The sequence below is a fragment of the Oncorhynchus tshawytscha genome, linkage group LG03 (genome assembly GCF_018296145.1).
Source record: "Oncorhynchus tshawytscha isolate Ot180627B linkage group LG03, Otsh_v2.0, whole genome shotgun sequence".
Classification (NCBI taxonomy): domain Eukaryota; kingdom Metazoa; phylum Chordata; class Actinopteri; order Salmoniformes; family Salmonidae; genus Oncorhynchus; species Oncorhynchus tshawytscha.
This window is the reverse complement of record NC_056431.1, coordinates 66191680-66335858: the sequence shown is the minus strand read 5'-3', so window position 1 is coordinate 66335858 and position 144179 is coordinate 66191680. Positions and strand designations below refer to the sequence as shown.

The following is a 144179-nucleotide window of genomic DNA, read 5'->3' as shown; positions in this document are numbered from 1 at the left end:
GGGCGTCGCCTCTCCAGATGAGTAGTAGTTTTCATTATGTACAGTTGAAGTCGGAAGTTTACATAAACCTAGGTTGGAATCATTAAAACTCATTTTTCAACCACTCCACAAAAGTCTTGTTAACAAACTATAGTTTGTCAAGTCGGTTCGGACATGTACTTGGTGCATGACACAAGTCATTTTCCCAACAATTGTTTACAGACAGATTATTTCACTTATAATTAATTGTATCACAATTACAGTGGATCAGAAGTTTACATACACTAAGTTGACTGTGCCTTTAAATAGCTTGGAAAATTCCAGAAAATGATGTCATGGCTTTAGAAGCTTCTGATAGGCTAATTGACATCATTTGAGTCAATTGGAGGTTTACCTGTGGATGTATTTCATGGCCTACCTTCAAACTCAGTGCCTCTTTGCTTGACATCATGGGAAAATCAGAAGATATCAGCCAAGACTTAAAGGGGCTGAGTCACTGGCTTACTGGTGCTCTTCCATGCCGTCCCTAGGAGGGGTGCGTCACCTGAGTGGGTTGAGTCGCTGATGTGGTCCCTCCCCCCCACGGGTTGTGCCGTGGCGGAGATCTTTGTGGGCTATACTCGTCCTTGACTCAAGATAGTAAATTGGTGGTTGAAGATGTCCCTCTAGTAGTGGTGTGGGGGCTGTGCTTTGGCAAAGTGGGTAGGGTTATGTCCTGCCTGTTTGGCCCTGTCCGGGGGTATCATCGGATGGGGCCACAGTGTCTCCTGACCACTCCTGTCTCAGCCTCCAGTATTTATGCTGCAGTAGTTTATGTGTCGGGGGGCTAGGGTCAGTCTGTTATATCTGGAGTATTTCTCCTGTCTTATCCGGTGTCCTGTGTGATTTCAAGTATGCTCTCTCGAATTCTCTCCTTTCTTTCTTTCTTTCTTTCTTTCTTTCTCTCGGAGGACCTGAGCCCTAGGACCATGCCTCAGGACTACCTGGCATGATGACTCCATGCTGTCCCCAGTCCACCAGGCCGTGCTGCTGCTCCAGTTTCAAACGGTTCTGCCTGCGGCTATGGAACCCTGACCTGTTCACCGGACATGCTTCCCGTCCCAGACCTGCTGTTTTCAACTCTCTAGAGGCAGCAGGAGCGGTAGAGATACACTCAATGATCAGCTATGAAAAGCTGACTTGTTGCATCCTCGACAACTACTGTGATTATTATTATTTGACCATGCTGGTCATTTATGAACATTTGAACATCTTGGCCATGTTCTGTTATAATCTCCATCCGGCACAGCCAGAAGAGGACTGGCCACCCCTCATAGCCTGGTTCCTCTCTAGGTTTCTTCCTAGGTTTTTGCCTTTCTAGGGAGTTTTTCCTAGTCACTGTGCTTCTACACCTGCATTGCTTGCTGTTTGGGGTTTTAGGCTGGGTTTCTGTACAGCACTTGATATGTCAGCTGATGTAAGAAGGGTTATATAAATAAACTTGATTTGATTTAGAAACCTGACTCAGTTACACCAGCTCTGTCAGGAGAAATGGGCCAAAATTGACCCAACTTATTGTGGGAAGCTTGTGGAAGGCTACCCGAAGTGTTTGACCCAAGTTAAAGAATTTAAAGGGAATGCTACCAAATACTAATTGAGTGTATGTAATCTTCTGACCCACTGGGAATGTGATGAAAGAAATAAAAGCTTAAATAAATCATTCTCTCAACTATTATTCTGACATTTCACATTCTTAAAAAAAGTGGTGATCCTAACTGACATTGATGATCCTAACTGGTATTTTTACTTGGATTAAATGTCAGGAATTGTGAAAAACTGAGTTTAAATGTATTTGGCTAAGGTGTATGTAAACTTCCGACTTCAACTGTAGGTAAACCTGTGGGCATTGTCAGACAACGTCTGCTGCCAGGAGATTCCACAGGTTTTTGTAGGATACTTTGTTGTTCATTGTAAGAGATACTTTATCAGTGTTACCATGCAATATTACAGCATCATTTATTACAATAGGTTATCAGAAGTGGTTGTCAGGTGATTCCAGAAGAACCATGCCATTGCATGGCAGATCACCCTGGTCTTGTGACAGTCGCATACAGTATGCATACCAACATGCCAGAAACATATACAGGGCAGATGATTGAGAACTGCATCTGGGAGGACTGAATACATAAGTATAATGAATGTATTGAATGGAATAAAAGATTGATATGGTAAAAGTTATGTTTTTGTGTTTATGTTGCATCCATGATCTTTGATGTAACTAAATGAACAGATTGTTCACATAACTGTATCTTAGAGGACCGAGTAAAGCAAGAATAGTCCATGTAATAAATCTAGAATAAAAGATTGATCTTATGGTGAAATCATTTGTTGTTTGCAGTGGTGTAAAGTACTAAAGTAAAAATGTAAACTTTTTAAATTGGCTGATTTTGGGGGGGCTGATTTTAGATGGAAAATTCAACCCTGTTTCTTTATTTGGCACTGTTAGGTTCTACTCAAGGTACAGACCCAGTCGGACAAGCTCAAATGAGATTTATTCACCCAGCTGGATGCTTCAGCTCAATAACATAGTGATACAGACTCACACAGTCTTTTATCTACAGTACATGGGGTAAAAGTCTCAGCAGGATGACCCTGGCTGTGCCAGATGGCTGTCTAGCTCTGATCTCCCTTGTTGAAATACGATTCCGCTATCTGCATCCTGTTATTCTCATTCCACTCCCAAACTCTGACGTTCAAAGCCATCTCCTCGCTTTCCACAGAAACTAGGACAGTAACTCAACCTCAACCTTATCATAACCCAGACAGGTGGTTACTATTCATTTCTGCAAAACATGTTCTAACCCCAGACAGATGGCTCCTACCCAACCCTTATGGAATCATTTTTGAACTCAGAGACAGGGCACTACTATACTTTCCCTATGCCTAAATACAATGCACATAGACACAGCCTAACCCATAACATACACATACTATAGATCTACCTATATACCAGGCGGTGTCAGAGGAAGGCCCTAAAAATGCTCAAAGACTCCAGCTATCCAAGTTCTCTCTGCTATCGTGTGGCAAGCGGTACCAGAACAGCTGGTGCTCTCGTGAATGCTTCAGTGTTGCTTGCCTCGAAGCGAGCATAAAATGCATTTTGGTCGTCTGGTAGGCTCGCGTCACTGGCAGCTCCCGTCTTGGTTTCCCTTTGTAGTCCGTAATAGTTTTCAAGCCCTGCCACATCCGACGAGTGTCAGAGCCATTGTAGTAGGATTCAATATTAATCCTGTATTGACGCTTTGCTTGTTTGATGGTTCGTCTGAGGGCATAGCGGGATTTCTTATAGGTGTCCGAAATCGTGTACCGCTCCTTGAAAGCAGCTACTCTAGCCTTTAGCTTGATGCGGATGTTGCCTGTAATCCATGGCTTCTGGTTGGGGTATGTACGTACAGTCACTGTGGGGAAGATGTCATTGATGTACTTATTGATGAAGCTGATGACTGAGGTGGTATACTCCTCAATGCCATTGGATGAATCCCAGAACATACTCCTGTCTGTGCTAGCAAAACAGTCCTGTAGCGTAGCATCCGAGTCATCTGACCACTTCCGTATTGAGCTTGTCACTGGTACTTCCTGCTTCAGCTTTTGCTTGTAAGCAGGAATCAGGAAGATAGAATTATGGTCAGATTTGCCATATGGAGGGCGGGGGAGAGCTTTGTATGCAGCTTGCGTGTGGAGTAAAGATGGTGTAGGCTCTGGTTGCACATGTGACATGCTGGTAAAAATACAGGATAAACTCATCAACCTTACCCCACTCTATACAGGCAAAACTAACCACCTTTACCCCACTCTATACAGGAGAAACTCACCACCTTTACCTCACTCTATACAGGGAAAACTCACCACCTTTACCCCACTCTATACAGGGAAAACTCACCACCTTTACCCCACTCTATACAGGGGAAGGAAACTCACCACCTTTACCCCACTCTATACAGGGGAAACTCACCACCTTTACCCCACTCTATACAGGGGAACTCACTACCCTTACCCCACTCTATACAGGGGAACTCACTACCCTTACCACACTCTATACAGGGGAAACTCACCACCTTTAATATTTCCAACAATTGTTTACAGACTGATTATTTCACTTATCACTTTCACTGTATCACTATTCCAGTGGGTCAGAATTTTACATACACTAAGTTGACTGTGCCTTTAAACAGCTTGGAAAATTCCAGACAATTATGTCATGGCTTTAGAAGCTTCTGATAGGCCAACTGACATCCTTTCATTCAATTGGAGGTTTACCTGTGGATGTATTTCAAGGCCTTCCTTCAAACTCAGTGCCTCTTTGCTTGACATCATGGGAAAATAAAAAGAAATCAACCAAGACCTCAGGGAAAAGAATTGTAGACCTCCACAAGTCTGGTTCATCCTTGGGAGCAATTTCTAAATGCCTGAAGGTACCATGTTCATCTGTACAAACAATAGTACGTAAGTATAAACGCCATGGGACCACACAGCCGTCATACCGCTCAGGAAGGAGACCCGTTCTGTCTCCTAGAGATGAATGTACTTTGGTGCGAAAAGTGTGAATCAATCCCAGAACAACAGCAAAGGACCTTGTGAAGATGCTGGAGGAAACAGGTACAAAAGTATCTCTATCCACAGTAAAACGAGTCCTATATCGACATAAGCTGAAAGGCCGCTCAACAAGGAAGAAGCCAATGCTCAAAAACCGCCATTAAAAAAAGCCAGATTACGGTTTGTAATTGCACACGGGGACTAAGATTGTACTTTTTGGAGAAATGTCCTCTGGTCTGATGAAACAAAAATAGAACTGTTTGGCAATAATGACCTTGCAAGCTGACGAGCATCATCCCAACCGTGAAGAACGGGGATGGCAGCATCATGTTGTGGGGGTGCTTTGATGCAGGAGGGACTGGTGCACTTCACAAAATAGATGGCATCATGAGAAGGGAAAATCATGTGAATATATTGAAGCAACATCTCAAGACATTAGTCAGGAAGTGAAAGCTTGTTCACAAATGGGTCTTCCAAATGGACAATGACCCCAAGCATACTTCCAAAGTTGTGGCAAAATGGCTTAAGGACAACAAAGTCAAGGTATTGGAGTGGCCATCACAAAGCCCTGACCTCAATGCTATAGAACATTTGTGTGCAGAACTGAAAAAGCATGTGTGAGCAAGGAGGCCTAAACTTGACTCAGTTACACCAGCTCTATCAGGAGGAATGGGTCAACATTCACCCAACTTATTGTGGGAAGCTTGTGGAAGGCTACCCAAAACATTTGACCCAAGTTCAACAATTTAAAGGCAATGCTACCAAATACTATTTGAGTGTATGTCAACTTCTGGCCCACTGGGAATGTGATGAAAGAAATAAAAGCTTAAATAAGTAATCCTCTACTATTATTCTGACATTTCACATTCTTAAAATAAAGTGGTGATCCTAATTGACCTAAGACAGGGAATTTTTACAAGGATTAAATGTTAGGAATTGTGAAAAACTGAGTTTAAATTTATTTGGTTAAGTTGTATGTAAACTTCCGACTTCAACTGTACATGGTGCTTTTGTAAACAGTATTATCAGCAATACAGTTTGATATACACATGCAGAGAAAACAGGACAAATATAAACACTCCCCCCTCATGGGATCTTTGGGATTCCTGTTTAAAGTCCTGTCTTCTTCAATTTTATTAAGGAACATTTTATTGTTAGTACTTCAACCTATAAAAAAGTTGTAAAAGTGTATTTTATAAATTATTGTGATCTGTCTTTGAACTTATTGCCTTCTTGTTCATTTCAGCAGCATATTTCTCTTTGGCTTTTGTTTGTCTGTCATTCCCCTGGTGGACTTCATACATATTTGTGCCCACAACTTGAAACTGAACACCATTGACTGGGAGCCTTTTACTCTCCCAACTGAGTTGTTTTCCTGCCAAAGGCTGCGCATCTGTTGAAGGTCAACAATATGATATATTACTATTAAAGTGAAAGGCTTGTAGGGAAATTAACAATGTTGCTCTGTCAAATAGAATAACGCCCCTGTGCTTTGGGAATGGAATACCTTATGCTAGCTAGCTAACTCATTTTAGATGAGAGAAGCACAAGTTAGCTACTAGTTATCTAAAAAAGAAAAGACAATTTAACCTTTTGCACAATATTTTTGTCCTTTCTTAATGTTAGGAACTTTAGTGACATTACCAATTCTTGTTCCTAAATGTATTTAGTTATTTTGTCCTCAAACTTGAGATATGCCATTTCGAAAATGAGGGGTATCTCACGAACCGGAATAGGCCGGTTGGGCGGGCCTTCCGAGCCGGCGTATGCATCATCACATTCCCTCATCTGATTGGTCGAGTAGGTGGGCCTTCTGATTTTGTGACTGTGGTAATCAGAATGACCCCTTGATAACCCATATCGCTTGTAGTGGGCAGTGCGGCAGACTTTGGTGTAACCTTACATTTTTTATTAATAGATTTGTATAATGTATTCATCACAGGCTAAATGCTGGATTAATAGGCCTAATCTCTGAAAGATAGCCAATTCAACGTTTTACTGTTTCCCTCCAAAATTATATATGTCAGTTTCCCTCCAACATTACTTGTAAATTTTCCTTTTCCCTAAATTATCCCTCCAACGTTATAATGTTACCTGTTTCCCTCCAATATGTTTCCTTCCAAAACATGTCTTATTGTAATCTATTTTGGCTAGATATAATCTCATCCATGACTCTGATCTCTTACCTAATCAACCACTATAAACTAGAACAATTTTCACCAAAAATTACATACCCAAATCTAACTGCCTGCAGCTCAGGCCCTGAAGCAAGGATATGCATATTCTTGGTACCTTTTGAAAGGAAACACTTTGAAGTTTGTGGAAATGTGAATTGAATGCAGGATAATATAATACAATAGATCTGGTAAAAGGTAATACAAAGAAAAAAACAACCGTTCCTTTGTATTCTTTTTGCACCATCATCTTTGAAATGCAAGAGAAAGGCCATAATGTATTATTCCAGGCCAGCTGCAATTTAGAGTTTGGTCACTAGATGGCAGCAGTGTATGTGCAAAGTTTTAGAGTGATCCAATGAACCATTGTATTTCTGTTAAAAATGTTGTATCAAGACTGCTCAAATGTGCCTATTTTTTAAATTTTGTATAACTTTTCACGTTCAAAATTGTGCACTCTCCTCAAACAATAGCATGGTATTATTCACTCTAATAGCTATTGTAAATGGGACAGTGCAGTTAGATTAACAAGAATTTAAGCTTTCTGCCAATATCAGATATGTCTATGTCCTGGGAAATGTTATTGTTACTAACAACCTCATGCTAATCACATTAGCCTACGTTAGCTCAACCGTCCAGTGGAAGGGACACTGATCCTGAAGAGGTTTTAACAATAAGCTACACCATGCAGCATCCACCATACTTACAGTGCATTCAGAAAGTATATAGACACCTTCACTTCCACATTTTGTTACGTTACAGCCTTTTTCTAAAATGGTATTGGCCAGGTGATAATCAATGCCTGGTTTTCTCCAGACATGACGCTTGTTTTGTGCTGCTACCATGTTGTGTTGCTACCATGCTGTGTTGTCACATGTTGCTGCCTTAGGTCTCTCTATGTGTAGTGTTGTGTTGTCTCTCTTGTTGTGATGCGTATTTTGTCCAATATTTATATTGTATTTATTTATTTATTTTAAACCCAGGCCCCCGTCCCCGCAGGAGGCCTTTTGCCTTTTGATAGGCCGTCATTGTAAATAAGAATTTGTTCTTAACTGACTTGCCCAGTTAAATAAAGGTTCAATAAAAAATAAATCTTGTTTCTCATGGTCTGAGAGCCGTTAAGGTACCTTTTGGCAAAATCCAAGCGGGCTGTCATGTGCCTTTTCCTGAGGACTGACTTCTGTCTAGCCACTCTACCATAAAGGCCTGATTGGTGGAGTGCTGCAGAGATGGTTGTCTTTCTGGAAGTTTCTCCCATCTCCACAGAGGAACTCTGGAGCTTTGCCAGTATGACCTTCGGGTTCTTGGTCATCTCCCTGTCCAAGTCCCTTCTCCCCCGATTGCTCAGTTTGGCTGGACAGCCAGCTCCAGGAAGAGTGAGTCTTGGTAGTTCCAAACCTTTTCCATTTAAGAATGATGGAGGTCTCTGTGTTTTTGGTTTACCTTCAATGCTGCAGAAATGTTTTGGTACCATTCCCCAGATCTGCGCCTTGACACAATCCTGTCTTGGAGGTCTAAAATAAAATAAAATAAAATAGTTATTTTTCACAAGCGCCGAATACAACAGCTGTAGACCTTACAATGAAATGCTTACTTACAAGCCCTTAACCAACAATGCAGTTTTAAGAAAAAAAGTGTTAAGAAATGATTTACTAAAATAAACTGAATAAAAAGAAAGAAATAAAAGAAAAGGGAAAAAAATAAAAATAACATAATCAAAGAGCAACAATAAAATAACAGTAGCGAGGCTATATACATGGGGTACCGGTACAGAGTCAATGTGGAGGCTATATACATGGGGTACCGGTACAGAGTCAATGTGGAGGCTATATACATGGGGTACTGGTACAGAGTCAATGTGGAGGCTATATACATGGGGTACCGGTACAGAGTCAATGTGCGTGGACACTGGTTATTCGAGGTAATTGAGGTGATATGTACATGTAGGTAGAGGTAAAGTGACTATGCATGGATAATAAACGGTAGCAGCAGCGTAAAAATTGGGGGTGGGGACAATGCAAATAGGGTAGCCATTTGATTAGCTGTTCAGGAGTCTTATGGCTTGGGAGTAGAAGCTGTTAAGAAGCCTTATGGACCTAGACTTGGTGCCTCAGTACTGTTTGCCATGCGGTAGCAGAGAGAACAGTCTATGACTAGGGTGGCTGGAGTTTTTGGCAATTTTTTGGGCCTTATCACTGCCTGGTATAGAGGTCCTGGATTGCAGGAAGCTTGGCCCAAGTGATGTACTGGGCCATATGCACTACCCTCTGTAGTGCCTTGCGGTCAGAAGCCGAGCAATTGCCATACCAGGCGGTGATGCAACCAGTCAGGATGCTCTCGATGGTGCAGTTGTAAAACTTCTTGAGGAACTGAGGACCAATGCCAAATCTTTTCAGTCTGCTGAGGGGGAATATGCATTGTCGTGCCCTCTTCACGACTGTCTTGGTGTTTGGACCATGGAAGTTTCTTGGTGATGTGGACACCAAGGAAATTGAAGCTCTCAACCTGCTCCACTACAGCCCCGTCGATGAGAATGAGGGCATGCTCGGTCCTCTTTTTCTGTAGTCCACAATCATCTCCTTTGTCTTGATCACGTTGTGGGAGAGGTTGTAATCCTGGCACCACAACGCCAGGTCTCTGACCTCCTCCCTATAGGCTGTCTCATCGTTGTCACTGTTGTGGCAAACTTAATGATAGTGTTGGCGTCGTGCTTGGCCATGCAGTCATGGGTGAACAGGAAGTACAGAAGGGCACTGAGCACGCACCCCTGAGGGGCCCCATTGTTGAGGATCGTGGGGCAGATGTGTTGTGACCTACCCTTACCACCTGGGGGCTGCCTATCAGGAAGTCCAGGATCCAGTTGCAGAGGGAGGTGTTTAGTCCCAGGGTCCTTAGCATAGTGATGAGCTTTAAGGGCACTATGGTGTTGAACAACGAGCTGTAGTCAATGAATAGCATTCTCACATAGGTGTTCCTTTTGTCCAAGTGGGAAAGGGCAGTATGGAGTGCAATAGAGATCGCATCATCTGTGGATCTGTTGGGACGGTATACAAATTGGAATTGGTCTAGGGTTTCTTGTTGATGTGAGCTCTATGGACAATTCCTTCGACCTCAAGGCTTAGTTTTTGCTCTGACATGCACTGTCAACTGTGGGACCTTATATATAGACAGGTGTGTGCCTTTCTAAATCATGTTCAATCAATTGAATTTACGACAGCTGGACTCCAATCAAGTTATAGAAACATCTCAAGGATGATCAATGGAAACACGATGCACCTGAGCTCAATTTCGAGTCTGAAAGAAAACGGGTTGAATACTTATGTAAATAAGGTGTTTCTGTTTATATTTTGTATACATTTGCAAACATTTCTAAAAACCTGTTTTCGCTTTGTCATTATGGGGTACTGTGTGTAGATTGATGAGGGAAAATAATAATTTAATTAATTTCAGAATGAGGCTGTAACGTAACACAATGTGGATAAATTGAAGGGGTCTGAATACTTTCCGAATGCACTGTATAGCCTAACATTTACACACTATTTCCCTTCCAAATCATACAAATACCACATATGTCTATCATCATACAGCTAATGGCATTAGCTAGCCCTATAATTCAAAGAGAAAATGCTTTACAATCCGACCTCAATCTGTTAAGCAGCAAAACAGATGCGCAAAAATATGATTGTAAAACATTCTCTTTAGTCAGATATTTGGCTAACAGCTAGCTAGCTAACATTGACAAATAAATTAGTTGACAAATAAATGAGTTAAAGTTAGCTACCTAGATCATCTCTACTATTCTATGTTAGCTAGTTGCTTAACGGTTCGTGGTGATCCACGCCTGCTGCTGGGACTGTCAGTGGAACTGCATTGTGCTTCAGTATAAGAAACTTGGCATAGCCCATTTTTTTGTGCAGCAGATTCCCGACGCGCTCAAAATGTGCCCTGCAAGTGGCACACTTGTGATCAACTTTGGGTACCTCCTGAGCTTGGGAACACGAGACTCATGCCACGTGATTGGATTTTCAGATACAGCTCAACAAACAGAGCAATAATATAGATTTTTCAGACTTTGGTGATAGTAATGAGATCTGCTTGAGTTCAAATGTAAATTCAATTCAATATAAATGTAGTTTTCACTGTCCATTCCCTTTAAAGCAGGGCCCAGATTCACCTCTGAAAGGTTAGTGGCTCTGGCAGCCGCTTGGATCTGATGCCTGGAGTTCAGCGATGTTCGTATAAGCCCATCGTCATCCTCTAGTATCTTGTCTTAGTGGCAGTGTGTTTGTGTGATGTAACCGGGCTCATCTAGGCAGAAGCAGTTCAGAACTAAGATTAGATTAGACGTCAGATTGTTGGTGGAATGGAAAATGAACTATTGTTAATTCATGTTGCTGTTGAATAAGTGATTGGCTGCAGAGTTAGGGGGCCTGGCTCAGAGGCACAGGGCATATGGTGTGGGGGGGGCAGATGCTCCTCAGGGCCAGAGGGATCATGGGTATGGCGATGCTGACAGAGGGTAGGATGAGAGGATGAGAGAGGTAGAGACAGCAGGGGAGAGAAAAGGGTTGAATGACAGAGAAAGAGAGCAAAATAGAGTTTTAGAATGAGACAGATGGAGTTAAATGCAGACGATTTTTATTTTTTTTATTTAACCTTTATTAAACTAGGATGAGCAGAGAGAGAGAAGCAGGGAATTGTTCAACCTTCCTTCCTAAAACCAGTCTCCCCAACAGAGAAGAGGGTAGCTCCAAGTCCTCCTCTGAAGTGCTAGCTCACCACAGGCACTTGAGAGCAGCTCTCTCTTAAAGCCAGTCTCTGTGCAGTGCTCCTCCTCTGACCTCCAACACTGGAAACAGCTCTGCCTATCTCACATCGCAAGAGGAAAACTTCAAAATGTGCCCTCAAAGAGTTGAATCGCAAACACACACACAACCACACAGATATGAGTGAGCAAATGCATGAATCCTCACACACAAACACTTTAGAGACAGTATATCTGCAGACAGTGGACAGCACCATCTACTGGTGGTTGTGTAACCTGCAGAATTTAAGGCACAGACTAATCAAATCAAAATCTAATCTAATGTTATTTGTCACAAGCGCAGTATACAACAGTAGACCTTACAGTGAAATGCTTACTTACAAGCCCTTAACCAACAATGCAGTTAAGAAAAATATTTGTTAAAGTATTTACTAAAATAAATTGAGGTAAAAAAAAAAATGTTTTTAATTATAAAGATGAGTAGGGCTCAGCCTCCTCCTTCTGTCCATCCTTCCTTTAATCCAGTTCTATAATTGTTCCATCTTTTGTTTGAACAATCCCAAAATGGTCAGCTAGGTCACCCAAAGTCAGTGTTAGACATCCATGTCTGAGGACGTTGAGAGATGATGTGGAAACGGGCTACTTGGGACAACAGTGAGCGCTGTTACCTTCAAATAAGTTTTGGTTTTGCCATGGCATTGTGGACCGGGATGGCGGATGGGGGTAAGCATCTGCCTCTGGTGCCAAAGGTTGCATGTCAGAATCCAGAGATAGAAAGTTGTTTTAAGATTTTTGTTTTAAGCCTATCCCAAACCTTAACCCTTACCCTAACCATTCAGAGTTAATACCTAACCTTAACCCTTACCCTAACCATTCAGAGTTAATACCTAACCTTAACCCTTACCCTAACCATTCAGAGTTAATACCTAACCTTAACCCTTACCCTAACCATTCAGAGTTAATACCTAACCTTAACCCTTACCCTAACCATTCAGCATTAATACCTAACCTTAACCCTTACCCTAACCATTCAGAGTTAATACCTAACCTTAAGATTTCAGAGATCATTCCTGAACTTAACCCTAACCTTAAAAATACAGAGTTAATGCCTAAACCTAAACTTAAAAGCTTCATATTTGATTTTTGGAACAACTTCGAAATTTGACGTTTGCGAAACATGGATGAATTTCTAATTCTGACGTGAGACTAGTTGAAATAGTACCTAAAATACAACCACCGGACCGGAACGCCAATGTATGTTCAATCTGAGTATTCTACTGCAGTGATTCACAACCGGTGGTACTAGGACCTCTGTTCTACTGTGGAACCATCTGGAAGTATCATATGGTGGGCTATTGTACTGTACCATTTTCCAGAACTTCATGTTTTTGCCAAAGGCTTATCGCTGCTGAAGACATGGGTATTAGATCAAATATCAAATATTGTGTTGCTAATCTTACTGCACATTCAACCACAGTGTGCTATCTATTGTTCAGTTTGAAACCAGACAATACATCAGCTAGAAGGAATACATACAGTATATAGCCCTACATATTTGTCCACACATTCAGGTGGGTGTTTTAGATGACATTGACTGAATGGAGTTCTCACAGCATTATACTGATAAGGGGTGGAACCTTCTCTCAGCAGACCGGCATTCAAAGCTCTCTCTCTCTCTCTCTCTCTCTCTCTCTCTCTCTCTCTCTCTCTCTCTCTCTCTCTCTCTCTCTCTCTCTCTCTCTCTCTCTCTCTCTCTCTCTCTCTCTCTCTCTCTCTCTCTCTCTCTCTCTCTCTCTCTCTCTCTCTCTCTCTCTCTCTATATATATATATCTCTCTCTCTCTCTCTCTCTCTCTCTCTCTCTCTCTCTCTCTCTCTCTCTCTCTCTCTCTCTCTCTCTCTCTCTCTCTCTCTCTCTCTCTCTCTCTCTCTCTCTCTCTCTCTCTCTCTCTCTCTCTCTCTCTATATATATATATATATATATATGTGTGTGTGTGTGTGTGTTTAAGCAAGTGAAGTAGATAATAAACAAAAGTGAAATAAACAAAAATGAACAGTAAACATTACACTCACAAAAGTTCCAAAATAATAAAGACATTTCAAATGTCACATTATGTGCAAATAGTTAAAGTACAATGGTGTTTGTTCTTCACTGGTTGCACAAATCTTGCTGCTGTGATGGCACACTGTGGTATTTCACCCAGTAGATATGGGAGTTAATCAACATTTGGTTTGTTTTCAAATTCTTTGTGGATCTGTGTAATCTGAGGGAAATATGTGTCTCTAATATGGTCATACATTTGGCAGGAGGTTAGGAAGTGATGCTCAGTTTCCACCTCATTCTGTGGGCAGTGAGCACATAGCCTGTCTTCTCTTGAGAGCCAGGTCTCCCAACAGCAGCCTTTCTCAATAGCAAGGCTATGCTTACTGAGTCTGTACATAGTCAAAGCTTTCCTTAAGTTTGGGTCAGTCACAGTGATCAGGTATTCTGCCACTGTTTTTTTGTTAATTCTTTCCAATGTGTCAAGTAATTATCTTTTTGTTTTCTCATCATTTGGTTGGGTCTAATTGTGCTGCTGTCCTGGGGCTCTGTGGGGTGTGTTTGTGAACAGAGCCCCAGGACCAGCTTGCTTAGGGGATTCTTCTCTAGGTTCATCTCTCTGTAGGTGATGACTTTGTTATGGAAGGTTTGCGAATCGCTTCCTTTTAGGTGGTTGTAGAATTTAACAGCTCTTTTCTAGATTTGAATAATTAGCGGGTATCGGCCTAATTCGGCTCTGCATGCATTATTTGGGGTTTTACGTTGTCCACGGAGGATATTTTGCAGAATTTTGCATGCAGTCTCAATTTGTTGTTGGTCCCATTTAGTGATTTCTTGGTTGGTGAGACGGACCCCAGACCTCACAACCATAAAGGGCAATGGGTTCTATAACTGATTCAAATAGTTTTTGCCAGGTACTAATTGATATGTCAAATGTTATGTTCCTTTTATGGCATAGAAAGCACTTCTTGCCTTGTCTCTCAGCTCGTTCACGGAATTGTGGAATTTACCTGTGGTGCTGCTGTTTAGGCCGAGGTATGTATAGTTTTTTGTGTGCTCTAGGGCAACGGTGTCAAGATGGAATTTGTATTTGTGGTCCTGGCAACTGGACCTTTTTTGGAAGACCATTATTTTAGTCTTACTGAGATTTACTGACAGGGCCCAGGTCTGACAGAATCTGTGCAGAAGATCTAGGTGCTGCTGTAGGCCCTCCTTAGTTGGTGACAGAAGCACAAGATCATCAGCAGACAAACATTTTACTTCAGATTCCAGTAGGGTGAGGCCAGGTGCTGCAGACTGTTCTAGTACCCGAGCCAAATTGTTTATATGTTGAAGAGGGTGGGGCTTAAGCTGCATCATTGTCTCACCCCACGGCCCTGTGGAAAGAAATGTGTGTGTTTATTGCCAATTTTAACCGCACTCTTGTTGTTTGTGTACATGGATTTTATAATGTTGTATGTTTTTCCCCCAACACCACCTTCCATCAATTTGCATGGCAGACCCTCATGCCAAATTGAGACAAAAGCTTTTTTGAAATCAACAAGGCATGAGGATCAATTAAATGTATTTATATAGCCCTATTTACATCAGCCAATGTCACTTAGTGCTATACAGAAACCTATCTTAAAACCCCAAACAGCAAGCAATGCAAAAGCACGGTGGCTAGGAAAAACGCCCTAGAAACGCAGGAACTTAGGAGGAAACCTATAGAGGAACCGGGCTCTAAGGGGTGGCCAGTCCTCTTCTGGCTGTGCCTGGTGGAGATTATAACAGTACATGAACAAGATGTTCAAACGTTCATAGATGACCAGCATGGTCAAATAATAATCACAGTGGTTGTAGAGGGTGCAAAAGGTCAGCACCTCAGGAGTAAATGTCAGTTGGCTTTTCATAGCCGAGACAGCAGGTGCACCTATCCAACCACAGAGAAGGTTGAAAAACAACAGGTCCGGGACAAGGTAGCACGTACGGTGAACAGGTCAGGGTTCCATAGACGCAGGCAGAACAGTTGAAACTGGAGCAGCAGCACAACCACGTGGACTGGGGACAGCAAGGAGTCATCAGGCCAGGTGGTCCTGAGGCATGGTCCTAGGGCTCAGGTCCTCCAGAAGAGAGAAAGAAAGAAAGAAAGAAAGAAAGAAAGAAAGAAAGAAAGAAAGAAAGAAAGAAAGAAAGAAAGAAAGAAAGAAAGAAAGAAAGAAAGAAAGAAAGAAAGAAAGAGAGAATTAGAGAGTGCATACTTGAATTCACACAGGACACCAGATAAGACAGGAGAAATACTCCAGATATAACAGACTGACCCTAGCCCCCGACACAAACTATTGTAGCATAAATACGAGGCTGAGACAGGAGTGGTCATTAGACACTGTGGCCCCTTCCGACGATACCCCTGAACAGGGCCAACCAGGCAGGAAATAACCCCACCCACTTTACCAAAGCACAGAGCAATACAGAACAATACAGAAGACATTGCCTTTGTTTTGGTTTGTTTGTTTGTCAATTAGGGTGTGCAGGGTGAATATGTGGTCTGTCATACGGTAATTTGGAAAAAAGCCAATTTGACATTTTCTCAGCTAATTGTTTTCACTGAGGAAATGTACAAGTCTGCTGTTAATGACAATGCAGGATTTTCCAAAGGTTGCTGTTGATGCATATCCCATGGTAGATATTGGGGTCAAATTTATCTCCACTTTTGTGGATTGGGGTGATCAGTCCTTGGTTCCAAATATTGGGGAAGATGCCAGAGCTAAGGATGATGTTAAAGAGTTTAAGTATAGCCAATTGGAATTTGTGGTCTGTATATTTGATCATTTCACTGAGGATACCATCAACATCACAGGCCTTTTTGGGTTGGAGGGTTTGTATTTAGACCTGTAGTTCATTCAATGTAATTGGAGAATCCAGTGAGATCTGGTAGTCTTTAATAGTTGATTCTAAGATTTGTATTTGATCCTGTATATGTTTGTGCTGTTTGTTCCTTATTATAGAACCAAAAAGATTGGAGAAGTGGTTTACCAATACATCTCCGTTTTGGATAGATAACTCTTCCTGTTGTTGTTTGTTTAGTGTGTTCCAAATTTCCAGGAAGTGGTTAGAGTCTATGGATTCTTCAATTACATAGAGCTTTTTTGACGTGCAGTTCCTTCTTTTTCTGTAGTGTATTTCTTCATTGGTTTAGTGATTCACTATAGTGAAGGCGTAGACTCAGGTTTTCCGGGTCTCTGTTTTTGGTTGGACAGGTTTCTCAATTCCATTCTTAGGTTTATGCCTTCTTCATCAAACCATTTGTCAATGTTGGTCTTTTTCTTTGGTTTTCTGTTAGAATTTTTTAGATTTGATAGGGAAGCTGAGAGGTCAAATATACTGTTTAGGTTATCTACTGCCAAGTTTACACCTTAACTATTTCAGTAGAATGTTTTGTCCAGGAAGCTATCTAAAGGGGATTTAATTTGTTGTTGCCTAATTGTTTCTTGGAAGGTTTCCACACTTTTCTTTGCATCTGTAGCATTTCTTCTTGCGACTCTCAAACCCGGATCCGGGAGCGTAATCATCGCCTCAAACTAATTAGCATAACGCAGCGGACATAAATATCCCTAGAAAATCTTCCTATTCATGAAAATCACAAATTAAATATATTGAGACACAGCTTAGCCTGTTGTTAATCACACTGTCATCTCAGATTTTCTAAATATGCTTTACAGCCAACGCTAGACAAGCATTTGTGTAAGTTTATCATAGCCTAGCATAGCATTATGCCCTGCTAGCAGCAGGCAACATTTTCACGAAAATAAGAAAAGCAATCAAATTAAATAATTTACCTTTGAAGAACCTTGGATGTTTTCACTCAAGGAGACTCCCAGTTAGATAGCAAATGTTCCTTTTTTCCAAAAATATTATTTTTGTAGGCGAAATAGCTCCGTTTGTTCTTCAGGTTTGGCTGAGAAATCGACCGGAAAATGCAGTCACTACAACACCAAACTTTTTTCCAAATTAGCTCCATAATATCGACAGAAACATGGCAAACGTTGTTTAGAATCAATCCTCAAGGTGTTTTTCACATATCTATTCGATAATATATCCACCGGGACAATTGGTTTCTCATTAGAAGCGATTGGAATAATGGCTATTTCTGTACTTTACGCAAGATTTTCTGCGGGATCCATCATGTGACCACTTGCTCAATGTGGTCCCTCACGGCTATTCTTCAACATAAATGCGTAAAAAGACACCACAATACTGTAGACACCTTGGGGAATACGTAGAAAACGTAAGCTCATTCGTAGCTCATTCACAGCCATATAAGGAGTCCTTGGCATGCAGCGCTTTCAAAATATGGGGCACTTCCTGATTGGATTTTTATCTGGGTTTCGCCTGTAACATCAGTTCTGTTGCACTCACAGACAATATCTTTGCAGTTTTGGAAACGTCAGAGTGTTTTCTCTCCAAAGCTGTCAATTATATGCATAGTCGAGCATCTTGTCGTGACAAAATATCCTATTTAAAACGGGAACGTTTTTTATCCAAAAATGAAATACCGCCCCCAGAGTTCCAAGAGGTTTAATATTATTCAGTTCCTTTGGCTTTGATGCCTCATGATTGAATATTGCTCACAGTAGACTGATTTTGCTGTGGTCTGACAGGGGTGTCAGTGGGCTGGCGGTGAACGCTCTGAGAGACTCTGGGTTGAGGTCAGTGATAAAGTAGTCTACAGCCAAGAGATGAGCTATAAGTGTACCTACCATAGGAGTCCCCTCGAAGCCTACCATTGAATTTGTACATACCCAGCATGTGACAGAGCTGCAGGAGTTGTGACCTGTTTTTGTTGGATATTTTGTCATAGTTGTGTCTAGGGGGCATATGGGGGAGGGAATACTGTCACCTCCAGGCAGGTGTTTGTCCCCCTGTGTGCTGAGGGTGTCAGGTTCTTGTCCAGTTCTGGCATTTAGGTCACCACAGTCTAGGACATGTCCCTGGGCCTGGAAATGATTGATTTCCCCCTCCAGGATGGAAAAGCTGTCTTCATTAAAGTATGGGGATTCTAGTGGGGAGATATACCTGTAGGTAGCACACATGAGGACATTTTTCTCTGTTGAGATAATTTCCTTTTGAATTTCTAGCCAGATATAAAATGTTCCTGTTTTGACTGATTTTATAGAGTGGGTTAAGTCTGCTCAATACCAAATTAGCATACCCCCACTGGTTTCCTGTATCACACCTGGTAGTTTGGTGGATGGGACTATCAGCTCTCTGGAACCTAGAAGGAAACCAGTGGGTCCGTCTCCTTTATACCATGTTTCTTGTAGGATGACAATGTCTGTATTTTCAAATTATTTGATGAAGTCTGGGTTCCTGCGCTTTAGGACAAAGGCAGATGAACTCAAACCTTGTATAATCTAGGATGAGATAGTAAAAACTGTGTCCCATAGTGTCTAGTGTTGTTTTTGTGTGGTTTAGGCCCGGACCATCACAGTAGGTGTGAGAAGAGCATGATTACATACCTCTTAGGTCTCAGGATGGGGCTTGTGTGGGTGTAACAGTGGGGTTGGGCCTGTTGCTCTGCTCACGCCCTGGGCATATGTCCTTGCTGTCATGTTGAGGTCCTTGCCACAGGGGCATTGGTTGGGCAGAAGGGGCATAGTTCTGATATGGGTGGGCCTATATAGGATGTGGCCAGGGTTTGCTTGGGGTGGTCTTAGCAGGTTGTGGTGTGGCTGGTGATGCTGTGGTCTGGGTGTAGGTCCTCTTGGCATGTGTTCTCTCGGTGCAGGTCCTTCAGGAGGGGGTCTTACAGGTCTGGGAGGGTTTCTCGCTGGTCTGGGCGGGGTGCCTGTTGCTCTGTTGCTCCTGTGTGAGGTGCTGGGGCTACGGTTGAGGGTGATGTCCTTCAGGGTCCTGGCAAAAGTTGGGATTGCTGCCGTGTAGAGTTGGACCTGGTCTCTCTCTCAGATTATCTGTAGAGGACATAAAGGCAGCAGGCTGTGTGTGTTTGCATGTGTCACTGTGTGTGAGGCCTTCTATCTTTAGGCACACAATACCAGAGGGGCATCAGAAAAATACTTCCCACTGCCACGTATAGGCAGTATTTTTACTGTTCACTATCAATACACACAGCTGTTGGGAAGTGACATTGGTTAGCCTCTTCAAACAATAACAAGCAGTGAAACTGGTGAAGCAGCACAGCAAGATGGACTAAAGAGAACCACTAGACTGGCTCGACTCTCACAGCCTTTTCTTATAATACAGACCAGAATGGGATCCCTTACTTTAACTGAGGATTTGCTTTCCCCACCTCCTCAACTTAAAACTACAAACTACCCACTGTTCATGGACGTCAGATCAACATCTAGTTTTCATTTATATTTGGTTGAGTTGTCAACTAACCTGAATTCATCGTGAAAACGACAAAAAATATCACCATGTCATTGGATTTAGGTTAAAAAATGTTTTATTTAACTAGGCAAGTCAGTTAAAACCTCTTAGAGGTTAGGGTGCATTTTTTCAACTTTTTGATAAAAAGCGTGCAAAATTTCAACGTCCTGCTACTCATGCCAGGAATATAGTATATGCATATGATTAGTATTAGTGTAGATAGAAAACACTCTGAAGTTTATAAAACTGGTTAAATCATGTCTGTGACTATAACTGAACTTGTGTAGCAGGCAAAAGGAAAGGAAGGAAAAACTGGAAAAAAAAAGAAAAAAAATCCCTCCGCCAGTTCCCTGTATTGTCTATGTCAAGGGAAAGGGAAATTAGATAGCGCCCAGTTTACAGTTCCTACAACTTCCACACGATGTCGCCAGTCTTGGGAATTGGGTTGAAGTTAATCTTTGCTGAAATGAAGAATAGGCACTTCCTGTCAGAGGTTACACTGTGGATAGTTATGAAAGAGAGAAAATCGTCCATGATTTGTTGACTTGCTGCTATTGAATACAGATCGCCCCGTCATCAATTTGATCGATTATTAACGTTTACAAATACCTAAAGTTGGATTACAAAAGTAGTTTGAAGTATTTTGGCAAAGTTTAGAGGTAACTTTTAAAAAATGTTGTAATGACGTTGCGTTTTGGAAAGCTGTTTTTTTCTGGATCAGACGGGCTTTATAAATGGACATTTTGGATATACATGGACGGAATTAATCGAAAAAAAGAACCAATTGTGATGTTTATGGGACATATTGGAGTGCCAACAAAGAAGCTCGTCAAAGGTAATGCACGTTTTATATTTTATTTCAGCGTTTTGTGTAGCGCCAGCTACGCTAATTATTTTGTTTACGTCTCGTTCAGGTATTTCGGGGGGGTGCATGCTATCAGATAATAGCTTGTCATGCTTTCGCCGAAAAGCATTTTTAAAATCTGACATGTTGGCTGGATTCACAACGAGTGTAGCTTTAATTGAGTACCCTGCATGTGTGATTTAATGAAAATGCAAAGCGCCAAATTTTTAAAAAATACTATAAAATCAAACTTTCATTAAATCACACATGTAAGATAACAAATTAAAGCTACACTCGTTGTGAATCCAGCCAACATGTCAGATTTCAAAAAGGCTTTTCGGCAAAAGCATAAGATGCTATTATCTGATGATAGCACAACAGTAAACAAAGAGAGTAGCATATTTCAACCCTGCAGGCGCAACACAAAATGCAGAAATAATCATGCCTTACCTTTGACGAGCTTCTTCTTTTGGCACTCCAATATGTCCCATAAACATCACAAATGGTCCTTTTGTTCGATTAATTCCGTTGATATATATCCAAAATGTCCATTTATTTGGCGTGTTTGATCCAGAAAAACACAGCTTCCAATTTGCGCAACGTCACTACAAAATATCTCAAAAGTTACCTGTAAACTTTGCCAAAACATTTCAAACTACTTTTGTAATACCACTTTAGGTATTTTTAAACGTTAATAATCGATCAAATTGAAGACGGGACTTTCTGTGTTCAAAAAAGGAAGACAACAAGCTGACGCTACTTATCAAGTCATGTGCCTCTCTCAAAAAGTACACTTCAAATGACACTCATTCAAGATGGCCGTACTTCTTCATTACACAAAGGAATAACCTCAACCAATTTCTAAAGACTGGTGACATCCAGTGGAAGCGGTAGGAACTGCAAACAAGTCCCTTGGAAATCTAGTTTCCCAATGAAAAGTAATTGAATAGACAGTGACCTAAAAAAACAACAAATCTGAATGGTTTTTCCTCGGGGTTTTGCCTGCTTCATAAGTTCTGTTATACTCACAGACATGATTCAAACAGTTTTAGAAACTTCAGAGTGTTTTCTATCCAAAACTACTAATATTATGTATATATCTTATATTCCGGGGATGAGAAGCAGGAAGTTGAAATTGGGCATGCTATTTATCCAAAAGTGAAAATGCTGCCCCCTATCCCGAAGTAGATTTATTAAGAACAAATTTTTATTTACAATGACAGCCTACCGGGGAACAGTGGGTTAACTGCCTTGTTCAGACAGTTTTACCTTGTCAGCTCAGGGATTCAATCCAGCAACCTTTCGGTTACTGGCCCAATGCTCTAACCCTTAGGCTACCTGTCTCCCTAAAGTTAGGTGAAAAAAATACTAAATTCCCTTTTTTCAAATCCAATCAGTTTTCCATGTTGATTTAACGTCATCATATTGATGTTTTGTTGTTTAAATGACATGGAAACTATAATGACACAGGACGAGACCCAGATGCAGACACAGGAGGCAGATGGTTCAAGTCTTTGATATTTATTAGCACACAAGCGGCAGGCAATAGGCAGGTTGAGGACAGGCAGACGTTCATAAACCAGGACAGAGTCTGAAAGGTACAGGGGGGTAGGTAGGCTCGAAGTCAGGGCAGGCTGAATGGTCAGGCAGGCGGGCTCAGTGTCAGGGCTGGCAGCCTACCGGGGAACAGTGGGTTAACTGCCTTGTTCAGAGGTACACTGGCAGAACAGGTCGGAACCGGGAGGGCTAAAGGGATAAAGAATATGTACAGCCCGACAGGATGCTCTCGATTGTGCATCTGTAAAAGTTGGAGGGTTTTAGTTGACAGTTGCCGCCTGGTACTGTAACTGCTCCGCCCGCAACCGTAAGGCTCTCCAGAGGGTAGTGAGGTCTGCACAACGCATCACCGGGGGCAAACTACCTGCCCTCCAGGACACCTACACCACCCGATGACACAGGAAGGCCATAAAGATCATCAAGGACAACAACCACCCGAGCCACTGCCTGTTCACCCCACTATCATCCAGAAGGCGAGGTCAGTACAGGTGCATCAAAGTTGGGACCGAGAGACTGAAAAACAGCTTCTATCTCAAGGCCATCAGACTGTTAAACAGCCACCACTAACATTGAGTGGCTGATGCCAACACACTGACTCAACTCCAGCCACTTTAATAATGGGAATTTATGTAAAATATATCACTAGCCACTTTAAACAATGCTACTTAATATAATGTTTACATACCCTACATTATTTATCTCATATGTATACGTATATACTGTACTCTATATCATCTACTGCATCTTTATGTAATACATGTATCACTAGCCACTTTAAACTATGCCACTTTGTTTACATACTCATTTCATATGTATATACTGTACTCGATACCATCTACTGCATCTTGCCTATGCCGCTCTGTACCATCACTCATTCATATATCTTTATGTACATATTCTTTATCCCTTTACACTTGTGTGTATAAGGTAGTAGTTTTGGAATTGTTAGCTAGATTACTCATTGGTTATTACTGCACTGTCGGAACTAGAAGCACAAGCATTTCGCTACACTCGCATTAACATCTGCTAACCATGTGTATGTGACAAATACAATTTGATTTGATTTGATTTAGAAAAACACGCTGGTTGGCTTGACAAGACAAACTGGCAACAGACTAACAGAGAACACAGGTATAAATACACTGGGGACAATGGGGAAGATGGGCAACACTTTAGAAGGGGTGGGGACAAGCACAAAGACAGGTGAAACAGATCAGGGTGTGACAGGAAACTACTTTGATTCAACCAGTGTTTGCCCAGTGGGTACTGTTCTTACTGTAACTACTAGTTACAGTAATTTACATATTGTGAAATAGGTGAAAAATATTTACTTGTTTTCCTAGAATGAGAACATGATATACAGGCATAGAACAAAGTAGACAGAGAGAGGAATCTCCTCTCGCTCTCTGTCTCACACAAGCATGTACCCACCCACACACACACACACCCACACACACACACACACACGCCAGCCCTGTGTTGGGGGGAAGGGGCTTAGAGCTTCTTTAAAGATGAAATCCAACATAATTTACACCGTGCTGCTCCCCCTTGTGCTCCAGCTATAGAGCTGTGAGCCAGCCATGACGAGGAACCCATACTAATGACAGATAAGCTGTGTTTTCCACTGGTTTCTAGAACTCCATCCATTGAAAATTGATAAACATTTTCCACTACTTTTCCCTGACCACAAACATGCCTCTCTGACATGGAAAAGGGGTCCTTGGAACATCCCAACGTCCTTAAAACGATTAAGGTTAAGGTCAATGTTAGGGTTAGGGAAGGGGTTAAGGTTAGGGTTCATGTTAAGGTTAGAGTTTAGGGTAGGGACGTCCCAAGGATCCCAGGGTGCACTAACCTTTCTGACATAGGTGTTGGAATCACGTCAGATCTATTCATGACATTTGTTAGGAATGATCAGTCTGATTGACCTGGTGAGCTAAGGGTAGAGAGAATCTGTAGTAAAGGAGACGATGTAAGTGTGGTGAGTTGAAATGGCTTTTCTGAAGGAGTCTCTATCTCTCTCTCTCTCTCAGAAAAGTACAAACATTTGCTTTTATGAACTCTAACTCAGTAGACTATTTGAAATGTTTGCATGTTGCATCGGTATCTGTGTTCAGTATAATAAAAGGGGTAATGTTTCTGTTATTTTGACAGGTAGCTACTGTAGGTCTTTGGGGATTCATTCATGCTTAGAAATGTTCTCTTTCTCTGGTAGGTGGTGAATGGTGTGGGGAGTTCTCTTTCTCTGGTAGGTGGTGAACAGTGTGGGGAGTTCTCTTTCTCTGGTAGGTGGTGAACGGTGTGGGGAGTTCTCTTTCTCTGGTAGGTGGTGAACAGTGTGGGGAGTTCTCTTTCTCTGGTAGGTGGTGAAAGGTGTGGGGAGTTCTCTTTCTCTGGTAGGTGGTGAAAGGTGTGGGGAGTTCTCTTTCTCTGGTAGGTGGTGAAAGGTGTGGGAGTTCTCTTTCTCTGGTAGGTGGTGAACAGTGTGGGGAGTTCTCTTTCTCTGGTAGGTGGTGAAAGTGTGGGGAGTTCTCTTTCTCTGGTAGGTGGTGAAAGGTGTGGGGAGTCTAGGTGGTGAACAGTGTGGGGAGTTCTCTTTCTCTTTCTCTGGTAGGTGGTGAAAGTGTGGGGAGTTCTCTTTCTCTGGTAGGTGGTGAACAGTGTTGCTCTGGTAGGTGGTGAACAGTGTGGGGAGTTCTCTTTCTCTGGTAGGTGGTGAACTAGTGTGGGGAGTTCTCTTTCTCTGGTAGGTGTTTCTCTTTCTCTGGTAGGTGGTGAACAGTGTGGGGAGTTCTCTTTCTCTGGTAGGTGGTGAACAGTGTGGGGAGTTCTCTTTCTCTGGTAGGTGGTGAGTTCTCTTTCTCTGGTAGGTGGTGAAAGGTGGGGGAGTTCTCTTTCTCTGGTAGGTTCTCTTTCTCTGGTAGGTGGTGAACAGTGTGGGGAGTTCTCTTTCTCTGGTAGGTGGTGAACTGTGGGGAGTTCTCTTTCTCTGGTAGGTGGTGAACAGTGTGGGGAGTTCTCTTTCTCTGGTAGGTGTTCTCTTTCTCTGGTAGGTGGTGAACAGTGTGGGGAGTTCTCTTTCTCTGGTAGGTGGTGAATGGTGTGGGGAGTTCTCTTTCTCTGGTAGGTGGTGAAAGGTGTGGGGAGTTCTCTTTCTCTGGTAGGTGGTGAACAGTGTGGGGAGTTCTCTTTCTCTGGTAGGTGGTGAACAGTGTGGGGAGTTCTTTTCTCTGGTAGGTGGTGAAAGGTGTGGGGAGTTCTCTTTCTCTGGTAGGTGGTGAAAGGTGTGGGGAGTTCTCTTTCTCTGGTAGGTGGTGAACGGTGTGGGGAGTTCTCTTTCTCTGGTAGGTGGTGAACGGTGTGGGGAGTTCTCTTTCTCTGGTAGGTGGTGAATGGTGTGGGGAGTTCTCTTTCTCTGGTAGGTGGTGAACAGTGTGGGGAGTTCTCTTTCTCTGGTAGGTGGTGAAAGGTGTGGGGAGTTATCTTTCTCTGGTAGGTGGTGAAAGGTGTGGGGAGTTCTCTTTCTCTGGTAGGTGGTGAAAGGTGTGGGGAGTTATCTTTCTCTGGTAGGTGGTGAACAGTGTGGGGAGTTCTCTTTCTCTGGTAGGTGGTGAAAGGTGTGGGGAGTTCTCTTTCTCTGGTAGGTGGTGAAAGGTGTGGGGAGTTCTCTTTCTCTGGTAGGTGGTGAACAGTGTGGGGAGTTCTCTTTCTCTGGTAGGTGGTGAAAGGTGTGGGGAGTTCTCTTTCTCTGGTAGGTGGTGAATGGTATGGGGAGTTCTCTTTCTCTGGTAGGTGGTGAATGGTGTGGGGAGTTCTCTTTCTCTGGTAGGTGGTGAACGGTGTGGGGAGTTCTCTTTCTCTGGTAGGTGGTGAACAGTGTGGGGAGTTCTCTTTCTCTGGTAGGTGGTGAAAGGTGTGGGGAGTTCTCTTTCTCTGGTAGGTGGTGAACGGTGTGGGGAGTTCTCTTTCTCTGGTAGGTGGTGAACGGTGTGGGGAGTTCTCTTTCTCTGGTAGGTGGTGAACGGTGTGGGGAGTTCTCTTTCTCTGGTAGGTGGTGAAAGGTGTGGGGAGTTCTCTTTCTCTGGTAGGTGGTGAATGGTGTGGGGAGTTATCTTTCTCTGGTAGGTGGTGAAAGGTGTGGGGAGTTCTCTTTCTCTGGTAGGTGGTGAAAGGTGTGGGGAGTTCTCTTTCTCTGGTAGGTGGTGAATGGTGTGGGGAGTTATCTTTCTCTGGTAGGTGGTGAAAGGTGGGGGAGTTCTCTTTCTCTGGTAGGTGGTGAAAGGTGTGGGGAGTTCTCTTTCTCTGGTAGGTGGTGAAAGGTGTGGGGAGTTCTCTTTCTCTGGTAGGTGGTGAAAGGTGTGGGGAGTTCTCTTTCTCTGGTAGGTGGTGAATGGTGTGGGGAGTTATCTTTCTCTGGTAGGTGGTGAACAGTGTGGGGAGTTCTCTTTCTCTGGTAGGTGGTGAAAGGTGTGGGGAGTTCTCTTTCTCTGGTAGGTGGTGAATGGTGTGGGGAGTTATCTTTCTCTGGTAGGTGGTGAAAGGTGTGGGGAGTTCTCTTTCTCTGGTAGGTGGTGAACAGTGTGGGGAGTTCTCTTTCTCTGGTAGGTGGTGAAAGGTGTGGGGAGTTCTCTTTCTCTGGTAGGTGGTGAACAGTGTGGGGAGTTCTCTTTCTCTGGTAGGTGGTGAACAGTGTGGGGAGTTCTCTTTCTCTGGTAGGTGGTGAAAGGTGTGGGGAGTTCTCTTTCTCTGGTAGGTGGTGAACAGTGTGGGGAGTTCTCTTTCTCTGGTAGGTGGTGAATGGTGTGGGGAGTTCTCTTTCTCTGGTAGGTGGTGAAAGGTGTGGGGAGTGTGTTTCAAGTTTTCCTACTTGTACTGTATGTACGGGATACACATGGTATACACCGTCCAACGAAAATGCTAACTTGAAGGGTCCTTCTCGAAATGAAATAAGAAATAATAAAATATAAAAATTAAGTAAATATCTTAGTATATTATAATAAACATTTTAGCATGAATGTAATACACTATTTAAATGTTGTTGTTTTTTTTACCTTTATTTAACTAGGCAAGTCAGTTAAGAACAAATTCTTATTTACAATGACGGCCTAGGAACAGTGGGTTAACTGCCTGTTCAGGGGCAGAACGACAGATTTGTACCTTGTCAGCTCGGGGATTTGAACTTGCAACCTTCCGGTTACTAGTCCAACACTCTAATTGGGGCCAAGTGTTTGAATTGTGCATTATTTTGCAATCATTATACGAGTATGGTAGCAGCAGTTGGGATGTGTATGTAGTGTGTGTGTGGTGTGTGTTTGAAGGTGCAGAGAAGAGCAGGTGGTCAGACCAGTTCAAGTGCTCAGTCATCTGATGGCTTGTAGACAGAAATTGTCTCTGAGCCTGAGAACAGCTCATGGCTGGGGTGTGTGGTGTTCTTGATGATGCTTTGGGCCTTCCTCAGACAACGTTTCAAGTATATGTTCTGGATGGGTGGGAGGTGCAATTCATGTACCAAGCCGTGATGCAACTCTCTCTATGGTGCAGCGGTAGTATTTGGAGAGGACCTGGGGTGGCATGCCAAATTTCTTCAGATGCCATAGGAAGTAGAGATGCTGATGCGCCCTCTTGACAAGAGTGGTGTTGTTGTTGGTCCATGTCAAGTCCTTATGATGTAGATGCCCAGGAACTTAAAACTGCTGACTCTCCCTATCGCAGTCCAGTTGATGTGTTTTGGGTCATGATCCCTCCTTGGCTTCCTGAAGTAAACAATCAACTCTTTTCTTTTGCTGACATTGAGGGAGAGGTTGTTGTCCTGGCATCAAAATGTCAGTTCACTTATCTCTTTCCCTATAGGTTGACTCGTTGTTGTTGTTGTTGGTTATCAGGCCTACAACCCCTGTGTCATCAGCAAACTTAATGATGGCGTTGGTGTTGTGCAAAGCCACGCAGTCGTGGGTGAACAGGGAGTACAGCAGACGGTGGAGGACACACTCCTGGGGGGCCCCTTTGTTAAGAGTCAGTGTGAAGGAGACGTTGTTGCCAATCATCAAAGCTTGTGGTCTGCCGTCAGGAAGTCCAGGATCCAGTTGCAGAGGGTGGTGTCCAGACCCAGGGCTCTGAGCTTGGTGTCGAGCTTGGAAGGAACAATAGTGTTGAATGCTGAACTGTAGTCAATGAACAGCATTCTCACATTCAGTTGAAGTCAGAAGTTTACATACACCGTAGACAAATATATTTAAAAACTCAGTTTTTCACAATCCCTGACATTTAATCCAAGTAAAAATCCCCAGTCTTAGGTCAGTTAGGATCACCACTTTATTTTAAGAATGTGAAATGCCAGAATAATAGTTGAGAGAATTATTCATTTCAGCTTTAATTTCTTTCATCACATCATCACATTTTCAGTTCTGCACACAAATGTTCTATAGCATTGAGGTCAGGGCTTTGTGATGGCCTCTCCAATATCTTGACTTTCTTGTCCTGAAGCCATTTTGCCACAATGCTTGGGGTCATTGTCCATTTGAAAGACCCATTTGCGACCAACTTTTAATTTCCTGACTTATGTCTTGAAAAGTTGCTTCAATATATCCACATAAATTTCCTCACTCATGATGCCATCTATTTGGCATCTATCATCATGAAGTGCTTTGAGAGACTAGTCAAGGACCATATCACCTCCACCCTACCTGACACCCTTGACCCACTCCAATTTGCTTACCGCCCAAATAGGTCCACAGACGATGCAATCTCAACCACACTGCACACTGCCCTAACCCATCTGGACAAGAGGAATACCTATGTGAGAATGCTGTTCATCGACTACAGCTCGGCATTCAACACAATAGTACCCTCCAAGCTCGTCATCAAGCTCGAGACCCTGGGTCTCGACCCCGCCCTGTGCAACTGGGTACTGGACTTCCTGACGGGCCGCCCCCAGGTGGTGAGGGTAGGCAACAACATCTCCTCCCCGCTGATCCTCAACACTGGGGCCCCACAAGGGTGCGTTCTGAGCCCCCTCCTGTACTCCCTGTTCACCCACGACTGCGTGGCCATGCACGCCTCCAACTCAATCATCAAGTTTGCGGACGACACAACAGTGGTAGGCTTGATTACCAACAACGACGAGACGGCCTACAGGGAGGAGGTGAGGGCCCTTTGGTGTGGTGTCAGGAAAATAACCTCACACTCAACGTCAACAAAACTAAGGAGATGATTGTGGACTTCAGGAAACAGCAGAGGGAACACCCCCATCCACATCGATGGAACAGTAGTGGAGAGGGTAGCAAGTTTTAAGTTCCTCGGCATACACATCACAGACAAACTGAATTGGTCCACTCACACAGACAGCATCGTGAGGAAGGCGCAGCAGCGCCTCTTCAACCTCAGGAGGCTGAAGAAATTCGGCTTGTCACCAAAAGCACTCACAAACTTCTACAGATGCACAATCGAGAGCATCCTGGCGGGCTGTATCACCGCCTGGTATGGCAACTGCACCGCCCTCAACCGTAAGGCTCTCCAGAGGGTAGTGAGGTCTGCACAACGCATCACCGGGGCAAACTACCTGCCCTCCAGGACACCTACACCACCCGATGCTACAGGAAGGCCATAAAGATCATCAAGGACATCAACCACCCGAGCCACTGCCTGTTCACCCCGCTGTCATCCAGAAGGCGAGGTCAGTACAGGTGCATCAAAGCTGGGACCGAGAGACTGAAAAACAGCTTCTATCTCAAGGCCATCAGACTGTTAAACAGCCACCACTAACATTGAGTGGCTACTGCCAACACACTGTCAATGACACTGACTCTACTCCAGCCACTTTAATCATGGGAATTGATGGGAAATGATGTAAATATATCACTAGCCACTTTAAACAATGCTACCTTATATAATGTTACTTACCCTACATTGTTCATCTCATATGCATACGTTGATACTGTACTCTATATCATCGACTGCATCCTTATGTAATACATGTATCACTAGCCACTTTAACTATGCCACTTGGTTTACATACTTATCTCATATGTATATACTGTACTCGATATCATCTACTGTATCTTGCCTATGCTGCTCTGTACCATCACTCATTCATATATCCTTATGTACATATTCTTTATCCCCTTACACTGTGTATAAGACAGTAGTTTTTTTTGGAATTGTTAGTTAGATTACTTGCTCATTATTACTGCATTGTCGGAACTAGAAGCACAAGCATTTCGCTACACTCGCATTAACATCTGCTAACCATGTGTATGTGACAAATAAAATTTGATTTGATTTGATTTGATTTGTGAAGTGCACCAGTCTGTCCTTCACAGTTGGGATGGTGTTCTTCGGCTTGCAAGCCTCCCCCTTTTTATTCCAAACATAACGATGGTCATTATGGCCAAACAGTTCTATTTTTGTTTCATCAGACCAGAGGACATTTCTCCAAAAAGTATGATTTTCTCCCCATGTGCAGTTGCAAACTGTAGTCTGGCTTTCTGATGGCGGTTTTGGAGCAGTGGCTTCTTCCTTGTTGAGCGGCCTTTCAGGTTATGTTGAAATAGGACTCGTTTTACTGTGGGTATAGATACTTTCGTACCCGTTTCCTCCAGCATCTTCACAAGGTCATTTGCTGTTGTTCTGGGATTCATTTGCACTTTTCGCACCAAAGTCCGTTAATATTTAGGAGACAGAACGCGTCTCCTTCCTGAGCTGTATGACGGCTGCGTGGTCCCATGGTGTTTATAATTGCATACTATTGTTTACACAGATGAACGTGGTACCTTCAGGTGTTTGGAAATTGCTCCCAAGGATGAACCAGACTTGTGGAGGTCTACAATTGTTTTTCCTGAGGTCTTGGCTGATTTCTTTTGATTTTCCCATGATGTCAAGCAAAGAGGAACTGAGTTTGAAGGAAGGCCTTGAAATACATCCACAGGTAAACCTCCAATTGACTCAAAGGATGTCAATTAGCCTATCAGAAGCTTCTGAAGCCATAACATAATTTTCTTGAATTTTCCAAGCTGTTTAAAGGCACAGTGAACTTAGTGTATGTACAATTCTGACCCACTGGAATTGTGATACAGTGAATTGTAAGTGAAATAATCTGTCTGTAAAAAATTGTTGGAAAAATGACTTGTGTCATGCACAAAGTAGATGTCCTAACCGACATACCAAACTATAGTTCGTTGACAAGAAATGTGTGGAGTGGTTGAAAAACGAGTTTTACTGACTCCAACCTAGGTGTATGCAGTGGCGTACCGTGGGCCTGAGGCCTGGGCCTTCAGTGAAGTCCTACACAGTCCCACCCGAATTAATCCACCTCTTATTACCATCATTATGATGCCATGGCTCTAGACACTATACATTTAGACAGAAACGCAGTATGACACAAAAACATGACACAATCAATGAGTCTTTTAAATATTTCCCTATTTTTCTTCACCTTTTCATTGTGCAGCTCCGTTGCCCTGCGCGCTTGTTCGTTGAGCTGTAGATCCACTCGGGTGTCCCCAAAAGTTTTCAAAAGCACCATTGCTTGTAAGTGCCAAGCCGTACTTTGGTGTCTCGTTACTGCCTTGGTTAGACAACTCAAGTTTGCAAAGCCAGTGTGGCTCCAAACACCAAATCCATCACTTGCAAATAATAGGCATTCCCAGCAGTACAATTTGCAGTGCTTCTCGGAGCCTGTGAGCCATTGATAGCGCTCGTAGTTGGAACTTTGAAAGTGGCGAACGAACCCCTTTCCCGCCTGTGACAGGCTTTGTAGCGTCTGCGTCGGGCGACCTCTCCTTACAATGTCTAACTTTTCTTGAAAAGTTCGTCTTGAGAATGGCGTTAAATTATATCCTCAACCAAATCGATATCTCCTCCTCCTTCCGCCATTGTGGGTTGAAAAAACAGCTTAGTAGTACGTGAATTAATTAGTTTATCAAATTCAGTTTCCTAGTTCTGAGGTTCTGCATAGACTTGCCCATAGAACCTGCCTCTCAATATTGGTAATCCAATCAAAAGACGTGCATGCACTACGCCTGCTAGCTGGCTCCTGTGTAACACTGGAGCCAGCCAGCAGGCATACAATAGCCAACTCTAAAGCTGATTGGTTGACACTAAATTTTCATTTCCATTCACTTCAAGCTACAAGCGCCCGCATTGTTGATTCTGAAGGCCCGAGGGCAGATTTTAGACCCCTGGCAACTCATGATGGCTGAATATGATTGGATAAAAGATCTTACATAAAGACCAGCCCTCCAAATCTCAACCTGGGGCTGGAAGCAGTGCAACCAAGAGGAAATCTATGAAATGAAGAGTATAACTCTTACTCTGGGGAATAATTTAATACATATTTGTGGGTAAATGTATATATTTTAAAATTATATTCTGATGATGTTTAGGCCAGCAGAGAAGGCCTTGCTGACCCTGACGGCCCACCACTGGGTGTATGTAAACTTCCGACTTCAACTGTAGGTATTCCTCTTGTCCAGGTGTTTTGCTGCTCTGTGAATAGCGATGGAAATGGTATCTTCCGTAGTGGTCGACAAATTGGAGTGGATCCAGTGTGCCTGGCATGCTGGCCTTGATGTGGGCCATGATCAGCCTCTCCAAGCACTTCATGATGACCGAGGTGAGTGAGGCGGGCGATAGTAGGGCCCTATAAAATCTGTTGTATTTTTTACCTGATTCTGTTTAGTTTTATCCCAAATTCCTATTTCTCCATTTTGTTTTTCCTGCTTTTGGTTTCCCCATGTTTATTTATGCTTTGGCAAAAAAAAATCTGTTTAAAAAAAATAGAAAAACAACTATAATGGATGTTCAAAGTCCACAACAATGCATAAACGACATCAGGAGACCACTTTTGAGGTCTGGGAAATTTTTGAAAAATGTCAATTTTTGGGTGTAGTTATCCTTTAATTCCAGTGTGCACCTAGCAAGAAGCTGTTGTTTAGCATGTTTTTGTAGCTCACGTGATGGTAGACTTTGCAAAATAAATACCCACTGGATTGATGCAAATAAGATCCTTCTGCCAGGTAGGCATAGGCTACTTTGTATTTAACATTTAATTGAGAAGGTTTTTGGGAAAGCCTTTCCATCTACCAGAAGACTTTTCATTAGCATTATCGCCAATAGCCACACAAAGTGGTAGACGTGCGTACCGCATGTACAGAGACAGGTAGAATTCTCATTGCCTCTTCAGAAAGTTTTAGGAAATACGAATCACTGATCCATTCTATTCTTTTCTTATGATAAACTTTGGAAAATGAATACATTTTCAATGCATTTAGTTGATTCCCTACTAAGTTCAATACATTTTTGAATATTGTTGAATTCTGTTTTAATGTCTGGATTCTGTGATTCCATCCATGTTCTCCGCATTGCGGATGTTATAGGGCCTTTTGTTAGTCATTTGGGCATGTCACCTTGTTTTTCTTGGGCACTGGGACAATGGTGGTCTCCTTGAAGCAGGTGGAGACTACAACTTGGGACAGGTTGAAGGTCCGAGAATACGCCCTCCAGCTGGTCAGCACAGATTCTGTGGACACGGCCAGAGTGCCATTTAGGCCTGCAACTTTGTGATTATTCACTCTTTTAAGAGTTTCTCACATCAGTCTCAGAGAGCAACAACAGCTGGCTGTCCGGAGCAGTGAGAGTCTTCCAGTATTGTGTGCCTCAAAGTGCTCGTCTGGCAGGGAGGCTTCGGTGGGCACCACACAGCTGGATTTGCCTTTGTAGTCCACGATAGTCTGTTCTTGCCACATGCATCACGAGTCAGAGTTGCCAAACATCAATTCAAGTTTGAGTCTGTAAGGTCTTTTTTCATCCCTAATGAATTTGCAGAGCTCATACTTGCTAGCCTTGTACGCATCACGCACCACCAAGCCATCGGGTTTCGTTCTGCTGACATTGAATGCTGCACTACAGGCTCTCAGCAAGGTACGGACATGTCCGTTCATCCAGGATTTTTGGTTAGGGTATGTCCGGTTTGATATTGTGGGTACAACATCATCAACACATTTCCTAATAAAGCATATGACTGACGATGTTTATTCCTCAATGTTGATGAATGAGTCCTGGGTGGATGAATCTTTGAACATATTCCAATCAGTATTCTCAAAAAAGTCCTGCAGCATTGAGTGTGCGTTCTCTGTCCAGCGCCTCACTATTCTCTGTGTTGATGGCTCCCTCTTAAGTTGCTGCTTGTAGGCGGGGAGTAGGAACAGAGAGACATGATCTGATTGGCCGAAGTGGGGCGGGGGATGTATCATGAATGTTTGTATATACATGGACTAGCACATTGCTTCCTCTTGTGGGGTAGGATACATGTTGGTGAAATGTTGAAAAAATTGTGTTTTATACGTGATTGGTTGAAATCACCCACGACAATAGAGATTGCTATTGGGTTCGCAAATTCATGCTGGCTAATGATCTTGAACATTTCGCTCAGTGCCGACCTTGTGTTTGCTTGTGGTGGTATGTACACAGTTGTGATAATAACACATGAATTCCCTCGGCATATAGTGGGGTCGGATTTTAGCATCAGATACTCCAGTTCGGTTTACAGGGGCTCTAGATGTTTTCAACTTCGGTACACTGGGAATTGTTAATGAGGAAACATGTGCCTCCATCACCAAAAAGTTTGGACGTCAAATATTTGCATGGAAAGAGAAGCCAGCCACACAGCGCGGCTGAAACTTGTAATAATAACACAATTAACTTGAAACTTTATTGACCTCCGTCAAGCAAACACCCACAGTGCCAATCCCAATAACCTCCAGTCTGAATAGATGCCAGGGGATTGTTTTCCAAATGATATTTGATGGATTGCTGCAGAAATGTAGATTAATAAGGAAGATCATGAAGCTATTCTCTGTCTTGGTGTTGTACTGGGGGCAGGGGGTCCTGTGTTGCCATGGTATTATCATCCTCATTTGCATATGTCACTAAGGATGTTATTGCACGAGCTGTGAGAAGATGAAATGCCAATAGCACGGCTATTGTGTGTTCTTTCATATTTGAAGGTTTGGTAAGAAATAGATACACCATGCTTTGAGGATATGGCAATATTGGATATAGTGAGGATGAGGAAAATAATAAATTAAAAGTTGAGAAACCTTTACGGACACTATGGAAAATAGTTTTGAAACAGTGGCCAGTTGGTACACCAGTCCCATTCATTTCAACACCATCAGCAATTATTTACTTCCTGTTTATTTCCTGACCTGTGGGTGTTGTGTCATTAAATACCAGCTGAGATGAAGGCTCTTTGATCTTTAGCGATATTACTTCCTCATTTAATGATGGCCAGCGCTGTATTCTAATCAGGAAAGGGAACAAAATATCACTGGCACTCTGATCAGGTTTTTGAAAGGTCTTTGCTCACCTCTCTAAATTGCATTGTCAACAAGCAACCCTAGATACACCTGAACACTCACACACAAACATACTAGAGGTCGACCGATTAATCGGAATGGCCGATTAATTAGGGACGATTTCAAGTTTTCATAACAATCGGTAATTGGCCATTTTGGACACCAATTATGGGTGATTACATTGCACTCCACGAAGAGACTGCGTGGCAGGCTGACTACCTGTTACGCGACTGCAGCAAGGAGTCAAGGTAAGTTGCTAGCTATCATTAAACTTATCTTATAAAAAACAATCAATCTTAACATAATCACTAGTTAACTACACATGGTTGATGATATTACTAGTTTATCTAGCTTGTCCTGTGTTGCATATAATCGATGCGGTGCCTGTTAATTTATCATTGAATCACAGCCTACTTCGCCAAATGGGTAATGATTTAACAAGCGCGTTCACGAAAAAAGCACTGTCGTTGCACCAATGTGTACTTAACCATAAACATCAATGCCTTTCTTAAAATCAATACACAAGTATATATTTTTAAACCTGCATATTTAGTTAATATTGCCTGCTGACATGAATTTCTTTTAACTAGGGAAATTGTGTCACTTCTCTTGCGTTCTGTGCAAGGAGAGTCAGGGTATATGCAGCAGTTTGGGCTGCCTGGCTCGTTGCGAACTGTGTGAAGACCATTTCTTCCTAACGAAGACCGTAATTAACTTGCCAGAATTGTACATAATTATGACATAACATTGAAGGTTGTGCAATGTAACAGCAGTATTTATTCTTAGGGATGCCACCTGTTAGATAAAATATGAAACAGTTCCGTATTTGAAAGAATGAAAGAAAGAATAAACATTTTGTTTTCGAAATGATAGTTTCCGGAGTTGACCATATTAATGACCTAAGGCTTGTATTTCTGTGAGTTATTATATTATAAGTAAGGCTATGGTTTGATATTTGATAAAGCAGTCTGACTGAGCGGTGGTAGGCAGCAGCAGGCTTGTAAGCGTTCATTCAGACAGCACTTTCCTGCATTTGCCAGCAGCTCTTCGCTGTGCTTCGAGCACTGCGCTGTTTATGACTTCAAGCCCATCAACTCCCGAGATTAGGCTGGCAATACTATAGTGCCTATAAGAACATCCAATAGTCAAAGGTATATGGAATACAAATCGTATAGAGAGAAATAGTCCTATAATTCCTATAATAACTACAACCTAAAACTTCTTATCTTTATAATGAATATTGAAGACTCATGTTAAAAGGAACCACCAGCTTTCATATGTTCTCATGTTCTGAGCAAGGAACTTAAATGTTAGCAGTTTTACATGGCAAATATTGCACTTTTACTTTCTTCCCCAACACTTTGTTTTTGCATTATTTAAAACAAATTGAACATGTTCCATTATTTATTTGAGACTAAATAGATTTTATTGATGTATTATATTAAGTTAAAATAAACGTGTTCATTCAGTATTATTGTAATTGTCATTATTACAAATATATATATAAAAATCGGACGATTAATTAGTATCGTCTTTTTTTTGGTCATCCAATAATCGGCATCGGTATCGGCGTTGAAACATCATAATCGGTCGACCTCTAAAACATACACGCACGCACGCACGCAAACACACACACACACACACACACACACACACACACACACACACACACACACACACACACACACACACACACACACACACACACACACACACTGTATGATAATGTGAATGGCTGGAATAGCCATGGAATATGGAACCTTTATTATAATACATTTATTCTACTCATTTCCTTTTATAATATCTAATACCTTATCACATAGTGAATGTAGCCTCAAAGTAAATCAACCCAGTTTGCAGTGAATATATTGCAGTCAAAAGGCTGTAAGACCTGAAGTGTTGACCAATGAGTTCCAGCCCTGATTGCTGTGCTGACCTGAACCATGTGCTTAAACATTTGATGTGGCTGACAGGAACTGCACACAAATGCATACAGGCAAAACGCACATGCACACATGTACGCATGCAAATACACACACACAGGTCAGGTACTGCAATCCATTGGAATAGCAGAATGATCGAACAGCAGAGTGCCACCGAGTCCCCCAAGACAAAAGAACATAAACTACAACACACGATGAATGAAACAACAATAAAGATCCCTGCCAAGTCTTTAAAATGCAGCCCGGCTACTTGTGTGTTAAGCCCAACCAGATGCTCATGACTGCAGCCCGGCTACTTGTGTGTTAAGCCCAACCAGATGCTCATGACTGCAGCCCGGCTACTTGCGGGTTAAGCCCAACCAGATGCTCATGACTGCAGCCCGGCTACTTGCGGGTTAAGCCCAACCAGATGCTCATGAATGCAGCTCAGCTACTTGCGGGTTAAGCCCAACCAGATGCTCATGACTGCAGCCCGGCTACTTGCGGGTTAAGCCCAACCAGATGCTCATGACTGCAGCCCGGCTACTTGCGGGTTAAGCCCAACCAGATGCTCATGACTGCAGCCCGGCTACTTGCGGGTTAAGCCCAACCAGATGCTCATGAATGCAGCTCAGCTACTTGTGGGTTAAGCCCAACCAGATGCTCATGAATGCAACTCAGCTACTTGTGGGTTAAGCACAACCAGATGCTCATGACTGCAGCTCGGCTACTTGTGTGTTAAGCCCAACCAGATGCTCATGAATGCAGCTCAGCTACTTGCGGGTTAAGCCCAACCAGATGCTCATGACTGCAGCCCGGCTACTTGCGGGTTAAGCCCAACCAGATGCTCATGAATGCAGCTCGGCTACTTGCGGGTTAAGCCCAACCAGATGCTCATGAATGCAGCTCAGCTACTTGCGGGTTAAGCCCAACCAGATGCTCATGACTGCAGCCCGGCTACTTGCGGGTTAAGCACAACCAGATGCTCATGAATGCAGCTCAGCTACTTGCGGGTTAAGCCCAACCAGATGCTCATGAATGCAGCTCAGCTACTTGCGGGTTAAGCCCAACCAGATGCTCATGACTGCAGCCCGGCTACTTGCGGGTTAAGCCCAACCAGATGCTCATGAATGCAGCTCGGCTACTCGGCAGAATACGTGACCACTGTGACTGAACCAAAATTAAGTACATCTTTGACTACGTACAGACTCAGTGAGCACAGTCATGCTATTGAGAAAGGCCGCCGAAGGCAGACATGGCTCTCAAGAGGAGACAGGCTATGTGCACACATTGCCCACAAAATGAGGTGGAAACTGAGCATCACTTCCGAACCTCCTGCCAAATGTATGACCATATTAGACACATATTTCCCTCAGATTACACAGACCCATAAAGAATTTGGAAACAAATCCAATTTTGATCAACTCCCATATCTACTGGGTGAAATATCACAGTGTGCCATCACAGCAGCAAGATTTGTGGCCTGTTGCCACAAGAAAAGGACAACCAGTGAAGAACAAACACCATTTTAAATACAACCCATATTTATGTTTATTTATTTTCACTTTTGTACTTTAACTATTGGCACATCATTACAACACTGTGTGTATATATATATATATATATACATACACGCACATAATATGACATTTGGAACTTTTGTAAGTGTAATGTTTACTGTAAAATTTGTATTGTTTATTTCACAAAGTGTTTATTATCAATTTCCCTTGTTTTGGCAATGTAAACATATATTTCCCATGCCAATAAAGCCCTTCGAATTGAGTGAGAGAAAGAGTGAGAGGGAACGAGTGTCACTTGACTGAGTACGAGTGTCTCAATGCTACAGTCAGGAGAAACAAACAAACAAATAAACAAGAGACAACAGTAAACACTCATCTACCTCATTAAAAACTTAGTGTGTGGTGCTACATACATGGAGATGGAACTGAAATAGATTTAGTTGTGATTCTCATTCCATTTGTGAGGAGGGGATTAGAACTGTGTGTGTAGAGACTCAGTGAAAGGAAGAAAAGAGTAAGGGAGGGAGGGTGAGGGACAGAAATGGAGTTGGAAGGTCAGAGAGAAAATCAGAATAGGGAGTGTTATAAGTTCTGGGAGAGGAAAAACAAGAGAGAGAGAGAGAGAGAGAGCGAGAGAGAGAGAGACATTTGTGGGCACACAGTAATTAGCACTGAATGATTTCAGTGCTAATTAGACTTCTCTCTCTCGCTCCTTCTCCTCTGTTGTTCTCTCTTAGTGCTCCGTGAAGAAATGGCCAGCATCAGAGAGGACGATATTCCAAAAATAACATGTCTCCTTGTGATCATTAAAAAGGGAAAGTGATGAACAGCTGCATCCAACAAAATCAACACATTAACACAGACGCACCGCAGTCTGCAATCACCCACAGGTCCACAGACACAGCTGCTAAAGCACCTAGTCTTGAAGACTTTCATCCTCTATCTCTCTCTCACAAAACAAGTTTTCAGGAGAAAGTCTGGTGATCTTTTTGATTCCCACAGTTTCTTATTGATTTTCTCTGTATCAGAAGAGTCATCTGCTCATGTTTTGGTAAGAGTCTGTTTCTCTCTCTTCTCATATGAGTTAACAGATGTTTTCTTCAAAACTAATCATATTAGCTGTTGTGCCAAACAATAGGAATGGCTGATGAACTTTGAAAGAAAAGTAGATTTCCCTATTGTTCCCAGTGGCAGAGAGCCGGATTGTTCCTTTTCACACACACACACACACACACACACAGTAACGAGAAGCTGTAGATTCATTGTACCTCACTAATTCACAGCCAACACTCCCAGAGAGGAGGAGAGCTGAGGCAGACGTCTGTCTCTTTCTAGGGATGATAGACCAGTTAATTACATGTGGAGCTGCCATTTACGGCCCATTGTCTCATCTGAATGTTGGCTGCACTCAGCGCAATGTGTTCACTTTGTCCTTCCTTTCTTTCCCTTACCTATTTTCTTTATCTCTGCTTTCTGGGGGTACCACAGCACAGCCATCCTGACTCTGTATAATTTCCTCAGTAATCAGCCTGTTCTCTCTACTTGGTGGCAAAGCTTTAATCAAATGTCTCGCAGCCTCTCCCAGCCAGAAAATGTGTTATTCTGACAGAAACACACAATTACTCCCGGAAGACTTGTCCCTCCCTCCACACCTCTCTTCCACAGCTGCAGAAAGGAGGGCACCATTCCAATCACATCCTCCTTTTTATTCTTGTCTTTCCCCCCCTTTCTTTCTTTCTGTGTGTAAAACTAATGAGAAGGCCCATCTCTGTGATGATGACAGAACAGAGAGTGTGTAATGTAAACTGCAGAGAAAGACACCCCAGGGAACAGGCCGCTGCAGCCCAACGCCCTGAGGAGGCATTACCTCTGATGATGATGACTAATGCATGTGTAGTGGTATTGTACTCTTCTGTAATTGCCTCTGTCATCTCCCAAAGGTCAGAAAGTGGAGCTGTATTATGCAAAGCCTCCCCTTTGCCTCTTGACGCATAATTAAATTGGAGTTTGAGATATAGTTCCACTGCATGTGAAACAAAAGCCACTATCTCTACTCAGTTTATGAAGTAGGCCTATAGGAGGCCACCCTAGGACAATGTGTTCTGATTAGGACAACCACCTTTTCAACTGGGCATTTTGCTCAAAACCTCCACTTAGAAAGTAAAAAATTCAACCAGACATAGATTATACATTGATTGTACAAAACATTCTGGATTAAATACAGAATAGAATAGGTTTAGCAATATGGCCTATTTTAGAATCAGAGTGAAATAGTGATACACTTGTCTCCAACATGTAGGCTCAGCTTTCCCAAATAGTCCCATTACAAGTCAGAATGATGAACAAACTTAATTTCAATTGACTTTACCTGTTGTCCATCGATTTTGTCCCTGTCGGAGGTCATCTGGTACAGACTATACACAGGGAAGTGTTATCAACCTGACCTTCAGTATGCTGGCCTGTATATCAGTTTGTATTTGTGTTTTGTTGTCAATATTGATACAATTCGCATGTGACAAACACTTGCAAGATATGGCCGAGCCTAACCGAATCACAAACCAAATGACAAACACTTTCAGGTGATTGCAAGGAAATGTGTTACGGTCGACTTAGTTCGGTTTACATTAGGTTACTGTTTACATATTGTGCATCGCATAACAATGCAGCAAAAAAATAGAGTAAACAGCACTTTCCTGTGGAGACGCCTTCTCCACTTCCTACCGCCAAAAGGACCAATAGCATGTAGCCAACAACCAGTAAAGTACGTGTAAATATCATTTTATTCAAATTCTGGCTTGTAGAGACTATTGCATCTTTTTAGGTCAACTTTGGTTAGACTGAAAAACGTAACAGTCTGATGTTTAGGCAAGCCTAGATAGAGTGCATTTCAAACTCTTAAAAAGACATCTCCCCAGCCCTCAAATTAAGTGGACACTTCTGATGACTTATCATGACGTCTGATGAGTATACACTTACAGGGCAAGGGGTGAGGGAGGAAGGAATGATTTTTAAATTTTTTATTAACAACAAATCAATACAGAAAGTACAGGAGGGAACACAAGTATATATAGATTATATACAATGGACAATCGAGCTAGAGGGTACAATATCACATTACAATTACACAAGGACCTTAAGGGACATGCATATGCTTACAATTCTAACAGCTTTTTTGTTAGTAGAGTATTTAACTGTCTTAAAATACAGTTCAATTTCTTTGTGTTTGTAAATTTACATTTGTGTATATGAAATTTGGCCAAAAGAATAATGAAATTAATTACATAAAGATGTTTCAGCTTATTTCTATCGTATGTAAAGAATCCAAGCAGTACATCTTTCCACAATAGTGTAAAATCTTCATAAATGTGTTCAATTATAAATCTACTGATGTCTTGCCACAGTTTTCTTACACGAATACAATGCCAAAAAAGATGCACAACTGTTTCTGGGTGGTCATTACGAAAGGAGCAATTTGAGTTGATGTTTTCCTTAAACTTCTTCATATAGTGGTTGACAGGATAATATTTATTAATCATTTTAAAGGAAACTTCCTTAATTTAGTTAACAAGTAGGTATGTGTGTGGCAACATCCAAACTTTTCCCCAACAGATATTATCAATAAATCCATTCCAATAAGGCATGACATAAGGTATAGATACAACATCCTGCTGAAACAAGGGTCGTATCACTCTGTTGTTGAATGGACCAAAAGAGAAACAAATCTTTCCTACTGATGAGTCAACAGGGTCAATAGAAGGTAGGCTCTGAGGGTCAGGTCTTGACACGTTCCTGAATAACAGAGCAACACCTGAGGAAATGGCATCTAAAACAATTGCAAAATCTTTAGGTGTTACAGGAACCTTGTAAAGTGATAAGAATTCGGAAGGAATGATTTTTAAATGGACCGCCCTTGCCAGGAAATTCGTCCCTCGTTCATCCCGCGATGATTGTGTTTTCAGCCACCGGTAGCTTGTGGGTGCTTTATATGAGCTACAGTCAATTGTGATTGCATGTCTACTTATATTAACTATATAATTATTAATATACCCCTACTCTATGATAGCTAGCAAATTAATTAGCTAACTAACATTAGCCTGCCTAGCTACTTCTGAAGGAGGATTTTTTTTCTTCTACAATTTCCAAAAACATTACTTTTATGAGACGTGTTTGTGCATTAGTTTCACAATGTAACTTATTTACATTCGTTTTTACTTACACTTGTATGTTGACTTCATATTGACAGTTGAGGTTTTAGGTTTTGGAGGACTTTTCTTAGCGGATGTACAATCATTGCGAATTGGGGCGTTTCAGGCCCGAGCGAACAAAATTCTACACTCGCAAACTCCATTAAAAGCGAAGGCTGAGGGGTTTACGTTGTAAACTTCCCTTGCTTGGCTCATTGTTTGGACCGACGACAAATATGACAGCGGGGATTTCCCCAAAGGCATAGGGTTTAAGGCCAAGGGCTGTCTACTTCGAATTTGAAACGCTGCCAATAAAGTCTGAATAGAATAGGACTCAAGTTGCAGATTCCCCATAAAATACATCAATCAGAAATACATTCTCGCTCAATAACATAGCTTACGTTACATTTTAAAACATTTTAATTTATACATAAACTTGTCATGACATATGCCCTGCGTTAATTATGCACATTTATCTTGAATCTGTAGATGTTAATGTTAAAATACAAATATTTGAGTTACGTTATATACCGCAATGTCACATACCGTTTCTCAGCGGTTTAGCAAATATTTATTGTAGCCCTTCTTGAAACATTTACACAATAACAGATGCCACTTTCGTGACTGCTTCTTTTGCAGGGGCTTTGTCAGTGTACTCAACCTAATGTAGTAAGTGTAGAGTTGATGGCTTGTCCATAATGTCCCGGTAACACTTCCGTTTAAACTGTTCACAAATGCCATGCGATTGTGAACAACCAGAAGCCACAGCGCAGCGGTAGTTTTGGATTTGAAGATGGGGGACGATTTAGGTGATGACTGGTGGGAACAAAAGGGCAATTCGGGTAAGTTATAATATTTCTTACAGCTGGAAGTATGTGTGCCTTTGGCTGAGCAAGATACCGTCTCATATCTGTCATTGCACTGGGTGCTTTTAAAAATATCTGTAGGACAGCTAACATAGATAGCTAGTAGCTAGCTAACGAGACTCCCATGCTTGGCTATTCTGTCCATGTTTAGCTGAAGGCCTTCAAAGCAATTGCTCAACTGTCCTCTCCCGAGCACGTTTCGTGTATTTTAATATTATGCCTGCGCTGTGTTCGTCCAGAAAGTTGAGCTAGTTAGCCATAGCAACATGCGTGTATGTTCTGTTTTACACGTGTGTCTAGCTGATGGAGCTCACACCGAGGTGTATTGTGGTAGTTGATGTTCGACGCGTTTTTAGACCTGTACCACAGATCTCGATAGTTTAATATTTCCAAAATTGAAATCTGTTACGAACAGAGTGGACTAAGTTTTATAGACTCTACGCTTTGCAAAAGTAAAAAATAAATGCGTTTATGAGTACAAGGGCGATTTGTTATTACACACGCGCAGTTCAAAGAAGGCGTTCCCTAACAGAAAAATGCTAATAATGGTAGGACTTGCCAATATCAAAGATTTGTATAACTAAACCAAGGTAGGCCACAGCCTGTCGTTTCCAATGGGAACAAATGAGCCATAGTGGGCAGAGCCAAGCACCAAGGAGGGAAGCAGAGCCAATAGATCCTATTGGTGCGTTCTAGCCTCATCTGCATATTTTATTTATGGAACAACTACTCTTTGATGTGTAACTCAATTCGCTTTTGCACTCCTTCTAAACAATGCAATAGTGTTGTTTTTTTTATCGCCAAGGTTAAAGTTTACAAACCTTAGTACACTGTTCATAACATATTCTAGTTCTGGAAACAGAACTGTATTGAGATCAAATGTTTCATCGATGAGGACATTTACGGAATGTCGGCCAAAATCCATCTAGTTCAATCTTCTCCCACTGCCCGCCAGTGGGTTTGTGGAAACACCAAGCGGATGCTTCACATTTAAATATCCAGTGAAATATCTGTTTCATTGTTCTACAGTTCATATCTGTGCCAATGTCATGCTTGGCTCTGCCCACCTCCTTGCTTGCTCTGCGGACTATGATTAATTTGCTCCCATCGGAAACGACAGGCTGTGGTCTATCTTGGGTTAGTTATAAAAATCTTTGCTAAGCAACCATATTGTTTGTCCAGATGAAACCAGTATGTCAAAAGTTGCTAGCTCACATCTACATTCTCAAAATAAATACATACTGCAGTTCCAACCACAAAACGTCAAAATACAACAGCTTGCCTAACTAACAGCAACATTATTGTTTTTTGACTTTGTTATGAATTCTAATTCTACTTTTGAGGCTCCACATGTTGTCATGGAAAATATGAACGTTATTTCCAAAACCAAATGAGCATCCAGCACATATTGAATGTTGAGATTGACGAAAGGCCAGTCTCTTTGGCAATGACAGAGAGGTAAAGAATGGAATTTTAGCTAAAGAGACTGGTACTCGGACTATAGTCATTAGTTGTTAGTAATAAGGAATTCCTCTCGACTACGCCTACAAATTGGGGAAAACCAACATTCTTTCCCGTTGACCTCCTGTTGTAAAAGAGGCAACTTTTTCGTAGATTTTTTTTGTTATACAGAAATAACTAAACATCCCGAAAAGCTGCTGTGGTGTTCAATGTACATGTAGCCAGGTCAATTCCCAACCCATGGTTTGTAATAATCCCATGTAGAGAAATAGAGCCTACGATAAGAGCTCTGTGGCTTCAGGCTATTCGGCATGGGAGAGTGGGAAATGTGGGGACACGGTGTCGAAGTAGGCTACACGTAGACACGGGTGTGGAAAACGTTTATTTACAAGTAATACATTTTAACTTCTTTGGTACAGTCCGTTTGTAACTCCATTCATTAACCTGGGGCGGCAGGGTAGCCTAGTGGTTAGACCGGAAGGTTACTAGTCCCCCGAGCTGACAAGGTACAAATCTGTCGTTCTGCCCCTGAACAGGCAGTTAACCCACTGTTCCTAGGCTGTCATTGAAAATAAGAATTTGTTCTTAACTGACTTGCCTAGTTAAATAAAGGTAAACATAAAAAATTAAAAAAAACTCTCTTGGGTAGGGGGCAGTATTTTGACGTCCGGATGAAAGCGTGCCCAAAGTAAACTACCTGTTACTCAGGCCCAGAAGTTAAGATATGCATATAATTGGTAGATTTGGATAGAAAACACTCTAAAGTTTCTAAAACGGTTAAAATTATGACTTTTCGTGTCGCCCCTTCCTGGTTGAAATGTTTTTCATGTGTTTGTATGCGGGGCGCTGTCCTCAGATAATCGCATGGTTTGCTTTCGCCGTAAAGCCTTTTTGAAATCTGACATAGCAGCTGGATTAACAAGAAGTTAAGCTTTATTTTGATGTATTACACTTGTGATTTTATGAAAGTTAAATATTTATAATACTCTAGTTTGAATTTCGCACTCTGCAATTTCACCGGATATTGGCTGCCCATAAGAAGTTAATTGTAGCTGTATAGTCTTTGTTTGTGTTGTTGGTCTTGGCTAGCTTAACCTTTTCACATGTGAGTTCCAAATATCTCTAACGATCGCTCCAGCGTGAGTTGTTTTATGCGCAGGATGTCAGAATTCACTCACTGTTCCTAAATGTGATTTTTACCCAACAGGACAGTTAACACGCACTGCCTGCTAATTATCTATAGGCTATGTTTCAATTTCCACTTATTTTCAAACAAGTTTTATTTTTTAACTACAGTTTGACTTCAGGTGTGTTCCGCTTCCTTATTAATTCACATAGAAGTAGCCTATTTCAGTGTTTCGGACGATTTATGTTTGAAGCTTTACTGAGCCGGACAAACCTCTCTCTTCCACGAGAGCCCAAGCACTTTACCAATGTTTCCCCCGACATTTGCACAGTCTTGCAGGAATTGGCATATTTTCTGGCTGGTGCTCGCATTGCCTTCCTTGTTGTTTTCCTTACAAATAATAACTTTGGACATGTGTGCGTTCCTATTTTTTATTTATTTTATTTAACCTTTTATTTAACTAGGCATGTCAGTTAAAGTGCAAATTATTATTTACAATGACAGCCTACCAAAAGGCAAAAGGTCTCCTGCGGGGATGGGGGCTGGGATTAAGAATATAGGACAAAACAAACATCATGACGAGACACCACAACACTACATAAAGAGAGACCTAAGACAACAACATAGCAGCAACGCATGGTAGCAACACAGCATGGTAGAAACACAGCATGGTAGCAACACAGCATAGCAGCAACGCATGGTAGCAACACAGCATGGTAGAAACACAGCATGGTAGCAACACAGCATAGCAGCAACGCATGACAACACAGCATGGTAGCAACACAGCATGGTAGCAACACAGCATGGTAGAAACACAACATTGCAGAAGCACAACATGGTAGAAACACAACATTGCAGAAGCACAACATGGTAGAAGAACAAAACATGGTACAAACATAATTGAGCACAGACAACAGCAAGAAGGTAGAGACAACAATGCATCACACAAAGCACCCACAACTGCCAGTAAGAGTGTTCATGATTGAGTCTTTGTCCAGTTTGAGTGTTTTTTTTGCATCCTGTTCCAGTTGCTAGCTGCAGCAAACTGAAAGAGGAGCGACCCAGGCATGCGTGTGCTTTGGGGACCTTTATCAGAATGTGACTGGCAGAACGGGTGTTGTATGTGGAGGATGAAGGCTGCAGTAGGTATGTCAGATAGTGGGGAGTGAGGCCTAAGAGGGTTTTATAAATGAGCATCAACCAGTGGGTCTTGCAACGGGAGATTACAGAGATTACCAATTTACAGAGGAGAATAGAGTGCAGTGATGTGTCCTATCAAAGTAAGTGCCTTATTTTCTGTATGTCGTGGTGATCCTACTGTACCATACAGTATGTATGGATGGAGCATATTGTATTTACAGTTTTAGCCACATGTTTTCAAGCACTGGTGACAAATGATGCATTCCGAATATTGCATAGATTGTAATGTTATATTGTGATGTGCAAGAATATACTGATTGGTAAAGCTCAAATAATCTTGCAGTTTTATCAGTTGCGCTGTTTCAATATGTTGTACATTAATTAAATAAGCCTTATTTCTTCTTCCATACAAATATTATTTTAATGAGAATGCAACTATAATATTGTAAATAAGCACAAAAATTGCCCAGTCTGGAATGACTGTCATTAACGGCGCACAACTATTATATCGGATATGGTGGTATTTGGAGTAACATATCATAGAAGACGTCTCCCCAAATATCTCCCAACTCTACTACACATAGGAGTATTTTTTTTTTTTAGCATTGTATTTTTTGTATAGTGTAGGGAATCATTGTACCATCAAATCACTGGGACATATCTTTTTACAGATGTTTGAAGCTGGTAGACCAAAACTAAAGTTACTTTTGGTTCAACAACTTGAAACAGCTGTAAAAAATATATTTTTTGTTATTGAAAATATATGTCACAGTGATGTTAGATGGTACAATGATTCTGTACACTATTCAGTGCTTGTTTTCACATATAAACTGAAATTGAGCAAACAGTGTAGAATTTTTATCTACCAGAGCAGTTTCCATTAGATAGCACAGCCACAAAGTTTGATAACAGATGTCGCTCTGGCTGGAGAAATCAATAGGCGAATATCACAGCCAATCACAACACTGGCAGGTAAGTAACAGTGTGAAACACTATTAGCACCAGATATATTATGGACGTTTTCTGAAAATACAAAGTAGCACCTATAAAAGAGATTTTTACATTTTAAATAGACCATCAGGAAATTGATAGATTGCGCCAATGGCATAATACATTCTTTATTGATTTACACAGCACTAGTGCAAGCATTTGGTTTCAAATATTATATCACCTGCAATGTGTTATTTCCCTAGTTAGTAAAATAGGGAATTGTCTCAGATGTAGTTATATCTTTTCCATCTACAATGTTCTGAACATTTCCCCTGAATTCACCCCAGCCGTGTCTATTGTGGTGCTCAGGATGTGGTGGGTTAGTTTCTCATGTTGAACACAGTCTGACCGTTCAGTGTTTTCCCAGATTGCATGGCGGCGGCATGCGGCTGTCCTTTGCTCTGTCCAGTGTTAGTAGTGCTGTTTGTCCCTCTCGGCATACTGTAGCCTTTGGTTTGGGGATCCTGGTGGGGCCGGGCTTCAGACTTGCAGGAACCTGGCGAGTGGAAATAGAAACGTGTCAACAGGAGTCTTTCCTGATCAGTTACTCACACACAACAGGGTTTCTGTTAGGACCGGCAATATTTTTCATTTACTGGACCCATGTGTGTTGGGTGCGTAGCCTGGTTAGGGCGTACACCCACGGTGCTCAGAGTGACAGAGATCACATTTTACAATATGGTAATTGATATGAACAGAACATGCAAGTCAAGGATGCAACGATGTGTGGTCCTTCTTACCGAATTCTGATGTGCTCTTTAAACATATAACTGTCCACATTTACGTTTCCTCAGCGAACAAGAGGAATAACAAACAGCAAGATTACTATGTCAATCTACTGTAGTAGAAAATATTAGGCTACATATTCTATTGGTCAGCTTGTTTGTGAGTGCGAGCATTTTCCAAACAGACTCTTTGACAGTTGTGGGATGATAGATACCAAATTTATAGGCTATTTTGAAGCAAGGCAAGACATGCATCATAACATATATTAAAATGTCCAGGCTTCGAACAATAATTATGTTTTCAAAATGCATACTTCCTCCAGCTCATTGCAAAGTGGTGTATGACGCGCTGATGAAGCCTGCCTTCCGTTGGTGTTTGATGCTGCGTTCAAAACAACTCATCTGAAATCTCCGACTTCCAACTTCAGTTCGTTCAAGGCAACTGGGAGAAAAAATAATTGCTACTGGGGGGAAAACTGAGGGGAAAAAATAGTTTTGAACGGTCATCCAACTCGGAATTCCCACTCGGGAACTTGGGCCTCTTTCTAGAGCTCTGACTTTCCGACCTGAAGATCACTGAGGTCATGATTTGACCTCGTACTTTTCAGAGATCCCAGTTGTCTTGAAAGCACCACAATATGCTGCAGCATCAGCTCTTGCTCTGTCTGACAGATTTTCCACTCAGACACTATGCTGTATGTGTGTGATACATAACGGATATACTGTACAGGTGTCAATTTTATTCCACTAAATTATGCAAATTAAACTGTAGACCGATAAGCATGACCAGTCAAATTTATTTTCAACTGCTATTTCTATCCACGAATAGGCTAAAAAGCATTATTTTGCAATGGGATGTTTTCTTGGCCAGAGTCAATTTTATTTATTTGTGCACCAAACCCTGACACGCATACACACAGTCATGATGGTTTTTGCACTGATTGAAAATAGAAAAAAACAGTCTCTCTCATTTTTTCCATTGCTTGACTTTGACAGTCTGTCAGTAGGGGTGCAGCTGAACTATTCTGGCTGCCATAGCTCTGACATCACCCACTAGCGCTGCCATTGTAGGGCTTTGCATCATCACACACTGCCAAAGCAGAGTTCAATCAGTATTTGATTTGATGCTTCAAAGACACCCAATAACTGTCACATCAAAATGACTGAGTACCTAAGGAAGGTGCTCTTAAATTTGCTTCTTTGTCTATATCCATCTCCTTTATCCCCCCCTCCATCTCCCTGTGTCTATATCCATCTCCTCTACCCCCCTCCATCTCCCTGTGTCTATATCCATCTCCTCTACCCCCCCCTCCATCTCCCTGTGTCTATATCCATCTCCTCTACCCCCCCTCCATCTCCCTGTGTCTATATCCATCTCCTCTACCCCCTCCATCTCCCTGTGTCTATATCCATCTCCTCTACCCCCCTCCATCTCCCTGTGGTCTATATCCATCTCCTCTACCCCCCTCCATCTCCCTGTGTCTATATCCATCTCCTCTACCCCCTCCATCTCCCTGTGTCTATATCCATCTCCTCTACCCCCCTCCATCTCCCTGTGTCTATATCCATCTCCTCTACCCCCTCCATCACCCTGTCTATATCCATCTCCTCTACCCCCTCCATCACCCTGTCTATATCCATCTCCTCTACCCCCCTCCATCACCCTGTCTATATCCATCTCCTCTACCCCCTCCACCTCCCTGTCTATATCCATCTCCTCTACCCCCCCCTCCACCTCCCTGTCTATATCCATCTCCTCTACCCCCCTCCACCTCCCTGTCTATATCCATCTCCTCTACCCCCTCCATCTCCCTGTCTATATCCATCTCCTTTACCCCCCCCATCTCCCTGTCTATATCCATCTCCTTTACCCCCCCCCTCCCTGTGTCTATATCCATCTCCTTTACCCCCCCCACCTCCCTGTCTATATCCATCTCCTTTACCCCCATCTCCCTGTCTATATCCATCTCCTTTACCCCCCATCTCCCTGTGTCTATATCCATCTCCTTTACCCCCCATCTCCCTGTCTATATCCATCTCCTTTACCCCCCATCTCCCTGTCTATATCCATCTCCTTTACCCCCCATCTCCCTGTCTATATCCATCTCCTTTACCCCCCCCATCTCCCTGTGTCTATATCCATCTCCTTTACCCCCATCTCCCTGTGTCTATATCCATCTCCTTTACCCCCCCCATCTCCCTGTGTCTATATCCGTCTCCTTTACCTCCCTCCTCCGTCTCCCCGTGTCTCTCCATTTCCCCATGTCAATTTCAATTCAATTTAAGGGCTTTATTGGCATTGGGAACATATGTTAACATTGCCAAAGCAAGTGAAGTAAATAACAAACAATAATATTAACAGTAAACATTTCACTCACAGAAGTTCCAAAAGAATAAAGACATTTGAAATGTCATTATGTCTATATACAGTGTTGTAATGATGTGCAAATAAAGTACAAAAGGGAAAATAAATAAATATAGGTTGTATTTACAATGGAGTTTGTTCTTCACTGGTTGCCCTTTTCTTGTGGAAACAGGTCACAAATATTGCTGTTGTGATGGCACACCCAGTAGATATGGGAGTTATTCAAATTTGGTTGGTTTTCGAATTCTTTGTGGATCTGTGTAATCTAATATGGTCATACATTTGACAGGAGGTTAGGGAGTGCAACTCAGTTTACCTCTCATTTTATGGGCAATGTGCACATAGCCTGTCTTCTCTTGAGAGCCAGGTCTGCCTACAGCATCCTTTCTAAATAGCAAGGCTATGTTCACTGAGTTTGTACAAAGTCAAAGATGGTGATGCACCGATATGACATTTTTAGTCGATACCGATATCCAATATTTTCCTTGCCATAAAAAACAATACCGATAACCAATATTTAAAATTTTAGCAGCCTTTTTTAAGCATTCTAGTACAGTTAAATAGTTAACACACACACATGGACGCAGCAGTCTAAGGCACTGCATCTCAGTGCAAGAGGTGTCACTACAGTCCCTGGTTCGAATCCAGGCTGTATCACATCCGGCCATGATTGGAAGTCTATAGGGCGGCACACAATTGGCCCAGCTTCATCCGGGGTAGGCCGTCATTGTAACTAAGATATTGTTTTTAACTGACTTGCCTGGTTAAATAAAAGTTACACACCGTACCACACTGACCAAAAAGTTATTTTGTTGGTGTTTACGTATGTCCCCAGTAAAACATCATCAAAACCTATTTCTTTCACTTACTTGCTGTGCTGTTTCGTTGTTCATTTGTTCAGTCGTTTCATTCTCAACCAGGATTTCATCATACATGTCAAGCAGTGAAGTTTCAGCTCTGTCTGTCCGTGGCCTCAGTGCGCACTGTCACTATGTCCGTTTCCATTTTGTCTATCTGTGTATGTAACATTTCACGTATAACCCTGTTTCTTGTCTGTCCTTGTACCTAACATCGAGCATGGTGGCGACACAGTACAGAGGCTCAGAGAGAATGCCTGTTAAAGAAGTAGTGGTCCTTGTACCTAGCATCGAGCATGGTGGCGACACAGTAAAGAGGCTCAGAGAGAATGCCTGTTAAAGAAGTAGTGGTCCTTGTACCTAGCATCGAGCATGGTGGCGACACAGTAAAGAGGCTCAGAGAGAATGCCTGTTAAAGAAGTAGCGGGTCTTGTACCTAGCATCGAGCATGGTGGCGACACAGTAAAGAGGCTCAGAGAGAATGCCTGTTAAAGAAGTAGTGGTCCTTGTACCTAGCATCTAGCATGGTGGCGACACAGTAAAGAGGCTCAGAGAGAATACCACCAAATCGCTTGTTCACAGCCTTGAGTACTTTTGTAAGTTTTAACCCCTCGGTCTGTCGGCGGTTTTGTTGAGCAGGTGTTTCAATGCCATGACAGAGGGTGTCCCGTCTGCTGCAGACACAGTTGATGAGCTTATTTCTCCAGTCAGTTGTTCGAATGGCACTAGGAGTGTGTTCATGTTTCAAACATGTTCTGAAATGCCATTGAAATGGCAGCAGCGGTATGAGAACCAGCACATTCTTGAGCAATACGGCTTTCTTCTGTATGAAATCCTCGTCGACCCACTGTGCTGCCAGACTCCGCTCATGGGGCTGACATCGCTGGTCCAAATATCAGTCGTGACGCCCATAGCAAGTAGCATAATGAATTCTATTATTTTGGCGCTAATGGAGTTCACCTTTGAGTTGTCTCGCGGATCATTTCTTCCTCTTTCAAATGACTGCTCAACTTGTTTAGTTGTTGGAAGTGTGCGCTTAGTATTTTTCTGCTTTTGTTCTGTGTAGCGCTGTATTTTCCGTGGTGTTGTTACGTTATATATGCACATCAGCTTTGTCATCGGTTTTGCACATCGGCGTTAAACTAGACATCGGGCCGAGGTTGGCATTTTTTGCGAATTACGTCCGATTCCGATATGCTCACCGATATATTGTGCATCCCTAGTCAAAGATTTCTTTCTGCCACTGTGTACACTCTGTTTATGGCCAAATAGCATTCTAGTTTCCTATTTTTTTTGTTTGTTAATTCCTTCCAATGTGTCAAGTAATTATCTTTTTCTTTTCTCATGATTTTTGTTGGGTCTAATTGTGTTGCTGTCCTGGGGCTCTGTGGGTTATGTTTGTGAACAGAGCCCCAGGACCAGCTTGCTTAGGGGACTCTTCTCCAGGTTCATCTTTCTGTAGGTGATGGCTTTGTTATGGAAGGTTTTGGAATCGTTACATTTTAGGTGGTTGTAGAATTTAACGTCTCTTTTCTGAATTTTAATAATTGACGGGCATCGGCCTAATTCTGCACTGCATGCATTATTTAGTGTTTTACGTTAAGCGGAGGATATTTTTGGTGAATGCTTTGTCCCATTTTGTGAATTTTTGGTTGGTGAGCAGACCCCAGACCTCACAACAATAAAGGGCAATGGGTTCTATAACTAATTTGAAGTATTTTTAGCTTGACTTCAGATTCTAGTAGGGTGAGGCTGGGTGCAATGTCATGTTTTTCCCCCAACACCACTTTCCATCAATTTGTATAGCAGACCCTCATTCCAAATTGATTCAAATGCTTTTTTGAATTCATCAAAGCATGAGAATAATTTGCGTTTGTTTGTCAATTAGGATATGCACGGTGAATACGTGGTCTGTTTGATAAAAAGCCAATTTGACATTTGCTCAGTACATTGTTTTTGCTGAGGAAATGTATGAGTCTGCTATTAATGATAATGCAGAGGATTTTTCGAAGGTTGCCATTGATGCATATCCCACTGTTATTGGGGTCAAATTCGTCTCCACTGTTGTGGATTGGGGTGATCAGAGTGTGGTTCCAAATATTGGGGAAGATGCCAGAGCTAAGGATGATGTTAAAGAGTTTTAGTATAGCCAATTGGAATTTGTGGTCTGTGTATTTTATCAATTCATTGAGGATACCATCAACATCACAGGCCTTTTTGGGTTGGAAGGTTTGCATTTAGTCCTGTAGTTCATTCAATATAATTGGAGAATCCAGTGGGTTCTGGTTAGAAGTCGACCGACTATGATTTTCCACCGCCGATACGATTATTGGAAGACCAAAAACAGCTGATACCGATTTTAAAATAAATATATATTTAAAAAAAAAATTGTAATAATGACAATTACAACAATACTGAATGAACACTTATTTTAACGCAATATAATACATCAATAAAATAAATTTTGCCTCAAATTTTTATTTTTTATAATGGATTAAAAAATAAAAAATAACCGATAAAATAACCGATGAAATAAAAAAATAATGAAACATGTTCAATTTGGTTTAAACAATGCAAAAACACAGTGTTGGAGAAGAAAGTAAAAGTGCAATATGTGCCATGTATAAAAGTTAACGTTCCTTGCTCAGAACATGAGAACATATGAAAGCTGGTGGTTCCTTTTAACATGAGTCCTTAACATTCTGACTGACTGACTGACTGAGTTTGTGGCTGTAAGGCCTCTGATGTATGGTCTGAGTTAAGCCATAATCGTTCCAAAATGTCATCAGGCCTGGTCACGGCCTCGCCAAGTGATATCATAGGCACTGGAAACGCTCCATCTATGTCAGGTTCTGTCTGTCTGCTCCTGATGGCTCCCAGCTAGTCTTCTCTCCTCTGGTGTTATAATGGTAGGATTCAGCTTGTCACCATAGATACAGGATACTGCATTAGTCTGTTTCTCTGTTCTTCAGCTGAGTCTTTCTTTTAGATTTTTTACCTTTATTTAACTAGGCAAGTCAGTTAAGAACAAATAGAGTAGAGTACGTATGCTCTGTGTCTGTCTCCGTCACAACTTTGTGTGTGCTTCTTATCCTTGACTATCTCGGCTTAGGCGATATGTTTGTTTGTGGTTGAATTGCTTGCCCAAATAAGGCTACAGATTCAGTTTATTTATTTTCACATTGGAACACTGATCCTCGAAATAGATCACGTTTGGGAAAAAATGTTACCATATAAAGTAGGCCTAACCTCACTGAGTACTCAGTTAAAGTTCCCCAGGTGTGGCCCCCCTTCCCTTCGCTCTAGTCTACTTCACAGTGCTGCCCCCCTTTGCTCTAGTCTACTATACAGTGATGCCCCCTTTGCTCTAGTCTACTACACAGTGCTGCCCCCTTTGCTCTAGTCTACTACACAGTGCTGCCCCCTTTGCTCTAGTCTACTACACAGTGCTGCCCCCTTTGCTCTAGTCTACTACACAGTGTTGCCCTTTGCTCTAGTCTACTTCACAGTGCTGTTCCCCTTTGCTCTAGTCTACTACACAGTGCTGCCCCCTTTGCTCTAGTCTACTACACAGTGCTGCCCCCCTTTGCTCTAGTCTACTACACAGTGTTGCCCTTTGCTCTAGTCTACTTCACAGTGCTGTTCCCCTTTGCTCTAGTCTACTACACAGTGCTTTTTATCTGAGCTGAGATTTCCTGTGTTTCATTGGATATGACTGCAGCCGCCACACTTACACACGGGCCTACAGAGAATACACGCATATGCTCATGCTGGGGTTGTGGTGTGGTAGAGATGAATTGGTGATGACATCAGCCTGTGAATCTCACTGATCCAAGCGCACACATGTTGGAATTTACTGCAGTTTTTTTCTGTCCCATTTAATCCCTATTGGTTTGTGAGCCTCTTAACACAGAGGATTTTACCATTTTACCAAAATCAATTCTGACACTTTTCAACCTCATTCATTATCTCTAGCACCAAACCATTGTCTGCGTATGTGAAAACAGCACATTTATATGATCTGTGGTTAAAAAGATAAGAAGAAAGTCCTAAAAAAAAATGCTTCTGTGACGTCACAGGGTAGGATTAAAGGTAAAAGACGGTGATTTTCAAAACCTGGAAGTTGTTTCTAGCCCAATTGAGGGGATTTTCTTGCTCCCTACGCCATCTCTAATGTCAGTGTTTGAAAATAACAGTATAAAAAATGTCATCGGGTAGAACTTTTTAGTGAATTCTTTTCCTACAAAACTTAAATGTACTGTTATCACATTTATTGACACAGGTATTGTGCTGTAGATAATGCAAAATGAGGTTGAAAAGTTGTGGAGTTGATCTTTTAGGTCTCAGTGAGTATTAAAATTGAGAGCATTAAAAACAATATCCAACTTCCAACTGCTATTTTCAACCATTTCGGAGTTACAAGGACCACGTTTACATGCGCTCAGTATTCTTAATAGTAACTCGTATCACTCTTCAGGTCTTATTCGGGGTAAGCTGTTTACATGCACCTTTTGATATCCCACCCGCAAGTATCCCTGTAGCCATGAATAAACAGAATATTCCTCATTTAAGTTCATATGAGTTAAATGGAATAGTAAGTGAAATATGGAGGCCTATAACCTCTCACATGAAGCATAATATAATATTAACTCCTGCAGAATATTGCATTTCTTGCAGTAACATTATAGAATAAATGTTAATTTTGTCTTGGGAGTGGAGAAATTATTTCTTTCAGCGTCTCTTGAGAAAATGTGAATGTGTCTGTAATGTGTTGTCTTTGACAGTAATGCAAGTAGACAGTATTTCAATAGCACAAACAACCTGGTCTCAGAGCATTTTGTATTATTCTGTAAGTAAATCGGGGACACCATTTCGTATGATATGTTACAAATTACAATTCATTATTATATTTTATGAATGTGCAAAATGTACAATATGTTACAAATTCTAGGTAGCTGGCTAATGTTAGCTGGGTTAGGGGTTAGGGTTAAGTTTAGGAGTTGAAGGGTTTCCTAAAAGGGTTAGCTAACATGCAAAGTAGCTATAAAGTAGTTACAGTTGCTAATTAACTAAAATGCTAAAGCTGTCCGTGATGAGATTCAAAACAGAACTTTACCGGTGTTAACTACATTACTAATGCATTCATTCTATCAATTAAGACGTTCTGGTGAGCACCACTTTATTTAGTCTCAAAGGGCAACCGGTTGTGGCAGAAGAGAAGCTGCATGTATCTAACTATAGTTGACAAACAATAGTCTACCAAATGTCGGAAATCATAAATTTCCCTACCAAATATCCAAAATGATTAGCAGAACGTTGTCTAAATTATGGGTGAAAGTAGCCAGTAGTCTATACGGTCCAGTATGGAGCATCAGCAAAATACATGATTATGGAATTATAGTGGTGGGTGGAACTGTGCAGGTAGCCTAGTTTTGAAGTGATTTGTTTGTCATCCATGATATGCAAAACTGAGCCTGCGTAGACCGCAGTAAATGGGATAAGATGTTTACATGCCACAGTATCCTGTCTAAGATCCGCATATCCCAGGCATCTTATCCGGGTTTAATAACTAATCAAAAGGGAACCATTGTGCTCTCCCAGAAGCTTAGCTGGTGCGTGAAACCCGCAAATTTATCCCGCGGGTTTCTCATAACCCTTTTCTCCCCAATTTCAATCTTGTCTCATCGTTGCAACTCCCCAAATGGCTAGGGAGGTGAACCCTATGGGACTCCCGATCACGTCCGGTTGTGATACAGCCCGGGATTGAATCCGGGTCTGTAGTGACGCCTCTAGCACTTCAATGCAGTGCTTTAACCGCTGCGCCACTCGGGATGCCCCAGGATATGATGTTTTTTATATGCGTCAACTCAAAAACGGGGTACTTAAGTATCCCGATTAATAGTGGGATATTGGTGCACATGTAAATATTGTCATTGTTTAAGTATTTCACAGTGAATGAGACTCATCAGAAAAATATATAGCCTCATTAACAAACGTGGTTATCCTAAGTAATATAAATATAAAATATATCCTAGACTTATAGTCACATATTAATTAGGAAATGGCCTTTAGTAAATGGACAACAGGGGAAACAACAAAAGAAACCAAACTGTTTTTAATGGTTAAATGTAACAAGGTATAGGGAATTATTAAATGCACATATCAGAAATGTGGGAGGCTATATTTGTAAGTAGTAGTCTTGAATAGATTTAGGTGACCATTTCACATTCAGTGCAGGTGTGAGTCCAGACAGGATTAGATAAGTGCTTTCTCATGCACACAGTTATGTAACAATACACTTATTATGATGATGATGTGGCTGTTCAGACAGGCTGGTTAGGGCTGATGCTCTGTTGCTTTTCTGGTGAAAGGGACTCAGGGTTGGGTAAGGGAAGCTAGGTCACTAGAGGCTGGATGGAGGTGGGCGTTTCAATCATAAGGGCAACTTACTGTAATGTATGAGGGTCGTGCGACAGGGGTGTTGGCAGGGGTTATGGTGATGCTACTGGTGATCTTGCTGCTGCCTTTGATGTGGCAGCCATTGGTCAGTACTGGCGTCCTTGGTTCCTGTCCGGGGGTGTGGTACGGTCCCCCAGACTGGCTCTGAGTTATACCGTTAATCGACTGGATATAGGGGCTCCCAAGATGGATGTGGATCTTGTTGTCCTCTGTGGTGATGACGCTGGGACCAGTGCTGTTAGACCTCTGGAGCTGCCAACCGTTCCGCCTCTCCGGGCTCACACGAAACATGGCTTGACCTATGAACTCACTGGATTCAAGCGATCCAGTACTGACCGTTACCATCTGGATGGGAGAGCCGGTGTAGTCAGGTGACGCTGACCTGGAGGAGTCTGGGGAGTTTACAGTGATGGGGGTCATGGTGAGAGGGGAGAGGGCTCTTTCAGGGCTGCCAAATCCCTCTGGGGGCAGGGAGCTCTTTGTTCTGGCCACTGGGGAGATGGCAGCGTTTGGGATGATGGTGAATCTCTGTTTTGGTGGGGCTCCGCTGGTGGGGATAACCGCGGTGCTGGTATAGGATGTGGTATTGTCGGCGGCGGGGCTGCTGATCTCCAGTGTGGCCGTGTTGTGCCCATGGTCCGGCGTTACCTTGATGTGTAAGGACTGCCCCGGGGTGTGTGCAAGTGTCACATCTCCTTTCTGGACAAAGTTACCCTGTAACAATTTGCCGTTAATGGTATGGGGGTTGTCCTTGTCGTTAGGTGAAAGTTTGCTGAATGGCCTCACATTACTGTTTTGGTGGTTCAAGCTTTCAATGCTTGTTAGCGGAGGCGAGTTGCACTTAAGGTCAAGATCCTCGTTTTGATTTGGGTCCTCTCCATCGATCTCCTCATACAGTTTACAGCTGAGGGCCAGCGGAGTCAGGCTCTTGTAGTCAGGTGGCAGGGTGTCTGTGGGCTCCGTCTGCACCTCCTTGGTGGACAGGTGGAGGTCTAAGAAGCGTCGACCAGTCATGCCGGGCCGGAGGCTCTTGCTGACTCGCCGGTACCTGTCCAGCTCATGGGTCAGTCCCTCCATCTCTCTGGCCAGCTCCCTGTTCCTGACCTCCTGCTGGGTCAGCCTCTTCTGCAGGGTAGAGCTGTCCATTTGCACTCGACAGATTGAATCCTCCGTCCCCATCAGCCACTGGACCTTCTCCTTGAGAGCCTCCACCTCCCTTTTGAGGAGGACAGACCTGACCTGCTCCTCCTGAAGTCGACTGAGGAGGAGGTGCTCCTGGTTTTTCTCCTTCTTCTCTGCCAGCTGGTACTTAGAGACCTCCTTCCTGGACTCCTCCAGCTCCACTGCCAGGGCCCTGGCTCTCTCCTGCTCCTTGAACCACCTCATCTCCAGGGAATCAAAGTCCTTCTCAGCCTTCATCAGCTCACCCTCCACCACTCCCTTCTGCATGAGTCTCCTGCTCAGTCTGTCTACCTCCTGGGTGAGTTCTTTGACTTTATTCTCTTCTTGTTGGTAGCAGTGGTTAGTGTTGTCCAGCAGGGGGATCTTGACTTCTCGACAGAACTCCCCCCCTTTGACCTCCAGGACCTGAATGATCTTTTTCATGGTGCTAACTTTGCTCTGCAGACCCCCGCTCCTGTCCTCCTCTGCCCTCAGCCTCAACCTCAGCTCGTCCCGGTCTTTTGCCACTCTCTGAATCCTCTCCTCTAGCTCTGCTTTAGACCTCAGTGCCTTGCGGCTCTCCTCAATTAGTTTCTCTGTGGCTGTCGACACGCTGTCACGCTCAGCCTGCAGTTTCCCATCCTTCTTCTCCTGGAGTTTCTCTTCTGTTTGCTTGGCTCTCTCGGCCATGTTCTTCCTCTCTTCAACCAACACCACTGTGAGTGTTCTCAACTTGGCAAAGTCCAGTCTCAACGCCCCCTCTGATCTTTCCAGCTGGCCCTCAATGACTTCCAGTTCCCTCACCCGCACCTTGAGGGTATTCAGCTCTCCACACAGCTGCTTGGTGCTGGCCCTTTCCTTCTCCAGGCTTCCCTTCAGTGCACTGCACTCCTGCCTGCTTTTCCCCAGAGCCTCCTCCAGTCTGTCCAGGTCACTGATCCGATCATTCAGCTTGTCCACCTCGGCCTTCAGGCTTCGGCTCTGACTGGACTCCCTCCCCAGTTTGCGGTCTAGGTCCCGGCATTGGTCTCCCATGCGGATCAGCTCCTCGTCGTTTCCTTCCATCTCCACCACTCTCCTCCTCAGCTGTTCCACTTCTGAGAGCAAGCCAGAGGTTGTTGTGCACCCTTCTCCCCTATGGCTTAGCCCATCCCTCAGCTCCTGCAGCTCCTCCTCTGCCCTCTTGAGGGCGCTCCTTGTCCCCTCCAGCTCATCCAGCTGTCGGCTGAGGGCGGCCAACCGCTGACGCAGCTGTCGGTTCTGGGCATCCTCATTGGCCAGTTTGGCCATCATGGCTTCCTGGTTGAGGTGGGAGTGGGAAGCTTGTTCGCGTAACTCTGCTTCCAAGCGAATTACTTTAAGCTCCTGCTCTTTTGCCCTGGAATGGATGGAGTTTAGCTCCTGTTGGGCGTGGCCGTCAATGTCCGTCAGTTCCTGGACACGTTTGCTCTGCTGTGAAAGCTGATCTGTAAGGTGTTGCTGCTCATCAATGACCAACAATGCAAAAGACTTGATTTTAGTCAGCTCTTCCTTTAAAGCAGAGACCTCTTTCTCGCTCTTTTCCTCCTTTCTTTCCCTATAGGCTTTCTCCTGGATGAGCAGCAGCTTCAGCCTGTAGAAGAGGGAGACAAACAAAATGTAGTTTATATCGAAAGGTGTGGTTTAACTTAGTGATGTAGGCTAACATATTTAAACGTCTACAACTAGACTTCTGTTCAAGGTTTACGAGCCTTTACATTCAATTAAGACAATGGCTGCCTGCATTTGTCTCTGAATGCAATGTTTTCCAATGTGGAAGTCCTCCCACTCTCTTTTCCCTCTGTCTACTACAGTACACTACTGAGCTGGTGAGCTAACGTTCAGACAGGAAATGTACCATGTCCTTGACGGAGACATAATTTCCTCCCTGTTCCCTGGCCCTCCGTGCTCTCTCTAGGATCAAACTCTGTTCCTAGAATGGACAAATGCGTGTTATCCATCTAATTTTCCTCCGGCCTCCACGGCCCTGTGTTTACAAGGATGTTTTGACTGGTGTCACAGATGGTGCTTGGTCAGGGAGCTGTTGATTAATTAAGGGGTTCCTCTACCCCTTAGTACCCTCTCTACTGTCTATCTTGTCCTGCCCGTGTGTGTACCTACTCTGATAGGAATTCTCCCTTGTTCCACAGGCAATTACAGACTGGCTACATTTACAAAGTCCTCCAGGTTTCACCATACACATCGGCATAAACATGTTACACATAAATACACACACTTTACACATACATGCACAGACACACACACTGACATTAGCATGCACAAAGCTGATGTAAGTTGACATTTTTTTAAAACATTAATTTCATATTCATTTTTTGTCTTGTGGTTACGGATGCCTATAGTGTTTCTATAGGGCTAGCGTGCGGAGTTACATCATTGAGGAGTTCTGACGTTTTCTGTGAGGTCTTGCATTGATGTATTATGTTTGATTAATTTGCAATGCAATTTAGTAGTTTATTTTCTCTAAATATTTGGGGTTGTTTTTATGAGCATTTTCTTGGCATGTCATAAGTTTTACGACAGTACAGAAATGCTAATGAGCTTGATAACTGTCAGTACTCAATGGGGATTTTCTTACACACACACAGGCCCAAAACACAGCCTAATTCTACAGTAGCTAGACAAACTGGTCACAAAGTTTACCCTTCATTTTGAACTTTTACAGGATTCCTTCATGGAAAAACTGAATGCTGTTCTCTATTAGTGCTATTTAACTTAATACGTTTCAACTTGGCACATCTTCTCACTGAAAATTCCCAAATGATTTATCACCAACATGGTTCGGAATGCTGTAAAATCCATGCCAGGAGCGCTGTGGGAAATGTGAACTGAGTTTGGGATTAGCTCATCGCTCTACCGGTAAATGTGATTAGTGATAGTAACCATACTCAACATTTTGTGTGTCTGTGTGTGAATATGTAGGCTAATGTAGCCTATCATTTCTAGTAATATCAATGAAGAGGAATATGTGATCATGATTTAGCAGCTGTATTCCTGTTATAGGCTACCTTTTCTCTAGACTGGTTGTCTTTTTTCCTAGACTTGTCTGATAAGTCAAATGTATGGGTGCAATTTAATTTGAGTGTTTGACAAATACTTTAAGCCTAATTTAGCATGTTACCATTATTTTGTGTCATAAATCTAGGCTATGTGTAGGCTTAATAAGAGCAGATCGAAATCCATCACTGGATAGCTAAATAATTACTTGCAATTTTAGGAGGAATTTGCGGATCCTAAAAGTAGGCTAAACCATTTCACACACTCATACACACTAAAGGGACTATTCTGTAGCATTTTCCTTAGTTCATCTGGGTTCATTCCTACCTTATCTGTAACGTCTCGGATCAATTCCTGTTCCCTCAGCTCACACACCTCTCCTTCCCGGCGTTACTCGCAATGTGGGCATTCCAGGCAGAAAACTAACATTATGAGATGTGTTCTCAACACACTCCCAGCCAGACAGCACAGCCCTACAGCACATTACATCATCAACAAGACCTTATAAGGGGCTCTGACAGCCTGTGTGTGTGTGTGTGTGAGTCTGTGAATGCATTTTGAAAGATGTGTGTTTGTTACTTTTTTATCTCTGTATTCAAACATATATATTTGTGTGTTGGATATCAGCCCATTCCAGATGAGGTCATGTTGCAGCCATGCCAGAGGCTGAAGGGAAGGACCGAGGAAGAGAGTGTACTCCGAGAGAGAATGAATGATAGAAGAGGGACCTCACACTCCATCTCAGTTCTAACAAGTTCTTACTTGGCAACGCTCACATTAGTGTAGCGTACAGTAAGGACAGTGCTGTGTGTGTGGAGCTACACGTTTGTGCTAGCCGCCGAGCCTGATAACCTGACTGAGGAATGACATCATCATAGGTCTGCAATCACGTGTGTGTGTGTGTGTGTGTGTATAGGTATGGTCTCTTTCTCTCCATCACCCTCTCTTTCTAATATATGGGACAGATGCATTGTGAGGCCTATGGCAGCTCTAATCCAAAAAAGGTGTTCTATAGGTGTACAGAAATGCTTTCTCCTCAGGAACCCTGGCCGAGGAACAACGCGCACGTGTACAAAAAAATACACTGTGCACACCACACACAGTACCAGTCAAAAGTTTGGACACCTACTCATTCAAGGGTTTTTCTTTATTTTTACCATTTTTGACATTGTAGAATAATAGCGAAGACATTAAAACAAAGAAATAACACATGGAATTATGTAGTAACCAAAGAAGTGTTAACCAAATCAAAATATATTTGAGATTCTTCAAGTAGCCACCCTTTGTCTTGATGACAGCTTTGCACACTCTTGGAATTCTCTCAACCAGCTTCACCTGGAATGCTTTTCCAACAGTCTTGAAGAAGTTCCTACATATGCTGAGCACTTGTTGGCTGCTTTTCCTTCACTCTACAGTCCAACTCATCCCAAACCATCTCAATTGGGTTGAAGTCGGGTGATTCTGGAGGCCAGGTCATCTGATGCAGCACTCCATCACTCTTCTTATTGGTAAAATACCCCTTACACAGCCTGGAGGTGTGTTGGGTCATTGTCCTGTTGAAAACAAATGATAGTCCCACTAAACGCAAACCAGGTGAGATGGCGTATCGCTGCAGAATGCTGTGGTAGCCATGCTGGTTAAGTGTGTCTTGAATTCTAAATAAATCATAGACAGTGTCACCAGTAAAGCACCATCACACCTCCTCCTCAATGCTTCACAGTGAGAACCATACATGCAGAGATCATCCGTTCACCTACTCTGCGTCTCACAAAGACACAGCAGTTGGAACCAAAAATCTCACATTTGGACTAGCCAGACCAAAGGACAGATTTCCACTGATCTAATGTCCGTTGCTCATTTTTTTTTTGGCCCAAGCAAGTCTCTTCTTCTTATTGGTGTCCTTTAGTAGTGGTTTCTTTCAACCATGAATTCAACCATGAATGGTCTGCCTAACCCTGCCTAACCACTAGTGGTTAGAGCATTGGACTAGTAACCAAAAGGTTGCAAGTTCAAATCCCCGAGCTGACAAGGTACAAATCTGTCGTTCTGCCCCCGAACAGGCAGTTACCCCACTGTTCCTAGAAAATAATAATTTGTTCTTAACTGAATTGCCTAGTTAAATAAAGGTAAAATTTAAAAAAATTAAAAATTCACGCAGTCTCCTCAACACTTGAGGTTGAGATGTCTGTTACTTGAAGTCTGAAGCATTTATTTGGGCTGCAATTTGTGAGGCTGGTAACTCTAATGAACTTATCCTCTGCAGCAGAGGTAACTTCCTTTTCCTGTGTCGGTCCTCATGAGAGCCAGTTTCATCATGGCACTTGATGGTTTTTGCAACTGCACTTGAAGAAACTTTCAAAGTTCTTGAAATGTTCCTTCGTGTCTTAAAGTAATGATGGACTGTCGTTTCTCTTTGCTTATTTGAGCTGTTCTTGCCATAATACGGACTTGGTCTTTTATCGAATAGGGCTATCTTCTGTATACAACCCCTACCATGTCACAACAAAACTGATTGGCTCAAATACAAATGAACTTTTAACAAATGCAAATTAACTTTTATGAATGCACACCTGTTAATTGAAATGCATTCCAAGTGACTACTTTATGAAGCTGGTTGAGAGAATGCCAAGTTTGCAAAGCTGTCATCAAGGCAAGGGGTGGCTACTTTGAAGAACTTCATATAAAATATATTTTGATTTAACTATTTTTTGGGTTATTACACGATTCCATATGTGTTATTTCATTGTTTTGATGTCTTCACTATTATTCTATAATGTAGGAAGTTTTAAAAAAAATAAAGAAAACCCTTGAATAAGTGTGTCCAAACTTTTGACTGGTACTGTACATGTGGTTACATGTTCTCAAAAACACATACTCTTACATACACTGAGTGTACAAAACATTAGGAACACCTTCGTCAGTGCATGGACTACAAGGTGTCAAAAGCATTCCACAGGGATACTGACCCATGTTGACTCCAATCCTTTTCACAGTTGTCAAGTTGGCAGGATATCCTTTGAGTGGTGGACCATTCTTGATACACATGGGAAACTGTTGAGCATGTAATACCCAGCAGCGTTGCAGTTCTTGACACAATCCAACTGGTGCTCCTGGCACCTATTACCATACCCTTTTCAAACGCACTTAAGTATTTTTTTTGTCTTGCCCATTCACCCTCTGAATGGCACACATGAACAATCCATTTCTCAAGGTTTAAAAATCATTTTTTAAATGGTCTTCTCCATGTTCACTGATTCGAAGTGGATTTAACAATAAAGGATCATAGCTTTCACCTGGATTCACCTGGTCGACCCTTGTCATGGATAGAGCAGGTATTTTGTACACTCTGTATACCGAGACACGCACTCAAACACACACTTACATATACTGACACATACATATACTGATATCTCCCCCTTATTCACTCACAGAAAGATGCATTAGGAGCGCTCTCTGTTCCTCATGGGATCTGTTGCTCTAGAGGAACACAGCTTTGTGGCTAAACACTCAATCTACTCTGAAGAGGAAATTGATGTTTTTCCCTTTTGTTTTTACAGGGGGGTGAAATATGTCCCCCGTGACATGCCGTCACCACACAAGCATTTCCAAAACCGCCTGAAGGCCCCCAGTTCCCTGGAGATGTCACTATTTATAGAAGGGACTGTTGGTGAGTGTGTATGTTTGCGAATTTGTCAACATAGAACTAAAACTCTGGCCATTGACCCCCCACACACACACACACACACACACACATCACATCACATCACACACGAGGAAGTCGCTCATGTGACATCTATTAAACGTGGACCAATCTGATTAGCAGCATGTGGCTCCAATTCCAGTATGCTACAACGCTGTAATAGCCATGATTCTTTCAGGTTGTAGTTTAGTCTGACGGTAGGAACTACTGGATGTTGTGTTACTACTGTTGCTTCCTAAGTGTGTTATTTGGGGACAGAGCTTTTTACATTTTATTTCTATAACCTGTTGCTGTAAAACTTTGCCTGGACCATTAGCCTAGGCGTTTTACCTGTTCAGGCCCCATGGTCAGGGAAACACTCCGGTTCCTACCTAAAGAGTACTGCATAATCAATTATTTGGAAACGGAAGGAATTAGGTGCGGATCAGACAGTGCTCCTCATTCAATCCACAGCCCTGTAAATACTTCAGGAAGATGTTCCTTCCTTGAAGTAGCCTACACGCCCTGACATCACTGGATAGGAGAAGCCTTTGTAATTGAAGCCTTGCCGATCGAGACATATATAAATCCTAGGAAGGGAGGAAGAGGGAAGGCAGGAAGTATTTTTGAAAGTATTCAGAGGACCACTAACTCTAAGCACAGGGTTTAATGGGGTCCTGTTTCCCTTCAAGGAGGGTCTGGCTGCGTCATTGCCTGTCCACAATTACACGGATGATTGGAGCCCTCAAAGGCATTTCCAGGAAAGCCCTCAAACATGGCTTCCTCGTAATAGGCCTGTTATGAGAAGAGCTCTCGCTCTCAATTCAATTTACTTTATTGGCATGACGTAACAATGAACATATTGCCAAAGCTTACTTTGGATATTTACAATATGAAAATAATAAGAATCAAAATTGTCAACGGGACAACAGTAACAATAACCAAGGGTCAAAATAACCATACATTTAACAATAAGCATAGGAGGACATGTGCAGGTTGATTGGTCTGTCAGACACTGTCCCTCAACTTATGGCAGGCAGCAATGTAGTGTGCTGCCAACTCACAGCTCTCTGTGTCCTCCCCCAACAGGACGGGTAGCCTACTCTCATCAGAGAGGTCTTTGAAACCTTGAATAAGGGTTTCAAATTTGGATAAATGACACTCATTGTTTTTATATTTTTTTACATTTTGTCATGTTGTTTCTCTCTTTCTGTCTCTCTCTTCTTTCTCTTGGTCACTCTTTCTGTCTTTCTCTCTCCCTCTTCTTTGTCTCTCTCTTGGTCTCTCGCCTTCTCTCTCAATTCAAGGGCTTTATTGGCATGGGAAACATATGCTAACATTGCCAAAGCTAGTTAAGTAAATAATAAACACAAGTGAAATAAACAATACAAATGAACAGTAAACATTACACTCAGAAGTTCCAGAAGAATAAAGACATTTCAAATGTCATTATGTCTATATACAGTGTTGTAACGATGTGCAAATAGTTAAAGTACAAAATGGAAAATAAGTAAACATGTATTTACAATGGAGTTTGTTCTTCACTGGTTGACCTTTTCTTGTGGCAACGGGTCACAAATCTTGCTGCTGTGATGGCACACTATGGTATTTTACCCAGTAGATATGGGAGTTTATCAAAATTGGATTTGTTTTCGAATACTTTGTAGATCTCTCGCCTTCTTTCCACTGTTTGAGAGGTAGAATTTCTAGACATTTAGAGAATTGTTTTGAACCACGGTTGATGAGTTCACCAGTTGGCCAGCACTTGATCCCTTTCCAGGGTCATTTAGAAGGCTGAACAGATATGCACAGTGAACTGCTGTTCACTAGTTATCGTACACTGTCGTAGCTGCGTGTTTTCCACTCTACTTAACATAATACTAGAACTCAGGCGATTGGACAGAATGGTTTTTAAACAACACTTGTGGCTTTTATGAAACCGATAGATGTTTGTACAATGCAGTATCTGTTTGTAATTATCTATATGTACGTGTATTTTGTCCCTGCCAGTGGTAGTAGTCCTTAGTCAGCAGTGGGTGTGTATCTGGGGTTTTACTTCATCAGTGTTGTGCCTGTCAAGGGCTCCCTGTAGTCCCAAATGCCTCTAATCTGCTCTCTTCCTAATTAGATCCAACTCTCCATCGAGTCATTTCATGCCAAACCTCTCCACAGGGTGTTTACTTGTGATTTAGAACTGCTCTGTTTTTGTGACTAAACTATTGTGTGGTTTAGGACCGTGTATTTTGAGCTTGGTACAGTCCAGAGCCTGTCCTCAGAGTCCACTACGCAAGGCAACTGAATGAGCCCAGCAGTTCAGACTATGGATGCACATGTTTTTGCCTGTATCAAGTCATTAACCAATATCTTAGACCATACTAGTAGTAATCTGAATGAACCAAGCAGTTTAGACCGACAGCGTGAGTTTGCAGTGAGAGATCCCCACATCCCTTACATATTACTGGCTGGGCTGATGGATGCATAAGCCTGTTGGACGGACAGAACAGCTGGCTGTTTCCATGACGACTCGGCCAAGTTTACAGTGTCCAGTCTCTCGGGACGAGCAAGCAAAACATTTTGTTTGGTGTCTAACCCAGCACGGATTTAAGAGGGGGAAATCCTTTCTCACTCACTCATCTTTCCCTCTGCCTTGGGGACTTGGAGTGCCCATCGGTTGTTAGGTGATGATGCCATGCTTTGATGAGAAGATCATCATCTGATCAATAACTATCATCAATTTGGGTACGGGCGTTTGAGATCATGAAAGAGTTGGGGACGTTTGGGGTGTGATCGAGTCCTGTAGAATGCACGTGTGTGTGCGCTGAATATCTGTGTGTGACAGACCCTACTGTCTAACACACAGTCCAGTTCAGAGTGAATGATGACAGGCCCTAGTCTCTGTAAACACACAGTCCAGTTCAGAGTGAATGATGACAGGCCCGTGTGCCCAATGGCTTATTTGCATATAGCCCTACTGTAGCTCTGATTGGCTATGGTGTAACGGTCTGTGTAGAGTCTGGTGCTGGACAAGACTGACACAATTCATTTACTGCAGGGCATATCAATTGTCCAAACCCATGGCCCCTTTCCCACTCTATACTGATATAGAATTTTCACTTGCCTTACTTTACATAATTTCCAAACAGTTCATGAAAGTGTGAAAATGACCACATCTAAGTGCATGCCGCTCAAATGTAAGAAATTAGTCCTATTCTTTCTGGGGGTGTATATGAACAGATTTTGATAAGATTTCATGTCCCTAAAATGCTGTCAATTTTAAGTATAACTATAAGAAATCTAAGATGTGCCAAATATATTCTATCCAGTTTAAAGCTCCAGCATTTGGTTAGCAAACTTGTTAGCTAAGTGGCTAGATGTCAAGGTTAAGATCAAGCATCTTGGTTACAAAAGAGACATTCTAGCCTGAGGACCAGTCTCTTTAACTAACAGTTGATCCTGATTCAATGACCCTCACAGCTATCCTCCAATCACAACGATTTTCCAAATATTTGGAACTATATCACTTTTTGTTTTTTCTCCACAGAACATGCTGGTATCCGGTTGCTAAGCAATTGTTTTGTTTGTCCAGATGAAACCAGCTAGCTCATGCCTTAATTCTCAAACTAAATACATACTGCAATTCCAACCACAAAACCTCTTTGCTTTGATTTTAAGCATCAAAATACTATCCTAGCTAACAGCTAAAGGTTTATTTTTTACTTTATGTTGATGTTATTTCCAACAACCAATTCCTCCATAAATCCTCAGATTTGCCAAAAGACCAGTCACTTAGGCAATGAAATGGAGTGGCAAGGAATGTACTGTTAGCCAAAAAGACTGGTACCCAGAATAGAGACATTCAATCCCCTCCTGGATCAATATCCCTGTTGCCTAAATAGTTTTTATTTATAAAATAAAGTGAAATATCGGCCCTTGTGTGGGCTTCAGGTATTCCTGTGCTATGCCCCCCACCCCTGTCCTTTCGACCAATCGCTTGGTTGACATTTTTAAATGTGTATTTTTCCATATTTAAACACACCGTGTTTTAATAAAATCAACTATATGCACTGAGCTTGTCTGATACTTTAAGCACACTGTTTGAAATAATGAAGACATACAATTTACTCGAGGTAGCCCGGAGGGAATTGATTTGGGCCGGGCTTGGACTTGCTGTGTAGTGTAAAAAAAGAAATCAAATATTTTCTTTAAAAAAGGACAGCGGGTGCCTGTGTGACTGGCACATGTTGTCTCTCTGTCCTCCCTGCTGCAGTGACCAGGGACCACAGCACAGCAGCAGTGTTTGTGTGATTGTCTCTCTGTCCTCCCTCCTGCAGCGACCAGGGACCACAGCACAGCAGCAGTGTTTGTGTGATTGTCTCTCTGTCCTCCCTCCTGCAGCAACCAGGGACCACAGCACATCAGCAGTGTTTGTGGCCACAGTCTGTGTTGCTGAAGCTGCAACATGATTACAACCATTTCTAGTTTCTTGTGTTTTTTTCTCTGTATGCATCACATGCCCGTGGCCAATAGGGCCTGACCTATAGCATATCATAATCACATCAATAAATTGGTTATAAACAAACTCCAACACCATAATATGTGACAGCATAATAGCTATGAAGGATGTGAAAAAAACTGGTTGCTCAGGAAGGAAAGGGGAAGTCTGATGTGTGGAAGACATTTTTACTTAGTTGTGGAAACTACTGGAGATCCAGAAAAAGGAGGATGGTTTTAGGAGGAAACACTACATAATAGGTGCTGTTAAATTACAATATAAAAACACAATTCTGACTGTTTGGAACAATGTAAACAACACTAAAGTGGGTGTTCTAACAAACAAAAAAAGTTTTATTTGGGAATGTTTATTATTTAGGCTAATTGTTCAAGGATCGTTTCATTTTAAAACTAAAATGCTTTATTGCATTTCAAAGCATGGGTGACTCATATTTTGAAATATAGGCCTAAGTAAGTTACGGTATTAAGACGGCTAAACAGGATGTGCTCTTAGTCCTTAGTCCTTAGGTACAGAAACTACCGGGGGGCCCTCAGGATACCCCGGTATGGTTCAGAAACTACCGGGGGGGGCCTCAGGATACCCTGGTATGGTACAGAAACTACCGGGGGCTCAGATTACCTTGATATGGTACAGAAACTACCGGGGGCTCAGATTACCTTGATATGGTACAGAAACTACCGGGGCGGGGGGCCTCAGGATACCCCGGTATGGTACAGAAACTACCGGTGGGGGGGCCTCAGGATACCCCGGTATGGTACAGAAACGGTATGAACATCTGGATCCCGCCCAACACTAGATCATGCTATAACGCGCTGAGATTACATCATCCTTCATCTTTCATTTTCCAGAGGATGGAGAAAGAGGGGGGGAAGGGGGGACTGATATTAAGTGGATGTCTTTGAACCCCCGAGTGGATGAATTGAGAGAATGAGGAAGAGAGATTTAAGAGGAGATGAGTGGGAGACATTCCTCACTGAGGCACTGAATATTATGAGAGGGAGAGACTTAAGATCAGTGTGTTAATTACGCAGAAGATGGGATTGAGTGATGATTAAAGAGAGCAAGAGAGATGAAGGGAAGATTAAATTTGAGATACGTTCCCTGCTCAGTGTCATCTCCTACTTCCAGTATTTACTTTTCCACCTCCAGCACTAACAACCATGCGTAGTCTCTTGTCAAGGTGTAGACATTTGTCTCTTGCTGTAAAGTTTGAGAGTGCCACAGACCCGATGTCCAACCTTCTCTCTGTCAAGCTCCAGGGAGTAGCCTGTTTATTTTTAGAAAGGGAGAGAAGCCGAGAGGATAAGTAATGCAGTAAAGATGGTCTGATTGAAGGAGTGTCTAATATCAAAGATAAACATGACAGATTGCATTTAAGCATTGTGAGGCTTAGAAGTGCCTGTGTGGGGCCTCTCGGGTGGCGCAGTGGTCTAGGGAACCACATCGCAGTGCTAGCTGTTCCACGAGAGACTCTAGGTTCGAACCCAGGCTCTGTCGCAGCCGGCCGCGACCGTGGGGTCCATTGGGCGACGCACAATTGGCCTAGCGTCGTCCAGGTTAGGGAGGGATATCCTTGTCTCATCGCGCACTAGCGTCTCCTGTGGTGGTCCGGGCGCAGTGCACACTAACCAGGTTGCCAGTTGCACAGTGCTTCCTCCAAAACATTGGTGCGGCTGGCTTCCGGGTTGGATGCACGCTGTGTTAAGAAGCAGTGCGGCTTGGTTGGGTTGTGTTTCGGAGGATGCATGGCTTTCGACCTTTTTCTCTCCCGAGCCCGTACGGGAGTTGTAGTGATGAGACAAGATATTACTAAAAACAATTGGATACCACGAAATTGGGGAGAAAAGGGGGTAACGTTTAAAAATAAATAAAGAAGAGTGTGTGATCTCACTCTTTTAGAATGTTCTCAGTACACCTGCATATGAGGGAGAGAGAGAGAAGCCCTTTATACCTCAGGGGTCAAGTTATAGTTCAGAAAACTGCATTTTCAAAGCGCAAATCTGCATTTAGACAGTTTCACCTATATTTATATTGAAAGTTTTTTGTATTCAATAGAGTGATCAGGGGCATGCAACTAGTTTTCATTCACAGAAAATACATTAGTGCAACACATCAGGAAGACAAAGCTTAATTTTCATCAGATGATCATAGAAGTGCAACACGATTTGGCTAGCAGCCACAAGTGAACAAGCTGAACGAAAAAACAACTTATTTTTTCTGAAAACTATGCATGGTCATCATATTTATAATGTTTATCATAGGAAATGTAGCAGGTTACATTCTTCCTAATGTTTAGCTTGAAGTTAATCTTGCATTTTACCAGAGAAAAGTGTACAGCTCAGTCAGAGCGATGTCTGTTGGTAGAATAACCAATCATTAAGTTTTTATGTGAGCAGAGAAGTGCGACAAGCACAAAATTAGTTAGATGCCGAGCAGAAATTACATTAAGAAGCATTTTAGAGCTGTGTTTACAAAACGCAGCAAGATATTTTTTATGTGTGAAAAAGGCATTCTGCATTAACACAACCCCTGTCCTCTTGCCTGTCCTATGCCTAGAATGAGCTCTTCGAAGAGATCAAGTAGAGAAATTATAGACTGGTTAGCTGACGACAACGTCAGGAAAACGATGCATGCACTTCAAAGGGTCAGAAGGCTGTGTGTAGTGACTCTGGATGGCCAGATGGCTAGCAACAAATGACAATATACCATGTGGGGAATCCTAAGTGGCTCGTTTGAACTTGCTCTTGATACCATGTTTTGTTTTGAGGTGTTTTGACTTAATATTGCTAAAATGTGCTAGCTAGTGAGCGGTCGCTCAGTGTCACTGACCTCTCACGGTCCTGCTCCAGTAGGCAGGTGAGGTCGTCGCTGCGCTGCATGAAGGTGCAGTGCTGCTGGTCCTGCTCCTCCAGCCTGCAGAGGGCGCCACTATGGGAATGCTCCACCTGCAGCAGCTGCTCCAGCATCCGCCTGTAGCTCTGGTTCCCCGTCTCCACCAACCGGTCCAGCTAACTCAGAGCGAGAGACGGACATGAAGACTAGGCTAAACTTAAAACACTGGTTCTCATTGTGTCGTTTGAAACTGGCAATGGGTTAAATATGTTGGTTGGTTTATCATTCGCTATCTCTACTGCAAACCCATGGCTCAAAGCATACACACTCCTAAGTTTGACTGATGGCTTTAATAGAAAGAGGGTTTATAGCCTGTTACCTCAGCCATGGGTTTCTCATAGACATCCTGCTGTTGGGCCTCAGAAGCCTGGTCCTGGAGTGAGTCTCTCTGCAGGGCTCGAAGCACCTCTCCTGTGGTGACAAAGCCATACTGGGCCTCCAGCAGAGCCAGATCCATTTTCTCTGCTTTCAGGACCGTGATCACCTCATCTCTTGCCTGGTGAGATGGATAGATATAATAAAAATGGAGGGATGAAGAATGAAAGAGATGAAGAGATTGGACTCCCAACAGAAGGGGAAAATCTGTCCTATACAGCTGTGGTGTAGGCTGTGTTTGTCATGCTCTGTGAGGCATGTCTAGGAGTGTTTTACCCATGGTTTTAGACAGTCACAATAGGCTCCTCTGTTAGAGAGTCTGAATCATTCTGTCTCTACAGCTCACGTACAGCTGGGCTCAAAGTTTAGAACAAATGTCCCAGTGATGATGTCAATGCGTGATGTATGACGGTTACCACAGCCACAAAATCATAAACCTTGCCTATTTCTACATTTTCTCTTATTAAAATGGGATTTGAAACCTAACATTAACCACACTGCTAACCTTATTCCTAACCCTAACCTTAAATTAAGACCAAAAAGATAATTTGTACACCATAGCCAATTTTGACTTTGCGGCTGTTGTATCTAGTGGAAACAATGTACGACTCGCATTTTTACTTATACAGATTTGACCAAATTGTGGTTTGAACATGGCCAAGTCTGAGCTATAGCCTCGTACGACCATCCTGATCTGGTGAGCTTACAGAGCGCAGTGGTCATGACTGGATCAGGCTAATAGGTTAACTCCACTTCTATAAACCTAGGTCCAGATACACTAGGACTGGTCTGTCCTCACCTGCAGCTCTCCCTCCATTATACTGAGGAGGAACACAAGGTCATCCCTGGACAGGTCTTTCCCCCTCTCTCCTCCCATGCTGTCCCTCAGGACAGTGCCCTTGAGAGGGTCTAGGTGGGCCACGGAGTTCTGTGAACCATAGCCGTTCCGGGCAGCCATGTTAGAGCTGTTGCTATGGGGACGCACCTGGGAGGGAGAGAGGGGTAGTGAGAGATTTAGGGACATGGAGAGGAAGTGTGAGAGGGAGAGAGTAAAGGGAGGTTATTGCAGTGACGGGGACAGAGGTTTCATTTGAAGCTGTGCACTCAAGTAGGCCTTGTTTGAATGAACTAGTGCCTGTGTGTATCAGTTACAGCTTTAATGACTTTTTATTACAGCTGATGTAAACAGTGAGGTACGTAGTCATAACCAGCCGCCCAGGGCTTAAAAGATAGGCAAGCATGCTTGCTTATGTTTCTCAGGCCATCTATAGTTTCTCTGTTAGCACATAATTGACTGGGGGGGCTGGCTGTCTGCTTGACCAAGGGCTTAATTACAGACCATATGAACTGTGTGTGTGTGTGTGTGTGTGTGTGTGTGTGTGTTCTCAACAGGTTACAACAACGGCCAACAATGCTGGTCCAACCGCAGAATATCCTTTTAATCAAGTAGGCCCAACAGTATGTCTGTACATACTCATTTAGAAGGAGTAACATTAAAGGATCTGAGAGAATCATCCTAATACCCAGCCAAAGCATTCTATGTTTAGAATTTAAGGGTCACGCACATCACGAGCCAGTAGGTGAGCTCATACACAGAACACACACGCATGCACACAGTTAGGCCTGGTAACACACGCTAACGCACGTACACAAATACACTATAAACAGGACAAGAGTTTCCAGAGTTACACTGCAGTGAAAGATTAGTCTGATGTCCTAACAACACAAGAATGGGGGAGTAGGAATGTAGGCTACGGCTGGATGCTGTCATCAAAACAGTCCAATAAGGTCGTTTGAAAGAGGAAGCCAAAGTAGACAGATTATTAAAGGGGGTTTTGTGTGTGTGTGTCTGTGTGTGTGTGTGTGTCTGTCTGTGTGCGCGCGTCTGTGTGTGATTTGTCTGTCTGTGTGTCTGTGTGCGCGCGTCTGTGTGTGTGTGTGTGTCTGTCTGTGTGCGCGCGTCTGTGTGTGATTTGTCTGTCTGTGTGTCTGTGTGCGCGCGTCTGTGTGTGTCTGTCTGTGTGTGTGTCTGTGTGTGTGTGTGTGTGTCTGTCTGTGTGCGCGCGTCTGTGTGATTTGTCAAATCAAAGTTTATTGGTGCATATACAGTTTAGCAGATGTCCTAGCAGGTGCAGCATAATGCCAATGTTACTAGCTCATAACAATGCAGTAAAATGTCAAACAAGTACACAAATAATTACAATGTAAAAAAGTACAGCAAAAACAAGTCGTGACAAATCCAATTGTGTGTGTGTGTGTGTGTCAGAGCTGTCTGTCTAAGTTGTTATCCTCTCCTTATCGACTACTAAGACAGATGGAGATATCTGGCCTTCATTTCCTCTGGCCTCCCTCGCTCTACTCGTTTACTGGGATGGAAGGAATGATAAAGTAAGCCTTTAATGAGGTCCCATTCTAACAGCAAGTACTTCCAACCTAGGACTCACAGCCGCAAATGCCAGTACACAGCGCACACACACACACACAGGGCTGTGACGGTAATTGGAAAACCATGGCATTGACGGTTTTGGATGGAGACCGGCATGAGAACGGAAAAAAACTGTCACAACCATTGATTAAAAAAATACATGTAATACAACGTTTTATCAATGTTATTTTTTTGTAGGTATACTTTACCCACAGCGGGAGGGGTAACTATTGATTATATGGTATTGTTTTTCTAACTTAGTCTGTCTACTAAGGGGGTGGGGGGGCCCTGGGGGTGACCCCTGGGGGTGAAACGTGGGGCCCTGGGGGTAACTGGGGGGGGGTGATTGCGCTGTTCTGTGAAGGGAGTAGTACACAGCGTTGTACGAGATACGCCAAACACCGACACCTGTAATTCCATGACCGTCACAGCTCTACACACACACTCCATCTCTGTTATCAAGGGAATGGGCTGAGTGAACAGGTACCATCTAGGAGGAAACACAAACCAGGCTGAGGTCTGCACAAGCAACCGTCACATACACAGGCCTACATTGTCAGTAGATGTGTGTGGGGTTTTTGAGCTGAATATTTTAACAGGGTATGTTAATAGAAATTAGAAAATAGAAACAAACGCCTAAGTGTAAGTTCAGCCCAATACATGTCCAGTGTCTGTGTTCGTCACGGACCCAGTTGAGGGCTTTCCCCTGGCAGACAGAACGGCAACGCCACATGCCCATTGGCTCCTTGGTTTATTTTCTTGACCATGGAGAGCTGCCCGCGTCGACCCGGTCTTCCCCTTCTACAGGCTGCCCCGGGATCCAAAATCATTAAAACATGGTCACGTGTACACACACTTTCAGCACCCAACCCTTAAATAACTCTAATATTGTACATGGTGAAACACACACACTTTCACCACTCGCCTGCCATCTTAAATACCATCTTAAAGCTTGATTAATATAAACATGACTTCAGTCTATGAATGCACATTTATTCACTGACGTTCTGAACCCTGTTATGTAACCATTTAACTAATTAACCATGGAAAGGTCCAGTACATGTTTTAATAAACCATTAATAAAAGGCTGAGAGAAGGCCTGGCTTGTCCAGTCTGTCACTACCACCTGTTATGGGAGGCTTGGGTTCAGGTTCAGGTTCCGTCCCGCTCCTCTCGTGCCAGGGTTAAGATGGCACACATCAACTTTCCTTAAATCAGTGTTTTATAAAAGCTGACGTGTAGGTGACTGCGTGCCCGGTTGTAAGACTTATTGTGATAAGTTATACCTCTGCTACCTCAGTCCTACCAAGCTGGTGCATGAGTTAAAAACAAACTGAATGTGTAAACAACCTTAGACAACCTTAGAGTTAAATGGAAGAGTGTTATCGATCCTCGAGTAGATACTGGTAGATGGTCAGGATTATGCCCTGGCGTACACGTTGGGGGATAGGAGTTTTGGGGTGTAGGTGGCTACTTGTAGCTGTCATGGTCAAGATTATGCCCTACTGTGGTCACTGTCGAGGGAGGATGGACGAGTTGGTTCCCTCTGTCAGTTTTCTGCTCAGCTCCTCTAAAAATGGAACACGGCTGTCATCACCTTCCCCTAACCTCTCATCTGTTAGAAAATGTCTGTTACCTCTTTCTCAGCAGGAGAGTCCTTCACTTCTCTCTTTTTATTTCTCTCTTGGTGTCTCAGTTTTCTACTTTTATAGAGAGCTAGTAAACGTGTCAGACATATTGGAACAGTGTGCAGTAGATCACCTGTTTGGAGCAGAAGTTCTAGAACCCAACAACACATTTGATTTCTGGAACCCAACAACTCCTTTGGTTCCAGGAGCAGGAGTTCTAAAACCCAACAGTCTTGGTTCCAGCTGCAATTGTAGAACCCAACAACATTATTGGTTCCAGGAGCAGGATTTCTAGAACCCAACAGTCTTTGTTCCAGGAGCTCGCTTACCCACAACCAACACAACGAAGGGAAAATAATGGCTCTCCCAACAATTCCATCATTCTTGCTTGTTTAGTAAACATTTGCTGCAGTCATGCAGATTAGGAAACGTTCATCCTGCATGACTTGTTTACATGACATTGTTTGAATCAACTTCAAATAAGTTTCTGTACAATTATTTAGGCAACGTTTCTGTGCCATAGACCTAGCACAATATAGATTACATCACAACTTATCTTAAGGTTTTCTACTGATCGTAAAACACTTATATTAGTGACATGAGTCCGAGTTACGTTTCAGACAGCCAACCATTTACCACTGAGATCAAAGCCATAAAGCTCAGCTCTGATGGAAAAACACAGCACATGAATTAGCTGAACCCTATTGACCTTTTATGAAGTCATGTGTTGAAGAGCTGTTAATGCCTATTAATGTGGTTAATCAATAGGATGCAGGGGAGTCTCTGGTTGCGTCTTTGCCTTGACTTCAATGCATGAATTACTGAAGCTATGTTCACTCATGTTAGCTGACACGTTACTATTCAGCGGCCCCCAGAGAAGTAAGGTTTTATGGAATCTCGGGGGTGAGGCAGTTTTCAAAGATATGAAGTTTTACAATATCCTCTTCATGGAATTGGACCAGAGGAACAAGTCATGAGCAATAGTTTTTCCAAATATTTAACATTAAACAGTGGGTTTGCACCGGTGATGGCTGTTTGCATCTAATGACACGCCCACCAGAGAATCCTTTTTTAAACATCCTCTTCCTCTCCGTCTTCTGAGGCGTTTGTTTTTGAACTGCTGTCAGAAAGTTCAATATTTCGCTTGGCCATCCTCGTCCCCCTCCCTTCATGGCCACTGATAGGTCTACTCCACCATATCCCCCGCAGCATTCCAATTCTTTCAAATCAGCGTGCATGAAGGAAAAGTGAGGAGGAAATGGATCTATTGGCTATAGTCCAGGAATTGTCTATGGTGAATGTTGTGAACTACCTTTTAGAAACAGTATGAGAGAACAATCACAATTCATGGGAATGAACTAAATTGCTGGCATTGCGATGAGTCGCCTTGCACAACAGATTTGCTGTGTAGGTTTTACTAGTCTCATACTGCTAGAATGGTTAGATGTTCTATAGGCTTACTGTTTATGAAACAGTTCTTTCTTTGTGGGGTTTGTCTCCCTGTTTCTTGTCTTGGAGCATTCCAACTACTGGCCTCTGTTTCACACATGCATGGCTAGTGCTACACTCTCACATACTCTCATGACTGATGCATACCAAACTTCCCATCAGCTTAATGTGCGTTATTTATTGTTCTTATTTTGGCAGAACTGCCCTCTCAGTGGGTAATATATTTTTACAATTTGAGTGGTTATTTTCTTGGCTGGGTGTAGTCTCTTGGCTTTAAACAGACCTAAAACCACTCTTTCAGACTGTAGAAATACACTGTAACATGGAAAAGCAGAGTCCATTTGAAGGTCATTGTGACGTAATGACATGACGTTTACATTCTGGACTGAGGATATAAAATGGGGTGTGTCCTCTGCTGCAAAATAAAGACTGACTTTCTGTCAAGAGAGCTTAGTACAATCTCTGGATAGGGGAACCATGTGAAAGTCCACGTGTGTGTGTGATGGATGGATACAGTATGCTTGCAAGGTAGTCAGGTTTGCACATTCACACACACTTGCCGTCCATCCATAGCCATCAGATTGTAGATTATTCTGGCATTGCATCAGAGTGCTACAGAGATGATTGATAGAGACAGGCTGGAGTGATATTAAACATTACACACTATCTGTCAGGGGGAAAGCGAGCGCTCAGAGATGTGCTTTGGCCCTCATAGACACATGGATATCACATGCAACCGCTCTGACATCACAGGTCAATGATTATATGATTCTGTACCCCTGTGTTGTGAATAACCCCAAGGCTAACTATCCTGGATGTTACATCACGAGAGGGGGCAAGAGAACCAAATGACGCTACACACACACACTTTGTGCACTAAAGTATGTGTTGTATAACAGCCTTACTGTCTTACTAAGAAAATAGAAGTAAATCAAATCAAATGTGTTTGTCAACTGATTTGTAATCAACAGGTGTAGACGAACAGTAAAATGCTGACTGACGGGCCCTTCCCAACAATGCAGAGAGACAAAAATGAGAAACGATAGAAAAATAATAACGTTAGGAATAAATCAAATCACATTTGGTTAGCAGATGTTAATGCTAGTGTAGCAAAATGCTTGTGCTTCTAGTTCTGACAATGCAGCAATATCTAACAAGTAGTCTAAAAACTCCACAACAACTACCTAATACACACAAATCTAAGTAAAGGAATGGAATAAGAATATATACATATAAATATATGGATGAGCAATGACAGAGCAGCATAGGCAAGATGCAATAGATGGTATAAAATACAGTAAATACATACGAGATGAGTAATGCAAGATATGTAAACATTATTAAAGTGTCATTATTAAAGTGACTAGTGATCCATTTATTAAAGTGGCAAGTGATTTCAAGCCTGTATGTAGGCAGCAGCCTCTGAGTAACAATAACTATATACACTAAGTACCATCAGTCGATATGCAGTACTGGTACCCCGTGTATATTTCTTATTCATTTTAAATCATTGGGATGTTTTGACACTTGCCTGAATTAAAAGGCTTGCTCCAGTTCATTACCATCTGTCTCATGTGAGAGCTAATGTGTTGGTCAATCCAATAGGGGGCAGCATTTAGCCTGTTCTGCTGGGATGACACTCGTGATGAGGGAACTCTTATCATCCATTGTACTAAATAGACTGTAGGCTAGTGGTTGATCCATTTCACAGTCTACAACCTGTGCCTATCCCCTTTCCTGAACTTGTCACTTCCTAACATTCCATTTAACATTAGATTTATACCCTTAAACTACATAAAAATAGTCAAATGGTTTACCCTTTTTCAAATGGGGAGGAAAATGTCTCTTGACCTCATGAGCAGAGAATCTCTCCAAACACGTTTCCTCAATCTCGGACATCTCTCACTGACACTTAAAGGGTTGTTTACATTGCCTGTAGGGCGCTAAATTCACTATTGATTTAACAATAACGGATGTTCAATAGTGTCTAAAGGAGGAAGAAAGAACAGGCCTCAACGTCATCAATATATTCTCTGGACTGCATTTCTACTTGACCTGGGATGAAGTATAGATTTTTAACCACTTCAAATTGATTAAAAAAAGTAATCTAGAATTTCTGAAACACGGAAACGTGATTTTGCTGACCTGAAAGGTCAAAGTGAACATGATGAGAAATGGGCCTGGGATATCATAGTGCTCAGTGGTACTGTAGCATTAGGAAACAAACCCAGTTTACCTGGCAGCTGTGTACTTGTAGTCTAGCCAGGAGAGTGGAAGATGGAAAGATGCTTTAAAAGGAATTGTGTTGATGAGTTAGGCTTCATACACCTCTTTTGCAGGTGCTTAGGGTGATTTATATTGTATTAGGAGGTTACTCACCTCGTCCACTACTAATGGATGTTAAAGTTAAGCATATACCATCTCAAGTAAGATTAATCGTGTTGAAATTGCACACGCACAAGCACACAGCGGTTGATATCCTGCAGGCCTGAGTGGTATCTTTAATCAGACTAATAGTTAGCCCTGTTAGGCCTAAGTGCCCTGAGTAAAGCTCTTAATCACTATCTGCCCCGCAGAGATAATCACGCTGAGTGTGTGCATGTTTTTTTGGTGTGTGTGCATGTTTTTTTGGTGTGTGTGCATGTTTTTTTGGTGTGTGTGCATGTTTTTTTGGTGTGTGTGCATGTTTTTTTGGTGTGTGTGCACATGTTTTTTTGGTGTGTGTGCACATGTTTTTTTGGTGTGTGTGCATGTTTTTTTGGTGTGTGTGCACATGTTTTTTGGTGTGTGTGCACATGTTTTTGGTGTGTGTGCACGTGTTTTTGGTGTGTGTGCATGTGTTTTTGGTGTGTGTCACGTGTTTTTGGTGTGTGTGCACGTGTTTTTGGTGTGTGTGCACGTGTTTTTGGTGTGTGTGCACGTGTTTTTGGTGTGTGTGCACGTGTTTTTGGTGTGTGTGCACGTGTTTTTGGTGTGTGTGCACGTGTTTTTGGTGTGTGTGCACGTGTTTTTGGTGTGTGTGCACGTGTTTTTGGTGTGTGTGCACGTGTTTTTGGTGTGTGTGCACGTGTTTTTGGTGTGTGTGCACGTGTTTTTGGTGTGTGTGCACGTGTTTTTGGTGTGTGTGTATTTTCAAGAGCCCACCTGGTTTTTATACAGTACTCAAAACCAGCCCGTGATTTGATCATGACTTTACAAACAGTGCCCAGTGAACAACATGGTGCCTGTCTGGTTTCAGCTGATTTCTGCCTCAATCTATTGATCATCTCAAAAACCAATTAACATTATTGATTCCCATTTAAACCAGGCATCTCCATTGATCCCTGTCTCTCCCTCCTGTGAACTCATTTACCTGTTAGCCTTATCTGTGACCAGAACAGCCTATAACCATCTGGTCTGACCAGAGAGGATCGGGGGGTTAGGAAATGAGGGCATTAATGTGGTCCCGTGTGGCTGCATGGCTCTTGCAACGCCCGGGCTCCCACTGGGTACCAGGATGAAAAAAGTAAGAAAATGGATGCACTCACTACTGTACGTCTCTGGATGAGTGTCTGCTAAATGACTCAAATGTAAATGCTGTGGGTCATTTTCCCTACCCCTCAACTCTGTAGGATATTGTCCTGAAGGAACTTGGGCAGTGTGTCTCATTTTTCCCCGTCCACCAACTCTTTGCTCTCCATTCTCTTTCTCATACCACCTCCCTCTCTCTCCTCTATTCACCTCTCTCTGTCTTGGTCGATCTGTGTCTCTCTCTCCGTCTCTGGTGTTGTTGGGGTCAGAATGTGGTCCTGGGTGTAAAATAGGCTCTAACTCTGTGTCTCTAATGAGGGTGTTTAGGGCACTAAGCCCGTGTCATTTTGGGATGTCCCAATAAGCAACATGACATGGTAGAGAAGGATGCCAATTATCACCCCCCTCTGACCTTTCACCTTTCCAGCCTGGACGACCTGTGTGTGTTTGGTAGGACTGGCCTAGAAGTGTGTGTGTGTGTGTGTGGCGGGATGGGCCCAGGTTGGTCCCAAAATGGCAGTGACTTTTAGGAGCGACCTCTGTGTGATGCATCATTGGGGGTATTTTTACTGTTCACACGTCACTCTGTGTAAATGAGGGATTTAATGTGCCCAATGCCCGTCGGTACTTTTTGACAAGAACAGAACACAGACCGGCATACATACACACAGCCTAGCAGTGTTTCCCCTAGCTTGTTTCTCCCTTGGCGGGGCATAAAAGGCCTCTGAAGCAATCATCTGAAGAAACATGTTTGCTTTTTATGGAAATGTTGGTCTTTCTGTGAGCTGTTATGTATTTTTATTAGCATATTTACATACTAGGCTACAGTAGTTGTGTAGCTATAGTATGTACTGCATGTATTTGATCATTGATAGCATCCTCGCTAGTGGCTGTAAATCAGTAGTTGCTCGAAGGGGTTTTTGTGCTAGCATTAGCATAGTGTGCTCTAGCGTTAGAATGTTGTATTAATAGAGCTCTTTTCCTAGAGTAACCTCCAGGTATTCTGGAGGGAAATTTGATCTCTCCGCTGTTCCATGGGGGAGAAATGTATCCCTTGTACCGAGGCCCTCAGTACTGACCATACTACACACAAACATTCACACAGGTACACATTTAAAACATGCACAGACACACACACCTAGAGATTAGAGGTTGACCGATTAATCGGAATGGCCGATTAATTAGGGCCAATTTCAAGTTTTCAGAACAATCGGAAATTGGTATTTTTGGGCGCCAATATGCCCCCAAATGTTTTTGGACCTTTTTATTTAACTTCTTACCTGGGAATATTGAAGACTCATGTTAAAAGGAACCACCAGCTTTCATATGTTCTCATGTTCTGAGCAAGGAACTGAATCGTTAGCTTTCTTACATGGCACATATTGCACTTTTACTTTCTTCTCCAACACTTTATTTTTGCATTATTTAAACTAAATTGAACATGTTTCATTATTTACCTTGAGGCTAAATAGATTTTATTGATGTGTTATATTAAGTTAAAATAAGTGTTCATTCAGTGTTGTTGTAATTGTCCTTTTTACAAATAAATAAATAAAAAATCGTCCAATTTGAATCGGTATCAGCTTTTTTGGTCCTCCAATAATCGGTATCGGCGTTGAAAAATCATACTCGGTCGACCTCTACTAGAGATGGTCACAGTTATTCAAAGTCGTCGAAATATTTGAACGGACATTAGTATTCAAATACTTGCAAGAGTATTCATTAAAAAAATAATAAATATTCATATGCCTATTTTAACAATGAAAAAGCATTGTCTAAATAAATTAAATCTATGCGACATTGGTACACACATGACATTCGGAAATTCAATAAAACAACATTTTTGAATGTAGTTTTGACATGCGCTGTCTATAGTCAGTGGCCCCATGTGTAGCCAGCAACACGGGAGATCTTTAATCAATGCAAGATGGAATTAAAATGACAGAATGAAGTTACATGAGCTACAATGAGAAACCATCAGGTAGGCTGTTTCATCTAAATGGACTTGTTGTAGACTAGGATGGGAAGTGCATTGAACAATCAGTAACCATTTTTGCCTAGATGGCAAACTAGCTAGCTGGCTATCTTAACTAGCTTTTTTAACATTGATTTGACGCTGTCAAGGCAGGCACTACCAGCTGGAATGATAGATAACTTGTGGCATCTACAGGTTTGTCTAACTAACGTGAGTCTGTATGGCTACTCTCTCCCTTCCATGTCAAACTCGACTATCCATATATCTGAAAGACTTGACCTGCCGTCTAATCCATTTATCCATATGCCTTTCCTGTTTTTAGACCCCCGCCGTTATAGTGTTTTGTTTGTCAAGGTAAACCTGACCTCCAGCATAATCCTAAAATCAGTCAGACACTCGCTGAATTGGCTCAGCACACACACACACACACACACACACATGCACTGATACTGCTTGACCGGTTGTCAGGGGGGTCTTTGTGGCTTAGAGTTTGGGTTTGTCTCTCTGCACTCATTAGACATACAATTCTTGGTTCATTGTTTATTCTACATTCCCTTGGCACACAAATAGTCTGGGTTATTCAAAGTCAACCAGGGACTGGTGTTTGGTGAGTGTTTCCCAGCACCAGACTGTTTCCCAGCACCAGACAGAAGAAAGGGCATAACTTCAGTTTCACACACTCGGATCCTCACACATTGACTGTGTTAAGAGTATGAAGGCAGTCAAACTTAAGAAGCAGACAATCACAATTTTTAGAACTGAGAATAAAACAGCAGCTAAAATGAGCTCTATCCAAACCGGCCCTACCCAACCGCAGACCGGCCCTACCCAACCGCAGACCGGCCCTACCCAACCGCAGACCCCAGGCCCAGGGCAACCGCAGACCGGCCCAGGGCAACCGCAGACCGGCCCAGGGCAGCCGCAGACCGGCCCAGGGCAACCGCAGACCAGCCCAACCGCAGACCGGCCCTAACCAACCGCAGACCAGCCCAACCGCAGACCGGCCCTACCCAACCGCAGACCGGCCCAGGGCCCAGCCGCAGACCGGCCCAGGGCAACCGCAGACCAGCCCAGGGCACCGCAGACTGGCCCAGGGCAACCGCAGACCGGCCCTAACCAACCGCAGACCAGCCCTACCCAACCGCAGACCGGCCCTACCCAACCGCAGACCGGCCCTACCCAACCGCAGACCGGCCCTACCCAACCGCAGACCGGCCCTAACCAACCGCAGACCAGCCCAACCGCAGACCAGCCCAACCGCAGACCGGCCCTACCCAACCGCAGACCGGCCCTACCCAACCGCAGACCGGCCCTACCCAACCGCAGACCAGCCCAGAGGAGGTTCTATTTCTATGAGAGCAACTCTGTCTACAAAGCCAGTGTTCAGACAGACCATTTAACTGTTCTGACTTTGTCTGTCATCCTGGGTTAACACCAGTCAAGTTAATAGGTAGGCCGACATACCTGCAGGACTGATGGACCAGACAGGTGAGGCCTTGGCTGTGCTACTCCGTCTGGTACTCCTTCTCCTTCACTGTCATCCAATAAAGTGATCCCCCTCCTTTCCCCCCTTCTTATGCGCTCTTCTGGTCCGTGTTTTGTCTTTCCCTTTTATTCTCTTTTCTCTCTCTTTTGTGTCCTCACGTTTCCTCAGATGTCCAGATAGAAGGAAAGAGAGGGGGATGTGTGTGTCTGTGTGAGACGGAGAGTGTGTAGTTTGGTCCTTAAAGACGGGATGGGGAGGGTGGACGGATGGAGAGAGGGAGCGATTGCCCTGACAGATGACTGTAAAGAAGGATAGAGTGAAGGGGTGGGGCCAGGGAGGAGTGGATAGGATCAGACCTACCATGCGGAAATGAGTTGGCCCCGCACGCGCGCACACACACCCAGACCCTCTTTCCTGCTATGACTAGGGCTGTGGCAGTCATGAAATTTAGTCAGCCGGTGATTGTCAAGCAAATAACTGTCGGTCTCATGGTAATTGGTCGTTAATTAACATAAACACGTTTAGCATCTCCTGGCTCCCACACACTGATGCAGACTGTTGAAACATCTACATTTTAAAAAGTCTAATAAATCCATGTAATATAGCCTACACCTCCACAATAAGTCCATTATTTATTTTAGATCGGTCTAAAGAAGCATACTATGAAGAAAATGTAGTCTATTTCAGAAGAACAGAACAGAATACTCTGAGTTGTCCTTTTTGTTGGGTCCTGATCTGGCTATGCCAAATGGCTGTGGGCTACACTAGTTCATTTAGCAGACAAGATTTGCTTAGCATTCTGTGGCATTATTTTATGGTAAGAAGAATACAATTGAACAAAGCTGAATAGAATATAAAGGATATTTTCTCCAAACGATTTGAGGGAGTGTGCACATGTGGCTATTCTTTGTTGAGCAGTTAACAAAGATAGCTATTCCTATATGCTTAATTTAGAGTTATTAATGTAACTTCTGTTGTTCTACAAACGTTGGGCTATATGTTTTGAAATTTAGTACATTGTAAGGCTGCGTGATGCGACTGATTTGAAAAAAGTTGCTTGAAAGGCATGATCTCTGCTTTGTTTGTTTTTTAGCATGCTGTACACACTCCAATAGTCTCTCCTTCACAATTTGACAAGCACTTGATAATGTCTAGAGTTTCACAGAGTGTGGCCGTAATGCACCCTAACAATCAATGCCTTTTGTGGCCAGTGGGCGTTGTCTTTCTCCCTGAGTGCTCTGTGCTCCCATCACGTGATCGGGTCTTTCCCACAGGCTACAAGTGAAGACCGACACATTGTGGACGCGTCCTTATCCAATTCCGAGGTGCATATTGAAGGTATTGGAAGAACTCTCCACATTTACTTTTCGTCAGCCAACAAGATGAGTAGGCCTAACGAACAGCAAAACCACTAGCCTATGTCAATCTACTATCCCCATAGTACAAAGGTCAACCTATTCTGTGCGAGAAATAAATATTCCAAACATAGTCTGGGACAGTTGTGAGATGCGATAGATCCCAAATTAATACAACCACTAGCATTAAAAAAACTGACAGATCAGAACATTTAGCTTAAAATGTTGTCTATTTCTGCACATTATAAGCACAGTGATCATTACTTTTAGACATGAAGGTCAGTTAATATGGAAAATTTCAAGTACTTTGAAAGTTTCTTCAAGTCGCAAAAACCATCAAGCGCTGTGATGAAACTGGCTCGCATGAGGACTGCCACAGGAATGTAAGACCCAGAGTTACCTCTGCTGCAGAAGATTAGTTCATTAGAGTTAACTGCACCTTAGATTGCAGCCCAAATAAATGCTTCACAGACTTCAAGTAACATACACATCTCAACATCAACTGTTCAGAGGCGACTACGTGAATCAGGCCTTCATGATCGCAAAGAAACCACTACTAAAGGACACCAATAAGAAGACTTGCTTGGGCCAAGAAACACAAGCAATTGACATTAGAGAGGTGGAAATCTGTTTTTTGGTCTGACAAGTCCAAATGTGAGATTTTTGGTTCCAAACACTGTGCCTTTGTGAGGCTCAGAGTAGGTGAACGGATCATTTCCGCATGTGTGGTTCCCACCGTGAAGCATGGAGGAGGAGGTGTGATGGTGTGGGGGTGCTTTGCTGGTGACACTGTCTGTAATTTGTTAAGAATCCAAGGCACACTTAACCAGCATGGCTACCACAGCATTCTGCAGAGATATGCCATCCCATCTGGTTTGCGCTTAGTCCCGCCATCATTTGTTTTTCAATAGGACAATGACCCAACCCACCTCCAGGCTGTGTAAGGGCTATTTGACCAAGAAGGAGAGTGATGGAGTGCTGCATCAGATGACCAGGCCTCCACAATCACCTGACCTCAACCCAATTGAGATGGTTTGGGATGAGCTGGACTGCAGAATGAAGGAAAAGCAGCCAACAAGTGCTCAGCATATGTAACTCCTTCAAGACTGTTGGTAAAACATTCCTCGTGAAGCTGGTTGAGAGAATGCCAAGAATGTGCAAAGCTGTCAAGGCAAAGGGTGGCTACTTTGAGATATAAATATATGATATATTTTTATTTATTTAACACTCTTTTGGTTACTATGTGATTCCATATGTGTTATTTCATAGTTTTGATGTCTTCACTATTTTTCTACAATGTAGAAAATAGTTTTAAAAAATTAAGAAAAACCCTTGAATAAGTAGGTTTGACCAAACGTTTGACTGGTACTGTATACTAAATAATATATGTGTGAAATTTGTTTTGATTTAGAATGGACCGTTATCATGCACCTGTATCAAAACCAGGGCAGCTGGAAAAAATGTAATCTATGAATTTAAATAGCAAATAGAGGATGCTTTTCCTCGTGGTTTATTTTCATGCCAGCCAGGTAGACTCTATTCCTGTTGTACATATAATTAATGTGCTTAGTATTAGGAAAGTTGAGAAATAAATATAGTAGGCCTAGCCTATAGAAAGCTGATCTTCTTTTTAGTGGAGGTCATGACTCTTTTCACGCAATTGCATAGCCTATAGAAATATTGCGCAACATGAGTTCATGGGCTCTCATGAAGTGTTTGATTAGATTTTTGATTACATTTGCATTGATGTCAGAGTGATTAGAGGGACAATAGAGTGCTGAGAACAAGCAGTTAACATGTTTGGTGGGCTACTAATGAATATCAGCAGCATCAGAGTTTACTGTGACTAAACGGTCATGTGGAATTTGACTACTTTCGTGACTCTTGACCGGTGTGGTGGTAATACGGTCTCCGCAACAGCCCCAACTATGACCCCCCCAGTGCCTTAAATAAAATAAAAACGACCCTCTCTCCCCTGGACAGATGGACTGACTCAAAAGTGATGGATGGAGAAAGAGGGACCGATCAAGATGGCGAGATGGGGGCAGAGAGGAAAAAACAGGGTGACCAATATGGAGAAAGTGGTTAACCTTCACTCACACTCTCTCCAGTCGGTCCGCAGTTGGTCGACAGTGTGTTGAGTGCAGTTTGTCATTGTAGTATTTTGAGCTACATGTCTGACTAATACACGTCACTGTCAGCTATGCTGGACACTCAGAGCATGAACTAACCATCCTGCAAAGTGTCCTGTGAGTGTACTAAAAAGATCAGTGGACACCCATGTGTTACTCCAAATATATACTACTGCATTACTCTAAATCAGAGGTCTTCAACAGGTCGCTGGTGAGCTACCATAGTTCACCAATGAGGAGCTTGCCAAATAATTCTGAAAACACATGCAATTTTGCAGGATGGTTGGTTCATGCTCTTGAGTGTTCCATCAAACAGTGTCACAGTGTCAACAAATCTCACAAGTATTAGACACCGCAAGCTCCCAGCTACTATGTAATCAATGCAACGTTTACATTAACCTACCCCTGGTTGACCACTATTGGCTTACAAAGCCAATCCTAACACAATGTCTGCTAATACGTTTCCAGCTATATTAAACCTGTCTGTCACTATGTGTGTAGCCAGTTGATGTGATAACTGTCTTGTGGGTTGAAATATTTTTTCTCAATTAAATGTTAACTGCAAAGTAGGCTTACCTGGCAGAAGTATATCATTCCTAACTATTATTTACCATGAGCAGCAGCAGTACAGAACCATCACTAGATGCACCATTAAAGGACCAGATATGCAGTTAAATGTGAATTACACTAAAAAAAAAGGGAACAGGGGGAGCAGGTAGCTGACTAGTGGATGTTCAGCAGCCTGATGGGGGAGCAGGTAGCTGACTAGTGGATGTTCAGCAGCCTGATGGGGAGCAGGTAGCTGACTAGTGGATGTTCAGCAGCCTGATGGGGGAGCAGGTAGCTGACTAGTGGATGTTCAGCAGCCTGATGGGGGAGCAGGTAGCTGAGTAGTGGATGTTCAGCAGCCTGATGGGGGAGCAGGTAGCTGACTAGTGGATGTTCAGCAGCCTGATGGGGAGCAGGTAGCTGACTAGTGGATGTTCAGCAGCCTGATGGGGGAGCAGGTAGCTGACTAGTGGATGTTCAGCAGCCTGATGGGGGAGCAGGTAGCTGAGTAGTGGATGTTCAGCAGCCTGATGGGGAGCAGGTAGCTGACTAGTGGATGTTCAGCAGCCTGATGGGGGAGCAGGTAGCTGACTAGTGGATGTTCAGCAGCCTGATGGGGGAGCAGGTAGCTGACTAGTGGATGTTCAGCAGCCTGATGGGGGAGCAGGTAGCTGACTAGTGGATGTTCAGCAGCCTGATGGGGGAGCAGGTAGCTGACTAGTGGATGTTCAGCAGCCTGATGGGGGAGCAGGTAGCTGAGTAGTGGATGTTCAGCAGCCTGATGGGGAGCAGGTAGCTGACTAGTGGATGTTCAGCAGCCTGATGGGGGGTAGCTGACTAGCAGGTAGCTGACTTGGATGTTCAGCAGCCTGATGGGGGAGCAGGTAGCTGACTAGTGGATGTTCAGCAGCCTGATGGGGGAGCAGGTAGCTGACTAGTGGATGTTCAGCAGCCTGATGGGGAGTAGGTAGCTGAGTAGTGGATGTTCAGCAGCCTGATGGGGGAGCAGGTAGCTGACTAGTGGATGTTCAGCAGCCTGATGGGGGAGCAGGTAGCTGAGTAGTGGATGTTCAGCAGCCTGATGGGGAGCAGGTAGCTGACTAGTGGATGTTCAGCAGCCTGATGGGGGAGCAGGTAGCTGACTAGTGGATGTTCAGCAGCCTGATGGGGGAGCAGGTAGCTGACTAGTGGATGTTCAGCAGCCTGATGGGGGAGCAGGTAGCTGACTAGTGGATGTTCAGCAGCCTGATGGGGAGCAGGTAGCTGACTAGTGGATGTTCAGCAGCCTGATGGGGGAGCAGGTAGCTGACTAGTGGATGTTCTCCTGATGGGGGAGCAGGTAGCTGACAGCAGCCTGATGGGGAGCAGGTAGCTGACTAGTGGATGTTCAGCAGCCTGATGGGGGAGCAGGTAGCTGAGTAGTGGATGTTCAGCAGCCTGATGGGGGAGCAGGTACCTGACTAGTGGATGTTCAGCAGCCTGATGGGGGAGCAGGTAGCTGACTAGTGGATGTTCAGCAGCCTGATGTTCTGGGGTTAGAAGCTCTTGGCCAGTCTTCCAGTTTTTGTCATGGTGCTCTTGTACTGCCCTTTTCTTAGTGATGGAAGCGGGGGGAACAGGCCGTGGCTCGGGTAGCTGAGGTCTCTGATGATCTTGGCCTTCCTGTGACACCTGGTGCTGTCGGTGTTCTGGAGGGCAGGCAGTCTGCACCCAATGATTGGTTCGGCTAAGCATACCACTCTCTGTAGTGCCTTGCGGTCCACGGTGGTGGAGTACGTGTACCAGGCTGTGATGCAGCCAGACAATATGTTCTCAATGGGGATCCTGTAGAACACTGTGAGGGACCTTTTGGGGAAAGGCCACATCCTGAGGTTGAAGGGTTCGCCACGGTGGGTGAAAATAGAATGTTTAATATTAATAATATGCGACATTTTGAGAATCGATTATAGTTTAAAACCCAGGAGGTTGTTTCAGCTCTTCATTTGGTAGATTTCGATGCACACTTTTCCACAATCCATTCAAGCCGCCAAACAAAACAATCTGTCTTCTTAATTGGGAAGGTACCCAAAGCTTCTGCAGTGCTGTTCAAATGTAGGCAAAGTAGATTGTGTTCTCCTTAAAATGATAACGAGTATTGCATCGTCTTTAAAACAAAAGTCTTTCAACAAAATGTTTACCCAAAGCGTGTGTCTGTTTTCTCACTGTAAAGGGTTTCTTGTTCTCTTGGCCTTCGTCAGAGCTTTTAAACTAAATACTAAACCATCTTTTGATTTCAGAATGTGTGGGCACCAGGGACTCCACCAGGGTTGTGGCTGTGTTGTTATGTTAATCAGGCCGTTTGATTGGAACATATGGATTGTTTTAGTTTTGTAGGCGTGGCTACCTATTTAATGAATGGATTAAGCCTTAGCAGTCATTCAGATCTCGTTCCCAATGATCAGTGCTTTGGTTTACTATGTTGCTGTCCAGCAGTTCTGAATGTGTGATGCACCCGGCTGTCCCACGTTCTTCTGTACAATAGTGTTTTGATTTGAACATCTGAAGTTACAGCACTTTGGTTTCACTATTAAATATGTTGAAATGGAACCAAATTCTGTTTCTGTCTTCAGTCCTTTTTAAATAGGATTGAGGGGCTATATGGGCTACTAAGGTATATGTCTAATAGTCGAGTAGGCCTATAACTCCATTAGGTTGAATGTGATAGCCTGTCTATAACCAGCCTGAGTAGGCCTAGAACTCCATTAGGTTGAATGCGATAGTCTGCCTATAACCAGCCTGAGTAGACCTATAACTCCATTCCTATTCTATTCAGGGTTTAGAAAAATGAATCTAATGGGAAATGAGCTATTATTAATGCCATGCATGTCTGTTGAATTTGGAAAAATTCCACCCTCACTCGGCCCCATCCCACCTACTGAGCCGATCAGGAGCCAATATTGTGTTGCTGCCGTGGTGTACTGCATACTTTTTACTAAACGCTAAATGGTATGCGACAATGAGTAAATAGTATGCAGTTTAAGTATGTATAGTATGGATATTCGGACACGGCCTCTGTCTATAAGGGCCCAGATACAGACACACAGTCACCTGTATTGTAGAGGGCCCAGATGCAGACACACAGTCACCTGTATTGTAGAGGGCCCAGATGCAGACACACAGTCACCTGTATTGTAGAGGGCCCAGATGCAGACAAACAGTCACCTGTATTGTAGAGGGCCCAGATGCAGAAACACAGTGTCCTGTATTGTAGTGGGAGGACCTTATAGGCTTATGAATCCATGGGAATTAGAATGAACTATTGGTGATATACACATGAAGAGGGAATCAGGTGTTGGAGTCTTATAAACATATCAGCTGATAAACTATTCAGCCTACACATTCAGTCTAGAAAACACCTCTACTCGTGTTGATCAATACCTTATAATGACAAAGCAAAAACAGGTTTTTAAAATGTTTACAAATTTATAAAAACTTAAATATCACATTTACATAAGTATTCAGATTCTTTACTCAGTACTTTGTTGAAGCACCTTTGGTAGCGATTACAGCCTTGAGTCTTCTTGGGTATGAGGCTACAAGCTTGGCACACCTGTATTTGGGGAGTTTCTCCCATTCCTCTCCTCAGATCCTCTCAATCACTGTCAGGTTGGATGGGGAGTGTTGCTGCACAGCTATTTTCAGGTCTCTCCAGAGAGGTTCGATTGGGTTCAAGTCCGGGCTCTGGCTGGGCCACTCAAGGACATTCAGAGACTTGTCCCGAAGCCACTCCTGTTGTCTTGGCTGTGTGCTTAGGGTCGCTGTGCTGTTGGAAGGTGAACTTTCACCCCCGTCTCGGTTCCTGAGCTCTCTGGAGAAGGTTTTCACTAAGAATCTCTCTGTACTTTGGTCCATTCATCTTTCCCTCGATCCTGACTAGTCTCCCAGTCCCTGCTGCTGAAAAACATCCCCACAGCATGATGCTGCCACCACCATGCTTCACCGTAGGGATGGTGCCAGGTTTCCTCCACACATGACGCTTGGCATTCAGGCCAAAGAGTTTAATCTTGGTTTCATCAGACCAGAGCATCTTGTTTCTCATAGTCCATTAGGTGCTTTTTGGCAAATTCCAAGTCGACTGTCATGTGCCTTTTACTGAGGAAAGTCTTCCACCTGGACACTCTACCATAAAGGCCTGATTGGTTGTCCTTCTGGAAGGTTCTCTACAGAGTAACTCTGGAGCTCTGTCAGAGTGACCATCGGGTTCTTGGTCACCTCCCTGACCAAGGCCCTTTGCAAACATTTCAACAACCAAAAAACTCTTTGCTTTGTCATTGTGTGTAGGGGGGGGTCTGAATACTGAATATGGTGGGGCCAGTCAGTGTTGTGAAATGTCCAGATTTAGAGAGAGGATCGTGGCGTTTGCCTGTTTAAATTTAACCAGAGGTATTTACGAGCAGGCATTCTCTTCTGTCCTCCTTTCCCATGGGGCCTAGGCATGACTTCACAGCATTGGGGTAAGAGGCGAGGATGAGAGCTAGCCAGGCATTTGGTGTGGCTGTATGTTACAACATTGTTTTCCAAGGTGACAAAGTATACTCCTCTTGGTGACAATGCTCCTTGTAACTATGCCTGTCCAGTGAGTGAGGTTGATTTAAAGTCACACTAGAAGTTGCACTTTGTGCTCTTTCAGATTCCCCCGTGGGAGAGGAGAGTGAAGAACCGGAGAAACAGCCCACAGAGCAAGCATCCCCACGGGAGAAGAAAGGAAAGAAGAGGAAGAGTGTAATAGAAACCCCAGTCCCGGTCAAGAAGAAGACTGCACTGGTATGTAATAGTTTGTTGTAAACTTCACCCTTCTGACTTCAGTGTGTTTTGTTTGGATTATGTACTGCTTCTCTCAATTCTATTTGTCTACACAGAAATCACAGACTGAGTGTTTTATGGCTCAGGAGAAGAAAGAGGATGAAGGAGAAAAAAAGCCCAAGAAAAAGAGAAAGGTAAGATTGAGGATGGAGGGCATTGAAGAGACACCTGCTGTACCAAAAGTGGAACTGCAGTTAAAATGTGCCTACATTCAATTGCATTGGAGTTAGAAGTGGGAATTTTGGCTTTGTGTGTATTCAGAAGAAGAAGAAGACGATCACAGACGTCCTCGCCACCTCGGACCCCAAACCGGGCTCTCCAGTTGACCTGCAGAGCCTGGTTCTAGAACACTTCAAAGATAAACGCTCCGTCATCGAGCTGGAGGAGCTCAAACTACAGGGTGAGTCACCTTTGACCTTCCAACTGTCACACCTGACCTCTGTCTGCTGTTAGGTTTCATGCTGCTAAAGCATGAAACACACTGGTACTCACTGCCGATAGGTACTTACCACAGTGGGAGGCCATTCCTTCTCTTGCTAGAACAAAAGTGGTACCTGCTCTGTCCTGACCCGGTAGTGACGGACCTGCCAATTCTACTTGTAGAAATGTTCGCCAGTGGCCAACAACTTTACTTTGAGCCAATCAGAGAGCACAAACTCTCACGTGGGGGAGCCAACAACAACAAAAAAGGAAAAAAGGGCATTTTCTCTGTACATCCACGGATGAGCCAGTCACACTTCATATGCAATGTACCGTAGGCTAGATGCAATGCACACAACACTAAATACTTCCTCCAAGCTAGCTAACCACTGTAGCAAGCAAATATTGACATCATTAAATCACAATAGTTTCCATGAAACAGCTGCCTGTGTTAGCTGCCGAGTTTGTGCAGTGTTCTTAGCTAACATTAGCTAGCTAGCTAAACATTTGGCTATGAGCTGGCACTGGCAGTATGGGATTATGGAGAGTGAATTAAATAGTTTCTTTGTCATCTTGCTAGGTAGTTATCAAGCTGTGGTCATCTGGCTAGTATCAACAATGGCTTTCTACAAAATGGCAACATTAGCACAGATAGCTTGGAATCTAGACCATAAGCAATGCACATGGATATGCATTGTCAAACTAGTGGTTAAGATCGTTGGGCCAGTAACCGAAAGGTCGTTGGTTCAAATCCCTGAGCCGAAAAATCTGTCTGTGCACTTGAACGGGACACACAACCATAATTTCTCCTGTTAGTCGCTCTGGAAAAGAGAATCTGCTAAATGACTAAAATGTTTTTAAAAAACAGTACTGCCACCTTCTGGTTTGGAGTATTTGAATAAGACTGAGTGGCTGACGAATTCAAAGTACTTTGCTGTGTGAACACAAAAGAGATTGACTGCCGACACCTGAGGTGCTAAGTACGGTAGGCAGCAAACATTGGACAATCCTACTGGCGTGTCTGAGCTTTAAGGACCATCAATATGTCTGTCTAAAGGCGTCCGCATGCTTACCAGCTGAAACATTTCAGAAGAGGTCTTTCATACAGTATATTATAATGACATTTTGTGATGTTTTGGACTTTTTTCGTTTTGGACTTATTGTTTTTTTTTCCGTCTGTTCGGTCACACAAAATGTTTTCTCAGGCAATCCGAAGTCTACGCCCTTTCATCTGTGATTGGTCAACAGTAGAGATTTGTTGTCATTCACTGAGAGACGACTCATTTTCATGCACATTTTTTCCTTAACCTGGATCGGACCCTTTTCTTTTCAATTTTCACCTAAAATGACACCCAAATCTAACTGCTTGAAGCTCAGGACCTGAAGCAAGGATATGAATATTCTTGATCCCATTTGAAAGGAAACACTTTGAAGTTTGTGGAAATGTGAAATTAATGTAGGAGAATATAACACATTAGATCTGGTAAAAGATAATACAAAGAAAAACACATTTTTTTCATCTTTGAAATGTAAGAGAAAGGCCGTTATGTAATCTTAGGGGTCTAGGCACAATTTAGATTTTGGCCACTAGATGGCAGTAGTGTATGTACAAAGTTTTAGACTGATCCAATGAACCATTGCTCTACTGTTCAAAATGTTGTATCAAGTCTGCCCAAATGTGCCCGAATTGGTCAATTGATTCATTTTCAAGTACATAACTATAGAGAACATATAACAATAATATGGTAATAAAAATGGGAGTTTACACACTCCCAGGAATGTCAGAGACAATAGATAATTAGCTTCCCTGTAGAAAAGACCCTAACCTTCACACATCTAGATGGGGGGGTGGCACAGCAGGGGTTCAAACTGTAGAACCCAGTAAAATGGATTTTATAATTTAAAAAACTAGCTACATTTTATCTTGTACACCTGGGATGACAAATCAGAGCAAGATTACTGAATGTAAGTACATTATTTACCTTCAGAGGTGAATGTATCAAACCAGTTGCCGTGCACTCTCCTCAAACAATAGCATGGTCTTTTTTCACTGTAAAAGCTACTGTAAATTGGACAGTGCAGTTAGATTAACAATAATTTAAGCCCATATAAGACATCTCTATGTCCTGGGAAATGCTCTTGTTACGTACAACGTCATGCTAATCACATTAGCCTACGTTAGATCAACCGTCCTGCGGGGGGGTGGCGATCTTGTAGAGGTTTTAAGAAATACTGCACTTAACAGCTTAGTTCAATGTAAAATTGTGTGATTAAGATACCCTCGGCAAAACATCAAAATGAGTGACAGATTTCGTGAGTTATCGTAGATTCATTCTGACTATTGAGGAAGTGTATACTGGCTACGATGTCTCGAAATGGACAAACAGTTACTCTTGCCGTTTTTTTTCTTGTTTTTGAAGCTGTCCTTTTATGGGAGTATGGGAGCACACTCGTTTGGTTTGCCTAGCTGTCCTTTTCTGGGAGTATGGGAGCACACTCGTTCGGTTTGCCTAGCTGTCCTTGTATGGGAGCACACTCGTTCGGTTTGCCTAGCTGTCCTTTTATGGGAGCACACTCGTTCGGTTTGCCTAGCTGTCCTTTTATGGGAGTATGGGAGCACACTCGTTCGGTTTGCCTAGCTGTCCTTTTATGGGAGTATGCGAGCACACTCGTTCGGTTTGCCTAGCTGTCCTTTTATGGGAGTATGGGAGCACACTCGTTCGGTTTGCCTAGCTGTCCTTTTATGGGAGTATGGGAGCACACTCGTTCGGTTTGCCTAGCTGTCCTTTTATGGGAGCACACTCGTTCGGTTTGCCTAGCTGTCCTTTTATGGGAGTATGGGAGCACACTCGTTCGGTTTGCCTAGCTGTCCTTTTATGGGAGTATGGGAGCACACTCGTTCGGTTTGCCTAGCTGTCCTTTTATGGGAGTATGGAGCACACTCGTTCGGTTTGCCTAGCTGTCCTTTTATGGGAGTATGCGAGCACACTCGTTCGGTTTGCCTAGCTGTCCTTTTATGGGAGTATGGGAGCACACTCGTTCGGTTTGCCTAGCTGTCCTTTTCTGGGAGTATGCGAGCACACTCGTTCGGTTTGCCTAGCTGTCCTTTTATGGGAGTATGCGAGCACACTCTTTCGGTTTGCCTAGCTGTCCTTTTATGGGAGTATGCGAGCACACTCGTTCGGTTTGCCTAGCTGTCCTTTTATGGGAGTATGCGAGCACACTCGTTCGGTTTGCCTAGCTGTGTTCGGATAGGTGCCAGCCGAACTGAAGCATGCTGACGCCTTTTCTCTCTCTCTCTCTTACTCACTCACTTTCTCTGAATTTCCTAATGTGACTTTCTTCTCTGATTGGTTACTCCCAGAGTCCTGCTTCGTGAGGAGTAATGACCTCACACACAGCCTCTCCTCCTACCTGAAAGAAAGTGAGTTCAAATCAAACCATCACACCGTACATACCTAAATACATAACATTTTACATGTACATTACATACCTCTCACCAATACATGACTCCTTTTTAAACTCCATGTTACACTAATAGGACTGCTGACCCATATGTGCGCTACATCTTCTGTCATGTTCCTAGATGTGTCCTTGGGTATTAACTCAGTAGTCTGACGTTGGCTTCCCCTCCTAATCGTCTCTCCTTCATTTGCACTGCTGTAGTAGAGAAAATGAGGAGAGGAAGCCACTTTAGACTATTGACATCCGTCCGTTGTACCACAATATGTTTTTCCCTTTCTCTTTTCGCTCAGTTTGTCCCAAATGGGCTAAGGTCCAGAAGCAGCACACAGAGAAGAGTTCTGTGGTTCTGCTCATCGTCTGTAGCGCCGCGCTAAGAGTCATCGAGCTCATCAAGTGAGTGACAACGCACATCTCCCTCTTACCATTTATCATCTTTTATTGTATATTCTTTATGGCACTTCTCAGCTTAATATAATGCTCCCTTGTTTTTACATCTTCACCAGACAGTTAACCACCTTCAAGGGAGAGGCCAAAGTGCTGAAGCTGTTTGCAAAGCACATCAAGGTAACAGACCTTACTGTACAATAGTTTCCTATTAATATTAATGTGTACAGATGAGCCATTCTGTGAGTGAGTAAAGCCAAGCGTGACCGTACTGTCTTCTGTCCCCAGGTAGAGGAGCAGGTGAAGCTCCTACAGACGAGGGTGACACACATTGGGGTGGGGACGCCAGGGAGACTGAGCGCCCTCATTGAGAAAGGTACAGCTTGTACTTAGTGTGGCTTAATTTACAGTGACTTTATTCTGATCTTCTAACCTTCAATCGTAGGTGTGCACTAATTCACTCCTCTTCAGGGATTAAACCCCTATTTGACCCCTATCTGACCTCTGACCTTTTCCAGAGGGTCTGACCCTGCCTCCCCTGCGTTTCCTGGTTCTGGACTGGAACTGGAGAGACCAGAAGCTTCGCAGGATGGTGGATGTTCCTGAGGTGAGACTACAACGCCCCCTGCTGGACCAGTAACAGTAACACTTTACACAGCATTGAAAATATACTCTAGTAGTACATGGGCTTTCTGCCAGACAGACTTTATGGAGTTTCTTAATAACACAGCCCTCTTTTTCACTTCTAGGTCAAAGGTGACTTGTTGAAGCTGCTGGATATGGGAATCTTGAAAGGATGTAGGGAAGGAAAAGTGAAAGTGGGACTGTTCTGATACAACCACACACCTAGTGCCATAATCTGCCATTTTATTTGATTTTTTTCACCTTTATTTAACCAGGTAGGCCAGTTGAGAACAAGATCTCATTTACAACTGCGACCTGGCCAAGATAAAGCAAAGCAGTGCGACAAAAAACAACACATGGACACAAGTTACACATGGAATAAAATAAAGTATAGTCAATAACAATAGAAAAGTCTATATACAGTGTGTGCAAATGGAGTAAGGAGGTAAGGCAATAAATAGGCCATAGTAGCAAAGTAATTCAAATTTAGCAAATTTAACACTGGAGTGAGAGATGTGCAGATGATGATGTGCAAGTATAAATACTGGTGTGCAAAAGAGCAAATAAAATGCAATATGGGGATGAGGTAGGTAGATTGGATGGGCTATTTACAGATGGGCTGTGTACAGCTGCAGCAATCGGTGAGCTGCTCAGATTGCTGATGCCATATACTGAGATATAAACACACACCTAGTGCCATACTCTGCTATATACTGACATACAAACACACTCCCAACCAAGTCAGACTGGACCTCTTCTCATCATGCTCTTGTTCACACGCGTGCACAAACACTCACACGCAACAAAGTTTATTAGGGCCCCTCAAACCAATCCTGTCTCCATAACAGACCGACTACTGGACAACCATCTACCCTATCCTGTTTTTACCCTCTCCCTCTGTGACACTGTGTTCTTGTTCTATTTTAAGTGACATGTAAAATATCTGATATGGTTTATACAGTGTTGTAGTTCAACAATAACACAGCCCTCTGTGTGACACAGCCCAACTGTGTGATGGTTTGAATAAAGACATTTGAATGGAACCAGACTCTCTTGTTTGTTCACACCAGCGGGAAGCCCCTCCCACTGAGTCTGTGATGTAATGAGTTGTTTCACCCAGTAGGTAGTCTGGTTTGTCATAACATCCTGTGTGTAAGTGTGTTCTGGAACAGACAAAGGCAACTAGTTCAGTGGGGAAGAAATAACGGATCGTAAGGTACTGTCGGAAAATACATCTGAGATATTTTAGTACGTGGATGATAGGCTGTAATACATCAGTGTGTATGTATGTATGACTGAATCGCTCGGGAAGGAGTGAGCGAAGAACAGTAGAAAAATAACAAAAGAGGAAGTAGAGCAGAGGATTCTGGTTAATGAGTAACTGCCAGCAGCCTGTCTCAAAGGTCTTCCCCACCCTAGCCCTAAGCCTGCTGGGAAAAGGCTCTTGGCAGGCAGGGGAGCGAGGTAGAGAAATGCTGATAAGACTGTGTTAAAGAAGACCGGAAGAGAAGAGAGGGAAGACTCCTGTTCCTTGCTTGTTTTCTTGTTGTCTGACGTTCCTGGTCTCATCACCCTTCCCCAGCCGGAGCTCTCTGTCATGGGCAAGGCGAAGGCCAACGCTGGGCCCCTGGCCCGGAGGCCTGATAACTCTGCTTTCAAACAGCAGAGACTGCCTGCCTGGTCCCCCATGCTCACAGCTCAAACCGTCCTGCCTTTCTTCTACGGTATGGCCATTGTGTGTGTGCTGCTGGGAGTGTGGCTACTTGTCACCGTGCAGAATACACATGAACTGAAGGTGAGTAAGCGATCCTTTCAGATAAAATATATTTTTATTTGACCGATACACACAATCACTTGAAATGGAGTAGGTAACACCCTCCAGAGCACATATCTTGTGTTCATGGTTAGATAAGCTAAGAGGTAGAAAGTTTCAGGGTATTCTGATAGAAGGAGAGGTAGAAAGAGACGATAAGAGAGAGGACTTCCAGGGTATTCTGTGAAGAAGTGAAGCTACAGTACAATAAATGGCTGTGGGAAACAAACATTCTAAGATTCATATAGATTTTAATGTGTTGGCTATACGTGTTGGCTATACAGTGCATTCAGAAAGTATTCAGACCCGTTGACTGTTTACACATTTTGTTATGTTACAGCCTTATTTGAAAATAGGATTAAATAGTTTTTTCTCTCTAAATCTACATACTACCCCATTAAAAAAATAACTGAAATATCACATTTCCATAAGTATTCAGACCCTTTGTTGAAGCGCCTTTGGCAGTGATTACAGCCTCGTGTCTTCTTGGTATGACGCTTGGCACACCTGTATATGCACAGTTTCTTCCATTATTCTCTGCAGATCCTCTCAAAATCTGTCAGGTGGGATGGGGAGCATCGCTGCACAGCTATTTTCAGGTCTCTTCAGGGACGTTAGATCGTGTTCAAGCCATGTCTCTAGCTAGACCATTCAAGGACATTCAGAGACTTGTCCCGAAGCCACTCCTGCGTTGTCTTGGCTGTATGCTTAGGGTCGTTGTCCTGTTGGAAGGTGAACCTTCGCCCCAGTCTGAGAACCTGCTCCAGAACGCTCAGGACTTCATCAGGATCTCTCTGTACTCTGCCCCGTTAAACTTTCCCCCGATCCCAACTACTTTTCCAGTCCCTGCCGCTGAATAAAATCCCCACAGCATGATGCTGCCACCACCATGCTTCACCATAGGGATGGGTGTCTTGTTTCTTCCCGGTGTGACTCTTAGAGTTCAATTTTGGTTTCATCAGACCAGAGAATATTGTTTCTCATGGTCTTAGAGTCCTTTATGTGCCATTTGGCAAACTTTTACTGAGGAGTGGCTTCCGTCTGGCCACCCTACCATAAAGGCCTGATTGGTAGAGTGCTGCAGAGATGGTTGTCCTTCTGGAAGGTTCTCCCATCTCCACAGAGGAACTCTGGAGCTCGGTCAGAGTGACAATCAGGTTCTTGGTCACCTTCCTGACCAAGGCCCTTCTGCCCCAATTGCTTAGTTTAGTTGGGCGGACAGCTCTAGGAAGAGTCTTGGTGGTTCCAAACTTCTTCCATTTAAGAATGATGGAGGCCACTGTGTTCTTGGGGACCTTCAATACTGCAGACATGTTTTGGTACCCCTCCCTTGATCTTTGCCTCGACACAATCCTGTCTCAGAGCTCTGCGAACAATTCCTTCGACCTCATGGCTTGGTTTTTGCTCTAACATGCACTGTCAACTGTGGGACCTTTATATAGACAGGTGTGTGCCTTTCCAAGTCATGTCCAATCAATTTAATTGAACACAGGTGAACTCCAATGAAGTTGTCGAAACATCTCAAGGATGATAAATGGAAACAGGAAGCACCTGAGCTCAATTTTGAGTCTCATAGCAAAAGGTCTGAATACTTATGTAAAAAAAAAAAAGTATTTCTGTGTTTTATTTGGAATAAATTTGCAAAATAATTGCTTTGTCATTATGGGATGTTATGTGTAGATTTGATGAGGAAAATATATTTTTAATCCATTTTAGAATAAGGCTATATAGAATAATAAGTAACGTAATAAAATGTGGAAAAAGTGAAAGGGTCTGAATACTTTCCAAATGCACTGTATATATTTCTCTCCCTCCTGCTATATCTCCTTCCCTCCCTCTACAGGTAGACTACACACACGCAGGGTCATGTGATAAGTGTTTTGAGAAGCGTAAAGACCGTGCCAATGCGAACCAGAGCTGCAACTGCACTGTGGTGTTTAACATTGAGAACACGTTCAAGGTGTGTGAGTATGTGTGTTTGTCTTGGTCTGTACACTTTGACAAGACCACAAGCTAATGTACTGTATGTGTCAGTGTTAAACATGTTGGAAACCAAATCCAACTAAGACTGACAGTGATGATGTGTTTCCTGTCCCAGGGAGATGTGTTCTTCTATTACGGCCTGATCAACTTCCACCAGAACCTCCGGCAATACATGGACTCCAGGGATGATGGACAGATGATTGGGAGAAATAAAAACCTCAAGGTAGCTACTGTTAATCTATCAATCTATTCTTCTCTGTCTTCATCTTCTTAATTTCCTGGTTCATTCTGAGCTTTTACAACATCAAATCCTTCCTGTCTGTCTCTACAGAACCCGAGCTACTATTGCGAGCCCTTCATAAAGGATAAGAACGGACTCCCTATTGCCCCTTGTGGGGCTGTGGCCAACAGCATGTTCAACGGTATCACACCATTACTCAGCAACATCAGTTTATGTCATCAGTCTCTGCTAATAATGTCACTGCATTAATATCCAGTGATATGATCAAATCTCTCCCTGACATGAAACACCTGGTTTTGATTAATTGACTGATTTGATTTCTTGATGAGTTTTGTTTGTGTTTTTCCCAGACTCCTTCACTCTGATGTACCACTCAGCAGCAGGCAGTCGGGTGGTTCCTCTATTCAGGAAGGGCATCACCTGGTACACCGACAAGAACGTCAAGTTCCGCAACCCACAGGTGGAGAACAAAACCCTAACGTTAGCACAGGTGTTTGAAGGTGTGTCTGACAACACACCCACACAGTGTGTTCACAACATGTTCAGCGTCACAACACACCCACACAGTGTGTTCACAGCATGTTCAGCGTCACAACACACCCACACAGTGTGTCCACAACATGTTCAGCGTCACAACACACCCACACAGTGTGTTCACAACATGTTCAGCGTCACAACACACACACAGTGTGTTCACAGCATGTTCAGCGTCACAACACACCCACACAGTGTGTTCACAACATGTTCAGCGTCACAACACACCCACACAGTGTGTTCACAACATGTTCAGCGTCACAACACACCCACACAGTGTGTTCACAACATGTTCAGCGTCACAACACACCCACACAGTGTGTTCACAGCATGTTCAGCATCACAACACACCCACACAGTGTGTTCACAACATGTTCAGCGTCACAACACACCCACAGTGTGTTCACAACATGTTCAGCCTCACAACACACCCACACAGTGTGTTCACAGCATGTTCAGCGTCACAACACACCCATGTTCAGCAGTGTGTTCACAACATGTTGTTCACAGTTCGTCACAACACAGTGTGTTCACAACATGTTCAGCGTCACAACACACCCACACAGTGTGTTCACAACATGTTCAGCGTCACAACACACCCACACAGTGTGTTCACAGCATGTTCAGCGTCACAACACACCCACACAGTGTGTTCACAACATGTTCAGCGTCACAACACACCCACACAGTGTGTTCACAGCATGTTCAGCGTCACAACACACCCACACAGTGTGTTCACAACATGTTCAGCGTCACAACACACCCACACAGTGTGTTCACAACATGTTCAGCGTCACAACACACCCACAAAGTGTGTTCACAACATATTCAGCGTCACAACACACCCACACAGTGTGTTCATGGTCATCATTACTATTAATACCACATTTGAATTTAATAGACATATCGCTGCTCTCTTGCCTTTCCAAATGTTGTATGACTGTTGTCAAAACCTTTTCCAAATCATGTCTCAATGTCGTATAACTGTTGTATTGCTGTTGTTAAAATATTGTCTGGACTCTAGATGTAACCGTTGTCTGTGTGTTGTCAGGCACGGGCCAGCCTCTGTACTGGCAGAAGCCTGTGTATGACCTGGACCCCTGGGACCGCAACAACAACGGCTTCATCAACGAGGACCTCATCGTGTGGATGAGGGAGGCTGCCTTCCCCAACTTCAAGAAGCTCTACGGGGTCCTAAACCGAGCCATAGAACCCTTCACCGATGGGCTGCCGGCTGGAAACTACAGCGTCCTTATCTCCTACAGTATCCTTTGTTATGCATATTACTGTTACCAGGGAGACATTGAGATTTGAGTCAATTGAATCAAAACTCTTTTTAAAAAATTTATTCCAAAAGCATGTTCCTATTTCCAACCCTTAGGTAGATTGGGGTTAATGTAGCTAGTTTCTCTTTGGATGGTAGTGAAACCATAGGATGTGGCTTGGAATATTGGATGTTTATTTTCTCAGTTACAAGAACAATGGAAAGTCACAGCACATTAAGCACAAAAACAACAGCTATTTCCTTTACCTGTGTGGAAAACATTATGGTAGCACATTAATAGTACGTCTACTATTTAAATCCTGTTTAGATGAAAGGTTTGTGTTCACCTTATGTGGCTATGTTTATCCTTGACCTCTGCCCCCTCTCCAGACTTCCCAGTGGAGTACTTCCAGGGCAGAAAGGAAGTGGTCCTGTCCACAGTCAGCTGGTTTGGGGGTCAGAACAACTTCCTGCCCGTAGCCTACCTGGTCACAGGCTGTCTCATCCTGCTCCTCGCTGTCATCCTCACCGCCGTCTGGTGGAAGTTTGGTAAGAACGGACGGAATATGAAGGAGTGATGGAAAAGGTGAAGAAGAAGAGGAGACCTATGGAATTCATAATGCTGTAGATAGTGAATGTGATTATTAAAATGGTCTAAATTGATGTAGTTCTGGATTAGAGATGGGGTTTGTGTTTTCAGCATCATGAATGCTTGTACTTGGTTTAATTTCCCTACATAACCATGTGGTGGCAGTAGTGCGGTTAGAATGAAACGAGGTGGGTAACCATAGGAAATTGTTTTCAGTGATAATGTATGTCAGTGGTTGAATATGCATTAAAGACATGCTCTGGAACTTTGGTGACTAGTAAGTAGTTTTTTAAGCCTCCCACTGGGTAGTTCATAAACTGATAATCTATGAGCAGAATTACTGTTTTACCTCAATTCGCCACTGTTTTTCTAGAAACGGTGCTGTGCCATTTCCCCTACGTGTTCCAACCCTCTAGCAATTTGAGTTCAACCAATGAGCTTTAGTCTCGCGCTCGATGTGTGACGTAGTATGCAATTTTTCGGGACCACCTTTGGCTTGTAAGTACTATCAGAACTACTGGCTAAAAAGTACCAGAGAAACCCTTTATGATGTGAAATATGAAGAATTCATTGATGTTTTATTTTATTCACTGTAGAAATGTGTAAAAGTTTTTTAAAAGCTTTAAAAAAAAGTTACTTTTTAAAAAGGCTTTATTTCTCCTTGTACAATCTGTGAAGACAGAAACACACAGTGACCAGGGAACACACTGACCTACGGCCAGCCTTACATACTGAAGCCCTAACCTTTAACCTAAAGTTCAACTGGTCCAGGTTCAGATTTGGTGTTCAGGACAGGGATTGACCGGACTAAATGTGCTCCACTGACTACAAACATGACTAATCAAACATAGATGCAGTACACTCGTAGGGACAGTCGTACAGACATAGCTAGCCACACACAGATACTCTCTTTAGGACAGCCATACAAAGACACTCATGAAAGCCATTACATACATTGATGAGACAGTCGTACAGTAGAGACAGTCAATCTCTAAGAAATAGAGACAGCAATTCAGACACATACTAGAATGAGGCGTTTCTGTAAATATTAACTTCTGCATGCTGATTGGTCACTAGTGATAATGTTCTCTCGCCGTACCGTCTTTGTCAGGATCCGTACCATACACACACCTGATGCGGTAACCTAGACTACTCCAGTGTGAGTTTGGCTGGAGTGAATCATCTTCGTCTAGCACACAGAAGTCCTACAACCTCTGGATTCTCTGGGAATTTACAGACGGTGGCCATGATAAATGATGCATAATAACAAAACATAAGGCAATGTTTAGTCTCACTGACATATTTTAGAGACAGCCCTTCTGTTGGACAGCTCCTCTCTAGGATCACCATGAGGGCAGATTCTTCCTCTTCAAGTAACTGGTCCTAGTCAGGCAGTGTGTGAACCCAATGGCACCTAAACGTTATGCAGAGGTCCTTTTTGACTGTCACGTGAGGCAAGGTGTCCATGACAACAGTGTAACCATCATCATTTGAAGCTGATTCGTCACCGCTTTCCATAGTGTTTTTTTTCAGTAGGAATTATAAAAGAAAAATAAATAATTTTTCAGAAACTTCAACAGGTTTTTGGTGTGGGTTTCACTCTAGCTTTTTGTATAAGGTGATTGGTTAAACTCAAAAATTTTGACAGGTCTGATTTTGTGAACTGAAAGCTGAAATAGTTCAAGCCTCCAATCAAAGCGTACCGTAGTAAACTGAGGAAGCTCCTCTTTAGACAGGTGACCTTTGGCCTTTATGCAGAGAACACTTCAGTGGTAGAAACATTGACTTTCTATAGAAGGCAACCACTTCAGAGAACCTATTGTTTGGAGAATTGTTTCACTTTTAGATTGACACGAAAGGAACTAATATATACTCAGTTTGACAAAACATCAAATTAAGAGACACACAGAGGGGACTTAGCCTGGCTGAAACAGTAGTGAGCTCTCCACCTCTCCTTGTTTCTTTTCTCTTTCTGTTCTCTCGCTCTCATGTAGACATTCATCTTTGTGGTTTCAGTGATAGGACTGGTATGGTACTATGCTAGCACTCTGCGGCCATGCACGTACAGGTAGACACTCACATACAGACTCCTCTGCAGACACGCTCACATACAGACATCTAACTTGAAGCTAATGTTCTTTACAGTTTAATTCACCCTCCCTATCTCCATCATCCCCCTCTGTCAATGGAGGGGTTGGGGGTGGTTTATGGTTATGGCCTTGTCAATCAAAGTACTCACTCCACCTCTTCAGCTCTACTCCACTGGCTTCTGAGAGCTGCTCTGAGGCACCTGATAGGCTAAATCCTTAGTGGGTGTGGCCTGTCCTGTACTCTTGGGCGTGTCATACATTGACCTCCCCGATTGCCCGCTGTCTGTTCTCGTGAGAAGGGAGGCGGGGCCACGGCCCATGAAGCTGGAGACTGTGGTTGGCTGGTTCAGTGTGGAGCTCCCTGATAGGTGGCTTGCAATGTCAATCATAATGGGCGTGGCATACTCTGCACCGGAGGCGGGCAGGGGTTGAGCGTAGGCATGGTAGATGTCTGTTGCCATGGGGGCGTCGTAGAGGTTGGGGTCCGTGTAGCCGGGGTCAGAACCTTCCTCTGGCTTGAAAGTTGACCTCTGACCTAGTGATGTCATGACACCGTTGACCAGGGGCTGGGCATACTCTAATGGAAGAGAGGGTGTGTTCAACATACAAACAACTGTGTGGCCGTGTTTGAATAACCATACCTGCGAACTAAATAGTATGCATTTTAAGTATTCAAAAATAGAAAGGTTTATAGTATGTGAAATTTCAAGGATGCTTTAAATGCCAGGATGTTATACTAATTTTCGATTTTCTTCTAGGAGAATTCAGTGTGGACTTTTGAGGAAGAGAATAGTCTTTCCAGACTCATGTGTCTGACAACAGCTGATAAGAAGATAAGGGGACGTTCTGTACCCAAATCAAAACAATTCTGCATTAGATTACACATTTTCAGGAGCCTAGTATGTTGTTTACTGCGTTCGTTTTTAATAAACGGAACGTTCTAAGTAGTATATAGTACAATTATTACACAGTATAGCGGTGTTTGAATACCCATACTAACATACTGTCTACGACATATTTAATGAGTATATACTGCATACCATTAGTTAATTTTAGTATACTGTAAACTAACGGTATCATTTCAGTTGAGCATACTAGAGGTACGCTTGTCTAGCGGAAGTTGATGCTATTGCTAGCTTGTTGGCATAACAAATTACTATCTTGACATTTTACGACTTCGGGTGTGTTCGTAAATTCAATCTGGAGTCCCAGAGTGCGCTCTAAGCGTTTGTAAATTCACAGCGTTGTCAGTTCGTAAATTCAAAGTTTCTCTCTTGGAGTGTTCAGAGAGTACAGTGGACGCTCTGGCTGAGGAGCAGGGTTGATCCGAGTGTTCTGACCATCATCACAATGGCAGTCAAGCACCCAAGCTATCTGGCTAGCTACTTCCAGACTCAAATGAGAGAACACCTCACTCTAACGATTTTATCTGCCCTGGCAGAGCTGGTTAGGCTGTTTTCATGTTATTCAGCGTGTTGGTGACTGTAACTGTGCTGCTGGCAACAATTTTGCCAACGTTTACCGACACCGGTCATATTCAACTGGTGTTGAGCGTTTGTAAATTCATCAGTTATTCTGCGCTCAGACGAGTCTGAAATCGGAGTAGATAGCCAGAGCGAATTTATGTCCATTGAGAACGCACAATGACTATACCACTTTGCTAAGAATGACGTGAATAATAAAGTCAATAAACAGTAGTTAGTTGGATAGCATATATTTAATAAACTTGCAAGTTTGATGTATTAGTACCCAACTAACATTAGGTCCCTAGCTAACATGGTATCTACACTGTCGTGATATGCGGTTCATAAGGATAGCATAGCCAACAAATTGTCAGCCAACTTATTTGAAAAGTCCATTTTATTACATTGCTCAACATTGTCATAATCAGTTAAAGCAATGAATTTGTATCCGCTCGTCGGACTTCGGGCTGAATATTTTCTTAAAATCTGAAAACGTTGTGAAGCCAGGGCCATTTTCTGAAGAATTGCATTATGGGCCCTAAAAGCATGGCAATAGTGTCCACTGCTTGTATACCTTGTAGGTAGTATGACATCCGGGAACTTTTGGCATACTAACTATATCCATACTATGACTAATAAGCATACTATATACTCGATTTACATCACAAATAGTACGGTTAGTGCAGTTACTATGAGTATTCCAACACAGCTTAAGTCTTTTTAGTAAGTAGTAGGCAAGACAGATTTGGGACACGGCCTGTGTGTGTACCTGCGGGTTCGGCCCGTAGTCTGGGGGTGTTCCCTCTCACTCTGAGCCGGCCCACCTCACTGCTGCTGTAGCGGACTGACTCCTCCCCCTCCGGCATCTTGGATGGCAGGAACTGCTTCATACTCTTCCACCAGTCTGGACAGAGACACACGCAATAAACATCTAAACACACACACACAGATACTGAGAGTGTTGTGTTTACCTGCACGGTCCCAGTGAGACAGGTCATAAGCTCCCTCTGAACTATTCTTCCTGAGGAGAAAGATGAAACAGAAAGAAATGTAACATGCTGACCACACCGCAAGCATTGCAAAATAAATGTACACTGTTAATGCGCTGCAAGTCTCGCCTCTCCCATCTCATTGGTTTTAGGAGCATATACCCACGTGGGTGATTGAAAGAAACTGAGGTCCACACCTTAAACGCACCTTAAAGTTGGTTGCCAATAACCATATAAAGTCCACAGAAGAAGACTGAAGGAGGGATTACTAGAAACTAACTAGGCTTCCCCTTTTATCGGTGGATTAATTGTTGGAGTAGAGAACACACAATTGTGTGAATCAAAATGGGTCAAAATTCTACAAAGATCCAGAAAAAAAAAGACTGCATTTCAGGAAAAATAACAACCCAAATGTTTATATCACAGGACAAATTAGCTAGCAACAGTATGTGTTTTGACCTGACCTCAAATTAATATAGTTGGTTCAAAGTGTGTTTTCACACATCAACCTGCGTGTCCTGATCGTGTTTAGTGTGGATGGACAAAATCAACATGCGGGCAATGGCGCACGCACGCGCGTGCCCGGCCTAGTCAGTGCCCGGCCTAGTCAGTGCCCGGCCTAGTCAGTGCCCGGCCTAGTCAGTGCCCGGCCTAGTCAGTGCCCGGCCTAGTCAGCATGTACTTGTGGTAGTTTGTTGGGAGCTACTGAGTGGATATCTGTTTAGTTGTTACTAGTTATAGTTCATCCTCACCTGTTCTTCCAGTGCCAGGCACAGACCGTGGTCAAGATGAGGGTGGTCAGAATCATGACCAACACCGGCACCAACACCGTTGCAAACGCCACGTCTACGACCACAACACAACCAGTGTGAACCAACCACAATCAACAACACAACTAGACATGGACTCTTTTCCCTTTCTCCTCTCGCTCACCGTTGATGGTGCATGGAGGCATGGTGGTGTTTCTGATGTCAGGGGTGTGGGTGGTCCGGCCATACATTGGGGGGGTGTCTGTGGCCACTGAGGGAGGGGGAGGCCGAGCGGGGTGGTATATCCGGGGCCTCGCTGTCCAATGGAAGAAGAGACAGAACGGTTAGGATCACATGACTCCAATAGAGTAGACTAATCTTTGTTATTCATTTTGCAGCACTTATAAAACACAATGAACACATGACAAATATAAGTTCCTACCAATGATCCTGCTACTTAGTTTAACAATGTTACCCAGCCTGTGTTTACGCTTTAAGTTTATATTGCCAAAACAGCAGATCATATTGAATGTTCAAATGTATTATATATATTATCTGTAAAAGATGGTCATCAGCGTCCTATCCACCCTGAAACAGTTTCCTCAGGAAGAACAGGCTCTTATTTCCCTTTGTTCAGATAGCATCCACATTGGCCTCAATAGGATCCCTCAACTCCAATAGCTAGGTTGCCATCCAATGAACAAGGTGCATAAAGATGTCAGAATTCAGATATGACGTCATTGTTTTAGCACTATCCACAGAGTTATTAAACTACAGTGCGCGACATGGTTCAATGCACTGTTAATCAGCACAATCAAATGTTGGGTTTCTTCAAATTGCTGGCATCTTAGAGCTAAAATTGAGATCATGTATACATGTATACTGTGCTAACGAAGAGCAATGTACAATACGGCGAACTTAGCAAACAAGGTATTTGTGGTACGTACATGGTATTTGTGGTAAGTACATGGTATTTGTGGTACGTACATGGTATTTGTGGTAAGTACATGGTATTTGTGGTAAGTACATGGTATTTGTGGTACGTACATGGTATTTGTGGTACGTACATGGTATTTGTGGTACGTACATGGTATTTGTGGTACGTACATGGTATTTGTGGTACGTACATGGTATTTGTGGTAAGTACATGGTATTTGTGGTAAGTACATGGTATTTGTGGTAAGTACATGGTATTTGTGGTACGTACATGGTATTTGTGGTAAGTACATGGTATTTGTGGTAAGTACATGGTATTTGTGGTACGTACATGGTATTTGTGGTACGTACATGGTATTTGTGGTACGTACATGGTATTTGTGGTAAGTACATGGGGCTGCCATCTTTATGCACCTCTCCACTATCGGCGACAGATTTATATGCGAATATTCGAAAATAAAATATGTTAATTTTCCCACCAAACTGGCTTGTTGCAGATAAAAATCAGTGAGTGATGTAGTGCACACACTTCAGTTTACATGTACTGATTAAACATGTCAAGTTCAATGTGTTTCCATCGCATTTTCAACTCTAACGAGAGTTAGACTGTTGTGTTAAATAACAAAATGTACCTACTCTGGTCAAGGCACATGTGCTCTAGCCAACAGCTGGCAGATGAGGGTAGTCTGTGAGGGTAGGCTAGTCTACATGATGACATTATTATGGATAAGAGCCAGAATATTCTTATTTGTCAAACGGCAGTCGAGCGTCGATCATCATGTCACCAGAATCAGACCCTCAATATTTATTGGAAAGAGGAGCATAAAGATCACCACCCTGTGAAGTTCATCATGAGTTATATCATCTGTAGCCTAATAACCTGCATGGTTTCCCAAGTCATAGTGGGAGGACCACACACCGTGTCATCGCGTGACTTCAAGTTTACTTCAATATGATTATTATGGTTATTATATCAATATTTCCACCACCATTTCTGTAATGAATACTCGGGGAGAAAAAGGTGTAGATTCACACGCAGAGTGTGGCAGGTGTTTATTGCACCTTCGCAGAAGGTCATAAACAGGTAGGCAAACAGGCAGGTGACTCAACTAGAACTGAAGGCTATAACTGGTTCTCACAAACGGGCTAGGGAAAGGCTGAGTAGAGTCAAAACGAACAATACCTCACAAAGGCACAACAGAATGAACTGAACTAAATAAGGAGCTGATGAGACCAGGTGAGTAACTAACACAGGTGAAATCAATGAACAAGAATTAGACAGGGCTACGTTCAAGAACACAACAAAACAGAACACAAGGTTGACTAAGAACATAAATACAGAACCTTACAATTTCTCACATAATTCATTTTACCAACACAAAAAGATCCCACCATGTCGAATGAACAAATTAACTGTTGACATTTATAAAATTGTACTGAAACTTCCTGCTCCTATCACAGCTCCCATGAATTTCTTCATAAGGTATGACCTTACTCGCATAAAAACTGGATGGAAACGTGGTTAGTGACACACAATGGTAAAATAATTGAAATTCACTGATGGCTACAAAGTCAAAACATCTGCATGTGATTGGCTGGTTTGGTTACCTTGATGGAACTGGCATCCGAGCAGCTCAAACTTGAGGGCAATTCGCTGGTGCCACTGGGTGGGGCTTATCCTCACATACCGCGCCTCGATTGGTGGGATGAAGTTATTGCGCACCTCCTGGAGGTAATTGGTGTTCCCTTTAAAAATCTATCAGGAAACAGAAACAGACTTCTGTAGCAATAGCTAATGGGGTTCCTAATAATATACTACACTGAAGCCATGTTTCCAAATTATATCTCATGTTATCTTGCCTGTGCCTACTGCCAACAGGTCTACTGTATTGTACATTTTATGTATGGTGTATAACAAATGTTTGATTGCTGCCTTCTTGGGACAAGTCTCTTGTAAAATAGATTTTCACTAGTATAAGTAAGGATAAAAAACCCTGATTACAGAGCCTGACCAGCACAAGCACTCAATCAATCTCCATCCATCTTTAATGAGCTGCTGTCCTGACTGAGTCTGACTGACCACAGCACTTAACAACCACAGTCAGCTCTCATGTTTCCTGCCATACACAACCACAATCAATTACTGATGCCATAGAAACAAATGACTCCATCTTGCACTCCCGTATTTTGTCTAAAGAGGCTTTCTCTCTCCTTAAAGGTCATGAACAGTCAAAATCATGTTTTCCATGAAATTTGATATTTGAAGGAAACGGGATCAAAGTATGACGACCAAAGTATGAAAAATGACTTGCCTCTACAATGATAAAGTTTATCACAAAGTTACTGGTCCTCTCCTCCATGTCAAATACTTGGATTAATGATTAAGTGGACACCTTAAACTCTCATTTTAATACACCAAAGGGAACATGATATTCTCTAACCTCTAACCTTAAATAAGTACTGCCTTGTAACCAACATTGGAGAAGGAGTTTCAAGACAGGCGTGGTTTATATAGCTAGATAGCTACTCTACTGGTGCTAAAATACTTAAATGTTTCCCCTTTCATCTGTGCCTGGTGCTAGCTAGTTACTGGCTAGCTAGATCTTAATCTGTGCCTGGTGCTAGCTAGTTACTGGCTAGCTAGGTCTTAATCTGTGTCTGGTGCTAGCTAGATATTGGCTAGCTAGGTCTTAATCTGTGCCTGGTGCTAGCTAGTTATTGGCTAGCTAGGTCTTCATCTGTGCCTGGTGCTAGCTAGCTAGGTCTTAATCTGTGCCTGGTGCTAGCTAGATATTGGCTAGCTAGGTCTTAATCTGTGTCTGGTGCTAGCTAGATATTGGCTAGCTAGGTCTTAATCTGTGCCTGGTGCTAGCTAGTTATTGGCTAGCTAGGTCTTCATCTGTGCCTGGTGCTAGCTAGTTATTGGCTAGCTAGGTCTTCATCTGTGTCTGGTGCTAGCTAGTTATTGGCTAGCTAGGTCTTAATCTGTGCCTGGTGCTAGCTAGTTATTGGCTAGCTAGGTCTTCATCTGTGTCTGGTGCTAGCTAGTTATTGGCTAGCTAGGTCTTAATCTGTGCCTGGTGCTAGCTAGTTATTGGCTAGCTAGGTCTTCATCTGTGTCTGGTGCTAGCTAGTTATTGGCTAGCTAGGTCTTAATCTGTGCCTGGTGCTAGCTAGATATTGGCTAGCTAGGTCTTAATCTGTGCCTGGTGCTAGCTAGTTACTGGCTAGCTAGGTCTTAATCTTAATAAATCTTAATAAATCTTAATAAAAACTACATAATTGATGCAATTTCAATGTTGTTTGAGTTGCTTTGTGTATCACTAAACTAGCTTGAGATGATTTTTCTGCAACACTGCTCACTGCATCCAAGTTGCTTGACATAGGCGTTGCAAAGAGCTGTCAGTCAAGGCCAGCTCATGAATATAAACTCCCCGTCCACTTAGCCTGTCTTTTCAAACATCCTGGTAGTTAGCCATGGGGGAAAAAGTACTTTTCAAAATGACTATTCAGGACCTTTAAGGTTATTGATGAGAGGGATATTTTCATCACCTTGTCCTGGGTAGCATCTGCCTCCCGATAGATGTTCCAGTGCTGTCCGTCATTGCTGTAGAGGACCCGATAGGCTGACACGTAGAACTGGTACTCCAGGAGGGAGGAGCCTGTAGTGGTGATGCCTGTGATCCTCTTCTCCTTCTTCAGATCCACCTGTAGCCACTGCTGCTGGTTGCTGTGAGCCGACGCCCAGGGAAGCCCCGCCCCATTAAGGCGGGCCCCGGTTGGGCCCCACTCACTGGGTTTGCCAATCACGTCACTCCATTCCCACACCGAGGAAGCAAAGAGCTGGGAGTCCCTAACAACGCCCGATTCTAGACCTAGTGTCCCATAGCAACCTGAGAGAGAGAGAAACTGTGAGTCTGTATTAAAGTGGGAGGACACATTGCTGTTTTGGATATTGTAGAAGTGATTGTGGTGGCAGGTGTAGTTGAAAAGGATACAGAAGCATGTGTGGCTATGGTGGTTGTGGTATTATGGTCTGTTTTTGTATATTGTAGGTGATTGAACTCACCACTGGTCTTGAAAGTGAAGAGGCTGTTGGACAAGGGACCACTGGAGAGAGATCGACATAATGATGGAGAGAGATGGAAAGGGAAGAGAATGCAGATGTATTCTCCCAGACAGACAGGAGTACTTACACAGTGGAGGAGACGTTGTTAGCCAGCGAGCCATCGTAGTGAGGGATGCCCTTACTGTTGACCACACTGATCTGACCGCCCACAGAGTTAGACACCACACCTGCATGGATGGCTGCTAGACACACTGGAGACGACTGAGGGAGGGGAAGGAGATATTGATTATGATCCATTTATGACTGTTTGGAAGATGTACATTTAGATGTATGACCATCTTCATAAAATGACTGCTATGTCAATTGAATCCCTGCTGTTGCAGAGAAGGGGTTAGAACAGGAAGAGAGAGAGAAGAACGCGAGAGAGGTAGATACGAGAGTGAAAGAGGTAGTGAGAAAGGAGAGAGAAGAATGGACAGAGAGGAAGGGATCAGTGTGTCGGTGGTTGTGATTATTCCACTGTCAGCTGAGAGGCCATATATCCCAGTGAGGGACAGCAATGGGTTGGATAAAGTTTCAGTGAGATAGATCACAGAGGACAGCTCTCAGCCCACAGCCCCACAGATAACAGGAGATAAGTCAGCATGACGACATCACTTCCTGGCAGGGGGAACACTAAGTGGCATGAAGAAAAGAACGCTGATCCAAGGTCTGTTTCAACTCTTTAGAAATGCTTCCTTCCCTCCTTCCGTCAATTAATCTTATATTAAAATCACTGAAAAAAGTTGGATTGTTGAAACTCTTTCCTTATTTCTCTTTAGTAAACCCTTAGCATTCCAGTAACTGACTCACTAATTTGCTGACATCATAAAATGGATCCATTCATGCATATATTAGCAAAACACACACACATGTACGCACACACACTAGTGAACACACACTTAGTGAGACCAGTTCCCAGCAGTGGCAGCTAGCTGGGTGAGTGAAGTGGGAAGTGGGATGGTTTTATACACGCACTGTCAGATGATAATAACACACACATACACACACACACACAAACTGACTTTAACCACATAGTTGAGGCACCCACAACACTTGCCCTCTCAGCTCTAAAACATCCCAGTAACATACACCACATCCGAAGCAGCACCCCACCAAACCACTAACACACTGCACTAAACCACCCCACCCAGCCACTTGGAGCACAGACCACTTACACACACACACACACACACACACACACACACACACACACACACACACACACACACACACACTCCCTCATTACAACACATCATAAACCAACCCAAAGGGGTAGAACTAGAGAGGGACAAATTCCGACTGAGAAAGTTGACAGAGAGTGTGACCAAGTAAAGGAGAGGTGCAAAGATAGAGGGACTGGGTGAGGTGCACTGACCCCCCCTGTGACTTGAGATGTGATCTAGAGGTCTCCATGGGTCCAAAAAGTTGGACTCGTTCTAAAATGAATCCGTGGCTTTCCCACCCGGCCCGATATTACAGACTACAAAGGGAAGCTCAGCCGAGAGCTGTCCAGTGACACAAGCCTACCAGACTAGCTAAATAACTTCTATGCTCGCTTCGAGGCAAGTAACACTGAAACATGCACAAGAGCATCAGCTGTTCCGGACGACTGTGTGATCACTCTATCCGCAGCCGATGTGAGCAAGACCTTTAAACAGGTCAACATTCAGACGGATTGACAGGACCTGTACTCCAAGCATGCGCTGACAAACTGGCAAGTGTCTTCACTGACATTTTCAACCTCTCCCTGTCCGAGTCTGTAAAATCAACATGTTTTAAGAAGACCACCATAGTCCCTGTGCCCAAGAACACCAAGGTAACATGCCTAAATGACTACAGACTGTAGCAATCACGTCTGTAGCCATGAAGCGCTTTGAAAGGCTGGTCATGGCTCACATCAACATCATTATCCCAGAAACCCTAGACCTACTCCGATTTGCATACCGCACTCCACACTGCCCTTTCACACCTGGACAAAAGGAACACCTATGTGAGAATACTATTCATTGACTACAGCTCAGCATTCAACACCATAGTGCCCTCAAAGCTCATCACTAAGCTAAGGACCCTGGGACTAAACACCTCCCTCGGCAACTGGATCCTGGACTTCCTGACGGGTCACCCCCAGGTGGTGAGGGTAGGTAACAATACATCTGCCATGCTGATCCTCAACACGGGGGCCCCCTCGGGTGTGTGTGCTCAGTCCCCTCCTGTACTCCCTGTTCACTCATGATTGCACAGCCAGGCACGAATCCAACACCATCATTAAGTTTGCCGATGACAACAGTGATAGGCCTGATCACCAACAATGACGAGACAGCCTATAGGGAGGAGGTCAGAGACCTGACCGTGTGGTGCAAGGACAACAACCTCTCCCTCAATGTGACCAAGAAAAAGGAGATGATTGCGGGTTAAAGGAAAAGGAGGACCGAGCACGCCCCCATTCCCCCATTGACAGGGCTGTAGTGGAGCAGGTTGAGAGCTTCAAGTTCCTTGGCGTCCAAGCACACCAAGACAGTCGTGAAGAGGGCACGACAAAGCCTATTCCCCCTCAGGAGACTGAGAAGATTTGGTATGGGTCCTCAGATCCTCAAAAGGTTCTACAGCTGCACCATCGAGAGCATCACTGCCTGGAATTGCAACTGCTCAGCCTCTGACCGCAAGGCACTACAGAGGGTAGTGTATATGGCCCAGTACATCACCGGGCCAAGCTTCCTGCCATCCAGGACCTCTATACCAGGCGGTGTCAGAGGAAGGCCCTAAAAATTGTCAAAGGCTCCAGCCACCCAGGTCTTTGTTCCCAACAGGCTTCTAAACAGCTTCTACCCCCAAGCCATAAGACTCCTGAACATTTAATAAAATGGCTACCCGGACTATTTGCATTGCCTCACCTCCCCCTTTTATGCTGCTGCTACTGCTCTCTGTTATTATCTATGCATATTCACTTTAAAAACTCTACCTACATGTACATATAACCTCAATGACCTCGACTAACTGGTGTCCCCGCACATTGACTCTGTACCGGTACCCCCTGTATATAGCCTCGCTATTGTTATTTTACTGCTGCTCTTTAATTATTTGTAACTTTTATTTTTTTTAGGCATTTTCTTAAAACTGCATTGTTGGTTAAGGGCTTGTATAAATAAGCATTTCACTGTAAGGTCTACACCTGTTGTAATAGGCGCATGTGACAAATACAATTTGGTTTGATATGGATTAGAGGTCAACCGATTAATCGGAATGGCCGATTAATTCGGGCCGATTTCAAGTTTCCATAACAATCGGAAATCTGTATATTTGGACACCGTTTTGGCCCATTTTTTTTACACCTTTATTTAACTAGGCAAGTCATTTAAGAACACATTTTTATTTTCAATTATATCCTAGGGACGGTGGGTTAACTGCCTTGTTCAGGGGCAGAACGACAGATTTTTACCTTGTCAGCTCGGGGGATTCAATCTTGCAACCTTACAGTTAACTAGTCCAATGCTCTAACCACCTGCCTCTCAATGCACTCCACGAGGAGCCTGCCTGTTACGCGAATGCAGTAAGAAGCCAAGGTAAGTTGCTAGCTAGCATTAAACTTATCTTATAAAAACAATCAACCAATCAATCATAACCACTAGTTAACTACACATGGTTGATGATATTACTAGTTTATCTAGCGTGTCCTGCGTTGCATATAATCGATGCGGTGCGCATTCACGAAAAAGGACTGTCATTGCTCCAACGTGTACCTAACCATAAACATCAATGTCTTTCTTAAAATCAATACACAAGTATATATTTTTAAACCTGATATTTAGTTAATATTGCCTGCTAACATGAATTTCTTTTAACTAGGTAAATTGTGTCACTTCTCTTGCGGTATGTGCAACAGAGTCTGGGTATATGCAGCAGTTTGGGCCGCCTGCCTCGTTGCGAACTGTGTGAAGACTATTTCTACCTAACAAAGACAGCCAACTTCGCCAAACGGGGGATGATTTAACAAAAGCGCATTTGCGAAAAAAGCACAATCGTTGCACGACTGTAACTAACCATAAACACCAATGCCTTTCTTAAAATCAATACACAGAAGTATATATTTTTAAACCTGCATATTTAGCTAAAAGAAATCCAGGTTAGCAGGCAATATTAACCAGGTGAAATTGTGTCACTTCTCTTGCGTTCATTGCACGCAGAGTCAGGGTATATGCAACAGTTTGGGCAGCCTGGCTCGTTGCGAACTAATTTGCCAGAATTCTACGTAATTATGACATAACATTGAAGGTTGTACAATGTAACAGCAATATTTAGACTTAGGGATGCCACCCGTTAGATAAAATATGTAACGGCTCCGTATTTCACTGAAATAATAAAAGTTTTGTTTTCGAAATGATACTTTCCGGATTCGACCATATTAATGACCAAAGCCTCGTATTTCTGTGTGTTATGTTATCATTAAGTCTATGATTTGATATTTGATAGAGCAGTCTGACTGAGCGGTGGTAGGCAGCAGCAGGATCGTAAGTATTCATTCAAACAGCACTTTCGTGCGTTTTGCCAGCAGCTCTTCGCTGTGCTTCAAGTATTGAGCTGTTTATGACTTCAAGCCTATCAACTCCCAAGATTAGGCTGGTGTAACCGATGTGAAATGGCTAGGTAGTTAGCAGGGGGCGCGCTAATAGCGTTTCAAACGTCACTCACTCTGAGACTTGGAGTAGTTGTTCCCCTTGCTCTGCAAGGGCCGTGGATTTTGTGGAGCGATGGGTAACGATGCTTCGAGGGTGGCTGTTGTCGATGTGTTCCTGGTTCGAGCCCAGGTAGGGGCGAGGAGAGGGACAGAAGCTATACTGTTACACTGGCAATACTAAAGTGCCTATAAGAACATCCAATAGTCAAAGGTATATGAAATACAAATGGTATAGAGAGAGAGTCCGATAAATACTATATTAAACTACAACCTAAAACCTATTACCTTGGAATATTGAAGTCTCATGTTAAAAGGAACTACCTGCTTTCATATGTTCTCATGTTCTGAGCAAGGAAACTTGAAATATTGAAGTGTCATGTTAAAAGGAACCACCAGCTTTCATATGTTCTCATGTTCTGAGCAAGGAACTTAAACATTCGCTTTTTACATGGCACATATTGCACTTTTACTTTCTTCTCCAACACTTTGTTTTTGCATTATTTAAACCAAATTGATCATGTTTCATTATTTATTTGAGGCTAAATTGATGTTTATTGATGTATTATACTAAGTTAAAATAAGTGTTAATTCAGTATTGTTGTAATTGTCATTATTACAAATACATTTAAAAAAATTCAAAGAAATCGACCGATTAATCGGTATCGGCTTTTTTTTTAATAGGTCCTCCAATAATTGGTATCGGCGTTGAAAAATCATAATCGGTTGACCTCTAATATGGATAAATACATATTCTAAAAAAACAGAGAACCGTTCCGAATGGACCCGAGGACAGTCCGACCCGTTCCGAAAAAACTGTGGAAAAGAGACCCAAACAGTCTGTTTATAGTGAGTCTGTCTATTGTTTAATTTGTTTTTTTACTTTCCTAAAACAGTAATTGTCTACCTCACGGTTCAGCTGTCAGAGATTTGAGGGCTAAATGCACACATATAGGCACAGGCCTAGGTGTCCACTGTATAATATTCATATAAAAATATATATATTAAAGGAGACAAGCTTAGGCCTAGTCCTAGAGAGACCGAGAGAAAGACTGAGATAGAGATATGCCTGCGCCAGGTTCCCGACATTGACATGGATTTCTGTCATTTCTGCCAAAGGTGCTTCAACAAAGTACTGAGTAAAGGGTCTGAATAATTATGTAAATGTCATATATACGTTTTTTTTTTTTTAGACATTTGCTAAAATTTCTAAATAACTGTTTTTGCTTTGTCATTATGGGGTATTGTTTGTAGATTGATGAGGAATAAAACAACATTTTAGAATAAGGCTGTAACATAACAAAAAGCCTAGAGGTCTGAATACTTTCCAAATGCACTGTATATCAGACCTGACCAAGATCCGAGAGAAAAGTCTGAATTTAGGACCCGGACCCGCTCTGGTCCCAGGTCGGATCTCATGGTTTTGTGCCTGTTGGACCTATAAAGAGCTCTAGTCTGGTCCAATGAGCAACACTCCATGGCAACTAATGTCAGACTGACTCTAGGTGTAATGGTTGTAACCCCTTACATCTCTGTTTGGCTGAACATGGAAAACCAGGGATCCTTTTCTGCCATGTAATCTACAACACCGCCTACACAAGCTCACAAACACCACCAGTCAAAACAGACACACACACATACACACACCACAAGCTCACAAACACCACCAGTCAAAACAGACACACACACATGCACACACCACAAGCTCACAAACACCACCAGTCACAACACACACACCACCATTCACAAACAAACACACCAGTCCGCTCAGCACCATTCTCCAGCTGGGCTGAATTAGCAGACCGTTCCTTCGGCCAAACAATTAGCTCACCTCCCTACAACCCCTTTCCCTCCCCTGTGCTTTGGAGACACACACACACACACACCCTTCCGCTCTACCGTGCCTCTGAGCCACCCCTGGGCCTCCCCTCATCAATAACACCCTCAATCTAGCCCTCCCTCCCTTCCTTCCCAACCCCATGGGCCCTCTGACCCACCCAGGTATGAGGTCATCAGCCAGAGACTACCTCAGCCCCAATGACCTCAGACACAGTCGGGGCATTGTGAGGTCATCAGCCTGGGACGTGCCTACATACCACTGAGAGAGAGGCCCTGTTTACATAGTCCTTAGAGAGAGAGAGAGAGAGAGAGAGAGAGAGAGGAGACAGAGAGAGATAGAGAGAGAAAAAAGAGACAGAATGAAAGTTGGGAAGAGAGAGAGTAAACCGATAGAAAGGACAAGAAAGAGAAGGGAACATGACCATGAAGTGAGTCATGGCTCTGTGGCCAGTTAGTTCCTGTGGGGTAGAGGTGCTGGTGGGTACAGAGGGATCAGCAGGATAGACAAACTTGGTGTGTGTGTGGGGGGTGGAAGGGTGTGCACACCACAATGACTGGGACACGCAGACTGCCACACACACACAGACATACACTGGCGCCTGTACACACATGCAGGCCCACAGACACACACTCACACAGGCACCTAGATGTACGCATGCAAACACACACACACACACACACCCACCCTTATCTGTGTAATGTGCATATACTCACATCTCTGTAGCCGTGGGGTATGGTCCCAGAGATCTCCCCAACAGACGTCAGGCATCCTGCTGGACAGTATCTAGTGAACTCTGCCTCAGTGAAGTGGATTCCTTTGTCTAGACAGGTGATCAGATCTACAAAGACATACACACAGATCACATTAACTCAGCTCTCGCTCTTGACTACACCCTGTCTAGGTACACACACACAAGTGCAATAGATACACACGGACAAACACATATGGACACACAAGTACGCACGGACACACACACACACTAAGGGGATAACATTCTAGACAAACACTGAGGGGATGACCACAAGGTTAGAAAACCCATCCATTCACTGAGGGTGACAAATGGAAAACTCCCCCGCCTGACCATGCTACGGTATGGTTTGACCACACTGGACTGTGGGGGATATTGGTCATGTCTGGTCAGGTCATGACCACATGATCAAGTAGTGATTCAACCTGATGTGTAACCAAAGCAACAACCAGTCACCAAAGACAGCATTGGTTCTGACGATCATCGGATGTGGCAGGGATTGCAAACTATCACGGATTCAAAGGGAAACCCAGCCACGAGTTGCCCAGTGATGTGAGCCTACCAGACAAGCTAAATGCCTTCTATGCTCAATACCTTCTACGCTCGCTTCGAGGCAAGCAACACTGAACCATGCATGAGAGCACCAGCTGTTCTGGACGACTGTGTGAACTTGCTCTCTGTAGCCAATGTGTGTAGGACCTTTAAACAGGTTAACATTCACAAGGCCAGGGGGCCAGACGGATTACGAGGACAGGTACTCCGAGCATACGCTGACCAGGTGGAAATTGTTTTCAATTACATTTTCAACCTCTCCCTGACCCAGTCTGTAATGTCTACATGTTTCAAGCAGTGCACGAGAACACCAAGGCAACCTGTCTAAATGACTATTGCCTGGTAGAACTCACATCTGCAGCCATGAAATTATTTTAAAAGGCTGGTCATGGCACACATTACCACCATCATCCCAGACACACTGGACACGCTCCAATTCGTTTACCTTCCCAACAGATCCACAGATGACGCAATCTCTATTACACTCCACACTGCCCTATCCCACCTGGACAAGAGGAACACCTATGTGACAATGCTGTTAATTGACTACAGTTCAGTGTTCAACACCATAGTGCCCTCAAATGTCATGACTAAGCTCAGGACCCTGGGACTGAACACATCCCTTTGCAACTGGATCCTGGACTTCCTGACGGTCCGTCCCCAGGGGGTGAGGGTAGGCAACAGCACATTCACCAGGCTGACCCTCAACACGGGGTCCCTTCCTGTACTCCCTTCTCACCCACGACTGCGTGGCCATGCACTCCTCCAACACCATCGTAAGTTTGCTGACAACACAAAAGTGGTAGGCCTGGTCACCAACCACAATGAGACAGCCTATAAGGAGGAGGTCAGTGACATGGCAGTGTGGTTCCAGGACCCAACCTCTCCCTCAACGTCAGCAAGACAAAGGAGCTGATCGTGGATTACAGGAAACGGAGGGCCGAGCACGCCCTCATCCACATCGGCGGGGCTGTAGTGGAGCGGGTCGAGAGGTTCAAGTTCCTCAGTGTCCACATCACTAAGGAACTAACATAGCAGAAGGCACGACAATGCCTCTTCCGCCTCAGTTGGCTGAAAATTATTTTTAATCCTGAAAAAGCTATACAGCTGCACCATTGAGAGCATCTTGACTGGCTGCATCACCGCTTGGTATGGAAACTGCTTGGCATCCGACCGCAAGTTGCTACAGAGGGTATTGCATACGGCCCAGTAGATCACTGGGGCCGAGCTCCCTGTCATTCAGGACCTTTATAGATGTTCTCTCTGCTACTGCACTGCAAGCTGTACCGATGCACTAAGTCTGGAACCAATAGGACCCTGAACAGCTGCTACCTCCAAGCCATAAGACTGCTAAATAGTTAGTCTGGGTATCTATTTGGTTAACTATTTAACTATCTGCAATGTCCCCCCCTTTTGCACTAACACTTTTAACTCATCACATACACTGCTGCTACTGCTTATTATCTATGCTGTTGCCTCGTCACTTTACCCCTACCTATATGTAATTATCTACAGTGCCTTGCAAAATTATTCATCCCCCTTGGCGTTTTTCCTATTTTGTTGCAATACAACCTGTAATTTAAAATAATTTTATTTTGATTTCATGTAATGGACATACACAAAATAGTCCAAATTGGTGAAGTGAAAAAAAATAACTTGTTTAAAATTAAAACAGAAGTGGTGCATGCATATGTATTCACCCCCTTTGCTATGAAGCCCCTAAATAAGATCTGGTGCAACCAATTACATTCAGAAGTAACATATTTAGTTTTTAAAAAGTCCACCTGTGTGCAATCTAAGTGTCACATGATCTCAGTATATATATACACCTGTTCTGAAAGGCCCCATAGTCTGCAACACCACAAAGCAAGCGGCACCATAAAGACCAAAGAGCTCTCCAAACAGGTCAGGGACAAAGTTGTGGAGATGTACAGATCAGGGTTGGGTTATAAAAAGTATCTGAAACTTTGAACATCCCACGGAGCACCATTGAATCCATATTTTAAAAATGTAAGAATATGGCACCACAACAAACCTGCAAAGAGAGGGCCGCCCACCAAAACTCACGGACCAGGCAAGGAGGGCATTAATCAGAGAGGCAACAAAGAGACCAAAGATAACCCTGAAGGAGCTACAAAGCTCCACAGTGGAGATTGGAGTATCTGCCATAGGTGTAACGCTAGTTGTCGGTGGAAGGAAGAGTGGACCAAAGCGCAGCGTTGAAAGTGTTCATGATATTTATTTTCAAGAAACACTCAAACAAAAATAACAAATCCAAAAACAAAAGCGAACAGTTCCGTCTGGCACAGACACTAAACAGAAAATAACACCCCACAAAACCCAAACGGAAAATCACAACTTATATATGATCCCCAATCAGAGACAACGATAGACAGCTGCCTCTGATTGGGAACCACACTCAAAAAAAAAATACAAAAACAAAAAGAAAACATAGATTGTCCCACCCGAGTCACACCCTGACCTAGCCAAACATAGAGAATAAATAAGGATCTCTAAGGTCAGGACGTGACAATAGGACCACTTTAAGCCATACACTCCACAGAGCTGGGCTTTACGGAAGAGTGGCCAGAAAAAAAGACATTGCTTAAAGAAAAAAATAAGCAAACATCTTTGGTGTTCGCCAAAAAGAATGTGGGAGACTCCCCAAACATATGGAAGAAGGTACTCTGGTCAGATGAGACTAAAATTGAGCATTTTGGCCATCAAGGAAAACGCTATGTCCGGCACAAACCCAACATCTCCCATCACCCCGAGAATAGCATCCCCACAGTGAAGCACGGTGGTGGCAGCATCATGCTTTGGGGATGTTTTTCCATCGGCAGGGACTGAGAAACTGGTCAGAATTGAAGGAATGATGGATGGCGCTAAATACAGGGAAATTCTTGAGGGAAACCTGTTTCAGTCTTCCAGAGATTTGAGACTGGGACAGAGGTTCACTTTCCATCAGGACAATGCATACTGCTAAAGCAACACTTGAGAGGTTTAAGGGGAAGCATTTAAATGTCTTGGAATAGTCAAAGCCCAGACCTCCAATTGAGAATCTGTGGTATGAATTAAAGATTGCTGTACACCAGCGGAACCCATCCAACGAAACGATATCATAACTGCCATCGATAAAAGACAGTACTGTGCAGCCGTCTTCATCGACCTGGCCAAGGCTTTCGACTCTGTCAATCACCATATTCTTATCGGCAGACTCAGAAGCCTCAGTTTTTCTAATGACTGCCTTGCCTGGTTCACCAACTACTTTGCAGACAGAGTTCAGTGTGTCAAATCGGAGGGCATGTTGTCTGGTCCTCTGGCAGTCTCTATGGGGGTGCCACAGGGTTCAATTCTCGCGCCGACTCTTTTCTCTGTATATATCAATGATGTTGCTCTTGCTGCAGGCGATTCCCTGATCCACCTCTACGCAGACGACATCATTCTGTATACTTCTGGCCCTTCCTTGGACACTATGCTATCTAACCTCCAAACGAGCATCAATGCCATACAACACTCCTTCCGTGGCCTCCAACTGCTCTTAAACGCTAGTAAAACCAAATGCATGCTTTTCAACCGTTCGCTACTTGCACCCGCACGCCCGACTAGCATCACTACCCTGGATGGTTCCGACCTAGAATATGTGGACATCTATAAGTACCTAGGTGTCTGGCTAGACTGTAAACTCTCCTTCCAAACTCATATCAAACATCTCCAATCTAAAATCAAATCTAGAGTCGGCTTTCTATTCCGCAACAAAGCCTCCTTCACTCACGCCGCCAAACTTACCCTAGTAAAACTGACTATCCTACCAATCCTCGACTTCGGTGATGTCATCTACAAAATAGCTTCCAATACTCTACTCAGCAAACTGGATGCAGTTTATCACAGTGCCATCCGTTTTGTTACTAAAGCACCTTATACCACCCACCACTGCGACCTGTATGCTCTAGTCGGCTGGCCCTCGCTACATGTTCGTCGCCAGACCCACTGGCTCCAGGTCATCTACAAGTTCATGCTAGGTAAAGCTCCGTCTTATCTCAGTTCACTGGTCAAGATGGCAACACCCACCCGTAGCACGCGCTCCAGCAGGTGTATCTCACTGACCATCCCTAAAGCCAACACCTCATTTGGCCGCCTTTCCTTCCAGTTCTCTGCTGCATGTGACTGGAATGAATTGCAAAAATCGCTGAAGTTGGAGACTTTTATCTCCCTCACCAACTTCAAACATCTGCTATCTGAGCAGCTAACCGATCGCTGCAGCTGTACATAGTCCATCGGTAAATAGCCCACCCAATTTACCTACCTCATCCCCATACTGTTTATATTTATTTACTTTTCTGCTCTTTTGCACACCAATATCTCTACCTGTACATGACCATCTAATCATTTATCACTCCAGTGTTAATCTGCAAAATTGTAATTATTCGCCTACCTCCTCATGCCTTTTGCACACAATGTATATAGACTCTTTTTTTCCTTTCTACTGTGTTATTGACTTGTTTATTGTTTACTCCATGTGTAACTCTGTGTTGTCTGTTCACACTGCTATGCTTTATCCTGGCCAGGTCGCAGTTGTAAATGAGAACTTGTTCTCAACTAGCCTACCTGGTTAAATAAAGGTGAAATAAATAAAATAAAATAAAAAAACTTGAAGGAGCTGGAGCAGTTTTGCCTTGAAGAATGGGCAAAAATCCCAGTGGCTAGATGTGCCAAGCTTATAGAGACATATCCCAAGAGACTCGCAGCTGTAATAGCTGCAAAAGGTCGCTCTACAAAGTATTGACTTTGGGGGGGTGAATAGTTACGCACGCTCAAGTTCTGTTTTTTTGTCTTATTTCGTGTTTGTTTCACAAGAACAAATACTTAGCATCTTCAAAGTGGTAGGCATGTTGTATAAATCAAATTATCCAAAACCCCCCCAAAACTATTTTAATTCTAGGTTGTAAGGCAACCAAATAGGAACAATTCCAGGGGGGTGAATACTTTGGCAAGCCACTGTATCTCCATTGCCTCGTACCCCTGCACATCAACTCAGTACTGCTATATACTGTAGCCATGTTATCATTACTCTTTGTGTATTTATTCCTTGTGTTATTCTTTTTCTATTCTTTTTCAAATTTTCTCTCTGCATTGTTGGGAAGGGCCCTTCAGTAAGCATTTCACTGTTACAAGGCATTTGACAAATATAATTTGATTTAGATCAGAGTGGCTGTTCAAACTGCTAACCACCATCCCATCACACACACACACACACCCCTACCCCTCTAAAAACAGATGAGTCCCTTTCTTGATTAAAATCAAATCAAATGTTATTTGTCACGTGTCGAATACAACACTTACAGTGAAATTCTTATTTACAAGCCCTTAACCAACAATGTAGTTTTAAGAAAATACAAAAAAAAAGTAAGAGATAAAAATAACAAATAATTAAAGAGCAGCAGTAAAATATCAATAGCGGGGCTAGGGGGTACCGGTACAGGGGGCTATATACGGGGGTACAGAGGGAGGGGCTATATACAGGGGGTACCGGTACAGAGGGGCTATATACAGGGGGTACCGGTACAGAGGGGCTATATACAGGGGGTACTGGTACAGAGGGGCTATATACAGGGGGTACCGGTACAGAGGGGCTATATACAGGGGGTACCGGTACAGAGGGGCTATATACAGGGGGTACCGGTACAGAGGGGGCTATATATACAGGGGGTACCGGTACAGAGTCAAATGATATATATATTTTTTTTGCTTTGCTTGCCTTTCCTATACTGGTGATCCAGCATGCAGGCCCAGGAATTCTGAAGGCAGGGACAGACCGGTAGGTTTATCAAGCATCTGCCGGAAATGTAGATGGATGGGTGTTACACCGGAACTAGTACACTACAACTGGGGAGTATGGGGACATCATTAAGTGTGACACAAGATGTACCATGTATGAAATGATAATGGCGAAGTAAACATTGGACATTTACACCGGCAGTAACGTTGTCAGACTCCCTTATTTCGCCCACGCACCTCTGATCAAAGTGCCACTCGTAATTTGCAAACCGACTGAAAACTGCAAACCGATTCTACATGTAAAAGCGGTCGAAAATGACTTCCATCAGTCGGTTGGTCGCTTAGATGGCTATTCTGCCCTGCTAGGTGGCTGCCCTGCTAGGTGGCTCTGCTAAACCAAGAGGATGATGAGTAGGCCAGGTCTACATTAGCTCAGTACTGCCTGTATACTGGAGCTCACAGTTATGTTGTCTCAATATAACACTCTCTGACGTGCGAATGAGCAATAACAAATTAATCTGTCTTTCACCCCATCTCTTTCCGTCTCTTCAGTAATTTGATATCCTTCTTTCAGAGTATAGGAATAAAAAATAAAAACTTGGGCAGGATCAATCTCCAACCCCCCTCCCCCTCTTTCTCCCTCTCTTCTTTGTCTCTTCAATTCAAATGGACTCCTCCCTTCTCCCACCTTTCTCTCTCTCTCCCTTATCTCCATCACCCTGCTTCCCCCTTTAGTCTCCTCCATCTTCCTTTCCTGTCAATCCCCTCTATCTCTCCTTCTCATCTGTCTCTTCCCTCCCCACAGTACTCCAGGGAGACTGGTGATGTAGACAGACTCCTGACGCAACAGAAGTGTGATCACACACGCTGGATCTGCACTGCCCTAATGGCTCTCAGTACACACACACACACACCGGCTCTTCTAGTCTGCAGAGATGGACAGCTCTTTGGAGTGATGTGTGACAAAGCCCAGACACACAGAGATAAAGTAGGATTAATCTAAGGGTTCTGGATCAAATCAAAATCAAATGTTTGTCACATGCGCTGAATACAACAGGTGAAATGCTTACTAAAAAGCCCTTTTAACTCTATTTTCTTTCAACTGCATTATTGGTTAAGAAAATATTTACTAAATAAACTAAAGTTTAAAAAAAAAAAATTTAAGTAACAAAATAAAATAACAATAATGAGCCTATACACAGGGGATACCGGTAACGAGTCAATATGCTGGGATCCAGGTTAGTTGAGGGGGGTCAATGCAAATAGTCCATTTGATTCATTGTTCAGCAGTCTTATAGCTTGGCGGTATAAGCTGTTAAGGAGCCTTTTGGACCTAGACTTGGTGCTTCGGTACCACTTGCTGTGCGGTAGCAGAGAAAACAGGAGTCTATGCCAATTTTGTGGGCCTTCCTCTGACACTGCCTAGTATATAGGTCCCAGTATGTAGGTCTAGCACACTACCCTCTGTAGCGCCTTACAGTCCGATGCCGAGCAGTTGCCATACCAGGCGGTGATGCAACCGGTCAGGACGCTCTCGATGGTGCAGCTGTATAACCTTTTGAGGATCTGGGGACCAATGAAAAATCTTTTCAGTCTCCTAAAGGGGAAAAGGTGTTGTCGTGCCCTCTTCATGACTTTGTTGGTGTGTTTGGACCATGATAATTTGTTGGTGATGTGGACACACACACTGTTCCTGGCACTCTCACTGTAATGCACACACACTGTTGGAACTGTGTAACACAAACAGAGAGATAAGAAAGTGCTCTGCACAAAATGGTACAAAGCGCTAGAACTACAACAGCAGTGCACAAGTTATGTCTAGTGTTTATATGTGCATATGTGCGTGTCTGTTCAGAGGTGAGTTAACAGCACAACCCATCATTAAGTTTGTGATACCATCCGATTGAGCTTGTAGATAAGGCGACTTTTAAAGGCAATGTTACCGCGTTTGCAGGAGATTGCATTCAAGGTAACAATGCCAATGTCGGCTCAATTGGAAATTCCCTTTAAATGTCAAGCGTACAGTGCATTCGGAAAGTATTCAGACCACTTGACTTTTTCCACAGTTTGTTACATTACAGCCTTATTCTAAAACTGATTAAATAGTTTTTTTCTTCTCATCAATCTACACACAATACACCATAAGGACAAAGCAGATTAATAATAAAAAATAAAATAAAAACACATTTACAGAATTCAGACCCTTTACTCAGTACTTTGTTGAAGCACCTTTGACAGCAATTACAGTCTCGAGGCTTCTTGGGTATGATGCTACAAGATTGGTACACCTGTATTTGGGGAGTTTCTCCCATTCTTCTCTGCAGATCCTCTCAAACTCTGTCAGGTTGCTGCACAGCTATTTTCAGGTCTCTCCAGAGATGTTCAATCAAGGACATTCAGAGACTTGTCCCGAAGCCACTCCTGCATTGTCTTGGCTGTGTGCTTAGCGTTGTTGTCCTGTTGGAAGGTAACCCTTCGCCCCCAGTCTGAGGTCCTGGGCGCTCTGGAGCAGGTGTTCATCAACGATTTCTCTCTGTACTTTGCTCCGTTCATCTTTGCCTCAATCCTGACTAGTCTCCCAGTCCCTGGCACTGAAAAACATCCCCATAATGCTGCATTCTTCACCGTAGGGATGGTGCCAGGTTTCCTCCAGACGTGACACTTGGCATTCAACCAAAGAGTTCCATATTGGTTTCATCAGACCAGAGAATCTTGTTTCTCATGGTCTGAGAGTCTTTAGGTGCCTTTTGGCAAACTCCAAGCGGGCTGTCATGTGCCTTTTACTGAGGAGTGGCTTCCGTTTGGTCACTCTACCATAAAGGCCCAATTTGTGGAGTGCTGCAGAGATGGTTGTCCTTCTGGAAGGTTATCCAATCTCCACAGAGGAACTCTAGAGCTCTGTCAGAGTGACAATCAGGTTCTTGGTCTTCTCCCTGACCAAGGCCCTTCTGCCCTGATTGCTCAGTTTGGCCGGGCGGCCAGCTCTAGGAAGAGTCTTGGGGATTCCAAACTTCTTCCATTCAAGAATGATAGAGGCCACTGGTACCCTTCCCCAGATCTGTGCCTCAACACATTCCTGTCTGAGCTCTACAGACAATTCCGTTGACCTCATGTCTTGGTTTTTGCTCTGTGGGACCTTATGTAGACAGGTGTGTGCCTTTCCAAATGATGTCCAATCAATTAAATTGACCACAGGTGGACTCCAATCAAGTTGTAGAATCATCTCAAGGATAACCAATGGAAACAGGATGCATCTAAGCTCAATGTTGAGTCTCATAGCAAAGGGGCTGAATACTTATGTAAATAAGGTATGTGATGGAAAATGTTGGTGCTTTTTCATTCATACATTTCTGTGTTCTCCGTTTGTGCTTTTCTATAAACCAATATGTGTTCATGCAAATTACTGATTGAACGAATCCTCACTCTATCAGTGACTACAATTTGGCAGCACACCCAGAACCTTGTTTAGGGAAAGGGATATCTCAGTTTCAAGGTCTTAGCTTAGAGAGAAGCCCTGTGAGGTATTGGTCTGTCACATGCATGACCCAGTATTGGTCGGCCACTTGAATGAAGCAAACGTTAATGATGAATTAATTATGAATAAGCTAAATCATGCAAATATGACTTGTCTGCAGTATATAGAAGAACTAAACAGGACTGTCTCGTTAGAGCTCCTGACAGACAGACGTTCACTAAGTTTGTTTGAACCTCTCCAGTACGCTGACAATAAACAATGCTTAATTTAAGATTGACTTTGAGTGTCATGCTGTAAGAATTTCCACAACAGGTATTTCTGTTTTTGATTTTGTATAAATTTGTCAACATTTCTAACAACCTATTTTCACTTTGTGATTATGGGGTAGTGTGTGTAGATTGTTGAGGGCATTTTTTGATTTAATCAATTTTCGAGCGAGGCTGTAACGTAACAAAATGTGGAAAAGGTCAAGGGCTCTGAATACTGTAACAGGGTTTGTATTGAATCCCGGCCTAAGCCTCCCTGTCCTTCAATCTGCCCTCTACCGAAACTATCCAGTAACTTCCTTCTCTATTCACCTCCTCATCTCTCACTATGCCACATCTTTACCTTCTCTCTGTTAGTCACACACTCACATAAAGACACACACACACACACACACACACACGATGCTCACACAGAGCTGAACTTCAGAATTAAAAACACACACATGTTGATGTATTATCCTTGTGAGGACCAAACAATTGATTCCCATTCAAAATCCAATTTTCCCTAAACCCAACCCTTAACCTAAGCTTAACCCCTAACCCTAAACCTAACCCTAAACCTAAGCTTAACTCCTAACCCTAAACCTAACCCTAAACCTAACCCTAAACCTAAGCTTAACTCTTAACCCTAAACCTAACCCTAAATCTAAGCTTAACTCCTAACCCTAAACCTAACCCTTAACCTAAGCTTAACCCCTAACCCTAAACCTAACCCTAAACCTAAACCTAAGCTTAACTCTTAACCCTAAACCTAACCCTAAACCTAACCCTAAAACTAAATCTAAGCTTAACTCCTAACCCTAAACCTAACCCTAAACCTAACCCTTAACCTAAGCTTAACTCCTAACCCTAAACCTAACCCTAAACCTAACCCTAAACCTAAGCTTAACTCCTAACCCTAATTGTAACCCTAACTCCTATGCATAAAATAGCCCTGTACCTTGTAGAGACTGGCGAAATGTCACCACGTGTCTGAATGTTCCTTATTTTACTATCCTTATAAGGACTTCTGGTCCTTATAAGGACTTCTGGTCCTCACAAGGATAGTAAAACCACACGCACAGCTATATGTAGAGATAAATGCCAGCCAGCTGTGTAACACTCCATATTACAGCAGATCACTTTCCTCACGTTTCCCTGCAACTGAATTCACTTCATATATCTCCCACTCACTGACAGAAGGAGAGCAGCAGGAGACACCACTTACAGATGCCAGTCACTGTAATAGATGTAAAATAGTTATTTCTCCATTAAGGAAGAGGTGGGAGGATGAAAAGGAAGAGAGTAGAGGAGTCAAGGGAAAAGAGACGGAGAAGAGAAGCATCTTTAATATGACTCAAAAGAGACCCCTAATCATGCAAACACATACACACACACTGTTACCTAGGCAACTCTCTTAGTCATGGGGGCACAACGTTACTGTAAAACAATATTTTGTGATCTCAACTAAGAGTCAACACAGCCTATGATTGGGCCCTTAGTGACATTGTTATATCTGAAAGTTTGGACACCAGCAGCAGCTCAGACCCTGCCCCCTAACTTTTAACCCCTGGTACCTGGGTGTTCTGTGGTGGAGTAGGCCAGGGAGAAGCCCCGCCCACTTTGGTGGGTCCCACTCATGAACTGGACGGTGACCTGGTTCCCACTGGACAGGATGAGATCAGGAACATTCAGGCCCAGACCACAGAACTTCACTAGAGGAGGAGAGGGTCAGTTCAATAGCATAGAACTCACTAGTTCCATTATCCTACCTCGGCAGTACAACTTCATCTTGTACTCTGAACTAGAGGTTATTATCTACATTCATACAGTGGTACAGACAGTGTTATTGTATTGATATGTCTGTCATATACTGTGCATAATCAATGGCAATCACTATATGACAGTGTCAGTATATTTCATACCCCTCCCTCTTCCTGATGATCTCCCTCCCTCCTTCCCCATTTCCCTCTCTCACCTATCTGGGTCCTATGAGGTCCTATACCATCGTAGATCCTGAGGTAGTTGACCTGACAGTTGTTTTCCTCTATGTCCAGGTCAGCGAAGCGGAAGTGGAGCCTCCGGCCCTGTGGCACGCTGATCTCCCACTCACACACCGTGTGGTTAGGGTACGTACCAGGGTAACCCAGAGACGACAGGCTCCCACTGCAAGGGCCTAAAACACTCAGGCCACAGCCATCGCCTGCAGGGACACACATACACACAATGAGTGATGGCTGGACACATATACATACATCATAGGAGGCTGGTGAGGGGAAGAGAGATCATAACGATGGCTAAAATGGAATGAATGGAACAGTATCAAGCAACTAAGTGTTGTATGTGTTTGATACCATTCCATTAAATCTGTTCCAGGCATTAGTATGAGCCATCCTCCCAAATTACAGTTCTACCAGCTGCCTGTGACATACAATTGAAGTCAGACTTTAACATACACTTAGGTTGGAGTCATTAAAACTTGTTTTTCAACCAATCCACACATTTCTTGTTAACTAACTATAGTTTTGGCAAGTCGGTTAGGAAATCTACTTTGTGCATGACACAAGTAATTTTTCAAACAATTGTTTACAGACAGATTACTTCACTTATAATTCACTGTATCACAATTCCAGTGGGTCAGAAGTTTACATACACTAAGTTGATTGTGCCTTTAAACAGCTTGGAAATTTCCAGAAAATGATGTCATGGCTTTAGAAGCTTCTGATAGGCTAATTGACATCATTTGTGTCAATTGGAGTGGTACCTATGGATGTATTTTAAGGCCTACCTTCAAACTCAGAGCCTCTTTGCTTGACATCATGTGAAAATCAAAAGAAATCAGCCAAGACCTCCACAAGTCTGGTTCATCCTTGGTAGCAATTTCCAAATGCCCGAAGGTCCAACGTTCATCTGTAGTACGCAAGTATAAACACCATGGGACCACGCAGCTGTAATACCACTCAGGAAGGAGACGCGTTCTGTCTCCTAGAGATTAGAGGTCGACCGATTATGATTTTCAACGTCGATACCGATACCGATTTATTGGAGGACCAAAAAAAAATGTTGGGAGCTATAGGGGAACAGGCTAGGGGTTAGGAGCTATAGGGGAACAGGCTAGGGGTTAGGAGCTATAGGGGAACAGGTTATGGTTAATGAGCTCTAGGGGAACAGGCTAGGGGTTAATGAGCTATAGAGGAACAGGCGGGGGATTCATGAGCTATAGAGGAACAGGCTAGGGTTAATGAGCTATAGGGGAACAGGTTAGGGTTAATGAGCTATAGGGGAACAGGCTAGGTGTTAGGAGCTATAGGGGAACAGGCTAGGTGTAAGGAGCTATAGGGGAACAGGCTAGGGGTTAGGAGCTATAGGGGAACAGGCTAGGGGTTAGGAGCTATAGGGGAACATGCTAGGTGTTAGGAGCTATAGGGGAACAGGCTAGGGGTTAAGAGCTATAGGGGTACAGGGTTAATGAGCTGTAGGGGATAGAGGTTGACCGGTTAATCGGAAGTGCCGAATAATTAGGGCATTTTTGGACACCTTTATTTTTTTACACCTTTATCTAACTAGGCAAGTCAGTTAAGAACACATTCTTATTTTCAATGACGGCCTAGGAACAGTGGGTTAACTGCCTCGTTCAGGGACAGATTTTTACCTTGTCAACTCGGGGGATTCAATCTTGCAACCTTACAGTTAACTAGTCCAATGCTCTAACCACCTGCCTTACATTGCACTCCACGAGGAGCCTGCCTGTTACGCGAATGCAGTAAGCCAAGGTAAGTTGCTAGCTAGCATTAAACTTATCTTACAAAAAACAATCAATCAATCATAACCACTAGTTAACTGCACATGGTTGATGATATTACTAGTTTATCTAGCGTGTCCTGCGTTGCATATAATCGATGCGGTGCGTATCGTTGCTCCAATGTGTACCTAACCATAAACATCAATGCCTTTCTTAAAATCAATACACAGAGGTATATATTTTTAACCTGCATATTTAACTAAAAGAAATCCAGGTTAGCAGGCAATATTAACCAGGTGAAATTCTGTCACTTCTCTTGCGTTCATTGCACGCAGAGTCAGTGTATATGCAACAGTTTGGGGTGCCTAATTTGCCAGAATTTTACATAATTATGACATAACATTGAAGGTTATGCAATGTAACAAGAATATTTAGACTTATGGATGCCACCCGTTAGATAAAATACGGAACGGTTCCGTATTTCACTGAAAGAATAAACGTCTTGTTTTCGAGATGATAGTTTCCAGATTCTACCATATTAATGACCTAAGGCTCGTATTCCTGTGTGTTATTATGTTATAACTAAGTCTGATTTGATAGAACAGTCTGACTGAGCGATGGTAGGCGATGGTAGGCAGCATGCTCGTAAGCATTCATTCAAACAGCACTTTAGTGCGTTTTGTCAGCAGCTCTGCTGTTTATGACTTCAAGCCTATCAACTCCCGAGATTAGACTGGTGTAACCGATGTGAAATGGCAAGCTAGTTAGCGGGGTGCACACTAATAGCGTTTCAAACATCACTCGCTCTGAGACTTAGAGTGGTTGTTCCCCTTGCTCTGCATGGGTAATGCTGCTTCGAGGGTGGCTGTTGTCGTTGTGTTCCTGGTTCGAGCCCAGGTAGGAGCGAGGAGAGGGACGGAAGCTATACTGTTACACTGGCAATACTAAAGTGCCTATAAGAACATCCAATAGTCAAAGGTTAATGAAATACAAATGGTATAGAGAAATAGTCATATAATTCCTATAATAACTACAACCTAAAACTTCTTACCTGGAAATATTGAAGACTCATGTTAAAAGGAACCACCAGCTTTCATATGTTCTCATGTTCTGAGCAAGGAACTTAAACGTTAGCTTTCTTACATGGCACATATTGCACTTTTACTTTCTTCCCCAACACTTTGTTTTTGCATTATTTAAACCAAATTGAACATGTTTCATTATTTATTTGAGGCTAAATTGATTTTATAGATGTATTATATTAAGTTAAAATAAGTGTTCATTCAGTATTGTTGTAATTGTTATTATTACAAATACATTTTAAAAATCGTCCGACTAATCGGTATCGGCTATTTTCGGTCCACCAATAATCGGTATCGGCGTTGAAAAATCATAATCGGTCGACCTCTAATAGGGGAACAGTCTAGGGTTAATGAGCTATAGGGGAACAGGCTAGGGTTAATGAGCTATAGGGGAACAGGCTAGGGTTAATGAGCTATAGTGGAACAGGCTAGGGTTAATGAGCTATAGGGGAACAGGTTAGGGGTTAATGAGCTTTTGGGGAACAGGCTAGGGTTAATGAGCTATAGGGGAACAGGCTAGGGTTAATGAGCTATAGGGGAACAGGCTAGGGGTAATGAGCTATAGGGGAACAGGCTAGGGGTTAATGAGCTATAGGGGAACAGGCTAGGTGTTAGGAGCTATAGGGGAACAGGCTAGGGGTAAGGAGCTATAGGGGAACAGGCTAGGGGTTAGGAGCTATAGGGGAACAGGCTAGGGGTTAGGAGCTATAGGGGAACATGCTAGGGCTTATGAGCTATAGGGGAAGAGGCTAGGGGTAGGAGCTATAGGAGAACAGGCTACAGGTTAGGAGCTATAGGAGAACAGGCTACAGGTTAGGAGCTATAGGGGAACAGGCTAGGGGTTAGGAGCTATAGGGGAACAGGCTACGGGTTAGGAGCTATAGGGGAAGAGGCTACAGGTTTGGAGCTATAGGGGAACATGCTAGGGGTTAGGAAATGTATGGGAACAGGCTAGGAGCAATAGGGGAATGGGCTATGGCTTTTTTTTGGACAGTCATACATTATGGCGGCCTGGCTGGTGTTATGTAATATCACTGACACTGGGTGGACATTAGCCAGATGAACTGGACAAAAACACAGTGGCCTCCCCATCCCGCTGGACTTCGAGAGAAGCAGCTTTCGGGTCAGTTTACACCATCACTAACCAAACACTGTACTCAACCACCAACGTTTCCAACCGTGCAAGTGTCAGTTGGAGACGTGTAATACATTTCTAAACCACGTGAACATTAACCTAGTTCGCGGGATTAAGAAGAGTTGTTAACTAGTTACTACCTGTAATGCCACGATAAATTGACATGAGGTTGTTTACCCCTCTCTACCACTTCAACCCCTTGGCAAAATTCTACCAAATTGTGATATCGCTGTCTCTTTCATTACCTGAAATCCTGCCCACAAATGACTAGTGCTATTTTGCACTGTCTACCCCTTATATATAGGCTGTGGGTTACACTTCAATAACCCATTTCAATGACTAACAAACTACTTGGAGAAAAGAGGAACTTTTCCAGTCTGATTCTGGCTACATATTTGGGATAGGGGAGAGAACGAGCCATGTAAGGTAGGCCATCTGGCGATATAGTCTCTGTTTGCTCCCTTGCTTGAGGACAACAAAATCATCTCTGCCGCTTGACTATCGAGTGCAACCGAGTGGCCAAACGTCATTTGACCACTGCGTCATAACGACGTATAGCTAGTAACAGACTATATGTATCGAGTTTGTAACACTTTTATTACACTTGGTTACATTGAGTGGCACCGACAGACACCAACCTTGCTGCGCTCGACTGCTTCTGGCGGTCAGGATGATGACAGTCGACAAGAAGAAAAGCCTGGTCCCTGTCGGTCCCCTGCCCACCATTACCGCTCTGCCCATAGCAGCCTGCAGTCTGAATGCATAATGCACGCTTTCACACCGGTGAACTCCAAGTTTAGTCCATACAAGAAGTTTAAAACGCCGCTTCCCAAAACCTCAGTCTTCCGTCAAATTAACCCTTGCTTCCTTCCGCGCTCTGAAACCTCCGACACTCTCCACTCTCTCTGAAATCACTGCGCGGTCGCGTTCAGCTTCGTTTCCACAACTGAATCTGAAGAAACATTATCCAATCGGCTGTGGAACCACTTCCTCCACTTCCGCCCCTCCTCCCACATTGCAATAGGATTCAGTAGGAATCCCCTAGTCCACCAAGTGGTGTGATGGAATAAAAAATATTAAACTGTGACTTTCCCCTGCGCTCCTACGTGAGCAGCCTGTAACGAGTTTTCCCCGTTGGACATGATAGGCAGGGCCGGGTCTAGCATTTTGGGGGCCCTAAGCAAGATTTGTTTTCCCTCCACCTCGAGGAAAATAACATTTTGTGGCCCCCCTCTTGAGAGTTGAGAACATTTTAAGTTAATTTCCTGTAATTCTACACATTTGTCCATGTATGTACACAGCAAAATGTGTTAATAAAAACATAAGGAACGTAAGGAAGAGTCCATGCACAATAGAATACCCATTTTCCAAAAGCTTTATTTCCAAATACAGAAAATGTACAGGTTACTCAGCATCAGCATCAGTGTTCTCGTCATCTCGTCTCAGGTCTGGGTCAGACCATAATATCTCATCACAGTCACACATTACGTTTGCTCTTGCCAGACAGCGTGGGCAAAATGCCTTAGAAAACCCTGGATAGACTCCACAGACACATCACCACAGGCGTCCACCATTGCCTCCAGGAGGTTTTGCTGTGTGTAAGGGTTGCTGTCATATACTCTCCACCGCCATGCTGAGAAAAATTTAAGCAATCGGATAGGGGAATATACTGGCAAAAAAATAGTGAACCTGGGGTGGTCATTGAACCAGGTGCGGACCAGAGGAGACGATGGGAACTCACGTTATCCTAAATGACAACATATTAGGCTTGCTCTGGTTGCCCTGGCTCCCCATCCTGTTGAAGAATGTTATTGTGTAATGAAAGATTGTGTACTGCAGTTACTGTAACACATTACTATAAAGTACTGTATTGATATGCTGGAGAGATGGGCCATAGTCTACATATTGTAAAAGTTCTGTACAGTATAGCAATTACCTGCACATACTGGAATCGTTGCTCCTTATCTCTGTTTGAATTCCTTTCAAAAGGCACACAGTACAGCTGCTTTGTCCTTATGTGGTTCTTCTGAACGATCTGGTCAATGGTGGAAATGTTGACACTCAATTCCTTGGAAAACTACCAGGTTTTCAACTATTTGGGTTTGAATTTCCCTCAAACAGATGGCATTATTGACAATCACCATATTCTCCAGGGCAGTCTCCTGCTCAGCTGTGAGAAGTCTCCGCCTACCTCCAATACCTCTCAGTCCTGTAAAAATTAAATTTGACCATTACTGACCTATGATCAGCCATTACTGTGGTTAAAAACTACACCGAGATTCAGTCTGTATGCACTACAACATTACATGTATCACAGTAGCAAAAAGTCAAATGACACGTTTTCCCTTCTGAAAGTACGGACAATGGATGCAACCGTGTAACGGCTTAGGTTGGGTTGCACTAGCTGTCCAGGTTCTCTCATAGTCCTCCCATGTATGAGCACATGATAAACTAGGGTGGCACGGATTTCATCTAACATTACTTGTTGTTGTTGTTGTTGTCGCCCTCTTCCTCTCTGTTGTCTTGCAATTTCGGCATTGTTAGGGTCCATTGTTCCAAAGCACATGGAGATGCCTCTAGGCCCCATTTATTAATCCTGCAATTCTGATTGGTGTGTTAACAATTTTGAGGCTTAGTGTTTGCACCTGGAGAAAGGTGTGCTCTTTGATTTTAGATTGTAATGACTTGAGGTAATTGTACTGAGAGCATGTGTTTGGTGAATGAATGCAATTAATGATTTATTTGGCCACTTTTGTGTAAGGATTTGCAGAAAGAGTTTTGAATATTGAAACGTGTGGACAGTTATGGGAAATGTGTGTGTGTTCTTGGTAATGACGTAAGGGTATGGGTTTTTGTGCTAAAGGAACCAGTTTTCGTGTTTAAGCAATCGAGAAAAACTGTTGGGACAAATTCTTATTTACAATGACTGCCTACCCCTGCCAAACCTTAACACGGGCGACGCTGGGCCAATTGTGCGCTGAACTATGG

General features: G+C 43.2%; 4 protein-coding genes across 7 annotated transcripts; 2 read left to right on the top strand and 2 right to left on the bottom strand.

Moving 5' to 3' along the window:
• Window positions 1-43822: 43822 nt before the first annotated feature.
• On the top strand, window positions 43823-101529 carry cmss1 (cms1 ribosomal small subunit homolog). Of its 2 annotated transcripts, none has more exons than XM_024402939.2 (10): window positions 43823-44119; window positions 96098-96231; window positions 96327-96404; window positions 96532-96670; window positions 100055-100114; window positions 100446-100548; window positions 100659-100719; window positions 100828-100915; window positions 101058-101146; window positions 101289-101529. In XM_024402939.2, the coding sequence occupies exons 1-10, from the start codon at window positions 44071-44073 to the stop codon at window positions 101370-101372; spliced, it is 885 nt and encodes a 294-aa protein (XP_024258707.1). In that variant the 5' UTR covers window positions 43823-44070; the 3' UTR covers window positions 101373-101529. The 2 variants fall into 2 exon arrangements, with proteins under 2 accessions (XP_024258707.1, XP_042175784.1); XM_042319850.1 differs by lacking the exon at window positions 43823-44119 and adding an exon at window positions 67028-67127.
• LOC112247095 (filamin A-interacting protein 1-like) lies at window positions 58905-87610 on the bottom strand. 2 transcript variants are annotated; one of them, XM_024415759.2, is made up of 5 exons: window positions 87371-87610; window positions 75719-75904; window positions 74864-75040; window positions 74482-74660; window positions 58905-62039 (listed from the first exon to the last, which is right to left on the bottom strand). In XM_024415759.2, the coding sequence occupies exons 2-5, from the start codon at window positions 75875-75877 to the stop codon at window positions 59237-59239; spliced, it is 3318 nt and encodes a 1105-aa protein (XP_024271527.1). In that variant the 5' UTR covers window positions 75878-75904; window positions 87371-87610; the 3' UTR covers window positions 58905-59236. The 2 variants fall into 2 exon arrangements, 1 of the variants encoding a protein (XP_024271527.1); XR_002953014.2 differs by lacking the exons at window positions 74482-74660; window positions 74864-75040; window positions 75719-75904; window positions 87371-87610 and adding an exon at window positions 63788-64178 and having other exon boundaries at window positions 61907-62039.
• A 758-nt stretch (window positions 101530-102287) lies between the features above and the next one.
• On the top strand, window positions 102288-107857 carry tmem30c (transmembrane protein 30C). Its single transcript, XM_024402938.2, has 8 exons — window positions 102288-102379; window positions 102746-102958; window positions 104820-104936; window positions 105075-105182; window positions 105291-105381; window positions 105551-105700; window positions 106786-106998; window positions 107389-107857. Exons 2-8 carry the CDS (start codon window positions 102761-102763, stop codon window positions 107574-107576), a joined length of 1065 nt encoding a protein of 354 aa, XP_024258706.1. The 5' UTR covers window positions 102288-102379; window positions 102746-102760; the 3' UTR covers window positions 107577-107857.
• A 363-nt stretch (window positions 107858-108220) lies between these two features.
• On the bottom strand, window positions 108221-142276 carry LOC112247096 (discoidin, CUB and LCCL domain-containing protein 2-like). 2 transcript variants are annotated; one of them, XM_024415760.2, is made up of 13 exons: window positions 141830-142276; window positions 137211-137435; window positions 136810-136947; window positions 125148-125272; window positions 118011-118144; window positions 117884-117924; window positions 117367-117707; window positions 115423-115570; window positions 113063-113194; window positions 112882-112975; window positions 112112-112161; window positions 111910-112044; window positions 108221-110254 (listed from the first exon to the last, which is right to left on the bottom strand). In XM_024415760.2, exons 1-13 carry the CDS (start codon window positions 141930-141932, stop codon window positions 109842-109844), a joined length of 2079 nt encoding a protein of 692 aa, XP_024271528.1. In that variant the 5' UTR covers window positions 141933-142276; the 3' UTR covers window positions 108221-109841. The 2 variants fall into 2 exon arrangements, with proteins under 2 accessions (XP_024271528.1, XP_024271529.1); XM_024415761.2 differs by lacking the exon at window positions 141830-142276 and having other exon boundaries at window positions 136810-136898; window positions 137211-137343.
• Between the last annotated feature and the right edge of the window lie 1903 nt (window positions 142277-144179).

What these genes read in the sequence shown, in the direction of transcription:
- cmss1 (XM_042319850.1), top strand. Translation starts at nt 67,043, where the DNA reads ATGCCGTCACCACACAAGCATTTCCAAAACCGCCTGAAGGCCCCCAGT. An exon ending in ATTTATAGAAGGGACTGTTG is followed by an intron (nt 67,128 to 96,097) that starts GTGAGTGTGTAT and finishes GTGCTCTTTCAG; the next exon opens with ATTCCCCCGTGGGAGAGGAG. An exon ending in TGTTTGCAAAGCACATCAAG is followed by an intron (nt 100,720 to 100,827) that starts GTAACAGACCTT and finishes TTCTGTCCCCAG; the next exon opens with GTAGAGGAGCAGGTGAAGCT.
- LOC112247095 (XM_024415759.2), bottom strand. Translation starts at nt 75,877, where the DNA reads ATGGCTGCCCGGAACGGCTATGGTTCACAGAACTCCGTGGCCCACCTA. An exon ending in TAATGGAGGGAGAGCTGCAG is followed by an intron (nt 75,041 to 75,718) that starts GTGAGGACAGAC and finishes CCATCTCACCAG; the next exon opens with GCAAGAGATGAGGTGATCAC. An exon ending in CTGGAGCAGGACCGTGAGAG is followed by an intron (nt 62,040 to 74,481) that starts GTCAGTGACACT and finishes CCTCTTCTACAG; the next exon opens with GCTGAAGCTGCTGCTCATCC.
- tmem30c (XM_024402938.2), top strand. Translation starts at nt 102,761, where the DNA reads ATGGGCAAGGCGAAGGCCAACGCTGGGCCCCTGGCCCGGAGGCCTGAT. An exon ending in GGAGAAATAAAAACCTCAAG is followed by an intron (nt 105,183 to 105,290) that starts GTAGCTACTGTT and finishes CTGTCTCTACAG; the next exon opens with AACCCGAGCTACTATTGCGA. An exon ending in CAGCGTCCTTATCTCCTACA is followed by an intron (nt 106,999 to 107,388) that starts GTATCCTTTGTT and finishes CCCCCTCTCCAG; the next exon opens with ACTTCCCAGTGGAGTACTTC.
- LOC112247096 (XM_024415760.2), bottom strand. Translation starts at nt 141,932, where the DNA reads ATGGGCAGAGCGGTAATGGTGGGCAGGGGACCGACAGGGACCAGGCTT. An exon ending in CTCCACCACAGAACACCCAG is followed by an intron (nt 125,273 to 136,809) that starts GTACCAGGGGTT and finishes ATGTCTTTGTAG; the next exon opens with ATCTGATCACCTGTCTAGAC. An exon ending in CAGATGCTACCCAGGACAAG is followed by an intron (nt 115,571 to 117,366) that starts GTGATGAAAATA and finishes GTTTCCTGATAG; the next exon opens with ATTTTTAAAGGGAACACCAA.